This window comes from Perissodus microlepis, chromosome 11 (genome assembly GCF_051167445.1).
Source record: "Perissodus microlepis isolate ML-2025 ecotype Zambia chromosome 11, ASM5116744v1, whole genome shotgun sequence".
Lineage (NCBI taxonomy): Eukaryota > Metazoa > Chordata > Actinopteri > Cichliformes > Cichlidae > Perissodus > Perissodus microlepis.
Window position 1 is genome coordinate 37,094,745 of NC_140471.1, and position 110,798 is coordinate 37,205,542.

The window sequence follows — 110,798 nt, forward strand, 5'->3', positions numbered from 1 at the left end:
CAGAAAACACTGCAGGGGTGCAGCTGTGACTGAGGCCTCCAGCCAGCAGGTGGTGCTGTTGGATTGGTCTGACACAAAGTTCTCTGCAGTCCTGCGTGGATGAAAGCACACTGTGCAAAAGTCATGAGCCACCCTCGATTCTTTATATTCTCTATGAGTGTGTTTATTAAAACATACAAAACACATGTGATGGTTCAGAATTCAAACGTTTATCAAAGATCTGCAACATCACAGACTGACCTGCAGCCGTGACAGAGCCTCCGCCGTGTCTCACAGCGGGCTGCTGACTCTCAGTGTTGGAGCTCTTCGCACACGCTGACCATGATGTGGCTCCATCGCTCCATCAGTCCTGTTCCTCTGACCTTCGTCAGCGTTTCCTCCTGTGAGGCTGAGCAGCAGACGATCGGCTGATTGTCTCTCAGATCTGCTGCGGAGTTTTCAGGCCTCACACTTGTGCCGTTTCAGCTCTTTGGGAATCGCCTCTTTGGTGCAAACTTGAAGTTTTATGTCAGACTGTTATCTGTGGCATTTCTCACAGACTCAAATCAAATCACTTTTATTGTCACATCACATGTGCAGGTACACTGGTACAGTACATGTGAGTGAAATTCTTGTGTGCGAGCTTCACAAGCAACAGAGGTGTGCAAAAAATACAATAACGTAAAACAAGCAAAATATAAGAATGGCTAAATCTGAGACTAATAAATATATGTACAATATATAATAGTATATGCATTACTGGATGTGTATACTAAATATGTTTTTCTACGTGTGTGTGTGTGTGTGTGTGTGTGTGTATACATATTTTACAAATTAAATAGAGTAAACAATAAAATAAAATATATAAAAAAAATATACAGACTTTGCTGCTAACAGCGTGTGCAGACACAACACTGGCTCGTACCTGAGCTTTACTTAAGTTGTGATCACATGTTGCATCCAGGTGAGGTGTGCAGTCATAGCGGACCTTCATGCTTGTTTGAATCTGTTTGTTTTTTTGGGGTTTTTTTTCTGAAGATGTGAATTTCTGACAGATTTGGCACTGTTGGGCCTCCGTAGGCTGTTGGTTTTGGGTGTTTTATTAAAGAGAAAATGAACTGCAGCCGACTGTCAGGAAACCAGCTGTGAATAAATCCTGTTTCACAATAATTGCACTGAGAAGGGAAAGGCTTTTATTGTGAAACAGAGGGAAGAAGCTTGTAGCAACAGGAAGTTTGCAGAAGAAAGGTTTTTGTTTTTTTTATTTACAATGTTTCATCATGAGTCATCAGGATAAAGTTTGGGGTACAACTCTGTAAACATCTGGAACATCTGCTCAGACTTGTGGTTTCCCCTCTGAAACACTCGCCTTCCTTCTGACCTTCCCCCCGTTGGACTCGATGTATTTATTGTAGTGAGTCGATTTATTAACTTGGGTGTTTTAAGTGGAAATGTTATTTCTAATTATGGTTGTAAAATTTTCTCCTTTATCTCTGGATTTCTTGTGTTGATTCCTAAATATATGTCCTTCATGCCTCCTGACTTCCAAAATAAAAGTCATTTTAAAGCATTTAACTGAATTTAAGCTGCTCTCACTGGCACTAGGACCCTGCGGACACTCTGCACTTCCTCCTGCTTTAAATAGCTTCAGCATCTGATTGGTGGATTTTTAATGAAGCAGGCTGAAGCTGATCTGCCACCTCACCTGTGTGCAAGGAGCAGGTGAGCGTGGCCAATCAGGTGGCGGCTCTGCGGTGAAATGCAGACAAACCTGTCAAGCAGAGAGAGAGCGAGCGAGCGAGCCCCATAGAGTCAGAGTGGGAACTCCCTCTGTGCGAGGGAGAGGAGAGGAAGGAGGACACCACACTCAGACATCCAGTGGGTCCTACACGCTGGTCAGAGCACGCCGTGACATCAGAGTGACATCATGAGCTCCCCCACTGAGCACACAGACGGGCACGGTGAGGACAGGTAAATATTTACAGCTCAAACGCTGTGTAAGTGTGTGTGTGTGTATTTGTGCGTGTGTGTGCGCATTTCCTGCTCAGTAAAAAGAGGAAGTTCAATTCAAACTGCTTCTGCTGCTGACGCTCATTCTTCCTGACGGTCAGTGAAGGGGTCTCTGTGATATGTTCACTGCCTGATGATCTGGGCTGTTTTGATCAGCAGGAAGTGATGTCAGTTGACTTCCTGCTTGCTATGGGGTCTCCCGGTCCAGGTCCTGAGCCTCATCGCCGATCTCTTCCTTGCTGATGACTTCACTGATTAGTCTACAGTTTCTGATTGGCTCCTGGTCGGGTCCTGATCGGGTTCTGGTCCTCGGACAGGAAGCTGACGCCTTTTCCTGGATCTGAGCTCAGAGTCAAAGACCAGAGGAGGCCTCTGATCCTCCCGAGTCCCTGAAAACATTCTCTGAGCTCCTAACTCAGTCCGTGAAGCTCTGCAGGTGAGGCGTCTGGTCACGCCTGCGTGTCATGCGCTAGTTTGTGTCACACGTTGAGTTTTTGCGATTTCCCATCATGCTCCTGCAAACAGCTGATCTGTAGAGCAGGTGCTGAGTGAACGTCACCAAACAAACTGCCAGTAATCTGAACTGTGTTTGAGCTGATGAAGAAATGGACTGAACATCGCTCTGAGGTTCACGCCTCGCACTCTGCACCCGCAGCTTCACCTGCGCAGGTGAGGCCGTTGTAACACACGCAGAGCCGAGGACATTAGGGGAGAATATTTAACGTTCACAACACGCAGTTTAATAACCTGCGCCGAAACAAAGCATCTTATGTTCCTGGCCTAACCTTACTGCCCACGGAGGTGCGTCTGATGACACACCTGAGGACTGCGCTCACACACCATTTTGGCTTTTTTTAGAAAATCTGGCTGTAAATCAACAGCCTGAGCCAAGAGCGCCATCTGCTGGGACGAGCTCAGAATCAAAGGTGATGATGTAATAATGATTGGCTCCACCCCCTGCAGTTCACCTGCAGTATCTGCATGCACCACCAGGGGGCAGCCGCCAACACTTTACGAATCTTTAAGGCTGGAGACAAAGAATTGAGCAGATTATACAATCTGCAAACATCAGTCTTCATCGTCTTAAACTCCTCCTCCTTCTCCTCATATGTTCTCACCTGAGGAGCCCTCTGATTGGCTGAGATCCTTTGTGAAGAGTTTTAATCTTTACCAGGATTTCATCTGAACTTTCAGGGCAAATCCATCCACAGCTGTTCCTCACCAGGAGTGACTCCGAGGAAGCTTTACAGACTCCTTCATCTCTCCTCTTTGTTTTTGTGGAGGCTCATCAGAGTTCTGATATTTTTCCGAGCTGACCCTGAAGGTACCGCAGTGAAAACACTCCTCACCTGCAGAGGACCACCCACTGCACACACCTGTTCAGTTACTGTAGCTGGAGAGCAGGTGTGTCAGCTTCACAGCAAACAGAGGAACAATGAAGCCCCTCCCTTGTTCACCCGTTCAGGTGTGTGTGAGATAGTCAGAGCAGTCAGACGGGTTTGATCTGATTTTAATCACCAGGTGGCTTAACTGCCTGCAGGTCAGATCTGTGATTGGACGGAAACCCTGGAGCTATGAATAGTTTACAAACCTCCAAACGAACGTCACAGGAGGTGTGTGTGTGTGTGTGAGTGAGTCATGAATGTCCGATCAAACAAACTTATTTATTGATCTTTATTTAACTTTAAATAATAGAACCACAAAAAAAAACGTCAAAATACCTGCAGAAGAACAATCAGCCAATCAGAGACGAGAATCTGAATTGGGTCCCAGTTTCGGTTTTTCTTTGCTCTTCCAGGTCTGCTCCAGGGCCCTCAAGCCCCGCCAACATCCAGGACATGGAGCTGAGGGAGGAGTGGCAGGATGATGGCTTCCCCAGGTCAGAGGTCATGCTAACAGAGGCTAATAAAGATAAATAGATCCTTATGGAGGATGTTAATTTGTGCTAACAGAGGCTAATAGTAACATATGGTAAGAGGCGAATGTAGCTTAATAAAGGCTAATGCTAATATGTGCTAACAGAAGCTAATAGCTGTGAATAAATGCAAACTAAAGCTAATGTGTGTGGTGAATATCTTCTCACCTCTTTGTTTCACATGTTTACCTGGTGTTACCTGGCTGGCGTTGCTGGACTTGCTGCTTCAGACCACTTCCAGAGGATGACACAGAAAGTCCAGCAGGAGAATCAGGTGAAAACCAATTTTTGTAAGCTAAAGTTGAAGCTACGAGTCTGTTGTGGCCAGTGCTATCCTCTACGCTGTTGCATGCTGGGGGAGCAGATTGAGGGTTGCTGATGCTAACAGACTCAATGAACTGATCTGCAAGGCCAGCAATGTTGTGGGGATGTAGCTGGACTCTCTTAAGGTTGTGATGGAGAGGCATATGTTGTCCAGGATAAAGACAGTGTTGGATAATTCCTCCCACAGGAGCACGCTCAGTCATAGACTGAGATTACCAAAAAGCACCACTGAACGACCCAGGAATGCATTCCTGCCTGTGGCCATCTCCCTGTACAACTCATCCACCCAACACACTGTATACTGCTATTGCTACACCCTTTTTGCTCATGCTCTTCTTTCTTATTCAGATATTTATTAGTAAGCAGTGTTGGGACTAACGCGTTATTAAGTAACGCGTTACAGTAACTACGTTATTATTGTGGTAACGAGCACGGTAACTAGTTATTATGCCAAAACCAGGAACGCGTTACTCGTTACTGGGATTTAGATAGGCTCGTTACTCGTTACTTCGTGTGGTGGCATCGCGGAGCTTCCACAGATTCAATAACATTAGCAAGTGGTGGAGGCCAGCAGGTGGATGAAGGAAAGGGGAGGCAGGAGCAGAGACCCGAGGCGGCCGCCGGTCCGAGTGTCAGGTGAACTGAACTTCAGGTAAGAAGTTATGACCTGCAGTCCATCTGGGTCAGATATAAACCAAGTTTGAGTGGAGTTTATTTTCATTGTGCTGACTTTTTCGTACTGCGTGCTGGCTAGCATGACAGAGTTTATATACAGCTGGGTGGGTGCTATGATGTTACTGATGTTGAACTTTATTTTGTTCATAAGGTTAGTTAGTAGAGTTGCCAACCGTCCTGTAAAAAACAGAATCGTCTCGTATTCAGAGAAAATATCACGCGTTTCGTATTGAAGTGAAAAGGAACAGTTTGTCCCGGACTTCAGCCACAATGAAAAAGACACAAAGCTGGAGTTATTCTGTCTTTGCTGCACAGCTGCCTCTTCTCCTCTCACCCCCCCCCCTCCCTCTCCTGTTTCTACTTCAATCATGAAACTGATCAATGATCAGCTGATCGGCTTTTCTCTCTTGTTTGTTTATTGCCCACTTTGCGCCAGAAAGAGGAAACCAGCGGATGTCGCTCTAAACAACAGCAGCACGTTTAAGCTTGATCAGCTGTTGTTAGGATTTATTTAATATTACTTTCTAGTATCAGCTGATGTTTGCTGGAGCCACAGCTGTAAAGCTGCTGGTCATGATGTCGGTTTGGATATGTGGTGAGAGGGAAACATGAAGATGAAACCAGGAGATGTCCTTACTGGATCATCAGAGCTGAACAGGTGATGGAGAAACAGGTTTACCTTTTAGGTGACATGGATGAGTTGAAGTTATGAACCGTTTCTGAGAGACAAATAACACCAGGATCCTTTTCTAAGTAGCTGACAGCTGGTAACTGTGCAGGGGCGGGTCTAGCAAAGTGTTGCCAGGGGGGCAGGTAGGGCATTAACAGGGAGAGGGGGGCACAAAGAAATACTTTTCTTTCATATTCTCATTTAAAAATGTCTAGCTTTAATAAATAATTATCTGAATCTTACAACAAACGATTGATAGATTGATGCATATATACCAACAGTGTACATCACTGTCACAACAGCGTTTGTTTTCTTTCTTTCTTTTTATATTTTATTTTTTAATAAGCAACCTATATGAACACAAATAAACCAAAATAAACAAATAATCAAAAATAAACAAACGGGTGTACCATCTAGTGTGTATATATACACACACACACCCATATCCTTAGACATACATACACATACCTACATACATATGTATTCGCCTATACCCTCATACATACTGACATATACATATATACACATAACAATTCAGAGATATGGCATACATAATTACAGAGATTCAAACAAGATCGGGTCTCCTTGACAAAATGTAATGTTTCCATTTAACCCAAATATCACTAAATATGTCATATTGGAGTCTATTAATGAAGGTAATTCTTTCCATTTTAAACATCCCATAAACAATCTCATGCCAGTCATTTAGTGATGGAATTTTCACACTAAGCCATTTCTTGGTAATAGTCTTACGGGCAGCCAGACTCAGAATACCATACAACAGCTTGGACATTTTATCTACATTCACTGAGTATAGATATCCAAACAAAAGTTCATCCCAATTAAAGGGAAGTTGCATACTAAAAATGTAAAATATTTACTCCAAGATACTTCATCTGCTCCGACTCCCAGTTCAAATTGACTTTAGACTTAATTTCCTGATTTGGCTTATAATTAAAAGTTAATATCTGAGTCTTCGATATATTTAGTTTATAACCTGATATTGAGCTAAAGGTCTCCAGAAGTGACAACAGCTTGGGGAAAGTAATGTTTGGATTTGTCAAGTAAATCAAAATATCATCAGCAAACAAGGAAATCTTATGCTCTCGACCCATGATCTTGACTCCAGTAATATTATTGCTTTGTATAACACTTTGACTCAGGGCCTCTATGAAAAGAGCAAAGAGTGAGGGACTTAAAGGGCAACCCTGACGTGTCCCTCTCTGTAAATTAAAAACATTAGAAAGCGCCCCGTTAACTTTAATTCTTGCCCTTGGTGATTTATACAGGGAGTGCAGAATTATTAGGCAAGTTGTATTTTTGAGGAATAATTTTATTATTGAACAACAACCATGTTCTCAATGAACCCAAAAAACTCATTAATATCAAAGCTGAATGTTTTTGGAAGTAGTTTTTAGTTTGTTTTTAGTTTTAGCTATTTTAGGGGGATATCTGTTTGTGCAGGTGACTATTACTGTGCATAATTATTAGGCAACTTAACAAAAAACAAATATATACCCATGTCAATTATTTATTTTTACCAGTGAAACCAATATAACATCTCCACATTCACAAATATACATTTCTGACATTCAAAAACAAAACAAAAACAAATCAGCGACCAATATAGCCACCTTTCTTTGCAAGGACACTCAAAAGCCTGCCATCCATGGATTCTGTCAGTGTTTTGATCTGTTCACCATCAACATTGCGTGCAGCAGCAACCACAGCCTCCCAGACACTGTTCAGAGAGGTGTACTGTTTTCCCTCCTTGTAAATCTCACATTTGATGATGGACCACAGGTTCTCAATGGGGTTCAGATCAGGTGAACAAGGAGGCCATGTCATTAGTTTTTCTTCTTTTATACCCTTTCTTGCCAGCCACGCTGTGGAGTACTTGGACGCGTGTGATGGAGCATTGTCCTGCATGAAAATCATGTTTTTCTTGAAGGATGCAGACTTCTTCCTGTACCACTGCTTGAAGAAGGTGTCTTCCAGAAACTGGCAGTAGGACTGGGAGTTGAGCTTGACTCCATCCTCAACCCGAAAAGGCCCCACAAGCTCATCTTTGATGATACCAGCCCAAACCAGTACTCCACCTCCACCTTGCTGGCGTCTGAGTCGGACTGGAGCTCTCTGCCCTTTACCAATCCAGCCACGGGCCCATCCATCTGGCCCATCAAGACTCACTCTCATTTCATCAGTCCATAAAACCTTAGAAAAACCAGTCTTGAGATATTTCTTGGCCCAGTCTTGACGTTTCAGCTTGTGTGTCTTGTTCAGTGGTGGTCGTCTTTCAGCCTTTCTTACCTTGGCCATGTCTCTGAGTATTGCACACCTTGTGCTTTTGGGCACTCCAGTGATGTTGCAGCTCTGAAATATGGCCAAACTGGTGGCAAGTGGCATCTTGGCAGCTGCACGCTTGACTTTTCTCAGTTCATGGGCAGTTATTTTGCGCCTTGGTTTTTCCACATGCTTCTTGCGACCCTGTTGACTATTTTGAATGAAACGCTTGATTGTTCGATGATCACGCTTCAGAAGCTTTGCAATTTTGAGACTGCTGCATCCCTCTGCAAGATATCTCACTATTTTTGACTTTTCTGAGCCTGTCAAGTCCTTCTTTTGACCCATTTTGCCAAAGGAAAGGAATTTGCCTAATAATTATGCACACCTGATATAGGGTGTTGATGTCATTAGACCACACCCCTTCTCATTACAGAGATGCACATCACCTAATATGCTTAATTGGTAGTAGGCTTTCGAGCCTATACAGCTTGGAGTAAGACAACATGCATGAAGAGGATGAAGTGGACAAAATACTCATTTGCCTAATAATTCTGCACTCCCTGTATAGTGCTTGTATAATCCTGATAAACGATTGATGAAATCCAAACTTGCCCATGACTTTATATAGAAATTCCCAATTAACCCGATCGAAGGCCTTTTCAGCATCTAAGCTCATAAGGACCATCTCAATTTTATTTTTTCCAACATAATCAATAACATGTAATGTTCGGCGAACATTATCTTGCGTTTGTCTCTGCTTAATAAAACCAGTCTGATCCAAGCTAATTATCTGAACAAGAATATTTTCAATTCTTTTGGCAAGGATGTATGTGAATATCTTATAGTCCTGGTTAAGAACACTAATAGGGCGGTAATTTCCACAATCAAGCCTGTCCTTTCCTTCTTTAGCTATTAAGGAAATAGAAGCCTCATCCCAAGGTGGGGGGATTACTCCCGTCTTTAAAATATAATTGAATGATGTTCTCATCAAGGGGATCAATGACTCTTTCATTTCCTTATACCAATCTGATGGGAATCCATCCGGGCCTGGGGATTTATTAGGTTTTAATTTTGAAATAGCTTTTTTAATTTCAATTTCAGATATGTCCTCGATTAAGGTTATATTCTGTTTTTCATTCAGCCTTAGTAAGCTAAGTGAGTCCAAGAAAGATATCATACCTTTAACATCCACTCTAGGTTGTGTGTATAGTTCTTTGTAAAATTTTAGAAAAGCTAACTGAATGTCTTCAAATTTATACACAATGTTATTTGTTTGAGGATCCTTTATTTTATGTATTATATTTTCTGATTGTTGTTTTTTTAATTTATAGGCCAGTAATTTTGCAGATTTGCCTCCTACCTCATAGTATCTTTGTTGTAAAAAAGCCATATTTTTTTGTATTTCACTTGAAAAAATTTCATCAATTTCATTTTTCTTCTTTTGTATTTCTAATTTCAAATTTATATCTGCGCTTATTTTATGGGCATCTTCAAGATATTGTAGTTGCGCCTGGAGTTTTCTTAAATGCTCATTTCTCTTCTTTTTTAAGTTAGTACTGTAACCTATAAGTTTTCCTCGTATAACCGCTTTTAGGGCATCCCATAAAATACTCGGAGAGACTTCTTCATTGTCATTTTCCGCTACATAATCTATTATATCTTGGCTAATTTGCTCTTTCAACGAACATAGAGTACTTGTATTTAATCTCCAAGATGTAACTCTTCTTTCGTGTCCAAGCACTACTTCCAGATACAGTGGGGCGTGATCCGATAAATCCATCACTCCTATCCTGCAATTGATCACACTGTTAAAGTCTTTTTGACACATAAAGAAATAATCCAATCTAGAATAAAATGAATGTGGGTGAGAAAAAAAGGTATAGTCCTTCTTGATGGGGTTTAATTCTCTCCATACATCTATAAGCCCTAAATCCTTTAAAATTAATTTAATATTTTTGGTTATTTTATTCAATCGCGGGGCGTGTGGGTTTGATGAGTCCAAAGACGGATTGAGTCGAACATTCCAATCTCCTCCCAAAATTAGAGTACCTTGTGCCTCTACAACAATCATTTCAAAAACCTGTTTAAAAAATTTTAACTCTGATCCTGGGGGAGCATATACATTTATAAGAGTAGTCAGTGTACCCTCTAGATACCCCTTAACTAACACAAACCTCCCCTCCTTATCACCGATTTCTTGAATGCATTCAAAATTTAACCTACTCGAAATTAAAATTACCACACCCCTTTTTGAGCTCTGAGGACAGGAAGAAGAATACTGGTTAAATTTCCATTTCTTTAGTTTTTCATGCTCAAACTTCGGTAGGTGAGATTCCTGTAGAAAGGCAACTTCTATTCCTTCTCTTTTTATTTTTGACATAATTTTACTTCTTTTAATATGACTCCCCAAACCATTTACATTAAATGACACTACTTTAGTTACCTTACAAGGCATTATTGTACGACCTTATATGATTTTAATCTCTGCACATAGCCAAAAATCGAAAAGTACACCCCGATGAGGAAAAAAAAAAGAAAAAAAAGAAAGAAAGAAAGAGAAAATCATTATAAAAAAAAATATTGTACAACAAAAACATACAATCATGTTGACTTCCAAAAACATAAACGCTATATTAGCTGTAATTGGTGAGGGAGAAACTCTTCTGTCCACTTGTGGAAGAGTGCCCTCTTCGGCACACAGGCCGGAAGCCCAGTGGTCTGTAGGGTCCAGCTTACTATGCATACAAATGACCCGGCTTTAATGTACTTTTATATGCCCTCTTTATAGAATTATCTAATTATATAACAAAAACATCTTTATCAAAATAAAGTTCATATTCTCAGTTCATCTTAAGTCTCTATACTCTTGAGTTTACCTCTAATATGATGCTCCGTCACATACATGCTGGTTATCCACTGTCATCTTGGTGCCTAAATACCTGGAGGCGCTCCTTGAAACCCTGCTTTAGGATCGTGTTTCCGCATTTCTTCTTCGTACTTGTTTGCCAAGTCTGCTGTTTTATTTGATCCAAAAGTGTGTCCCTGTCTTTCACAACGTCTACCGATAATCCCCTCTTCACCATGTCGATAGTCGCTTCATGCGCCGTGTTGTACGTCGCAAACAGCAAACAACAGCGTTTGTTTTCATTCAAAGGCTTTATGGTTTTTCCTATAATGGCGGCCGGTCTCTAGTTAAAAAGCCCGGGACTATTTTTTGTCCCAGTCCAGCCCTGTATGCAGCTCATCTGCAGTCTGGTGTTACCTACATCTTCCTATTCAGAAGGCAGAATTTCAGAGTTCTGAGTACAATCAAAAAGCACCACGACGAGCAGGCTAGAATCATGGCGGCGGTCAACGACGGTCCAGGCGCGGGATTTCTCTCGTGGAAATGTGCACATTATCTTTTCCTTTCTGTTGGTAGGTGGCACAGTGCACTGTGGCAAGTAAGCAAGCTAGAAGACTGGCAAAGTTACGGAAGCAACGCATTAACAAGAGAAGTCTGAGTAAAACCAAAGTTACTTTCCCTAGTAACTAGTTACTTTGAAAGTAACAAGTAACTTCAAGTAACAGTTACTTTTGATGGAAGTAACTAGTAATGTAACTAAGTTACTAATTTAAAGTAACTTACCCAACACTGTTAGTAAGTGACTTATATATATGTAAATATTGTAAATATTGTTTACTTCTTGTATTGTCTGTCTTTGTTGCTGTTGGTACTGGAGCGCTGTAACCAACACCATTTCCTCTAGGGCTCAGTAAAGTATTCTGATTCTGATGAAGCTCAAAGTCACCAATCAAAGGTGATCAAAATCAATGAGAACAATCTTCCAAAAATCAATCAGTGTTCACTCTGTCCTCTGTTCTTTAGCTCCGGTCACCAGCCTCACTCTATCGGGTGGAGGCGGAGCTAAGAAGCGTCTGGTGGCACCGTCTCTGAGTCTCACGCTGAACCGCCGTGACTCGAACGATCGGAACAGCTTCTCTGCAGCCGCGCTGTCAGGGACACCAGACGACACACCGTCGCTTGACATCAACCTGGAAGCCCTGGAGACGCCATCGGACAGCGAGACAGGAACACTGCCGGACAGCATGCACGACCTGGAGTGGGACGGTGAGATGCGCACGCAGATGGGAAGTAATGTGACCGAGAGAAAAGCAGCTGACCTCTGACCTCTGTCTCACAGACGACCTTCCTCGGATGGGCAGAGGTGGAGCTGTGGGTGTGGCCAGAAATCCGATGGAGCAGTCCGAAGGTCTGATGGAGCTGGATCAGGTGGACAGCAGAGGGCAGCGCTGGAGGCGGTTCTGCATCTCAGGACACGAATACCATGTCAACATGAGCGTCCTGGAGCCGTACCTGCAGGTCCTGTCGCATGGAGGTCAGAGGTCACACACCCACCAAAGTACCTGTAATACACCTGCAGGAGCTTCCAGGTCTCACACACACCTGAAAAACACCTGTAACGCAAATAAGATGATACACTGATATTACACCTGCAGGAGCGCCACACACACTCACCTGTAACACACCTGCAGGTGCCATGGAGCTAACACTGTGTTGTATTTGAAATTGCACCGTGACAGCTCTGCCTGTGGTTGGTTGACAGGCTACTTTGGAGACGGGATGAACGCCATCATCCTCTTCACTTCCTGTTACCTGCCGGAGAACACAGTGGAAAACTACGAGTATGTCATGGAAAACCTGTTCAGGTGAGTTTGGGCCCAGAAATTGTGGTCAGATGCTAGCAGGTGTGAGCCACGCCTCCTTTATCACCTGTCTTCCCCTGCAGGTACATTGTGGGGACGCTGGACCTGATGGTCTCAGAGAATTACCTGCTAGTCTACCTGTGCGCCATGGCTCCCAGAAACAAGCTGCCCTCCATCAAATGGCTTCACCAGTGCTACACGTCCATCGACAGGAGGTACAGCATCCCCTCTCAGCACCGCCCTGAGGGGTGGAGCTTCTTTACTTCCTGTTCCTTCAGTAACTGTGACCCCGTAGACGAGTAGAGCTTCTCATAACTGCTCGCTGTGTCTGCTCCGACCTGTGGACCATGCGGCGAGATGATCTTTCAGTTCAACTACCTGCAATTTTGCTTTATTTATATAGCACGAACAGTCGCATCGGGGCGCCTAACAATCACGTGACCCCCTATGAGAAGGCACTTTGGCGACAGGAAGTAACCTCCAGCAGAACCAGGCTCAGGGGTGGCCATCAGCCGCGACCGGTGTGGGTGAGAGGAGGAAGACGGGATATTCTGAATGTGAGACGAGCTAAGGTGAAAACAAGGCGCGTTACGCTAACCATAGGCAAGAGCGCCAACGGAGAGCTCCGCCCCCATCACAGCCACAACAAAAATGACCCCTCTATTCATCCATTTGCAGTGTCAGGGTCACGACCTGATTTTCACACGCTGCGTGACGTGCAGCGCCGAGATCCTATTTGGAGCATCCACTCGAGTCAGACTTCCTGTTTGGAAACAACCAACCCACCAACTCCGCAATCCAAGATGGCAGCAGTGGGGGTTCAACACCCCCCGCCTCTCGCCATGTCACCTTCTGCTAATAAAAGCTAATAGCTGGCTGTGGCTCAACGACAGCAGGTGATGGTGCTGACGGCGGGTCAGACTCCGTCATGACGTCTTTAATCTGATTGATCACACTCGCTGTGTAAGAGACGCTCTGATTGGAGCGCTGCTCTGTGTGGTCGTGACGTAATCATCCGTTGCCTTTGCTGTTGCGTTGTGACCAGTTTCGACACGGGAGATGATGTCGGGGATTCAGCCATGTTTCCAGCTCTTTGGAGGTCATCTTCTTCCTCCTCCTCATCACAGCTGTGCACGCTTACAACCACAGCAGCACCGTGCAGCTCTTTAACTCGTCTGTCATACGTAACGGCGTTACCGCGACCAGCTGACGGTCACGGTGGCCTTTGAAGTGTGTTTAGCGAACGAGGACATGGGGGTTCACTGTCCTCATGTCTCCGCAGGCTGAAGAAGGACCTGAAGGGGCTGCTGGTCGTCCATCCCGCCTGGTACATCAAAGCTCTCATCACGCTGGTCAAACCTTTTATCAGGTCAGCGCACACACACACACACACACAATGTACATTTGGTTTTTCTGGACCCTGGTTGGCTGCAGTGCATTCCTACCACCAGAAGGTGGCAGTGAAGTACCAAGAAGCTGAAATCTAGCAGGGCCTCTGTCAGTGTTACACTAAACAACATAAAAGATAAAAGTCTTATACACACAACAGTGTCCAACACAGTCTGAGTGTTTTTGGGAAAGTGGGAGTGTGGGAGTCAGTGAAGGGCGGTGGTTCAGAGTTTTGTATTTGGGGGGGCGGGGTGGACAGAGCAGGGAGAGAGATGTCCTGCAGTGAGGGCAGAGAAGCACCCACGATCCTTTCTCTGCTCTCGCTCTCCTCAGTTTGAGGAGGAAGTAGAGTCGCTGTTGGGCTTTACGGACCACGATGCTGTGTTCTTTGACCACATCAATATGAAGTACATATACTAGTGTTAAAAAATACTGCAGTAAAAGTTCAAGTATGGATTTAAGTGAAAAAGTACAGGCTCTGACAGTTACTCAGAGTAAGAAAGAAAAGAGCAGCTCCTTGAAGGACGTTTTTACTGAACCTCCTGTTATATTAATGTAATAAAGTAATAATAGATGGAGATGAGCAGGTTTTCCCAACGACGATGCACCATCTGGTGGCAGATGTCTGCATAACATTTAAGATTAAGAGGCTGTCATGTCTGTTGCCGACGATTAGCGCATCGCTAATCTTCGTAATTCTTTCGATCTTGAAGAATTCTTCCAAGAGTCTGTGGTGCACGCTGGTGAAACCAGAACCTCACAGAACTGCACCGCCTGATGGAAACATCGGTCAGCACAAGGCGCCATCTCAGTGTCTTAAAGAGTGTTTGATGTTATGCAGATGTTGGATGTTGCAGCAGAAACACCTTCTAAAGCTCAGACCTGAGCTTTAGAACAGGACCCCAAGTCTTCCCCCTCGGTTAGAGCGGCCTCCTGTGGTGGATCTGGTCATTACACAGATAAATCTCAGAGAGAAATCTTACAGGTTAAACTATCCCAGATCCTGATGTGTTGTGTTAGCTTGATGTAGTTGGTCTGTCTCACCTGTGACCTTTGACCCTGTTCTCCACAGCGATAAGTTCAGCAGGAAGATCCGCTTCATTCAGAGTCTGCAGCAGCTGTCCGAGCTCATCCCCACAGACCGGCTGCAGATCCCCGACGCCATCCGCCAGTAAGGCCCTCTGACTCCACTCTGACTCCGCTCTGACTCTGCTCTGACTCTGCTCTGACTCCGCTCTGACTCTGCTCTGACTCCACTCTGACTCTGCTCTGACTCCACTCTGACTCTGCTCTGACTCCACTCTGACTCCACTCTGGCTCTGCTCTGACTCCACTCTGACTCCGCTCTGACTCCGCTCTGACTCTGCTCTGACTCTGCTCTGACTCCACTCTGACTCCGCTCTGACTCTGCTCTGACTCCACTCTGACTCTGCTCTGACTCCACTCTGACTCCACTCTGCTCTGACTCCACTCTGACTCCGCTCTGACTCTGCTCTGACTCCACTCTGACTCTGCTCTGACTCCACTCTGACTCCAGTCTGACTCTGACTCCACTCTGACTCCACTCTGACTCCACTCTGGCTCTGCTCTGACTCTGCTCTGACTCCACTCTGACTCCAGTCTGACTCTGACTCCACTCTGACTCCACTCTGACTCCACTCTGGCTCTGCTCTGGCTCCGCCCTGACTCTGCTCTGACTTCACTCTGACTCTGCTCTGACTCCACTCTGACTCCAGTCTGACTCTGACTCTTACTCCACTCTGACTCCACTCTGACTCTGCTCTGACTCCAGTCTGACTCTGCTCTGACTCCACTCTGACTCTGACTCTGACTCCACTCTGACTCGACTCTGACTCTGCTCTGACTCGACTCTGGCTCTGACTCCGACTCCACTCTGACTCGACTCTGCTCTGACTCCACTCTGACTCTGACTCTGCTCTGACTCCACTCTGACTCTGACTCTGACTCCGACTCTGACTCTGCTCTGACTCTGACTCCACTCTGACTCCGCTCTGACTCCGCTCTGACTCTGCTCTGACTCCACTCTGACTCTGCTCTGACTCCACTCTGACTCCGACTCTGACTCTGACTCCACTCTGACTCCGACTCTGACTCTGCTCTGACTCCACTCTGACTCTGCTCTGACTCCACTCTGACTCCGACTCTGACTCTGCTCTGACTCTGACTCTGCTCTGACTCCACTCTGACTCTGACTCCACTCTGACTCTGACTCCACTCTGGCTCTGACTCCACTCTGACTCTGACTCCACTTTGACTCCACTCTGACTCTGCTCTGACTCCACTCTGACACTGACTCTGCTCTGACTCCACTCTGACTCTGACTCTGCTCTGACTCCACTCTGACTCCACTCTGACTCCGCTCTGACTCCACTCTGACTCTGACTCTGCTCTGACTCCGCTCTGACTCTGACTCCACTTTGACTCCACTCTGACTCTGCTCTGACTCCACTCTGACTCTGACTCCACTTTGACTCCACTCTGACTCTGCTCTGACTCCACTCTGACTCTGACTCTGCTCTGACTCCGCTCTGACTCTGACTCCACTCTGACTCTGACTCCACTCTGGCTCTGACTCCACTCTGACTCTGACTCCACTTTGACTCCACTCTGACTCTGCTCTGACTCCACTCTGACACTGACTCTGCTCTGACTCCACTCTGACTCTGACTCTGCTCTGACTCCACTCTGACTCCACTCTGACTCCGCTCTGACTCCACTCTGACTCTGACTCTGCTCTGACTCCGCTCTGACTCTGACTCCACTTTGACTCCACTCTGACTCTGCTCTGACTCCACTCTGACTCTGACTCCACTTTGACTCCACTCTGACTCTGCTCTGACTCCACTCTGACTCTGACTCTGCTCTGACTCCGCTCTGACTCTGACTCCACTTTGACTCCACTCTGACTCTGCTCTGACTCCACTCTGACTCTGACTCCACTTTGACTCCACTCTGACTCTGCTCTGACTCCACTCTGACACTGACTCTGCTCTGACTCCACTCTGACTCTGCTCTGACTCCACTCTGACTCCACTCTGGCTCTGCTCTGACTCCACTCTGACTCCAGTCTGACTCTGACTCCACTCTGACTCCACTCTGACTCCACTCTGGCTCTGCTCTGGCTCCGCCCTGACTCTGCTCTGACTTCACTCTGACTCTGCTCTGACTCCACTCTGACTCCAGTCTGACTCTGACTCTTACTCCACTCTGACTCCACTCTGACTCTGCTCTGACTCCAGTCTGACTCTGCTCTGACTCCACTCTGACTCTGACTCTGACTCCACTCTGACTCGACTCTGACTCTGCTCTGACTCGACTCTGGCTCTGACTCCGACTCCACTCTGACTCGACTCTGCTCTGACTCCACTCTGACTCTGACTCTGACTCTGCTCTGACTCCACTCTGACTCTGACTCTGACTCTGACTCCGACTCTGACTCTGCTCTGACTCTGACTCCACTCTGACTCCGCTCTGACTCCGCTCTGACTCTGCTCTGACTCCACTCTGACTCTGCTCTGACTCCACTCTGACTCCGACTCTGACTCTGACTCCACTCTGACTCCGACTCTGACTCTGCTCTGACTCTGCTCTGACTCTGCTCTGACTCCACTCTGACTCTGCTCTGACTCTGACTCTGCTCTGACTCCACTCTGACTCTGACTCCACTCTGACTCTGACTCCACTCTGGCTCTGACTCCACTCTGACTCTGACTCCACTTTGACTCCACTCTGACTCTGCTCTGACTCCACTCTGACACTGACTCTGCTCTGACTCCACTCTGACTCTGACTCTGCTCTGACTCCACTCTGACTCCACTCTGACTCCGCTCTGACTCCACTCTGACTCTGACTCTGCTCTGACTCCGCTCTGACTCTGACTCCACTTTGACTCCACTCTGACTCTGCTCTGACTCCACTCTGACTCTGACTCCACTTTGACTCCACTCTGACTCTGCTCTGACTCCACTCTGACACTGACTCTGCTCTGACTCCACTCTGACACTGACTCTGCTCTGACTCCACTCTGACACTGACTCTGCTCTGACTCCACTCTGACTCTGACTCTGCTCTGACTCCACTCTGACTCCGCTCTGACTCTGCTCTGACTCCACTCTGACTCTGACTCTGCTCTGACTCCGCTCTGACTCCACTCTGACTCCGCTCTGACTCCGCTCTGACTCTGACTCTGCTCTGACTCCGCTCTGACTCCGCTCTGACTCCACTCTGACTCTGCTCTGACTCCACTCTGACTCCGCTCTGACTCTGCTCTGACTCCACTCTGACTCCGCTCTGACTCTGCTCTGACTCCACTCTGACTCTGCTCTGACTCCACTCTGACTCTGACTCCACTCTGACTCGGACTCCATTGTAACTCCAATCTGGCTCTAATATAACTTTGATGATCGATTGAACACACAGATTAAATACAAAATGCAAGAAAACGCTTATAACACCTCACAAAAAGGCTAACAGTGGCAGCTGGGTTAGCTGCTACTTCTGTATGTTTTAGACCTAACCCATACTGACCTTTGACCCCTATTCACCTTAACAGCTGGTGATAACAGCCTTTTCTTATTCCTTCTGTTTGACTAACTCCTATTTTGCTGAGTCATACTTCCTGTATCATTTCCAAATTAAAAGCCCTCCATCAGTTTGCATTGAGCCTTTTATTGAGAAACGATTGCAGAAATGTCACGTGATCTGTGGCGTGAGGAAGACGGAGAGAAGACGAAGACGCTCACAGAGACGCTAAGGCCTGCTGATGTTGGCGCGGTTCATGAATCCACTTCCTGTCTCTCTGCAGGTTTGATGAGAAGCTGAACAGATGACCCTCTCACACGTCACACCGGAGGGACCCAGGAGGCCACAGGGTCAGGAAGCCTGCTGACCTTTGACCTGTGACGTGTACATATGAGCAGACTGCTGTACGTCTGTGTGCTGGTGGCGTTCCGACTCGGAGAGGACGAACATGCTAACGGGAACTCTGCTGCTTCTTTCCTCTAAACTTGAACAAACGCTAACTTACTGTTTATTTATTGGCGTATTTAAGACGGCGGTGAGAGCGAGACACCTGACACCGTCACGTTTCTGTCTGATCCTCAGATCTATGGACGTGTGGGGGGTGGGGCTAATCGGGCTCTGTAATCCAGGTGATTGAATCTGTTTTGGTTTTCATGTCCAGGTGAAACACGTGAGTGGAGCTTCACTGCGGAAAGTTGCTGACTGTGTTTCACTTCCTGTAATAAAGCATGGATCAAGCAGCCTGACTCGTCCTGTTTGTTTCGTGAGGTCCCGTCTACCTGAAAATGCGTGACGCTGCCTCACGGTTTGCGGCCTCACCGCCGTTTCAGGGTCAGCAGCGGGCTCTTAGGCTTGACGAGGTAATGTTGACAGCTGTGGACAGGACGATTATTTAGTTTTTCTTTTTAGTTTTGAGTTCACAGAATTATTTATTTTCCTCACAGTGTAAACGCGAGTGCTTACTGGCTGAAATGTTTGTCAGGTGACCTGTATTCTTCTTTCTGAATGGCCTGCAGGGAACAGCTCAATCCAAACATCAACAGTATCAACACCAACGTGAGTTCAGCCCACTGAACTGTGTCAGAGCGCCCTGCTGTGACTGTGATTTACGTCTTTTCTCTCACACGTCCAAACCTTTCCGTGATCACTCTCGTCTGTTTTTTACAGCCTGTGCTCGTCTCCAAGTGCTCTACGTTCAGCTTTCCAAAACGCACAATTTCAAAATAAAAGCTCAAAGGTGTTGTGTTAAATCATTATTGTGAAAAGTGAAAATCACAGTGGCACACTGCTGCTTTCATAAAGGTGTCAGTATTGGAAATACTATGACATTAGGGGTGTCCAAGTTCATGGGCCGCATTTGTAGGCCGATTACGTCACAGCGACGCAATGAAGGCTGTCCAAATTCAAAAGCTGCTCCAAATGCGTTCCCCTTTTCCCAGATTTGAAGGATGGGTCGGGTGTATCCTTTGTGGCCCATATTATCGCAGAATTCATATTCATATTCCAGTTTCCAACAATGGCAGCAGCTACTTTTAATATTACATATTATACATCGTTTTCAACCCCACCGTGGTCTTTGGCTGCTCAGGTCAAACATGATATAGAAGTCAATTAGATACTTATAAATGTTATTGTTTGGCTTTTTTCAGTGTTTGATTTGTTTGTGAGTAAATCGGTTTGGCTGAGATTAAAGTTATAGTTCTCACACAGCTGAATAAACATCAAACAGAAAACTGATTAAACAGAAGTGTGAGATGGTCGAGTTTACTCCAGTGTCCTGTTATGTAAGCAGTGTGGGCTGTTTCACCTGCACCAGAACTCAACTGTTTGCATACAGTGGATTGCAAAAGTATTCGGCCCCCTTGAACTTTTCCACATTTTGTCACATTACAGCCACAAACATGAATCAGTTTTATTGTAATTCCACGTGAAAGACCAACACAAAGTGGTGCACACATGAGAAGTGGAACGAAAATCATACATGATTCCAAACATCTTCTACAAATAAATAACTGCAAAGTGGGGTGTGCATAATTATTCAGCCCCCTGAGTCAATACTTTGTAGAACCACCTTTTGCTGCAGTTACAGCTGCCAGTCTTTTAGGGTCTGTCTCTACCAGCTTTGCACATCTACAGACTGAAATCTTTGCCCATTCTTCTTTGCAAAACAGCTCCAGCTCAGTCAGATTAGCTGGACAGCGTTTGTGAACAGCAGTTTTCAGATCTTGCCACAGATTCTCGATTGGATTTAGATCTGGACTTTGACTGGGCCATTCTAACACATGGATATGTTTTGTTTTAAACCATTCCATTGTTGCCCTGGCTTTATGTTTAGGGTCGTTGTCCTGCTGGAAGATGAACCTCTGCCCCAGTCTCAAGTCTTTTGCAGACTCCAAGAGGTTTTCTTCCAAGACTGCCCTGTATTTGGCTCCATCCATCTTCCCATCAACTCTGACCAGCTTCCCTGTCCCTGCTGAAGAGAAGCCCCCCCAGAGCATGATGCTGCCACCACCATATCTGACAGTGGGGATGGTGTGTTCAGAGTGATGTGCAGTGTTAGTTTTCCACACATAGCGTTTTGCATTTTGGCCAAAAAGTTCCATGTTGGTCTCATCTGACCAGAGCAGCTTCTTCCACATGTTTGCTGTGCCCCCCACATGGCTTGTGGCAAACTGCAAACGACTTCTTATGGTTTTCTGTTAACAATGGCTTTCTTCTTGCCACTCTTCCATAAAGGCCAACTTTGTGCAGTGCACCACTAATAGTTGTCCTATGGACAGATTCCCCCACCTGAGCTGTAGATCTCTGCAGCTCGTCCAGAGTCACCATGGGCCTCTTGGCTGCATTTCTGATCAGCGCTCTCCTTGTTCGGCCTGTGAGTTTAGGTGGACGGCCTTGTCTTGGTAGGTTTACAGTTGTGCCGTACTCCTTCCATTTCTGAATGATGGCTTGAACAGTGCTCCGTGGGATGTTCAAGGCTTGGGAAATCTTTTTGTAGCCTAAGCCTGCTTTAAATTTCTCAATAACTTTATCCCTGACCTGTCTGGTGTGTTCTTTGGACTTCATGGTGTTGTTGCTCCCAATATTCTCTTAGACAACCTCTGAGGCCGTCACAGAGCAGCTGTATTTGTACTGACATTAGATTACACACAGGTGCTCTATTTAGTCATTAGCACTCATCAGGCTGTCTATGGGCAACTGACTGCACTCAGACCAAAGGGGGCTGAATAATTACGCACACCCCACTTTGCAGTTATTTATTTGTAAAAAATGTTTGGAATCATGTATGATTCTCGTTCCACTTCTCACGTGTGCACCACTTTGTGTTGGTCTTTCACGTGGAAGTCCAATAACATTGATTCATGTTTGTGGCTGTAATGTGACAAAATGTGGGAGAGTTCAAGGGGGCCAAATACTTTTGCAAGCCACTGTAAATAGGGGCGCGGCCTCTGTGACCGACAGGTTATCATAACAAACTGTCTGTGAGGGCTGAGCTTTAATGAGTAAAATTTGAGGATTTTGATTGGATGTTACTTCTGGGCCAAAGATAGTCACTTCAGTACACATGAAAACAATATGCTGAGGGTGACGCCGTTTTTGGTTGGATCCATTCTCAGGAGGCAGTTTTTGGTGCTCCGGTGTTAACGTCAGGTTCAGTATCTTATTATTTCCACACACAGAAGAGAAGTAGCCTTCCCGGCAGGATCCCAGCAGACCTCACAAACTGGAAGAGAATTCGGCAAAAAACAAAAAGAGCACCACCCCATGCACATGTGAGACCGTACATGGACAGTTATAAAAGTGTGAAAGTATCTTTTACGTGAGCCGTGCACCGGCTCCGGCTGTGTGTCAGCTCTCAGGTTTCCTGTAGGTGGTGATCAGCTGTAGCTGGATGGTGATGGGTGTGAGCTGGTGGTGGAGGTGTAGTGTATAGGTATGTGTGGGTGGAGTCAAACACACACAGCCCTCAGTGTGAAACAGTAAAACAATATAAAGATAAAAATAGAAGTCTAATATACAACACAATGCAGTCTTTCATAAACAACAGTGTCCAACACAACCATAGTGACTGTGGGCAAGAGTTCGTGTGTGGGGGGGGCAGTCAGTGAAACGGTGATGGTGGATGTTCAGTTTGTTTTTTTTATGTCTGGGGGGGTTTAGAGGGAAGAGGTGGAAGCAGGTCTGGAGTTGGTGTGTGTGAGAGCAGGGAGAGAGTTCAGCATCCTGACAGCCTGATGGATGGAGCTGTCTCTCAGTCTGGTTCTAGCCATGGCGTACACCTCCACCATAGCTGGACTGGCGATGGTGATTTTTTGTTTTTATGGGCCGATGGGTTTGTTTGTTTTTTTTTCTGTTTTTTTCCGTAACGGTATAAACACTGAAAGGTGGTGGATTGGCCAGATGCTGGGAGATGTGTAAAAATAAGTCAGTTGTTTGGTGGTGGCTATTGCGGAGCTTCCACAGATTCAGTAACATTAGCAAGTGATGGAGGCCAGCAGATGCAACACGCTGGCAGGTGGATGACGGAAAGGCAGGAGGAGCAGAGACCCGAGGCGGTGAACCGAACTTCAGGTAAGAAGTTATGACCTGCAGTCTATCTGGGTCAGATATAAACCAAGTTTAGGTGGAGTTCATTTTTGTTGTGCTGACTTTTTACAGTCAGTTACAATAACTTGTACTGCGTGCTAGCTAGCATGACGGAGTTTCTATACAGCTGGGCGGGTGCTATGATGTTACTGATGTTGAACTTGTTTTATCTTATTCTATTCATAAGGTTAGTTAGTAGAGTTTCCAACTGTCCCGTAAAAAAAACAGAATCGTCTCGTATTCAGAGAAAATATCACGCGTTTCATGTTGAGCTGAAAAGGATCAGTTTGTCCCGGACTTCAGCTACAATGAAAAAGACACAAAGCTGGAGTTATTCTGTCTTTGCTGCACAGCTGCTTCTTCTCCTCTCATTCTCTCCCCCTCTCTCTCCTGTTTCTACTTCAATCACGAAACTGATCAATGATCAGCTGATCGGCTTTTCTCTTGTTTGTTTATTGCCCACTTTGCGCCAGAAAGAGGAAACCGGTGGATGTCGCTCTAAACAACAGCAGCACGTTTAAGCTTGATCAGCTGTTGTTAGGATTTATTTAATATTACTTTCTAGTATCAGCTGATGTTTGCTGGAGCCACAGCTGTAAAGCTGCTGGTCATGATGTGGGTTTGGATATGTGGTGAGAGGGAAACATGAAGATGAAACCAGGAGATGTCCTTACTGAATCATCAGAGCTGAACAGGTGATGGAGGAACAGGTTTACCTTTTAGGTGACATGAAGGAGTTGAAGTTATGAACTGTTTCTGAGAGACAAATAACACCAGGATCCTTTTCTAAGTAGCTGACAGCTGGTAACTGTGCAGGGGCGGGTCTAGCAAAGTGTTGCCAGGGGGGCAGGTAGGGCATTAACATGTCTCGTTTTTAATAAATAATTATCTGAATCTTACAACAAACGTTTTCATCTGATGTAAAATGTATAGAAATCCATTATTGTACATAGTAATTTTTTGTAGGGTCCCATTTTAATTTCTTCAGAAGTACTGTATATGATGCCAGTATTTCCCACATTTTCTAGATTCTGCACCAGTACTGTGTGTAAAATGCCATCAAAAAGTCAATTAAGTTTTATTCTTTCTCACCTGTCTTTCTGTCTCCTTTCACTTTTTAAAGGTTGCCATGTTAGAAAAAATATTTTGCCCTGCCATGCTGTTTATTGATGTGGCAAATGAATGGTTTATGAAAATAAATCTAAATCTGTCATCAGTCATCAGTAATGATCATGTCTCACCTCTAGTCTTCTCTGTCTTAATTTCAGGTTTTCACCATGTGTTGTAGATGTTCAGGAGGTTAACTCGACCAAGCAGTCTACTTTTGGGTACTGTTTAGAATACAAGAATAGGGAGGATGGTGTAGGTTTAAGTTTATTAGACTGATACATATATACCAACAAGACAGTGTACATCACTGTGGGCCGGTCTCTAGTCAAAATGCCCGGGCCGATTTTTTTGTCCCAGTCCAGCCCTGACCTCCACCCAGGCATAGTGATGGGTGTAAGCTGTGGATGGAGGTGTAGTGTATGGCGATGGGTGTAAGCTGTGGATGGAGGTGTAGTGTATGGCGATGGGTGTAAGCTGTGGATGGAGGTGTAGTGTATGGCGATGGGTGTAAGCTGTGGATGGAGGTGTAGTGTATGGCGATGGGTGTAAGCTGTGGATGGAGGTGTCGCTGCCTGTGTATACGTGCTGTTTACTGAAGGTTTCTATTCTCACTCTGATGACTCCGCTCTTTGGGGGCTCTCTCTCATTTATGGCCCGCCAGCTTGACGCCCCGCCCACAGTCCATTTCACGCACTGTTCACGCGTCCACTTCGCGCTCCGATTGGCTGACGTTCTGGGCCGGCCAATCACAGAGTTCCCTGTAGCAGAGGCTTGGCGAGTTCACGCTGTCCGCACGTGCTGCTCGGAGGGTAGTGGGACCCCGCCCCTCCTGCGGTATAAAACGGGCCGGGGTTGTTTACAGAAAGAATCACAGACGGTACCGACAGCCTGGCCCGGTGGCACTTCCAGTTCTCTAATTTAGCAGCTGCCCTGGTTCATTAAACCCTTATTTCATTTTGTTTTCGCGCCTCGGTGGCGGTTTCTGCACTAACCGGACATTTCACCGTCGCTCTGTGACACTCTGACCCCTTGACTTCCGGTCCGTTTCGGCCGTCGTCATGGTTCTGTCCCCGGCCAGCAGGCTGCGGCTGTTCCGGGTGGTGTTTTCCGAACCCGGCCGCACCTTCTATAGCAGCGGGGACAAGCTGTCCGGCTCCGTGCAGCTGGAGGCCGAGCAGCCCTGCAGGGTGGACGGCCTCCGCGTCACCGCCGCCGGCTGCGCGCGCGTCCAGCCCCGCAAGAAGCGCGGGAGGAGCCAGGAGGTGGAGTACCTGAAGTACGACGAGGATGTGCGGCTGGAGGAGGCGCTTAGCCCAGGTGAAGCTCCAGGATCAGACAGTACAGGAATTAGTTAATCAATACAGGTATCGATTCAAAGCTCACATAAAAAACGTTATTATCCAGATCAGTTAGAGAAACACGCGGAAGAATCTGAATCTGCATGATTTTAGGATTTCCTGCAGTCTGTCAGTGATTGACTGATGTAATGCAAACTTTAATTGTACTTATAAAAACCCACGAATGAAGGAGGAAATTGTCTTCAGGGACCAGAGCAGTGTCTGCTTCACGCTGTAAACATGTTCATTTTAACATGGGAATCTGCGGGGTCTGGCTCACTACTGTCTCTGCTGGACTCCAGAGGAACTGCAGGATATGAGACCCAGGTCGTGTCCAAATTCATGGGCTGCATCCTCCTGAGGACGGATTTATAGACCGATTACGTCACAGCGACGCGCCGAAGGCTGTCCAAATTCGTAGACTCCTCCGAATGCAGCCGACAAATGCGTCCTTCTTTTCCCCGAATTTGAAGGATGGGTTGGGTGTGTCCTTCGTGGCCCACCATATCCCAGAATTCATAGCGCGGCCCAGCCAAACTCCAGTTTCCAACAATGGCGGCCGCTACTAAGTTTTAAAATTACTCTTATTAATCTTTCTGGGTCACAAAATAAACTTTTAACATATTTTCAGGCGAGAATGTGGGTGTGTAAACATATATCTTCTCGGTTTATCAAGATATCGCATATTTGCGAAAGTGCTTCAACGTTTTCGGAGACGTCTGTTACCCACCAGCTCAATAGCAAGCCGGGAGCTCGAGGGTCACTGAAGCCGCAGAGAACGGCACAACTCCCGGCACATCATGTTCAGATCACCGCGGACTTTCGCTACTCAGGTTAAACGTGATATATAAGTCACTTAGACAACCTAAAAATGTTATTGTTGGACTTTCTTCAGTGTTTTATTTGTTCGTGAGTCAATCGGTTTGGCTGAGATTAAAGTTATTAGATTAGATTAGATAAAATAAAACTTTATTAATCCCCCGGGTGGGTTCCTCCTTGGTTTTCACACAGCTGATTAAGCAGAAGTGTGAGACGGTCGAGAGTTTACTCCAGTGTCCTGTTATATTTTAGATAGCAAGGAGCAGACGGCCGAGTTTATTAAACTCCACCGAGACAGCGCTGACGCAGATCTGAAGGCGAGACCGTCCAATTTAACAGCCGTTTACTTCCGGCCTACCCGACCTTCTGAGGACCCGGCCCACGTAGACCGCGAAGGCCGGGTCCTCAGGAGGATGCAGCCCATGAATTTGGACACGACCCCAGACAGGATAAAAACAAAAAGAAACGGAGGAAGTCGCTCTTTTTACTCCCAAGAAGTAAAAGCTCCATTTTCTGCAGTCAGAGAATTGAGCTTTAATATGAAACAGGAAGTTGCTCCTTACGTATTTCCTGTGTGTCTCAGACTCTGACGGCTGCTTCCTGCTTCCTGCTGGTAAAACCTTCAGCTTCCAGTTCGGCTTCGAGCTGCCGCCACCCGGGTGAGTTTCCAGTCCCGCCGCTGCTTTCTGATGGCGTGTTGATCATGCTGCTGAACGCCACTGCTCTGCTTTCAGGTGCCTGGTGTCGTCCTTCAGAGGGAAGTTGGGCTCGGTGCGGTACTACGTGCGGGCCGAGCTGCGCCGCCCGTCCGAGCATGCCCTGCAGTGTGAGAAGGAATTTGAGGTGGAGGAGCCGCTGGACGTGAACCGAGCCGACCTGCTGGTACGAAACGCCCGGAATCAAACTTCAGACAGGAAGTAGATTCTGGTTAATGCAGGTTAATCTCCTGTCGCTGACTTCCTGTTCTACTGTTAGATGTTCATATCAGACACGGAGAAACTCTCAATTTGTTACAGGCTTTTCTACTCTCTGATCTCTGTGATGTCATAGAGAGGGCTAGAACCCTACCCATCTGTTGTCAGTGAGGGGTAGCCAGTCAGAGGATAGTAGGGGGTGGAGCTCAAAGTAAGGGGGGCTCAGTATCAGTAAAGAAGGATTATTCTGAACTGTGCAGTTCAGAATAATCCTTGCATAAGGCCATGCAGCGCAGCTCTGCTGTGAGATGTCACCTGTGCTGCTCATTAACTCCTCCCCCTCCCCTCAGGCGCCGGTGGCAGCCTCCGCTCAGAAGAAAGTCACCTGCATGTTCATCCCTGATGGCCAGGTGTCCATTAGCGCTCAGATCGACAGGAAGGGCTTCTGCGAGGGCGAGGACATCTTCATCAACGCCAAGTTTGAGAACACGTGCTCCCGCATTGTGGTGCCGAAGGCTGCCATCATCGCCAAACACTCGTATGCCATGGACGGACGCACCAAGGTGACGCCCTAACCTTTACTTTCAGACGTGAGTGCCATGGGACAGGAAGTGTGACCTGCGCGGTTTCCTGTGTGCAGGTGTTGCATCAGAAGCTGTCGGTGGTGCGAGGAAACCACATAATTTCTGGGATGTGCGACATGTGGCAGGGCAGGACCATCAGGGTGCCCAAACTGAAGCCCTCTCTGCTTGGCTGTGACATCATCCAGGTGGACTACGCTCTCATGGTGAGAGACCACTAATGTTGTCATAAGATCAGAAGTAAAATGAGTAAAATGGAATGATGCAGGCTTAACCTGTAGCCCCACCCCCTCAGATCTACCTGCACATCCCCGGCAGCGAGAAGCTGAGTCTGGAGCTGCCGCTGGTCATCGGGACGATCCCGTTCAGCGGCGTGGGCAGCCGGACGAGCAGCATGTGCAGCCAGGCCGGCTCCAGCTGGACCTCCTTCCCCTCGGCCCCACCCAGCTACAGCAACATCCACCGCGACCTCAGGGTGGACGGCCCCCGCACGCCGCTGCTCCACGACTACGATGGCACCGAGGAGGAGGAGGAGGAGGGTGGGCTCATAATGAGAGCGCCTGAACTTCACTGCCCCCCTCCCCCCGTGTACAGTGAGGTGAGCGCGCCAGTTTAACTTAGTGTGATCTCAGTGACAGCAGCAGCACTTTGGACATCATGGGGTCGTTTGGCGGTCTGCTGTCAGCTAATCCTGTCCTGATGATGTCATCCATTTGTTTTTCTTTCTCTTCTTCAGGTAGATCAGAACTCTGAGAACTTCTCTCAGGTGGTTCCCATCTTCTGAGGACAGCGTCCCCTTTAAACGGTCCAACGCCCCGTCTCTCCACCAGGACACGGGTTGAGGGCGGAGCCTCAGCTCTGCCTCGAGATCTGACCTGACAGCCATTCCCCTCTGATTCAGCTGTTTCCTGTCAGTGAAAACAGAGAAAATGTTTTTTTTAGATACTTGTTGTTGCATTATTTACTGTAGTAACAGGAAGTTACCTGTGTGTAAGATTTTGTAAATACGAGCCTATTTTTTAATTTTTTTTATCTGATACATGAGTTGAAAATGTTTGGGTGTTTTCAGTTTGTTCCCAAACAGCAAAAATAAAGCGATCATGAAGAATGTTGACTTTTAAATATTGCTACAGTTTCATGAAATGAAGATGAGTACAAAAACTGAAAAAACAGCCTCAATGGCAAAGTGCAGTGCCCCGCCAAAGTAAAATAGTGTTGGCCCCGCCATAATAAAGTACAGAGCAGGGCTGTCAGATGAATTTTGAATTTTGTTTCTTTCAGAATTAAATTACTTTCTGAAAGTGTTCTCCTTTAATGATGATGAGGAGGAGGAGCTTAGAGGAAAAATAAGTTGTGTTTAAATGTTTCGGGTTCTCCACTTCCTGTTTGATGTTGTTAAACACGGTGAGAGGGGCACTTCCTGCTCTGTGATTTAAACATGTTCAGGTTTACTTCATAACAGCACTGTCAGTGCAGCTCTCCTCACCCCAGCCAGTCCCTGAGCCTGGTTCTGTCGGAGGTTTCTTCCTGTTAAAAGGGAGTTTTTCCTTCCCACTGTCACCAAAGTGCTTGCTCACACACGAGGTCGTCTAAATGGAGTTTCTGTGTAACACTGTAGTCTTTTCCTGACAGTATAAAGCTCCTTGAGCCGGCTGTTCTTGTGGCGGTGCTATATCACTTAAATTGAATTGAACTGCCCCCTGCTGGCAGGAGAAATGAACACGTGACTGAAACATGTCAAATAAACAAGAAAAAACAGTCCACACATAACATCCAGAGATACCTGACACAGAGGACCATAAATGTGTGCGTGTGTGTGTGTACTGAAGTGGGTAAGAGGTCGCACAGATGCATTTCTGAGCAGCACAGGTGCATCTGTATTTTTAACTTCCTGTTTTTCCTGGAAAGATAAGGACACGCTGGACAAGGGCGTTTTTAGAAACCACTGACTCACTGCAGTGTGTGTGTGTGTACACGTTTAGACGTTTTTGTGAGGACAGAGAATTGGCATGCCACTATACTTGTGGGGACCAACAGCCCTTATGGGGACATCATGTCTGTCCCTGCGGGTTTGAAGGTAATTTTGAGGCTCAAAATGTGGTTTTGGTGTCAGGGTTACAGTTGGGTTAGGCATTCGTTTTTGATGGTGAGGGTAAGCAGCTAGGGAAAGCATTATGTCAATGGGAAGTCCTCACTAAGATATGAAAACCAGTGTGTGCGTGTGTGTCAGCGGTGGTGTGTGACTGGCTGAGGATCAGCGTGACAGCTTCTGACTCAGCCACTCATGTTTCCAGCTCTGCTTCCACTTTTAGAGCCTGCAGGCAGAAAGCAGGGCAAAGGTCAGTATCACAGCCTAATGTCTGAATCCACACGCTGCACCTGCAGCTCCACACTTACTTTAACGACAACAGGTCAGCAGGTCGCTAACGAGCCTCTGCTTTATTATGATTATTATTTATTAATATTTACCTGCACCTTTAGTTAGTATGACCTGAACCCTTCAGCCTGTTTCAGAGCTCACCTGTGTCGGCCTGACCGTGATGTACTCTGGATTATCTGTGTCTGCATGAGTCCAGCACTGACACTTTTGGGGCAGAAAGTCACAGGCTCATTTCCTTCTTGTTTCCTTACAATCCAGTCTTTAAGTCTGACGTCATTAGCCATGTCTGGGCCCAAACTCCGCTGCAGGTCCCAAAGTCAAATGATCACTGCAGCATTACTGAGAGTTGAAAAACTGTCTAAATTCTTTCATCTTTAATAAAATGATCAGCGTTGCTGCTTTACCAGGTGTAACAATTAAGTTTAACATCCAGGCATCTATGAAAACCAAATTTATTACATTTAACAGAGTTAGAAGTTAGCAGGAAGTTAGCTCGCTAGTTTCCACCTAAACATGATATAGCATGTTCTGACTGAGAGATTTCTGAAACAATCCAAACGTACAGCTCTGCTGTCACTTCCAACATAAATGAAGACAGAAAGCTAAACAGCAGTGACGTTTGTAGGGTTACAGAAGTTGGGCTAGCTGGTATATAATGATGTGCTACGTGATCGCTAGCGTGACAAAGCTATGTTAGCATAACATAAACACAGTGAAGCTGGAGGATGAAGCTAACTTTTTTCCACTCGATAAAAGTTAACGTGAAGGTTCCTGATGGTTAGAGACAAATGCAATCGCATGGCAGGATGCTGTAAACGGACCAAACTTCAGTCAGGAGAACTGAGATAATCCATCCACAATACGAGGTTAGTTATTAATATACTGCTGCTGGGCTGGAGTTACATCGTGAGGGTTTAAAACTGAGCTTTAAAATGATTAGCGGTAATAAAACCGAGAGAGGCCGACAGTGATCACTGACTGTTTTTAGGGGCTTGTTGAGATTAAATAGAACAAGATACAAAGCATTAAAACATATTAAAAACACAAAAGCCTTATTAAATGCAGACTACTTCGGGCCCGGAAGCAGGACTCATCACGTCATCACTTAAAAACCGAATAGCAGATTTTATTCATTTTACAAACTCAGGAAGTCAAATAACAACTTTTTAATAACGTGTTCATGGACACACTCAAAGAAGCAGCTGCTGGACAAACAGTCCAGGTTAAGCTGGTCATGATGTGAAACTGCAGCCGTGACAAAGAACGCAAACCGTTTTTATTATTTTTGTCTGATTGGTCACAATCCTCAAATCTGCCCAGAGACAGTGAAAGAAGGATGCTGATTGGCCTAAACTGCCCCGGAACTCAGAGCTCAGAAAATGAAAGTGAAGACTCTCTGAGACACAGACAGATCGAATACGGATCAGGACCAACCGGAATAGATCAGGACTGATCAGCTTCATCGACATGTTTGTCCTGCAGCTGATGTTGATGTCTCTGTTGCTCCACCGCACCATGAGCTCAGGTAGTGAAAGCTGCTGTGCTCACCTGTCTGACTGTACCTGTATCTGTCAGTGTTTGGTTATCTGTTCGATTCAACGTCCTGATTAATTAGATCATTCAGAGACTCAAACGTCACATTTTTAAATCAAAGGTAAAAGATAAAAACATGGTCAGCGATTTCACCGATGGACCTGTGATGTCAGACTGATTTTACAGGTTCAAACTTTTTAGTCTCTCTGTACATTTAAAATGTTGCTCAGCATCGTGTAAAAACTGGATTCAAACTTGATTTTAGAAAAGGAAGAAAAAACAAAAAAACCCTAACTTTGACAGCATTTAGTTCAGTTTTAAAAGGATTTCGTCATGTTAGGGCTGTGTGGCAGGCAGGAATTGACCCAAAGTGCAGATTCAACAGAGACGAAAGTCAAAGTCAAAAAGCAGCTTTATTGCTGAACAAAAAAACATACAAAACCTAAACTGGGATCAGGAAAACTAAGCATACGTGGAGGCACACAGGGAAACACACAGCATGAGGGAGAAACACAGGGCTACACTGAAGGATAAAGAGGGGAATGAGACACAGGGGGAGAGCACAGCTGGGCGTAATCTGACATGACAACACCAGGGGAAGCAAAACTCAATACATTGACATAGGACACAGACTTTCAAAGGAAAACAGGAAATATAACGGACGCGGACTTGACAAGGGGATACAGCTGACAGAGAACAAAGGGAACACACCGGCAGGGATGAGTGTACACTAAACAGAAGGAGCACAGAACCACAACCAGAGAACTAGAACACAAGAAATGCAAAGGACCTGAGGAGAGGGGAATACTAGAGACAGAAATCAAAACCAAGAGACGAGCAAAAACACATCATGAAATCAAGGATAACTAATACAAACAGAAAAAGTCCACAGACTCAGGACAATGACAGATTTCACACTTCTCCTTTCCCAGGTATTCATCATTTACCACATCATGAAATTATGTGAAATCTAGACATCAGTGTGCCTCGTTTTGTTTGGTAAGATTGTCTTCATATGGTCAGGGAAGAGACTCAAACGACAACTCAACTCTGGAAGACCCGGCTCGACGACTATGGTATGGGGGTCAATACGAAAAAGACTGAATACCTGGAAGGAGACCCCCCAAACTGATGGCACCATCATAACACAGAGTTGAAGTTCCGCTACCTGTGTTCAGTCATCAGCTACAACGGAAATATCACCTCCGATGTCCGAGCACGAATAATGCAGCCTGGTTAAAATGGCGAGAGGTCACTGGTGTACTTTGTGACACAAAAATGCCAGATCGACTCATGGGAAAATGGCTGCGCATGTTGGCCCGCATTGACCACACATGAGCAGGCCCTAAACACCATGGAGATGCACGTGCTCCGATGGAGCCTGGGAATTATGAGATGGGACCGGGTTATGAACGAGGACATACGGAAGCGACTAGGTGTAGCCCAAATAAAGGAAAAGATGCTCGAGTCCTGAGGTGGTATGGACACGTGAGTCGAAGCGATGAGAACTCGGTAGCAAAAACGGCTACGAGGATCGACCCAGGACGCCGGCCTCGAGGCAGACCAAAGAAACAGTGGCTGGACAAAATCAAAGAAGACATTTAGACCGTTAACGCGTCACCTGAGGACGCCTCGGACAGAACCAAATGAAGAAACCTTTGCCGAAGAGTGGAACCTGCACCAGCGGGAACAACGCCAGGATGAAGAAGTAATTCATATGGTTAGTAATGCCACTAAAATCCCATCTCTCTAGAGCTTCTGCTCCCGGGCCATCAGCAAACAAACCAAAGAAACCATTTAAGCATAAAAATCTACAAAGAAATAACAGTAGACCATCCTCAACTGCACCAAAGATTAAAACTATTAAATATTAATTATTAATCATTATTTCTAATAAGTCCCTGTTAAATCATTTAATAATTGATCAAAAATATTAAATTTTCAATTCAGTTCAGATCAATTTTATTTATATAACACCAAATCAGAATTAGAATACTTTATTAATCCGTGAGTAGTCTAAGGAGCTCGGGAAGAAAAGCGTCTGGACTTCTTTAAGTTGCTTGAAGACGTTTCATCCGAGAAGCTTCTTCAGTTCTAAGGTCAAATGGTCCCAGCCCTGTGGGGCAGGTCTGCACATGTCTGTCAGCACACAGAGCTGAGTGAGAGGGGCTGTTATTGTGTGTGTATATGAATCTCTCACCCCAACCAATCACAGCAGATGGCCCCGCCCCTCCCTGAGCCTGGTTCTGCTGGAGGTTTCTTCCTGTTAAAAGGGAGTTTTTCCTTCCCACTGTCACCAGAGTGCTTGTTCATAGGGGGTCGTATGATTGTTGGGATTTTCTATGTATGTACTATTGTAGGGTCTACCTTACAATATAAAGCGCCTTGAGGTGACTGCTGTTGTGATTTGGTGCTATATAAATAAAATTGACATTGAAATTGAATGATAGCAAACACTGAAACACATTTCCTGCACGCAGAAATGAATTTTCCTTGCTCGAAATAATTTTGCTGTCAAGATGCTTCTGAAACCAGTTTATAAGAAGCAAGGGCAGCAGACGTAACAACATCACACTGATAGCTATCGACTAATGACAAAGCTGAACACACTTCTTGGGCTTTTCCTACCATTTTAGACTGAAGTAGCAGAGGCCAAAACTCTGATAACCATCTTTGAACAGAGGGGCTGGCTAACGACACCAACCGTCTGCCACCTGTAATCCAGTTTCCTAGGCGCCTCAACCCGCACTCATACCTTGCATCATGTAGAGCAGGGGTGTTGAACTCCAGGCCTCGAGGACCGGTGTCCTGCAGGTTTTAGATCCCACCCTGGTTCAACACACCTGAATCACATGATTAGTTCATTACCAGGCTTCTGGAAAACAAGACACGTTGAGGAGGTAATTTAGCCATTTAAATCAGCTGTGTTGGATCAAGGACACATCTAAAACCTGCAGGACACCGGCCCTTGAGGCCTGGAGTTTGACACCTGTGATATAGAGTGAAACAATGGTTTCACCCAAAACCTGATAATGACCTACATCCTTTTGTTTTTTTTTTACAATGGTTCATGTGATGAAGCACATGATGACATACCTGGGACTTTTTACCATTTGGTTTTAGAACTGAACAAGCTTCTGGGATGAAATGTCTCAAACAAGGCTAACACACCAACACAACAACCACTGTGCTTACACAGGCCACGGAGAGCAGCCACTGGTTGCAGGACTCCGACCTCAGCCAATGGCATGGTAATCGGGTTCAGCAGGAGCCAGTAGTGGGGAAGGGTAGAGCCCAGAGGTCGGGAGCATTGGGAACATTAGCCTGAAGTGGACTTTTTACGTTATTTTAAGTAACATTGTTGTAAATTTGTTCCATCAGGCACAGGACGACACTCCCTCTGGGCGCTTGCCTCCTACATCCCAGGCTCTGCCCACTTCCCAGAGTTCACTGTTGTTCTGATGTTGGATGACATCCAGGTGGGATACTATGACTCAAAGGTCGACCGGGTGATGAGGGCGAGCACGGCATCTGACCACGAAGCGGAACTCAACCTGGGCCAGGAGCCCGTGAATGTGCTACGAGACATTTACTCCAGCATGAAGAAGAGGCTGAATCTGGTGAAGCATCGCTTTAACCTGACCATCGATGGCGTTCATGTCCAGCAGAGGGTGACGGGCTGCGAGGTACTGGAGGACGGCCAGCCGGCACTCATCATGTTCAGAGACGGCTCCAACGGGCAGGACGCCGACAGCCTGCTCTACAACATGACCCACTTCACGTATGCTGTCAGGGAAGGCTGGGAGATCCAGTGGGACGCCCTAAAGAAAACGTCCTTGCAGATGCTGTATTCAAACATATATCTACCGTTCTGTGTGCGGACGCTCCAACACTTCCTGGAGCGCGAGAAGCACCTTGTGATGCGAAGGGTGAAGCCTCGACTCCGCTTTATCACCAGGCAAGTGGTGGGCGGGGCTCAGGTCACCTGCCTGGCCACTGACTTCTACCCTCGCCACATTAACCTGAGCCTGCTGCGGGATGGCCAGCCCGTGGACGAAGGCGAGCTGCGCATCGGCTCGGTGCTGCCCAATGGGAACGGCCTCTACCAAGTGAGGAAGACACTGATGGTCGGCGAAAAGGAGCTGCAGAGGAAACACAACTACTCCTGTGAGGCGTCTCACCTGAGCCTGGACAACCGGCTGAGGGTAAACTGGAGGGCGGAGTCATCGTACTCTCACAGAGTTCATTCCATCTCGCCTCTGGTCTTCCTGCTGCTCGCTGCTGTCCTGCTGCTGCTGCTGGTGCTGAGGAGGAGGAGAAGGAGGAGGAAGGAGAGGTCAGAGGGCGTGGCCACAGAAACACAGGAGCAGGTGGGAGAGAGTGAGCAGTCAGACGACCTCGTGACCTCGTGACGAGACTCTGTGTGGCATCAGAATCACCTTTATGGGTGTACCTACAGAAGGAACTGAGCTCCAGTTTGTCGCTGCTCTCGGTGCAAACAGAACACAGTAACATGCATGAAATATCAACATGTACAAAAATATAACATATTTCCATCATGAACTCTGTACTAACAGAGCATCTGTGGAGGTGGAGCTCCAGTTGTAGTCAGAGAAATTCTACGGTTTAGATTGGATTTTACTAATTAGCAGTTTGTGTGGATGCAGACTGATAGTCAGTCTAACTAGCATTAGGCACTCGCGACCAATTAAGGTCACTTCCTGAAACAAATAATGGAGATTAAGTATCGGAATTTCAGGAGCGTGACCACGCCTCCAAACACGCTCCTCCTTCTCTATATGTTCCCCCAGTTCTGCAAGCTGTTCATTCTCGTTTACGAGCCCCACCCTCCCTTTTCAGTTCTCCAACTTCTTCACTTCTGTGTAGTACACGGGTTCTGCCAGGCCCCTTCGAGGCCTTCCCCAAACCGCAGCTCAGTTCATGTCTAAGCTTTTACCTACTAAAACGCTGTCAAACATAAAATGAGGGCGTGGGCCCAGCGTGTGAAATAAATGAATTAATAACACAGTGCTTCAAAATACTAGAAGCTTTAAAATGAACCCAGAAACAGAAATGTCCTTCTGTTATTTATAATAAAATCATGATTTTATTTATGTCATATTTATCTATTGATGGATGCTGTCACGAGTTTTTGTGTTTCAAACTTTGTAACTATGTTCTTTGATTATTGTTGTTCATGGTTTTGGCTTTCTTTAGTGATTGTTCCTCCCTTAGTATTTACCTCAGCAGTGTATACTCTGTGATTTCCCATGTCCCACGTTTCATGTCTCCCACTCATTGTGTAAGCTGTGTGTCCTGAGTCTGTGTGTTTCCTGTTTTATTTTGATAGTTCCTGTCCTGTGTGCAGTGTATCTAGTTTTGCTTCCTGTCTCGTTAGGTCTGATGTGTCCCAGCTGTGTTCCCTCCTGTTCCCCGTCCTCTCGTTGTCCTGCTGTGTTTTCCTCTGTGTCCGCTTTAAGTTTTCATCCCGTGTACGAGTCCTGCGTTTGGGTCCCTGCCTGCTGCAGCACACACCGTGACACATGCAAAGGAAAACAAATCATTTACACATAATTTCAGTCTTCAGTTACAATAAGAACAAAGAGGTCCAGTTTGTGTCTGAGGAGACGCGAAGAAAACATGGATCGGCATGTCTGGAGTCGCAAAGACAAGAAAACATCAAATTTAAAAATCAGAGCCAGGAGGAATGCTCAGAGGGCAAAGGTCATCAGTTCACAGAAAGAAAGCAGGTGATTGGCCACAGCTGCAGAGGTTTGTATCTCAACGGTGACCCTGTTGTATGCACAAAATCATTTGCAGCTATGTCCTCCAAATATGATGTTTTACGGTAAACTTCATCTGCTGAATCTGAGCCAGGCTGAAACACCTGGTCTGAAGCCTGTGGGAGGTGTACACCTGGTTTATACACCTGACGTTATTCCAGAGCACGACAGAGTCCAGGGACACATCATTCACCTGCACTGTAATCCGTGCAGTGACTCCCAAACTGTGGGCCGTAATGGTGAGAGAGACATCAGGCTGGTACAGGTGGAGCTGGGTTAGTCCTCAGCTGCACCGCAGCATGTGCCGATCACTAAACGCTGCACTTTGGTAAATGGTAAATGGCCTGCATTTGTATCGCGCTTTACTCAGTCCCTAAGGACCCCAAAGCGCTTTACACATCCAGTCATCCACCCAGTCACACACACATTCACACACTGGTGATGGCAGCTACATTGTAGCCACAGCCGCCCTGGGGCGCACTGACAGAGGCGAGGCTGCTGGACACTGGCGCCACCGGGCCCTCTGACCACCACCAGTAGGCAAACATGGGGTTAGCATCTTGCCCAAGGATATTTGGTATGCAGCCAGGAGGCAGCCTGGGATCGAACCACCTTTACCTGCTAGCAGTTGCTGTGTCCAAATTCAGGGGAAGGATGCTCATAAGGACACTAACTACCTACGTCACAAGGTAGTGTCCTTAGACGGACGGGTAGTCAGGAAGTGAGCGGCTGTGGACAGCCCCCTTTTTTTCTCCATAGAAACTTTATTGAACAAGCAATGAGTATCCAACATAACAGATGGGCTGTGCACAGCCTCCTAGCCTTCAACTCCGCCCTTACTTACGTGTTTTTCCCGTCTCTAGCGCCACAGCGCGAAAACTTTAAAATGGACCCAGAAATGTCGCTCCGGTGTTTGGACAATTTTAATTCTCGAGGAGCTAGAAAAACCTTATCGTCGTCGCCCGCACGTTTTGTACCTTAGGCTCATCAGAGACAATCATATCCAGGTAAAATAATGTCCTTTAATCTACACGCATTTAGGAATTACTCAGCTAATTACATGATAATTGAATTATTGCCGGCGTTGTGCCAAAAAAGTGTTCGCCTGCCAAAACTGATTTCCAATGTTTCCGTGTGTAATATCTGTATGTATGTTGGTAAATAGACTTCGGTGAACATGGTTTACAAAGGAGTTTTATATATACAATAATTACCTGTTGTTCAAGTGTCTTTATAACTCTGGTTATAATGTAGGTACACTTGATATATTTGTTTTGCTGTCTGCTGTCCTCTTGGCCAGATTACTCTTAAAAAATAAATTCCTAATGTCAACAAGATTGTTTGTGAACTGGATAAATAAAGGATAAAAGTCACTGCCAAAAACTGGTTGCAGCTTCTCCTGTTACAGGAATGTTGCTGGTGGCTCAAAGTGACCTGATGTCATTAATGAGGGAAACATTTGACATGTTTCACGTATTATAGACCAACAAGTTATTCATAGCAGGTTAAATACGAGCAATCAGTTTAGGGCAAAAACCGGAAATCAGTTTTTGGCAGACGATCATTTTTTGGCACAACATCGGTCATTCGTACACATGAACTGTATCATATAAAATATATAAACTAAATATCTTTGAAACGTATAGAATCTAATCTTTTGTTTGTTTTTTTACACAGCACTTTATCAAACTGTTGTCTGCTACAGAGTTACAGGTACTATACTAATAATATAGCCTCCACCATCTCCTGCTTGCATGTTTCTGAAAACATCTTAGTGGTGTGGCAGCCACGAGTGAGCCCTGCAAACCCTGTGGATGGACGATGCAGTGGACAGTGGGAGGAAGCATCCTGAAGCTCTTTGCAGACCACCCTGTGTGATTCTCCACTCGCTGACCAGAAAAGACAAACCGCAGGTCTCAGTTGCAGCACCATCCACGTCTGATCTTCAGCAACACTGCCAGAGACTTCCTGTAATCTATTACAGTTGTTAAAGAAACCGTCCAGGATCAGGTCACTCAGCTTAATCCTGTGTGAACAACTGTAAATATTGTTTTTTCATGTTTACACACTGTGTATTTGAAATATTCATGTTTAATTGTTATTGTTATTTATTTATTGCTATCAAATAAATATCCAAGTAATATTGTTCAAAGTTATGTTCATAAATCAAATTGAGTTCAGTGACAATTACTGTTTGTTTGAATCAATTTATTAATACCATAAAACCTTCAAACCAATGCAACACATAACAAATATATTCAAATAAATACATTTCTCAGTACGTAACTCATTTGGGAACTGATCTTTCTAGAAGTGAACAGTCTGTCCATCCTCTCCCTGCTCTCCTCTCCTCAGCCTCTCTTTGCTGCCTCATGTCCTCTCTGATGAGGTCTAGCAGCTCATCATCTCTTCTCCTCTTCCTCCCTGTCGTAGGTGGCTGAGCCGCTTCGTCATCGCTGTCGTTTTGGTCACCCACTGCTTGGTCCTGGAGTGTCCTCAGGGAGCAAGGACATTAGGACAGGAGGCTTAGTGGAAGGCCTCTGTCCTATCACCTCATCCATGAGGGGAAACCAGAGCCAAGTAGCAGCAGTGGGCTTCCCACTGACCCCCTCTCCTGAGCCTGGATACTTGCAATCCTAAAGGCAGAGGAAATCAAAGATGACAGCAGGCAAATAAAAACACAACAACTCTTAGTAATTGCACATTTATTAACTTGTGTTCTTAAGAATTATCTTCTTGATAACACACATACGTACTTTGAATTTGTTAAAGTTATCTCATGTCTTCTGGCCTGCAAGGGGGTGACTTTCCCCTGCAGGCCCATCTTCTCCAGAATTGTCCTGATCACACACAACAAATAAGAGAAGAGAGGAAACCATGGCAACTATGTTAATCCCTAAACCCAAAAGTTTTCACAGCAGAGGAACGCCGTCTGGACATCACAGGTTCTGTACAGCAGCGGTCCGTGAGTCGTTTGGTACCGGGCCACGAGAGTTGAAATTTATGGTTTTCAGGGTTATTATCGTTAACTCGGTTTCCCCGGGTCTTTCCCTTGTTGTAGTTGTGTCTTATTTTGAAAGAAATATTTACACGTTACCATAGCGACCAGAGAGCATGAAGCGGCAGAGAGGAGGATGTTACTCTCAATGTTGGCACATTTTCAGGAGGACGCTGCTAATAAAGTTACACAATTACACAGTACATTCACGTTTGTTATTATATTTACAAAATACCAGTTTGTGTCTTGGTCGGATCATTTTCTGTGGTTGTATTCATCCGCGACACCTTAAAGGCTCCGTGTCTGACATGAACCGGTCTGTGGTGCAACAAAGGTTGGGGACCGCTGCTGTGCAGCATGAGGGTTAATAGGACCGCACTCATATGAATATGATGTGTAAACTGATTTATTCTTGTACATCCACGCTGTAGCGGCCCAGTTCTTCACCCCAGTGAAGAGGTGATCGTTTTCTCCTCGTTTTAATAAATTAAGCCGTTTGTTCCCCACAACATGTCACCAATTGGAAAAAAATCTAAATTAGCTGTATGTAAGCGGCATTACATCAAAAACCGCGGGACCCGCGATACAAGCTGGTTTACGGTTATTTAAATAAAAGGAACATGTCTCTGCAGATGCCCAAAGCTTAACAACACGACCGCTATAACAATTTAACTTTTGTACAACCAGATTTTCATATACTTACATTTGAAAGTGTTTTCCTCTTCAACCACCATCGGTATCAGGAACAAATCTCCTGTATGACCCGCAATGAATCCTGGGATATAGTAGGACACGAAGGATACATCGGACCCATCCTTAAAATTTGGTAAAAGTAGGACGCATTTGTCGCCACATTTTGAGCACTCTTTGAATTCGGACAGCCTTCGTCGCGTTGCTGTGACGTCATTGCCTCCAAATATGGCATTGAAGCATCCTTCCCCTGAATTCGGACACAGCGAGTGACTCATGGTGAAAGCAGCCATTCATCTGACCTCAGTCTCTCCTTTCCTAATGACGATGTCCCTCCGTCTGTGCATGTCTGTGCATGTCCTCTGACTGTGAGGCCTGGGTACTAGATGTCACTAGATGCTGTTGTTGTTGTTGCTGTGTGTTACTAGTTTTTGTTTTACCACAGGCACGAGTGTAACGATGGTCCTCCTCAGACCAGCTGCTGCTTCCTGTCACGATCAGCTGGTTCCAGGAGGAACGTTCCCTAAAATGCTTACAGAGCGTGTGTGAGACGTGCTGTTTTTATTGATCCAGCAGCAGAAAATAAAACTGATTACATTTTGTACAAAAGTTTAAAAACATTCAGAAAAAGTCTCCTCATCATCATCATCATCGTCGTCGGTCTGACTCGACTTCGGTCAGACCGCAGGAACATGTGACTGCAAGTCATGTGTGCTGGTGCTTTAGTAAATAGCCTCGTCCATGTTGTCATCGCTGTCGCCACCAAAATCCTCGCCGTTATCAAAGTATGACATGATGTAATCCGTCTCCTGCGGCGCCAAGAAAACATCAATTAGAGCCTCAGAAAATCCACGAGATCAATCCCATGTTATTAACAGATTAAACCCAGATTGGTTTCTGACTGGCTGCATTTTAAACCAGTTAATCCCAGTTTAGAGCAGAAGACATCCTGCAGGTGTGAACAGGACGTCCCAGTGACATCACTGAAGATGAGATTAACTACCTTTAGAGATTATCTGGGATTATTTGGTTACACCCTCGTTAGAGGAGCGTTTGAATAAACTGATCGATCTGGTCTCACCTCCTCGAACTCCTCTTCGTCGTACTCCTCCTCTCCCTCTGCCTCCTCCTCCTCCTGCTTCTTCTTCGTCTCTCCCTCCTCGTCCTCTGACCTCTCCTGCTCCTCCTTCTTCTCCAGGCTCTGGCACAGTTAAGGTGGACTCGTTAGTTTAAGGTGGAACCAGCAGGAAGCCGAAAGTAAACTTGGATCAATAAAACCCAACTCTGTGACACTTTATTAGGAACACCTTCAAACTGAATTAACGTTACAATTTTTTTTTTTTAAACATCAAACGCTCCACGCAGCTCACGGAAACAACCAAACTCAGAAATGTGGAACGTGACTGACAGCGAGACTAAATCCAGACTCACCTCCAGTTTGAGCAGCACCTCCTCTTTATCCTTCACACCCTTCTTCTTCATCTGAGGAGGAGGAGGAGACTGAACGGCGGCCGATACACCTGAACACACACACAGCACACCGGTAAACACCGGACCATCACCTGATTACATGGAGTGTAATCAGAGTACAGAGTGTAATCAGAGTGTACTGACTGTCTCTGGCAGGTTTCCTGACGTGGACTCGGAGCTCTCTGGGGAATCTCTTCCAGTCTGGAAAACAAGGAGTGGTTAACAGCACTGTGTACTGCTACTGTGAAGTATTACTGTATAGTATCTGTGAAGGTTCTCAGTCATCCAGGTCATCGTAGTCAAAGGAGCTTGCAAAGAAAAGCGTCTGGACTTCTTTAAGTTTACTTGAAGACGTTTCACCTCTCATCCGAGAAGCTTCTTCAGTTCTAAGGTCAAATGGTGGAGAGTCCCAGATATAAACCTAGTGGGAGTATCCCCCCACAGAGGGACAAAAGGACCCCCTGATGATCCTCTAATCGCCTGAGCCAAGGTGTGAAACCGGGTGTGGGTCCCAATCAGCCAGAGTTTCGGGTGATAAGGTGGGGCCAGGTTTCACAATGAACACACCCGAAACTCTGGCTGATTGGGACCCACACCCGGTTTCACACCTTGGCTCAGGCGATTAGAGGATCATCAGGGGGTCCTTTTGTCCCTCTGTGGGGGGATACTCCCACTAGGTTTATATCTGGGACTCTCCACCATTTGACCTTAGAACTGAAGAAGCTTCTCGGATGAGAGGTGAAACGTCTTCAAGTAAACTTAAAGAAGTCCAGACGCTTTTCTTTGCAAGCTCCTTTGACTACTACTGTATAGTATGACTGTTTACTGCTACTGTGAAGTACTACTGTATAGTATGACTGTTTACTGCTACTGTGAAGTATTACTGTATAGTATGACTGTTTACTGCTACTGCATCCTGTATTTATATTTATTTTATACCTGAAAATTTTTATCCCAAATTCTTCTACTGAGCATGTGCAGAAATTCACCTGGTTTCTGATTGGATAAATCCTGAAAAAACAGTGAATGCTGCTGATTTTTGATTGGTCACTTGCTGTGGGCGGAGCCTCACCTGGAGCCCAGTCCAGCAGCTTGTCCATCTGCTCGCTTCTGTTGTACTTATCAGAGTAACGCTCCACATCTGGACAGGAAACACGAAGCACAGGTGAGACTTTCACAATAAAGCTGCAAATCATCAGCGGGAAGACGAGCCAAGTGTGACGTGTGACCTCTGACCTCTGTGAGTCACCAGCGGCTGGATGAAGCAGGGCAGACTCCTCATGGCGCCTCTGAAATCCTGCTTCAGGGCCAACAGATACTCCGCCTCCTCCCCGCCTGTCAGGGGGAGGGGCTTCCGCTCCATCACCTTGACAAAAGCAAGGCATTAACTCCATGTTCCAGCATGCATTGCTTTCACCACTTTAATGACTTAATTTTAGACTTAAATTACAGCCTGTCTGTGTGCATTGATCAGATTATTGATCAGTGATGGAAGACAGACCTCTGTCAAACTCCTGAACACATCAATAATCAATAATCTGAGAGGACAGGAAGCTGAGTGTTGAGATAACATGCGGCTCAGATTGTGGCGTTTGTAACCTTGTAACCAAAATATCCGAAAATGTTATGTTTGTGCATAGATGAGGATTTGTGTGTTTGTATCTGCAAACAGACCTTAAAAATAAATAAATTGTGTTTTTGTAAAACATATTTACACAACTACAACGTCTGAGTTACAAGTGCAAAATGTTTACGACCAAAGTCTGAGCCAATAACACGGCATTTTATTATCAGCATGAGTTATTGGCGGGAACTGAGTGACATCATTAGGTCACACCTAGTCTGATGCTTATCTTCCCCCCCCCCCTCTGAGTGGTGCAGGTGAGTCTCTTACAGGAAAGACGGGTGTGGGCTGCTGCACCGATGGAGGTGGAGCATCTCCTTTGACTGTTTCCATAGTGAAACTTAGCGTCCTCTGCCCCCGCCCACGTGCCGCCATCGCTGCTCGGATGGGTCACACAGATCCACTCAGCAGTTAGAGCAGAACCTGGATCAGAACCAACGGAACACAATTAGAACTCCACCCGTCTCCAAAACATGCGAGGCTGAAGTGGAGGCGGAGCTAACAGTGTGAGTGAGTGTGTGTGAGTGTAGGGGGGGTGATGTCTGCAAACAAACGTAACATGTGACAGGACGGTCCTCTGCTTCATCAATGAGACGCACACCTGCATCAGGATCACACCTGAGAGGAACAAACTCCGCCTGCTGGCTCAGGTGTTCCAGTCTACCTGGACATTGTGCTCATTTAGCTCCTCTGCATGTTACACACGTTTGTCGGCAGGCCAACAGCAGAACTGACCCAAATATTAAAGACGGTACCACCCGACCTGTACCTGTCCTGCACCTACCTGTTCACACGTCAACTGGTGATCATGTGATCAGGAATGTCTTTAATCCGATGCTCAGGTCAGGTTAACGTGTTTAGTCTGTCACGTTAGGGCTGCTCGATTATGGCAAAAATGATCATCACGATTATTTTCACTGACATTGAGATCTCGATTATTTGACGATATTTATTTAACAATAACAATGTGTTGAATAATGACTTTAAAGATTGTCAAAAAATAATATAAAATAGTGCAAATACTGATAACAGTGCAAATGTTTGCAATATAAAAAATAAATGAAAAATGTAAACATCTATGTTCAGTGAACTTTGCAGTGTTGCTCTGTGGTGCAGCTACGACACCGTAGCAAAGTTTACACACTGTGTCTGCTTGATCCACGTCTGACTCGAACCCATAATGTTTCCACACCACTGAAGGTTTTTACCTCTCTTTTCAACCAACGACAGTCACTCTCCTCTCCAAATAACTTCTGCTTAGCTTTCCGAGCTTCCCTCGGGTCCTCTTAATTGTTGTGACGCGTGTTCGAAACGCAGAGAGGTGCGCTCGATTTGCCACACGGAGCAGCGCGAGAGTAAAGCACGAGAGAGGGGCTAATAATCGGCTCAGTCATTTTTAATGATCGTTGAAAGCCCAGATCATAATTTAGATTAAAACTCGATTAATTGAGCAGCCCTATGTCACGTGTATCGGGGTGAGATGATACATGACTGATGATTTGCGTGACTTTTTCTTCAGTTCACATGTGACAGCTCACAAGCTCTCCAGAGAGTGATCCGTACAGCAGAACGCTGCTGCAGGATTGCTCTCCCCCCGCTTCAGGACACCTACACCAGGAGATGCCGGACTAGAGCAGATACTGAAGGACCCGTCCCATCCTGGCAACAACCTGTTCCAACTTCTGCAATCTGGTAGAAGGTTCCGCATCATCCGTCAAGGACAGAGAGACTCAAGAGGAGCTTCTATCCCCAACCTCACATCATCTATAATTGACTGAGACAGGACTCTCTTCCAGACACTCTAAATCCAGGCACAATGTACATTTCAAATTCCTTTAATTTTAAATATGTTTATATTGTCTATTCTGTAAAATAGTCAGATGTCTATTCTTATTAATGTACAGAATTCACCTGCTTGCTGCTACTACTGCACATTCACCCAATGTATATACCATATATATAATGTTCTTCCTCTACCCCCCCCCCCCCATTGTTGCACATGTCGAGGAGCGTGTCAGGCTACATTTCACTGTGTGTTATACTTGTATAACTATGCATGTGACAAAAAAAGAACCTTGAACCTCACAGGTGACACACTCATCCGCAATGAGAGATTCAAGTAAACCCGACTAACCGGATTAAAAAGCAAAACCTGTTTGAATGAAAAAGATAAACAGCACATTATGTGCATGTCATGTCTTTCTGTGTGTATGGAGACAGAGAGCGAGGCCAATCACGGTGCGGGGACAGTTCCCACCTGGACACCTGGTGAGGCGGACCTCCAGCAGCGGGTTGTAGCTGTTAGCCGCTGTTAGCATGTGTTAGCTGTTAGCAGCGGTGTTAGCGGAGCTCCCTAACCGTCAGTGCGCCTCTCTCTGCAGCCTCAGTCCGTCCCGTCGCGCCTTCTGACTCCGCTCTCTCTCATCTCGTCCTCGGGTCTCTGTCGGAGCAGCTGTCCTGTTTCTATGCGCTAAAACATCTGTTCACATCTGTTTACGTGCTGCTCCGCGCCGTCACAGCTTCTTCTTTTTCTGCGGCGTGCTGCTGCTTCGGTCCGCCATCGCCACCTACAGGTCAGAAGTGTTTCCGACGGTTTATCTCAGGCGTCTCAAACTCCCTGCACAGGGGCCTCTTCCGGCCCGTGTCACCTCCAGTTCTGGACCATAGATTCATGTAAAACATATAATGCTGTTTGGTCCTGGAAGAGGATTTATTTGTTGTGGAGTGCAACAGTTCTAATGTGTACACAAGTGTCTGCATTAATATTGTGTTAAATGATAGAAGTGCTGTCACGTGTGTGTCCAGAAACAGAGGACTAATGTGTCTGACTGTTAGTTCACTCAAAAGCTTCAGTTAATTAAGACTGAGGAAAAAAGATTTGCACTCACATTTGCAGTTTTTATTATTATGTAATATTTGAAATTAAACCTATAATGCCCTTTGTATCATGATCAACATGTGCCATAATTTCAAAATGTTATGGACAAAACTGTTTTTGTCTAAAATTAACATTGTTGTTAACAAAAAGTAACCATAAATGCCCAATGTATCAGATGCGATAAAAAAAAAAATATAATAAAAATATATCATACACAACATGATGCAGCAGAAAAAATGTGGATTTTGTTATAAGGGTTTATAAACATCTCAGTTCCAAAACATGAGAATTTTCTGGTTATTTTTTGATGGCCTGGGTCTTACAGGGTTAAAAACAAACACTTTGTACTCCTTGAACATTAAGGTGGCCCTCCAGTGCCAGCCCGCTCATTTGAGTGTGAGACCCCTGGTTTAACTTCTTCTTTTTGTATTAGCATCGTCCACTGAGCTGGGTGAAGGTCCGAGAATCAGCAGCACGGGCGTGATGGTGCCACAATAACAGTGTAACACTCACCTGTAGATTGATCAGCTCACCTGTGGGATCAAAGCTGGAAGCTCTCAGCTGTGTCCGTCTTCACTGAGACACCTGCCACGCTGCCCTGGATCTGCTCTGTTATTGGCTGCGTGTCTAACCCTGTGATTACTTCCTCCTTTCTGTTTCTTTGCCCCACTTTCTCCTGTTATTACATGAGTGTCTGACCTTTGACCCTGTGTTCCACTTTCTGTTTAAATTTCAGTTCTTTGAATTCTTACACTCGTTGACTGCCCCCTCCACCTCCACCTCCACCTGTACTCTGTCCTGTTAAAGTGCTCGTTTGGACCGAGTGAGACCACAGCAGGATGTTTGAGCTGAAGGAAGTGGGCGTTTAGACTGAACCAAAAAAACCGCTGTCAGTGCCGCCTCATCAGCTGCTGTCTTCAAACACGTACCGTCTGCACCTCAGCAGCAGGTACAGGTGAGGACCTGCCTGCAGCACACCTGCACACCCGAGTCAATTCAGACTTTTACTAAAATAAAGCCAGCAGAACCCCTTCCTTCATTTCCTTGGTCTGGTTTCCTGATTTCCATCCTCTCCCCTACTCCCCTCCTCCCACCGCCTCTCTCCTCCCTGCCCGCCCCCCGTTGTAGGCTCCTCCCCCTCAGCCCCTGAGTGCAGGCTCAATTTGAAGTCAGACTTGCAGAGTTCAGCAGCGCATGTGAGCTGCACAGGTTTCAGATTCAGAAGAAGAAGGTGCAAAGGAAGAAGAGCAGTGCTGAGACCTGCGTGCATCTGATGTTCTGGATTTAACCTAAAGCATGAAGAAGACGTGGAGCTGGACGCTGCTGCTGCTGCTGGAGGGACTCTGCTGCTCAGGTCAGACTCACACTCACACTGACTAAACCAGTTAGATTACAGAATAGCGTGTGATGAGGCAGAGCTCATTCAGAAAACCACAAATGAAAGATCTGAAAAAATGTCATAGCTCAGAATGAGAAGACATGAAGTCATGTGACAGTAAAACGAAGAGTAAAAAACAGTAAAATGAAAAACAGCAATAAAAGCTTGATTTTCTTCATTCCTTGTAATTCTCTGTGATCCTTCCTTTCCTTTTCCTGTTTCCTTTAATGCCTCCTTTTGTTTCTTCCTTTAACTTTGAAAGGTCACCTATTATTCCTTCCTTTCTTCTTTATATCTTTGATTATGCCTTCATTTCTTCCATCATTGTTTTCCTCTCTTTGTTTGTTTACAGTCTCTCAGGTGTTTTCTTGGCTCCTTTCTGGACAGTAAAACATAATAAACTGGTTTTAACTGGTCCCAGTGTGTCTGTGAGGCTCTGAACTCCAGTTTGGTTTAAAGTTCCCATCTCTATGAAACCACAGTGTGTGTGTGTGTGTGTGTGTGTGTGTGTGTGTGTGTGTGTGTGTGTGTGTGTGTGTGTGTGTGTGTGTGTGTGTGGTGAGGACAGAAGGTCACATTCATATTCATCAGACTCATTTATATGCAGTAGACTGAGCGCGCTCAGAGTGTTTTGTTGTTGAACTTGATGATGTGTCGAGAGCAAGAAACTCTCCAGACTGTCAGTCAGCTGATGACCCAGAGCGCCCAAGAGCTGATGGGAGGTCTGTGCAGGTCTGTGGGGGTCTGTGCAGGTCTGTGCAGGTCTATGGGGGTCTGTGCAGGTCTGTGCAGGTCTGTGCAAGTTTGTGGAGGTCTGTGCAGGTCTGTGGGGGTCTGTGCTGGTCTGTGCAGGTCTGTGCAGGTCTGTGGGGGTCTGCGCAGGTCTGTGGGGGGTCTGTGCAGGTCTGTGGGGGGTCTGTGCAGGTCTGTGCAGGTCTGTGGGGGTCTGTGCTGGTCTGTGCAGGTCTGTGCAAGTTTGTTGAGGTCTGTGCAGGTCTGTGGGGGTCTGTGCAGGTCTGTTGGGGTCTGTGCTGGTCTGTGCAGGTCTGTGGGGATCTGTGCTGGTCTGTGCTGGTCTGTGCAGGTCTGTGGGGGTCTGTGCTGGTCTGTGCTGGTCTGTGCAGGTCTGTAGGGGTCTGTGCAGGTCTGTGGGGGGTCTGTGCTGGTCTGTGCTGGTCTGTGCAGGTCTGTGGGGGTCTGTGCAGGTCTGTTGGGGTCTGTGCTGGTCTGTGCAGATCTGTGCAGGTCTGTGGGGGTCTGTGCAGGTCTGTTGGGGTCTGTGCTGGTCTGTGCAGGTCTGTGGGGGTCTGTGCTGGTCTGTGGGGGTCTGATTGGCACACCTGAGGTCTGTGGGGGTCTGTGCTGGTCTGTGCTGGTCTGTGCAGGTCTGTGGGGGTCTGTGCAGGTCTGTTGGGGTCTGTGCTGGTCTGTGCAGATCTGTGCAGGTCTGTGGGGGTCTGTGCAGGTCTGTTGGGGTCTGTGCTGGTCTGTGCAGGTCTGTGGGGGTCTGTGCAGGTCTGTGGGGGTCTGATTGGCACACCTGAGCACTCTGGTAAAAAATGAGCTGGTAAACGAAACTCAGACTGAAACACCTGAACCTTCTCAGGTTCACAAACTACTGGACAGGAAGTGACTCAGCAGCTTGTTAATTGGCGTGATTAGCAGTAGTGGGATGGGGTGGGGGGTGGGGTCAGGGGCAGATGCAGACATGTGACCTGGAAGGGGGTGGGCAGGGTAACAGTCTGGTTCTCAGGGCTCAGACCTCCCGTGTCTGTGGGGAATCCATTGTCAGCACCATGAAACCGTGAAGTTCACGGTCAGAGCGGCGTGTGACATCACACCGCAGAATGGAAGGGGGGGGGGCAGCTCTCATGACCTGCGGAGGCCTCGGGGGGTTCAGTTCAGTTCAGGGGATTTAGGGGGCAGGTCAGGGTTAAACGGGGGGTAGGGGCGGGGGGCAGACTGTCTGCTCCAGTGTCTTAAAAACCCCACCCCCCATGGCGGGGACCCAGATGGGAGGCGAAGGATTAAATCCTGTAGGAGGAGACATGTGACATCATCAGCTGATCAGACAGCTGTCCTCCACCTCCATCACAACTCCTCCTACTCCTCCTCCTTATCATCATCATCATCATCATCAGATGCTTCACTTGAGCAGCTCGATGGTTTGAAACATCAGCTGATGTGTTTCTGAGTCGTGATCTGTGAGCATGACTCGCCATCACACACCTGCTGAACACGAGACACAATACTGCCCACGATCCAGGTTATTTGTCTGTGTCCACTGACGTCCTCCAGAATAAAGACGCCTCTGGGTTGATCCGCGGCCAGAACTGCATCGGCTTCGTTATCGAGTCACAGTCTGAATAAAGCAGGGGTGTCCAACTGCAGTCCTCGAAGGCCGCTGTCCTGCAGGTTTTAGAAGTGTCCACTGATTTAAATGGCTAAATGACCTCCTCAACATGCCTTAAAGTTCTTCAGAGGCATGGTAATGAACTAATCATTTGATTCAGGTGTGCTGACCCAGGGTGAGATCTAGAACCTGCAGGACACCGGCCCTTGAGGCCTGGAGTTGGACACCCCTGGCATAAAGCATGCCCTGCTGTGGTCCAGATGTGTTGTCACGGGACACCAAAAGGTGTGAACGGTCCACACCTGGTTTGTACACCTACATGGTGTCAGGTCCGATCGCGTGCTGATGAGTTCCTGTTTAAACCAGTTTTGACTTTTCCTGACGTGACGTCATCAGGATTCATCGTTGCTTTTATAAAGAGGAGTGATGTGGGCCCGGTGCCGGCCCTGTGCCAGCCCGGTGCCAGTGTTGGTGCTGAAGGAAGATTTTGACATGTTTTCCTGTTCTCCTCTTCGAGGAGATGAAATTGGCCTTTAGAGTGATTTGTGCTCAGAGTCTGTGGAAACAAGCGTGAAGCTGTATAAAGAGGCTGAAGTGATGGATGTTTATGAGGAGCTGCAGGCCTGGAGGCGTCCTGGGGTCCAGCAGCTGCAGGGTTTGGTGTGTTTGGTTGTTTGTGGGATCCTTTGGGGGTGGGGTGGGGTGTTGTGTCTTGGTTAACTTTTGTTTCTCTATTGTCGTCGTTCACACTAAAGGATTTGGTCCTGCTGCCAGACTCAGTCTTTCCTCCCACAGCATCCTCTCAAAGAGGCGATGGGGAGGAGGGGGGGAGCCTGGGAAAGTCACCTCAACCAAGTTCAAGTTGAAAAGGGCCAGAGGAGGGAGGAGGAGGAACGATGCATTCACTGAACAGCATAATAAACAGACACAAGACCTGCATTGATCTTTATCTGAGGGGGCCCGCAGAGAGGCTGATCTGTGCTGTGTTTGAGGGGTGGCTGTAGAGCAGGTGGCGGTTTAGTTTGCTGCTCCAGCATGCCAAATATCCCTGGACAAGATGTTAGGTCCACTTTGCTCTCCGACACAGAAAGAATTCTGTAGAAATAATGTGTGGTATAAATTGCTCTGAGGTGGAGCAGGAAAGCGCTGTAGCAGTTCGTTCACCACGTGATGGAAACGAGACACTGCAGACCTGAGCCCGGCTGCTTTCTGCTTCTTGTTCAGTCCAGGCCTTCAGATGATGAGAGGTGTAGTAACACGTAATTTAAAGACCTCAGTCTGTGTGACTGACCTGATTGATTATAATTGGGTGCATGCAGTCTTCTAACGTTCTCAGGCTATTTTTTGGCCTTTATTTGATAGAGACAGTATAGACAGACATGCAGCAAAGGGCCAGGGGTCATACTCAAACCCGGGCTGCTTCTCTCCATCCACGCTGCTCATCCCACTGAGCTAAACCAGCGCCCATGAGCTGATTTATAACAAACACTGGCTCTGATTCTTTCAGTACATATACATCATTGCCATCTTTGTCATCATTGCCATCGTCACATTCATGTGTTCATCATAGCCTGAGGGTCAACGCGAGCCCTGAGTTCTGCCTGCCGGAGTCACCTGGATACTGCTTTGGGCAGGTGTTTCCAGTCATCATCATCGCCACCTCATCGCCACCTCCTCGCCCTTATTTCATCATAACCCTCATCTCCACATCCGCCTCCTGTCAGTGAGTGTTTGTGTTTTTAAACCTGCTTCACCATCAGAAACGTCCACTGAGACTCCGCCCCTGACCCTCCTGCTTCCCCTTAGGTGTGCTTGGAGCGTTGGAGTTGGCCTTCTTGAAGGAGCCTGGTGATGTTATTGCGGTCAGGGACCGTCCCCTGATGCTGGACTGTCAGGTGGAGGGGGAGGGGCCTATCGCTATCACCTGGAGACTCAACGGGGTTCCCATAGCGACTGGTACCAGAGCAACAGTGCTCACCAACGGCACGCTGCTCATCAGAAATTTCTCCAAGAGACGAGAGAGCAACGAGACGGATGCCGGAGAGTACGAGTGTGCAGTGCAGAACCGCTATGGCATGCTGGTCAGCCGCAAGGCCCGCGTCCAGCTCGCATGTGAGTTGCCGTCGACCCAAACACACAAAAAACATAAAACAAACCTCACAGTAACCCACCTGTACTAACGGTCTCTTCTCCACCTCCCACCAGCCCTCCCTAAGTTCCTCTCTCACCCAGAGTCCATGCATGTGGATGTAGGGGGTGTGGCCAGACTCACCTGTCAGGTGAATGGTATCCCAGAGGCCAACATCACCTGGCAGAAAGACAGATGCTCACTGAGCACCGATAACCACAGGTATGTCTTTAGTGAAGTGTGATGAGATTAAATTTTAACGTATAAGGATTCAAGCCTGTTTGTATATGCTTTGTGTACAGGTACACCTTGCTTCCTAATGGCGTGCTGCAGATCACCGGCGTTCAGCGGACTGACAGCGGTTTGTTTCGCTGCATCGCCTCAAACATCGCCAACACTCGCTACAGCCACGAAGCCCAGCTGACTGTCACCGGTAAGACAAAACTGAGGGCAAGGTTCTGTAAGGCAAAACTCACATAATTAAAGACTGAATGCCCGATCTGGGGGTAAAAAGAGTCCAGAGTGAGGGTAGAAGAGTCCAGAGTGTGGGTAGAAAGAGTCTAGAGGGAGGGTAGAAAGAGTCCAGACTGAGGGTAGAAAGAGTCCGGACTGAGGGTAGAAGAGTCCAGAGTGAGGGTAGAAAGAGTCCAGAGTGAGGGTAGAAAGAGTCCGGCCTGAGGGTAGAAAGAGTCCAGACTGAGGGTAGAAAGAGTCCAGAGTGAGGGTAGAAAGAGTCCAGAGTGAGGGTAGAAAGAGTCTAGAGGGAGGGTAGAAAGAGTCCAGACTGAGGGTAGAAAGAGTCCAGACTGAGGGTAGAAGAGTCCAGAGTGAGGGTAGAAGAGTCCAGAGTGTGGGTAGAAAGAGTCTAGAGGGAGGGTAGAAAGAGTCCAGAGTGAGAGTAGAAAGAGTCCGGACTGAGGGTAGAAGAGTCCAGAGTGAGAGTAGAAAGAGTCCAGAGTGAGGGTAGAAGGAGTCCAGAGTGAGGGTAGAAAGAGTCCAGACTGAGGGTAGAAGGAGTCTAGAGTGAGGGTAGAAGAGTCCAGAGTGAGGGTAGAAGAGTCCAGAGTGTGGGTAGAAAGAGTCTAGAGGGAGGGTAGAAAGAGTCCAGACTGAGGGTAGAAAGAGTCCAGACTGAGGGTAGAAGAGTCCAGAGTGAGGGTAGAAGAGTCCAGAGTGAGGGTAGAAAGAGTCCAGACTGGGGGTAGAAGAGTCCAGACTGGGGGTAAAAGAGTCCAGACTGAGGGTAGAAAGAGTCCAGACTGAGGGTAGAAAGAGTCCAGAGTGAGGGTAGAAGGAGTCTAGAGTGAGGGTAGAAAGAGTCCAGACTGAGGGTAGAAAGAGTCCAGACTGAGGGTAGAAGAGTCCAGACTGAGGGTAGAAAGAGTCCGGACTGAGGGTAGAAAGAGTCCGGACTGAGGGTAGAAAGAGTCCAGACTGAGGGTAGAAAGAGTCGTGAATGAGGGTAGAAACAGTCCTGAATGAGGGTAGAAACAGTCCAGACTGAGGGTAGAAACAGTCCGGACTGAGGGTAGAAAGAGTCCAGACTGAGGGTAGAAGTAGTCCGGACTGAGGGTAGAAGAGTCCAGACTGAGGGTAGAAAGAGTCCGGACTGAGGGTAGAAAGAGTCCGGACTGAGGGTAGAAAGAGTCCAGACTGAGGGTAGAAAGAGTCCGGACTGAGGGTAGAAGAGTCCGGACTGAGGGTAGAAAGAGTCCTGAATGAGGGTAGAAACAGTCCGTACTGAGGGTAGAAAGAGTCCAGACTGAGGGTAGAAACAGTCCGGAATGAGGGTAGAAACAGTCCTGAATGAGGGTAGAAAGAGTCCAGACTGAGGGTAGAAGAGTCCACAGTGAGGGTAGAAAGAGTCCGGACTGAGGGTAGAAACAGTCCTGAATGAGGGTAGAAAGAGTCCGGACTGAGGGTAGAAACAGTCCAGAATGAGGGTAGAAACAGTCCGGACTGAGGGTAGAAAGAGTCCTGAATGAGGGTAGAAAGAGTCCAGACTGAGGGTAGAAACAGTCCGGACTGAGGGTAGAAACAGTCCTGAATGAGGGTAGAAACAGTCCTGAATGAGGGTAGAAACAGTCCGGACTGAGGGTAGAAAGAGTCCAGACTGAGGGTAGAAGAGTCCAGAGTGAGGGTAGAAGAGTCCAGAGTGTGGGTAGAAAGAGTCTAGAGGGAGGGTAGAAAGAGTCCAGAGTGAGAGTAGAAAGAGTCCGGACTGAGGGTAGAAGAGTCCAGAGTGAGAGTAGAAAGAGTCCAGAGTGAGGGTAGAAGGAGTCCAGAGTGAGGGTAGAAAGAGTCCAGACTGAGGGTAGAAGGAGTCTAGAGTGAGGGTAGAAGAGTCCAGAGTGAGGGTAGAAGAGTCCAGAGTGTGGGTAGAAAGAGTCTAGAGGGAGGGTAGAAAGAGTCCAGACTGAGGGTAGAAAGAGTCCAGACTGAGGGTAGAAGAGTCCAGAGTGAGGGTAGAAGAGTCCAGAGTGAGGGTAGAAAGAGTCCAGACTGGGGGTAGAAGAGTCCAGACTGGGGGTAAAAGAGTCCAGACTGAGGGTAGAAAGAGTCCAGACTGAGGGTAGAAAGAGTCCAGAGTGAGGGTAGAAGGAGTCTAGAGTGAGGGTAGAAAGAGTCCAGACTGAGGGTAGAAAGAGTCCAGACTGAGGGTAGAAGAGTCCAGACTGAGGGTAGAAAGAGTCCGGACTGAGGGTAGAAAGAGTCCGGACTGAGGGTAGAAAGAGTCCAGACTGAGGGTAGAAAGAGTCGTGAATGAGGGTAGAAACAGTCCTGAATGAGGGTAGAAACAGTCCAGACTGAGGGTAGAAACAGTCCGGACTGAGGGTAGAAAGAGTCCAGACTGAGGGTAGAAGTAGTCCGGACTGAGGGTAGAAGAGTCCAGACTGAGGGTAGAAAGAGTCCGGACTGAGGGTAGAAAGAGTCCGGACTGAGGGTAGAAAGAGTCCAGACTGAGGGTAGAAAGAGTCCGGACTGAGGGTAGAAGAGTCCGGACTGAGGGTAGAAAGAGTCCTGAATGAGGGTAGAAACAGTCCGTACTGAGGGTAGAAAGAGTCCAGACTGAGGGTAGAAACAGTCCGGAATGAGGGTAGAAACAGTCCTGAATGAGGGTAGAAAGAGTCCAGACTGAGGGTAGAAACAGTCCGGACTGAGGGTAGAAACAGTCCTGAATGAGGGTAGAAACAGTCCAGAATGAGGGTAGAAACAGTCCGGACTGAGGGTAGAAAGAGTCCTGAATGAGGGTAGAAAGAGTCCAGACTGAGGGTAGAAACAGTCCGGACTGAGGGTAGAAACAGTCCTGAATGAGGGTAGAAACAGTCCTGAATGAGGGTAGAAACAGTCCGGACTGAGGGTAGAAAGAGTCCAGACTGAGGGTAGAAGAGTCCAGAGTGAGGGTAGAAGAGTCCAGAGTGTGGGTAGAAAGAGTCTAGAGGGAGGGTAGAAAGAGTCCAGAGTGAGAGTAGAAAGAGTCCGGACTGAGGGTAGAAGAGTCCAGAGTGAGAGTAGAAAGAGTCCAGAGTGAGGGTAGAAGGAGTCCAGAGTGAGGGTAGAAAGAGTCCAGACTGAGGGTAGAAGGAGTCTAGAGTGAGGGTAGAAGAGTCCAGAGTGAGGGTAGAAGAGTCCAGAGTGTGGGTAGAAAGAGTCTAGAGGGAGGGTAGAAAGAGTCCAGACTGAGGGTAGAAAGAGTCCAGACTGAGGGTAGAAGAGTCCAGAGTGAGGGTAGAAGAGTCCAGAGTGAGGGTAGAAAGAGTCCAGACTGGGGGTAGAAGAGTCCAGACTGGGGGTAAAAGAGTCCAGACTGAGGGTAGAAAGAGTCCAGACTGAGGGTAGAAAGAGTCCAGAGTGAGGGTAGAAGGAGTCTAGAGTGAGGGTAGAAAGAGTCCAGACTGAGGGTAGAAAGAGTCCGGACTGAGGGTAGAAAGAGTCCGGACTGAGGGTAGAAAGAGTCCAGACTGAGGGTAGAAAGAGTCGTGAATGAGGGTAGAAACAGTCCTGAATGAGGGTAGAAACAGTCCAGACTGAGGGTAGAAACAGTCCGGACTGAGGGTAGAAAGAGTCCAGACTGAGGGTAGAAGTAGTCCGGACTGAGGGTAGAAGAGTCCAGACTGAGGGTAGAAAGAGTCCGGACTGAGGGTAGAAAGAGTCCGGACTGAGGGTAGAAAGAGTCCAGACTGAGGGTAGAAAGAGTCCGGACTGAGGGTAGAAGAGTCCGGACTGAGGGTAGAAAGAGTCCTGAATGAGGGTAGAAACAGTCCGTACTGAGGGTAGAAAGAGTCCAGACTGAGGGTAGAAACAGTCCGGAATGAGGGTAGAAACAGTCCTGAATGAGGGTAGAAAGAGTCCAGACTGAGGGTAGAAGAGTCCACAGTGAGGGTAGAAAGAGTCCGGACTGAGGGTAGAAACAGTCCTGAATGAGGGTAGAAACAGTCCGGACTGAGGGTAGAAAGAGTCCTGAATGAGGGTAGAAAGAGTCCAGACTGAGGGTAGAAGAGTCCACAGTGAGGGTAGAAAGAGTCCGGACTGAGGGTAGAAACAGTCCAGAATGAGGGTAGAAACAGTCCGGACTGAGGGTAGAAAGAGTCCTGAATGAGGGTAGAAAGAGTCCAGACTGAGGGTAGAAACAGTCCGGACTGAGGGTAGAAACAGTCCTGAATGAGGGTAGAAACAGTCCTGAATGAGGGTAGAAACAGTCCGGACTGAGGGTAGAAAGAGTCCAGACTGAGGGTAGAAACAGTCCGGATTGAGGGTAGAAACAGTCCTGAATGAGGGTAGAAAGAGTCCAGACTGAGGGTAGAAGAGTCCACAGTGAGGGTAGAAACAGTCCTGAATGAGGGTAGAAAGAGTCCGGACTGAGGGTAGAAACAGTCCTGAATGAGGGTAGAAACAGTCCGGACTGAGGGTAGAAAGAGTCCTGAATGAGGGTAGAAAGAGTCCAGACGGAGGGTAGAAACAGTCCTGAATGAGGGTAGAAACAGTCCAGACTGAGGGTAGAAAGAGTCCGGACTGAGGGTAGAAAGAGTCCTGACTGAGGGTAGAAACAGTCCGGACTGAGGGTAGAAAGAGTCCTGAATGAGGGTAGAAAGAGTCCAGACTGAGGGTAGAAACAGTCCTGAATGAGGGTAGAAACAGTCCAGACTGAGGGTAGAAACAGTCCGGACTGAGGGTAGAAAGAGTCCTGACTGAGGGTAGAAAGAGTCCGGACTGAGGGTAGAAAGAGTCTGGACTGAGGGTAGAAGTAGTCCGGACTGAGGGTAGAAAGAGTCTAGAGTGAGGGTAAACAGAGTCTCGGGGTGTTTTTGAGGGTTTCTGGTCTTCTGGACACAGCTGCAGGATCCAGGATCTACAAGGAGCCCGTAATCCTGTCCGGCCCTCAGAACCTCACCATCAATGTCCACCAGACCGCCATCCTGGAGTGTGTTGCCACAGGAAACCCCCGGCCCATCGTGTCCTGGAGTCGCCTCGGTAACGCCTCCTCCTGCACTCATTGATCCAATCACTAGTATTGATTACCTGTTAAGATCAGCTGTGTTAATGATGGTGTCTGTGTGCGGTCAGACGGCCGGTCCATCGGCGTGGAGGGGATCCAGGTTCTGGGAACAGGAAACCTGATGATCTCTGATGCCACTCTGCAGCACTCAGGCGTTTACGTTTGTTCGGCTAACAGACCGGGCAGCAGGTCCAGGAGGACGGCGCTTGGACGCCTTGTTGTACAAGGTAGGTACGCTTGCACACAGCAGCAACACATCAGCTGGCCAAATGTGACTGTGACTTTCTACCCTCATTCAGGACTGTTTCTACCCTCATTCCGGACTGTTTCTACCCTCAGTCTGGACTCTTTCTACCCTCACCTTAAACATTCAAACTTTTCACCTTAGAAGTCCTGCAGGTCAGATCTTTGATCTTCAGACTGAGGGACATTTCTGGATGTACGGCGTCTGTTCTGTTTGAATAAACCTTTATTTCTATTCACACTAAGTTTCAGACAAATCCATTCGGAATGGTTGTGATTATCAGAGAAAGTCGGTCAGGCACAGCGATGAAGGAACTGCTGCTGGTTGAAAATGAGTCACTCTCTGTCCTCCTTTCAAAGCGAGTTCTGGTTCTCCTGAAGGAGCAGCTTATGGTACTGAAGTGACTCAGATGGCGGGCAGCGAGTCTGATTTGCTGGCCCCTCATCAATGATTGGTGTGCAGACTGAAACAAACCTGCTGCTCCTTCATGACTGACACTTCTCCTTGAAAGTTGGGCGCGTAGGATGTAGAGCTAATCATCCACTAATCGGAAGATCGGTGGCTCAGTCCCAAATATTCCTGGGAAAGATGCCCTCAGATGCATCCACCAGAGTGAGGACGTCAGACAGGAAGTACAGGTGCAGAAAAAAGTGCTGGTGTTATGTGTGAATGAGGCAGTGCTTCGAGCACTCAGGTGGAACAGGAAAGAACGCGATTACTGACCAATAAGATCCTCAGAACAAGCCTGAGGCAGACTTCCTGCGAACACAGCGGCGAGCAGCTGCAGAGCAACCGCTCCATCTGTTCAGCTCCACCTCATCATGTCGAGTGTGCAAACACACATGCAGTGTGCGTGTGTGTTCATCTGTCAGCTCTTGAACTTGACTGGTTGTGTGTCGAGTTCAGTTCAGCCTGCTGCTGTCGGACTCTTCACCCCCGACATGTGACTTCTGACCCTCTCTGTAAATCAGAGAGGTGACAGCAGCACCTCAGAGTTCACTTCCTGTTAACATGAGCGCGTCAGACGCATTTGTTTCTGAAACCGTGAGGTGTTGATGATCTTATATGTGAGTTTGTGGGAGAAAAACGCACTGGCTGCAGCTTTTCCTGCAGTTTCTGGGTGCATGCAGCCACGTGTCATCTACACAGCAGTCACAGTGTTTTCCCACACATGGTGGAAAGACCAGCACACAGCCCCGAGGACTCCATGTGGTTCCGATCAGAGTTTCCTCTGCAGCTCCACGCAGACGTGTGAGACGTTCAGGGACTCCTGTCCTGCTCGCTCAGCTGCAGCTCAGTCAGAGGTCATGTAGGAGGAGGGGTCAGAGGTCACACAGGCCCATTGTGAACGTGTGTGTGACTGAGAGCTTCATGAGAATCTGGATTAGCATGAGAAGAGCCCCACTTCACAATGAGGACTTTATTCCCACTGAAACTCCGTCTGTCACTCTGACACTCAGACTTGCAGACTGTCCTCACCACAAAAACACGAGTGCACAAACGGGCAGGGCCACAACAGACGGCCTCGGTCTAAACCCGACCCCGGCTCCTGCTCTGTGTGATGATCCAGCTTTCCTTGTCCTGCATGAAAGGGTTCATCCCTCATGCACCCATCTGAAGTCAGTTTGACCCAACGCACAAGTAAAACCACCCAAAGTGCTTTCCAGTCACACAGTATGTGACGAACATGTTGTTACACAACAGCATCAGAGGAGATGGCTCACACATCATCAGCGGCAGCGCCCACAGAGACCTAAACAGTAGGAAGAAGCAGCCACTGTAACAACCTTCTTTTCACCGACACGTCCACGTGACTCCCATCAGAGACAGATGCATTAACATCACAAATCATTTCTTCTATTATTATTATTATCATTATTGTTGTGTTTAATTCAGCTTATTTCTGTTGTTAGTTTCAGGGTATGTCGTTTCCTTGTCTGTAGCCGGTGTGAGTTATCATTTTATCACATCTGACTTGTTTTTACAAAGACGACTTCATCGTTTTACACGTGTGCCACTGTGAAACTAACTGCAAACAAAAAGCACGCGTGACAAACATGTCAATCAGAGACACTAAAATAAAAGCGAGGAGACGCGAGGTGCTGACGTCGCCGTTTCAGTTTCAGTCAGGATGAACTCGACAGTGTCTTCAGAAGCTGATCATCAGTAAACAAAATAATCCACAAGGCAGAGCAATCGTATAGTAATAGTAATCATCAATAATATGAACAAAAATATTCTCAGCAGTTTAATAAAAAACAATCAGAAGAGTTTTTAAAGATAAAGTCTTTTATTGTTGCTGTGCATCGTTCAGGCTAGCGTACAGCCCACACAACAACAGAAACAGAACAGAAAATAGGAAAGTACAAATACACAAAATACAGTCCTGTTGAAAATGATAAAAAAGTGTGTGTGTGTGTGTGTGTGTGTGTGTGTGTGTGTGTCAGATATGGGGGTGGACATATAAATACATTTTATTTGTGGAGGGATAATGACCGTTGACCTCCTAAGATACAGAACCCCAAGTTCAAGAGCAACACACACACACACACACACACACACACACACACTTTTATAAATGACTCCTATTCATCCCTCTCCCCTCCCCTGTGACCTCTTACCCCTGACCTCCCCCTCTTTCCATTTAGAGTGGGAGGGGGCGGGGCTCTTGTGGGGTGACAGAGATGTGTGTGTACGGTTTCCCTGTAGCCATGGAGATGAAGCGGGTGGAGACAGACAGCTGTGTCTGTGTGTGTGGTGGTGGTGGTGGGAGGGTGGGGTGGTGGGGTCAAAGGTCAAAGTGGTGTTCAAAGATAACAGAGACACAAGCTCAAGTTTTCACTCTGAGGACACGGCGTGTGATGATAACATGATGAGTTTTTAGTGATTAGCTTTATGTAGCGAGTTATTCATCCACCAGGTGGCTCCAAAGACTCACATGAGCAACATCACCTTTGAAGACATGTATAAACCTCTGTTACAGTTACATTAAATACAAATTAAATACGTGTTAACGTTTTGACCTTGGGCTTGTGGCTTTTCTCCCCGTTACGGCGATGCTACGATGTTTGATAGCGTTCCTCACTTGTGGTATTTCTGAGGTTCTTTAGGTAAAATGAGCACGTCCGTCTGATTCTGACAGTTTTCCTGGTTCGTCTCCACTCGTGATGGTGCTGCGGCACATCCCCCCACAGGCCACACAGAGAATAAGTTTTCAGAGGGTAAACCACCAGCTCAGGTTTGCCCTGTGTTGAAATTGTAACGCTCTGTCTTCTGGCCCGCAGCTCCTCCAGAGTTTGTTCAGTGGCCACAGTCTGTCTCCAGACCAGCAGGGGCCAGCGCCGTCTTCAGCTGCACGGCGTCCGGCGTCCCTGACCCCCACCTCATCTGGCTGAAGAACGGCAAACTGCTGATACCCAGCGGCAACGTCAAGCTCACCAACGGGAACACGTGAGATCCTTCTGTTTACGCTCAGAAGGTCTTTCTCTCTGTGAGGTTACTGCACGGTTTAACGCCCCACCTCTTCTCTGCCACCACCTGCAGGACGCTCGCCATCACCCGCATCACCCCCGAGGATGAAGCCATCTACCAGTGCATTGCCGAAAACAGCGCTGGCACCAATCAGGCCAGCGCTCGCCTCGCCATCAGCCAGGGCTCAGAGCTGCCCGAGGCCCCCACCGGCCTCCAGGCGGCGGCGCTGAGCTCCAGCAGCCTGCAGCTGACCTGGGACCAGCCGGCAGAACATGTGAGCCAGCAGATCATCGGATATGTCCTGCACATCAGGAAACTGGGCGGTGAGAGAGGGGTGGGGTTGGTATTTTTAAGTCTGAGATCGTCCGTGTGAGGAGACTAGAAATGAGATTAAAGGGTAATGACGTGATATGAACTTTCTCTGTGGGGGCATAATTACTGGTTCCTGATTGACTGGAGACTGATTGGTGCGTGTAACCGATAATCCCAATCAATCAGTCTGCAGCACCATCACCGACTGTGGTTGCTTTCACCTGTTTGACCTTTGATCTGTGACCTCCTCAGAGCCGGACAGTGCTGAGCTGCAGGAGGCCGTCAGTAAAACCACCTTCAAACACGAATTCAGCAACCTGGAAGCTGCCACCACCTACTCCATCTACCTGAAGGCGTACTCGGCGCTGGGAGGCAGCCAGCAGTCTGACAGCATCATGGCCAGCACGCTGGGCGGTGGTAGGTCACCTCTGACTGATAACACTGAAAACACTCACACTATATCTATAATCATTTAGCCTGGAGAAATAGTTTGCTGCTTTATAAGAAAGCCCTCCGCAAAGCCAGAACATCTTACTATTCATCACTGATTGAAGAAAATAAGAACAACCCCAGGTTTCTCTTCAGCACTGTAGCCAGGCTGACAAAGAGTCAGAGCTCTGTTGAGCCAACCATCCCTTTAACGTTAACTAGTAATGACTTCATGAACTTCTTCACAAATAAAATTTTTATCATTAGAGAAAAAATTACCAGTAATCATCCCACAGATGTAATATTATCTACAGCTACTCTTAGTACCATTGATGTTAAGTTAGACTCTTTTTCTCCAATTGATCTTTCTGAGTTAACTTCAATAATTACTTCCTCCAAACCATCAACGTGTCTTTTAGACCCCATTCCTACAAAACTGCTCAAAGAAGTCCTGCCATTGATTAATTCTTCGATCTTAAATATGATCAACCAATCTCTAATGGTCGGCTATGTACCACAGGCCTTCAAGCTGGCTGTGGTTAAACCTTTACTCAAAAAGCCATCTCTAGACCCAGCAGTCTTAGCTAATTATAGGCCAATCTCCAACCTTCCTTTCATATCAAAAATCCTTGAAAGAGTAGTTGTCAAACAGCTAACAGATCATCTGCAGAGGAATGGTTTATTTGAAGAGTTTCAGTCAGGTTTCAGAGCTCATCACAGCACAGAAACAGCTTTAGTGAAGGTTACAAATGATCTTCTTATGGCCTCTGACAGTGGACTCATCTCTGTGCTTGTCCTGCTAGACCTCAGTGCAGCGTTCGATACTGTCGACCATAATATCCTATTAGAGCGATTAGAACATGCTGTAGGTATTACAGGTACTGCACTGCAGTGGTTTGTATCATATCTATCTAATAGACTCCAATTTGTGCATGTAAATGGAGAGTCCTCTTCACACACTGAGGTTAATTATGGAGTTCCACAGGGTTCAGTGCTAGGACCAATTCTGTTTACATTATACATGCTTCCCTTAGGCAGCATCATTAGAAGACATAGCATACATTTTCACTGCTATGCAGATGACACCCAGCTCTATCTGTCCTACTTGTTGTTCCTAGAGTATTTAAAAGTAGAATGGGAGGCAGAGCCTTCAGTTTTCAGGCCCCTCTTCTGTGGAACCAGCTTCCAGTTTGGATTCGGGAGACAGACACTATCTCTACTTTTAAGATTAGGCTTCAAACTTTCCTTTTTGCTAAAGCATATAGTTAGGGCTGGACCAGGTGACCCTGAATCCTCCCTTAGTTATGCTGCAATAGACGTAGGCTGCCGGGGATTCCCATGATGCATTGAGTTTTTCCTTTCCAGTCACCTTTCTCACTCACTATGTATTAATAGACCTCTCTGCATTGAATCATATCTGTTATTAACCTCTGTCTCTCTTCCACAGCATGTATTTTATCCTGTCTTCCTTCTCTCACCCCAACCGGTCGCAGCAGATGGCCGCCCCTCCCTGAGCCTGGTTCTGCCGGAGGTTTCTTCCTGTTAAAAGGGAGTTTTTCCTCCCCACTGTCGCCAAAGTGCTTGCTCATAGGGGGTCATATGATTGTTGGGTTTTTCTCTGTATCTATGAAGCGCCTTGAGGCGACTTTTGTTGTGATTTGGCGCTATATAAATAAAATTGAATTGAATTGAATTGAATTGAACTATATCTAATATCTATAAAACCTTGCCACCTTCAGATGGCGCCTCAGCATTCCAGCCTCGGAAAAGGACCTCCACCTAAAACTAATCTCCTGGGTCTGAGTTCACGAGGTGTTTCAGATCTACTCACAATGACGTGAAAACATTAGCTGAAGCCTGTTATGAAGGTCTGCAGCTTGGTCCTGAATGGAGCTGATGAAGCTGTAGATTTGTAGGATGGTAAAAGTTTCTGGTAAAGAGCCATCGGTGTAAGGGCAGCGCTTCCTGCCACACACAAAGAGAAGGATTGCTTCATATTAATGAACAGTAATCTGATCAGACGCTTGATAGAAGGATGGTGCAGCTCCACACTTCTGCCAGCAGAGGGCACAGCCACCCAGCCTGAGGCTTTAAGCACCATCTTTATGTTTCAGAGGATGAATTCAGAAACACTGTCACTGTTTGATGTGTTGATGTCATGAACAGGGTTTGACCTCAGAGGTGCGGGCCTGGGGTGGGGTAGACCTGCTCTGATCACTCTGAAATAAAACCATGTTTAAACGTTTTGGAGATGCTGTCTCTGTGAATGACCGCAGGCTCTGTCTGCCCCACAGTTCCCAGTCCTCCCAGTTTCTTCACTAAGGTCCTGAACCAGACCGCCATGCAGGTGTACTGGGAGCTTCCCAGCAAGCCGGGGAAGCTGGAGGGCTTTAGACTGGAGTACCGCAGTGTTTCCAACCCAGAAGTGCAGGGGCAGGAAACCTTCCCAGCACACATCAATACCCACACCATCTCCCACCTGGGTGAGTATGAGGCTGGTGTTTACAGGCAGCCCGACAGGAAGTGGATACAGCGTTGTGATAATCTGTTTGTTTACTTCCTGCAGAGCCGGCGGCCATTTACGAAATCCAGCTGGTGGCGTTTAACGGGAACGGAGACAGTCCGTCCAACCGCCGCCTTGTATCTCTGGCAGAGGGAGAGAGAGCTGCAGCAGGTAGGAGCCTGACCTCTGACCTCTTGCACACCGTCACCAATGGAAGCAGTGTAACATGTGATGTTTGTCGCCCTCAGCTGGTTCAAGCTGTAACTGCGATCAGGCTGACAGCTCGACGTCCGCTCTGCTGGTCGGCCTTCACAGTGGCCTAGCCTGCATCCTCTGCTGCCTGCTGCTCGTCCTGCTGGCATACAGACGCAAGTAAGGCCTTCACCATCATCGTCTTCACCGTCCTCACAACCACCACCGCCATCATCATCTTCATCATCCTCACTGTATTCTCTGTGCTCAGTTTTTTCTGTAGGAAGGGGGAAAGCTGGGAGACTCCACCCACTCTGAATGACGTCAGTGGTCCTAAAGGCCACACACCTGAGAGCTTCGAGCTCAGCCAGGTAAACACACACACACACACGCTTGGATGATTATTAAGTGATGGTCCTGATCCAGAGTTCGGGGTCAAATACCTGCCTCAGGAAACACCTTCCTGTCAATGACCCCCTTCTCCCTTGCTCCGCCTACAGAGATGCGATTCCACCCTTCCTCCATTGATGGTCATGGTTGAACCTGCACTACCTGTTCACCTGGGCACAGGCACCGGATAAAACACCACACATTTAACCCCCCCCCCCTCCGAACGCCGGCCTGTGGCGCCTTCTCTCCTCCTGACAGCGTTACCACATTTAGGATAAGAGATTAACGCATAGATTATGATGATGATGATGATTTGTCTGAGGAAGCTCCAGGTGGCGTCTGATCCCACAGGGAGACTGAACCCGTTGAACTTGACTGCTGTGACACCAATTCCAAATGAGATTGTCTCCAGATCAAAACCAAAGCGGAATTCTTCACCTGTAAACACACAAATTGTTGGTCACATGACTCTGGCTCCTCCCCCTGTGCGTTCAGATGCTGATGCTTACTTCCTGTTGAAACCAAAAGCTTTTTTTTTAGTTTGGGCTCATTTTGTTTTAGTCGCCGACGGTGCCGAGTTTCCAGAGACGATGAGGCCTTTTGCCGGCTTGACCAGAGACGGGCCTCTGAGATGCACCTGAGAAGGTGTTCTACCTGCCGTTTGCCGGTCCTCAGAGGCCCAGAGCCAAAGGGAATTATTGTTTCTCTGGTCAGCAGGTAACCTTAGAGGACGCTAACGCTCCTCTGCTCCGCTTTAGCCTTTCAGTGTTTGTCTGTCTCGTCGAGTTCGCCTCCGGTCAGGATGTGGACGAGGCCCACGGTCGGCTTGCCTCTCCTCCCCTCCCTCCACTCCTCTCTCCAACTCCTCCACCAAACTGTTTCCCCCCAAAGAGAGCTACCTCGGGCTTCATGCCAAACCTCTAAATTGCTGTTAGCCTCCCGCTGCAGGTCAAGCTAACCTACCTCAAACCAAAAGCCTCCTCTGGGACCTTTTCCCTGTTTTAACCTTTTTGCCCACGAGACCTTGGCTTCGTTGCTCTGGATCCATCCCTCGCTGTCTGTAGACGTCTTTGCTTCTGCTGATGAGGGACGGAAGAGCAGCTCCATACCTGAGAAGATCTGACTGCTTCACCTGGGAAAGGTGAGACAGGAAAGTGTGGGACATCTCTGGCCTTTTCTGTCCCGATTTCAATGAATTTTTTTTATGTTTTCAAGGGCTTCCACTTCCCGTTACCTGCCTACAGGTGTGTACAGCCCCATGAGCCATGTCTAAACTGACCTCTGATGTATTTTAATGTATCAAATGAATTCATATAGATGAAGAGCAGCTTTCTGTAGAGTTCAGCCAAATATTATTTAAAATGAGCTGAATGCCTTCCAAAGAAAAGAAAAACTAGTTTACCTGCATTTCCTGTTTGTTTTCACTCCGGTTCCTGTCTGAGTCGAAGAACAAACAAAACCAAAATAATTCCTCGCCATCACATTTTATATCTCACACAAACACTTTGGAAAAAGGAGTGAAAGTGAAAGTATATTTTCTTATGTCGTCGTAGGATGAGCTGTCAGGAAAACCAAATAAATGAAGGATAAAACCGCGCTGACCAAAAGCTCAGAAATATCCAGATATTATGTTTGTATTTACGCCACAGAGCATGCTCACTCTGTGCGGATTAATGTCTCTACGAGTGACCTCCGACCCCCTGACCTCCTGATCCTGAGGACTTTACTGTAGCCCTCTGTGACCGGGACCAGGTCCCGTGTCTGATCCGTGCAAACATTTTCCAGACCAACAGAGAAAAATCGTCCATGTTTTAGAAACGTGTCCTTCTTCCAAACATACATTCTTCAAATTTAACTCATAAATGATATTTTCTCTCTGCAGGGAACGTTTAACTCTTTTAGGTTTTTGATGTTTTGGCATTGGTGCTACCTAAAACAAGTTAAAAGAGTAGAAAAACAGAATGAAAAGATTGGATTTGCTGATGAAAATGATCCGGTATCACCTCGAGTACATGAACGCTGTGCTTGGCCATCAGCCCCGAGGACTCTGAGCTTCACATCTCCTCACATGAACGTTTCTTTAATGTTCTCCTTTGTGAGCTGAGGGTTGTTGTCTCTGCTGCACGATTCAATCCACAGGCAGATGTCCTGCTTCTCAGTCAAAATCCATCATTCCATCAGTGGTGGTGAGCTGTCCTGGGCCACATGCACTGAAGCAGTCCCAAACCATGACACCACCATAGATGCTTTTGGACTGCGGGAACATTTTCGTAGCTGTGGTCACTCCACGCTGCAGGAAGTACAAACTGCCAAAATTCTTGGAACCTGTTTAGCTGCTAATTCAGGACTTTTACTCTCTGAGTGACAAAGTGCATGCTGATTGGTGCACCACCATCACTCGCCATTTAAAACAGTGTAAAACAGTTAGCTCTACAAATGGCAGAAACCATGGAGAACAGGAACTCTGTTCTTCTCTGGCCTCACCTCCACCCTCATTAATTGCAGCGTCACTATAACAGTTTATGTGAAAGTGCTTTGTGGTCCTCGGCTGAGACAGTTGTGGTTCTCAATGCTTTCTTTCTCCTCACGCTGCTTTCCTCCGTCCTCTAAAGAACCTTCATCACCTGCGTTACAGGCAGTGGTGATCATTTTCTGAAGTCCTCGCTCTTCTCATCTGTTCAGGACTCACTTCCTAAAACATGCGGAGATCTATACCTGAAAACACCTGTTTCAAATATCATTTTCACGCATAAATAAAGGGTCATATTTGAATGCTATTGAACTGCTTTCTGTTTAAAACCTTTTAGGATGTTTTAAGTCGCACTGATGCAGAAAAGAATCTCAAACTTTTTCCTGGAGCCAGTGCTCCTCCTTAAAGCCCAGACTTAACAGACCAGAGTGTAAACTGTGCCAAAGTGTAGGTCAGGGTGGGGAACTCCAAGGGCTGGTGTCCTCCAGGTTTTGGATCTCACAGTCAACACACCTGAACCACATGATGAGTTCATTACCAGGCCTATGGAGAACATCACAACATGTTGAGGAGGTCATTTAGGCACTTAAATCAGCTGTGTTGGATCAAGGACACGTCTAAAACCTACAGGGCCCTCGGGGCCTGGAGTTCGACATCCCTAGCGTAGGTGAAAACTGTCGTGAGCCATCTTTGTGTCAGAGTGTCTTTGATTTTGGACCTTTGACCTCCTCCCCCAGTTCAACAAAACACCCTTCTTGCTGTCTTCAGGGTCAAAGGTCAGAGGTCGCAGAGCTCCCCACTGTCTTCATCTCTGCTCCGAAATGAGACGATTGTTTCTAAAAGTAAAGTTTTCAGGTGTTTTGTTGAGTTTGTTCTTTTTCTAGAACTTTCCGCTTTCCGTTCATTCTTATCTTTCCGTCGCTGCCATTTGGCAGCAAAGAGGAAAGCTGCCAAAATAAAGACATTAAAATTTGTATTTTTATTCTAATAATATTATGATTCTTCCAGTTTGACTTTTTCTGATTCTTTATGTTTGTAGCTGATGTGAAGATATTTGTAGAATTGTAAAAGCTGTTCCAAGCTGAAGGTAGAGCCTCTGATTAAACAGCCATATTTACCCATAAGCCATACGTGATGTCAAAGCCATGCTGTGCATAAAAACCTGTTTTATTGTTTGTCCGAGCTGAGTCCACCTCCTGCTGTCAACACGCTGTAGAAACTAAACCTGAGATGTAGCGATCGTAGTGACTGAAGCCTAGAACCAATGAGAAAAATGATGCTTTAATGATTCTGTTTTCTCTATAAAGATGTTTGAATAATGTGTCACAAAAATAAAAGCACCCAAAGCTTTAAACTGCTTTTTAAACCGAGCTCTGAGCTCTCGTATTCAGAGCCTCCTGTTTGTGCTGCAGATTCTCTCCACAGACTGTTTCTCTGTCCTAATTTCTGCTGTTCAGACACATAAAAACCAAATAAAGCTGAAGTAGAAAACATGTCTTTGTTCATCATTTATTTAGCGGACGAGCTGCTCGTGCAGCGACACCTGAGGTTTGACAAGGTGAGTTTAATGTACAGTCATGTGAACTGCCGATAAAGACACGTTAAACCGATTTGTGACTGCATCAGCACTAAAACTGTGCAGCAAGAGATTGATGGCCGAGCAGCTCGTGCAGGTGTGAGGTGAAGTACTTTTGTACCTCACCTTAACACCCGGATATCACCTGGGTATCATCTGCATAGCAGTAAAAATGGATGCAGTGTTTTCTAATAGTATTAAATAAGGGAAGCGTACATTAAGATCACTGGTCCCAGCACAGAACCCTGAGGAACTCCACGGCCAGTTTTGGGTGTTAGGGATTACAAAGTAACAAGTTACTGTAATCACATTACATTTCAGTAATGCAGTAATGTAATCGCATTACAGTTGCAATTATGTCATTACTTTCATTGAACAAGTTCTTGAGATAGTGCCAGCTGGACAGAAAGAAACATTCTTGTATGGTACAGTCAGCTGATTCAGTTCATGTGCAGGAGGAGGACAATGGTGGAGCAGTACAGCGATAGCTTTCGAGGAGTGGAGATGTGGGCATTGCTTTTATTTTACTACACAAAAGGACAGGAAGACGGTAGAGTGGAAAGTGCAGCCAGGACTTTTCTACTAACACAACTTTGACTTGTAACAGTCATAATAGTGCGGTGTCTCCTTAAGACAGCGTAAGTTGGTGTTTAGTGATGTCACAAGTATTCACCACTGCCCTCTGTAGAGCGGCATGCTCACACATGGACCTCATATCGTTACCTCACTAACTCAAAGTATGTTGTATGAACTGTATGTTGGTTGTATGAACTCTGCTCGCTTCATGTATGATGAGACCGCAGCCGTTCAGCCGGGCTTGTAAGGTTGCCGTTTATTAAAGGACAAACACTGTGGAATTCCCACTGACAGTGTGGTTGCAAGCTTTTGACTGTCCTGCTGAGTGTGTCGGCTGCCTCCTGTCGACCACTGAATACAGTCCACGTTACAGACACTTTGCTAACATGTGAACGGGTGGCATGCTAACGCTAAGCTAGCCAAGAACCCAGAGTGTTGTTAAAGCAGACGTTAGCCCAGCATCCAGAGCCTGAACTTATGAGCTCATCTTTAATTTGAGTTAATAAGTGATAAACTAAAAACCAAAGTTCATATGTGTGTGGTCATTAGGAGAGGGCTTTGAGTTGGTGTGTGGGGCTGTAGCCTGTAGGTAACTGGTAACAATGGGTTTCAGGTCATTTTGTAGAGAAATCAGAAAGTAATGTAACCAGTAGTCTGACAACATACTTCTCCGGCGAGGAATTAAATAAGTTACTACATTACTTTTAAGAAAAGTAAAAGCTAATGTGTGATCCATTACTTTTCTTGAGTAACTACCCCAACACTGCCAAGGATGATAACATTGCTAAAAACCTGAAACACAAACAAACATGCATGAGTCACATCATGGGTATGGTCACATTTGAACCTCCAAAGCTGCAGTTCCTCTAACATCCAGCAGATGTACCAGTGAGTCAGTCCCCAGAGACTTCCATGCCCCCACAGGTCACCTGTTTGAACTGGATTAAGGCTTAAAGCTTGCATCATTAGGGGCGTGACCTCCTTGACTAACAAGTGGATGGTGAAACAGGGAGCTGTAGCTGCTCGCTGTCCGCTTGGCTGAACTGGATCTCTGGACCACGTTTGTGCTGTCAGACATCATCTAACCAATAACATGACTGCTGTGAGGTCACCATACTAACAGACTGAGAAGGCTGAGCTCTGAATGAGTGAGATTTGATTTGATGTTGTTGTATGCCACGCCTATACAGCCTCTGGATGCAGACACATCCTGTTGTCTTAGAGCTCCACCCTGTGGTTCACAGAGTGGGCACGTCCATTTTGGAGGTGTCCCTGACGAGGTCATCCAGACACTAGAAGCTGCTCTGTGGATTCAGATGAGATTAATGATTGATTGAGATTAATGAGAAAAAAAGATGCACTTTAATTTGTAATCAGGAGGCATCAGCATGCTGCTGCTGTTTGACTGCAGTCACCTCTCTTAAAGGCCTGACACGAGGGTCAGAGGTCAGCGCCTTCTCTCTGAGCATCATCTGTGGAGGGCGTGACAAACCATGTGATCTAAACTGATAAAGTCAACATGCAGACAAAATGACCGCGTTATTCTGATTCTGTGGCAACAACTCTGCTCAGGCGCCTGCAAATAAAAATCACCTGACACAAAGCACAAGTCACATGCTAAAGTCACGTGCTTTCATTGGCTGATCTGCTGCAGTCTGGTTGTTGGTGGAGGGCTGCGGCTCGTGCTCCCTGCTGCGAGGACCCTCTCTGGTGGACATTCGGTCTATGTATTGGGGCGAAGTGTCCGCATCACTCCTCACCCAGCGGCAGCAGGCGGCGAGGTCGGCCCTGAAGGACGGCGTGTAGAAGCCGTAGATGATGGGGTCGCAGCAGGTGTTCAGGTTCCCGAACACAAAGAGGGCGTGGTGGACGTACTCCGGTGTGATGCGCAGCATGTCGGGCTGGAACCAGTACCAAATCCCCAGCAGGTAGTATGGCGTCCAGCACACGACAAAGGACAGCACGATGACCACCGTCATCTTCAGAGTCTTCATCCGAGCCTTTGGGATGATGTCGGTGCCACTGCGACGCAGGGGCGACTCACCTGCTGAAAGAGGGAGTGTCTACATTGCTGATCATACAACAAATCAGCTGTGATGGCTGAGAACAGGTGTGGTTCAGATGCGTTACAGGTGTTGTTCACAGATGTTGTTCACAGATGTGTTACCTTTGTCTCTCAGGTGCTGCTGGTGGATGTGCAGCAGGATGCGGCTGTAGCAGCAGCTCATCACCAGCAGGGGGACGACATACAGCGTGGTAAAGTGAAACATGTTGTAAACAGTTTCCTGCCAGCGGCGGCTGAAGCTACCGTGAGACGCACACTGAGTGAAGTCCACCGAGTCCACCCTGATGGTCCTGAAGATAAATAGCTAATGGACGGACAGAGTCACACTTTGGAGGCCTCACATTAGTATTTCTAACAATAAACAACAGTTCATTAGATAAAAATCCAGATGTGACGTCCTGGTCTGAGTTTCAGTTTTGCTCTGAAGCTGCTCTTACTTTGAACTAGCAACTGATGTCTCAGCATCGGTAGCATGCCTTATAGAAACAAAGGGGAGCAGTTAGCCTGAGCTATCAGCAGGAGGTTGTGCATGGATAATCCAGAGCATTCCTGCCAGGATTAACACGCAGTCAGAATTTACTGCAGGAACTTTCACCTGGATCAGCTGCATGTGAGAGCAGCCGGCACCTGCTGACAGGTGGAGAAGCTGCTCACTGCTCAGACAGGAGGATCTCTAACAAGAAAACGTGATAATTTGACCTGCTTTAATAAAATCAAGTTTCTTGTCGCCTCATACATGTGGGTGCAGAGCGAGCAGCAGGTGCACAGGAGCAACACACAACTTAATGTTATCTTACATGACAGACTGCTGCATTCACTTTTCAGCTGTGGAACAAACTCATGTCTTTCATAACAAAGCAAGTCATCTCCAGGTGTTTTATTTTTCGCGTATACGTCAGAGACAAAACTCCAACCGTGAGTTACCGTTACCTCTGCTCACAGTTACTTCTGCTCACAGTTACCTCTGCTCACAGTTACCTCTGCTCACAGTTACTTCTGCTCACAGTTACCTCTGCTCAGTTACCTCTGCTCACAGTTACCTCTGCTCACAGTTACCTCTGCTCAGTTACCTCTGCTCACAGTTACCTCTGCTCACAGTTACTTCTGCTCACAGTTACCTCTGCTCACAGTTACCTCTGCTCACAGTTACCTCTGCTCAGTTACCTCTGCTCACAGTTACCTCTGCTCACAGTTACTTCTGCTCACAGATACCTCTGCTCACAGTTACTTCTGCTCACAGATACCTCTGCCCACAGTTACCTCTGCTCACAGTTACCTCTGCTCTCAGATACCTCTGCTCACAGTTACTTCTGCTCACAGTTACCTCTGCTCACAGTTACCTCTGCTCACAGTTACCTCTGCTCACAGTTACTTCTGCTCACAGTTACCTCTGCTCACAGTTACCTCTGCACACAGATACCTCTGCTCACAGTTACTTCTGCTCACAGATACCTCTGCTCACAGTTACCTCTGCTCACAGTTACCTCTGCTCACAGATACCTCTGCTCACAGTTACTTCTGCTCACAGATACCTCTGCTCACAGTTACCTCTGCTCACAGTTACCTCTGCTCACAGATACCTCTGCTCACAGTTACCTCTGCTCACAGTTACCTCTGCTCAGTTACCTCTGCTCACAGTTACCTCTGCTCACAGTTACTTCTGCTCACAGATACCTCTGCTCACAGTTACTTCTGCTCACAGATACCTCTGCTCACAGTTACTTCTGCTCACAGTTACCTCTGCTCAGTTACCTCTGCTCACAGTTACCTCTGCTCACAGTTACTTCTGCTCACAGATACCTCTGCTCACAGTTACTTCTGCTCACAGATACCTCTGCTCACAGTTACTTCTGCTCACACTTACCTCTGCTCACACTTACCTCTGCTCACAGTTACCTCTGCTCACAGTTACCTCTGCTCAGTTACCTCTGCTCACAGTTACCTCTGCCCAGTTACCTCTGCTCACAGTTACCTCTGCTCAGTTACCTCTGCTCACAGTTACCTCTGCTCAGTTACCTCTGCTTACAGTTACCTCTGCTCACAGTTACTTCTGCTCACAGATACCTCTGCTCACAGTTACTTCTGCTCACAGATACCTCTGCTCACAGTTACTTCTGCTCACAGATACCTCTGCTCACAGTTACCTCTGCTCACAGTTACTTCTGCTCACACTTACCTCTGCTCACAGTTACCTCTGCTCACAGTTACCTCTGCTCAGTTACCTCTGCCCACAGTTACCTCTGCCCACAGTTACCTCTGCCCACAGTTACCTGTGGTGATGCAAGCAGAATGCTGAGGGTCCAAGCCAGTAGCAACATGCGTCGGTTCCTGCTGTGCGCACTCAGAGCATCCAGTGGGTGCAGAATCGCATGCTGGCGATCTAGGCTGATGACAACAAGGATGAAGGCAGAGGCGTGCATGGCGAACAGCTTCAGGAAGCAGAGCAGCTTGCAGAGCGCATTACCACCATACCACTGCACTGTCATGTTCCACACTGCATCCAGAGGCATCACCACAAATGTCATCATCAGGTCGGCTGATGCCAGGCTCAGCATTAATGGGCGCAGGTGAGATGCCAAACGCTGCCCTCGCCACACACTGACCAATAGGGCAAGATTACTGCAGGCAGCAAACAAGAAGAGGACAAAGGTGGCTCCAACTCGGAACTGAGCAGCCCGGGTGAAGCTGGGAGCCTCCCAGTCTGGTAGAGGAGGGTACTGGGAGGTGTTGTGAAGGGTAGTGGCCGTAGAACTGGTGTGGGGTAAAGACAACCTCAGGATGGACCAGTTACCTGCCATCCTGTACAGAAGAAGAAAAATGAAAATGAAGTTTTAGAATCACAATCAGATTCTTAAAAATTACTAACTGCTTTCAGTTAGTAAGTTTTAGGAGGTAGGGTTAACTTAGCACAAACACTAGCAGCAGGTACAAACTGTTAGCTTACCTTAGCACAAGCTATAAAAGCAATCTGAAACTGTTAGCTTAGCAAAAACCTTCTTATCCCCATTTTCTTTTAGTCATTAAGTAGCGTATTCATTGGACGCTGAGCATTCATAGCAGGTACATTTGTGTACCTGTGCCCTCAGGGTTGTCTGACAGTTAAAATGTTTTCCTGGGGTCACACTAGTATGTTCTCCTTCATGTTATCGTTTGGGATGTTCTTCTTCTTCTGTATCTTATAACCAGTGGACCTTCTCTGCATTGTGATGCGAGGCTTCTGGGGGTCACTGAACCTCAGTTTGTGGAGACACAGAGACTTGGTGTACAGGTGTTTTCTTTAGGTTTAATCTGTTCCTAAGTCACAGAAGATGATTCACTTGCTGACCTTTGATTGGATATTGCAGATCACCTGTCTGTTTCTCTCTTTGTCTACCAACCTGTAGTCCAACAGCTCTTATTGTGTAATAGACTTCCTATCTGTCACAGATAAGAATCTCCCTAAAGGCTGAGGAGAAGGGGATGGGGTTACCATGGTAACTGGGGAGTCAGTTGACTCAGGTTCACCTGTTAAAGATAAAAATAGCTCCAGCAGGAAGCCCAAGGCCTTTAAGTGTTGGTCATTAAAAAGAACCAATCAGCGATCAATAATGCAGACGATAAATCCCAGACAATAGGGAACATAAATCTGTCACGTTTTCAACTGATTGGTGGAATGAACCTTCAGGCTTCTGATGGAGAAGCAGCTGAAATCTGTCTGGGCTGCTGTCAGCAGATGATGCTCACAGGTAGATGGAGGCGAATGTGCTCTCTGAGTGGATTCAGTCTAATGGTAAATATGACCATATGAAAACTGTCTCTAAGAGAAACACATCTGGTCCTTCACATATGTTTCAGCACCACGAGTGTCCTGTTTCCCCTCGTTGTTCACGGTGTGACGTCTGCTGCCCGTCACTGTCACCGTCACACACACACAGACACATCAGATGTTGCTATCCTAGTGGGGATATTCCATTGACATAATGCTTTCCCTAGCTGCTTATCCTAACCGTAAACCTAACCATAAAAATGGTAAATGGCCTGTATGGTGCTTTCCACATTCAGTCATCCACCCATTCACAAGCTACACAGCCACCCTGGGGCGCACAACCATAACCTAATTGTAACCCTGACACTAAAACCACATTTTGAGTGTGAAAAATGCCTTTAACTTGTGGGGACCTGGATTTTGGTCCCCACCGAGATAGGAAAACACACACACAAACACACACAAACACACACAGGTCAGGGTACAGCTCAGAGGTCTGCAGCTAATTTTGGCTCCAGGATCAGTGTGTGTGTGTTTGTGGGTGTTCATTATATTACCTTGGCAACCTCCACCTCTGTCACTGCAGAGGTTCAGACTCCGCCTCCTACGTCTGACTGGCTGAGCTCCTTGGCCAGCATGTTTGTGTCTGATGCTAGAGAGGCAGAGCCTTCACCAATCAGAGGGCTGGGTGGGAAATATCAGTGTGTTGAACAATGAACGAGAGTGTGTGTGTGTGTGTGTGTGTATGTGTGCGCGCATGTGTATGTGTGAGTGAATACAACCTGTTAACTAAACCAAGTCTCCATAAACATGTGATTCAGAGCACCTGACCTTCAGCACTGACCAGTCGCCTGAAGGTCCTTAGTATTGTAAAGAGTACAGTGAAATGAGATGACGCCTATGCACACACACTATGGTGACAGTCCTCGAGCTGCTCACTCAGTCCAGACGATGGAGGTGAACAATAACCAACAACCTGCACCGCCGTGTGCCACGCCAGGGGCGACAATGGTGAACTAGAGCACAAACTTCCTGTTAAAGTTCTTCTTCTACGCCATCAAACCCAGCCCCTCTTACTTCACCTCCGTTTTGAATATGCAAATTAGTCCCAGCGTCTAACTCCTGCCACACATCCACCTTTTACCTGCAGCTCAAGCTGACCTGCTCAAAGAAAAAGAAGGGTGTCTCCTCTCTGCAGTGTTAGAAATAAAACAGGAAATAACAAGATGACATCATCAAACAGCTGTTCTGGGCTCATTGCTGTCAGATGATCCTTCAACAGGTTAGCCCCGCCCCTCAGGATGATGTGATCAGGTTGAGTTTGATCAGAGAGCTAAGCAACAGACCAAGCTCAGTTCACAATCACATCAAAGCACCTTCACTGAGGCTTTTATTGTGAAAGGGCTCGTTTCTACCTGCTCAGCAGCTATGGATCGTTTCTCCGCCTCAGGTCGGACTCCTCTGTTCTCCTCCTCATGTTCTTCCTGCACTCCAGCACAGCAGAACCCAGAAGAACCCACAGAACCCAGAGAACCGCCTCTGATCCTGATCCTCAGCTGCAGCAATGAAGAGAACCACTGAGACTCAGACAGGCTGCAGCGAGGAGGAGGAGGAGGAGGGGGAGGAGCTACAGCCCTGTGTGTGTGTGTGTGTGTGTGCTTCCTGCTGAGTCAAAATCACTGTTTCAATAGTTTCATCACTAATAATTTAATTACAATTAAATAATAAATGTTTTACACAGAAAAACAGTCCAAAGAATTCTGGCTGGAGACAGACGGCTGGTTGTGTGTTTTTATTTCTTTTTAGGTTTTCTGTTGTCAGAGTCTCGGGTCAGAGTGAGCAGCACAATGTGATGGATCAGCTCTGATTCTCGGTCTGAGCCACGGCAACGCTGCCGCCGCATCAGCTGACTGAAGCTCTAAGGACTTCAGTGACGCTGACAGGTCCTCTCCGATGACCGACTGTCCAATCAGGAGAGCTTACATCAGCAAACAAAACTGAGACCTCCAACTGGACACAAGGGAGGACTGCTCTCTGATGTCACCTGGGCTGCTGGGCGGGGCCTCACTGTCCTGAGCCAGTGAAGCATTGCTAGAAAAAAAAAGGTTTATTTATTGACTTTTAAAAAATTGATTAATAAAGTCTGATTAATGGATGTGTTACCTGTCAGCGCGAGGGTTCCCTCTGTCCAACCACAACTCACCTGGAAACACACAGGTACGTTATCAGTTCCACTTCCTGTCGCATTTAAAGCAAAGCACACCTGTTTGATGAGGTGATCGCCCAATTAGGTTTCAGTTCAATTCAGCTTTATTTATATCAGTAGTCGCCCCAATCCTGTAAACACCTACAATAATACAGAGAAACCTCAACAGCCCCTGTGAGCAAGCACTTTGGTGACAGGGGGAAGGAAAAACTCCCTTATAACAGGAAGAAACCTTCAGCAGAGCCAGGCCGGTTCAGGATTTAATGAATCAATATTGCATTATTCAAATTACAATCAATTTTTTAAAGCCAGCCCTGTTCGACCGACAGCACTGTCAGGAAGCCGGCGCCATCCTCAGCAGGTCACTCACACAGAACTCCCGCCTGCATCGGTCTGCCTATCTGATCCAATCAGCAGGAGGCTTTCAGACTGCTGTTTGCTCACGGAGACGCCCGGAGGTCCCCGAACGGGAAGCGCAGCTCCAAATTTAGATCGCTGCAGATGGAATAATAACCTCACGTAGACCTCACTGCAGCTGTGCACATGCTTTCACATATAAATATATTCATGGGTACAAAGTGAATAATTCATCAGGCTCCTTATTATTCACGGTGACTGTGAAGCTTTAAATAGCTTCTCTTCATCCTCACACAGCTTCAGCTCTGAACTGACTCCGGCAGTGACAGCCTGCCTCCCTCTTCCTGTGGTGTTCAGGTGCAGACAGACATCAGACAACATGTTTGTGCACACCTTTATAAATCTGACTCAAGGCAACAGGTGCACCCCAGCTCTTCATCAACCTCAATTTCAATTCAAATCACAGCGGCCACCTCAAGATGCTTTGTATTGTAAGGTGTAGCCTACAATAACACAGAGTAACACCCAACAATCATATGAGCGGTGGGGGTGGGAAGACGACACAAAGACACGCCGTGGAAGAGAGCCAAATGATTCAGTGCAGAGTGGTCAATAAGCACATAGTGAGTGAAGAAGAAACACCCAGTGCATCATGGGAATCCCCAGCAGCCTACGTCTATTGCAGCATAACTAAGGGGGGATTCAGGGTCACCTGGTCCAGCCCTAACTATATGCTTTAGCAAAAAGGAAAGTTTGAAGCCTAATCTTGAAAGTAGAGATAGTGTCTGTCTCCTGAATCCAAACTGGAAGCTGGTTCCACAGAAGAGGGGCCTGAAAACTGAAGGCTCTGCCTCCCATTCTACTTTTAAATACTCTAGGAACAACAAGTAGGCCTGCAGTGTGAGAGCGAAGTGCTCTAATAGGGTGATAGTGTCCACATGTCCCACAGGTGTTCCTCAGGTGTGCTGTGATGTGTATGAGGTGGTGGAGACTCACTGCGCTGCCGCTTGTTTAACTGGTCTGAGCTGGAAACAGAAATACAAACATTGTGGTTTGTTCAGAGGAAACAGGAGCCCACCTGAGGTCCAGATTTGGGCTGTGTTGGTCTTACCTCTGTCCAGGTGCTATGCTCATGTATTCAGGTGTTTCAGAGGCCTCCTGCTGAGATCCTGTTCACACACACACCCAACGTGAATCACACAAACTATGAAGTCCTACACAAGCCTGTTTCTAGCTGGAACAGGTGAGACTCACCTGGGGCGTCAGTCTCTGGAGCATCTGGTTGCTGGTTTGCTGCTGTGCCCGGGCTCTTTGTGATGTCACTCTTCCTGTGAGGACAAAGCTGATCAGTGACCTATCTGACCTTTTGTGTAGCGTGTAACAATGGGACTTACCTGACGTGAGGTCCAATAGGTAGGCTGTGTCGATGTGGCCAGAGGCTGTGTGGTGCCGGTGGGTGGGGTTTCTGAGTCATTTAAACAGGAGGACATATTATACTGCTGTCAGGACAATATTCACCTGTCTGATGGTTTGATATTGTTTGATATCACCTGTGCTCATTCACAGGTGCGGGCAGGTGGTACTATGTCATGTGACATGCTTATATTTATTGAATCCTGCCTCTCTTATTGATTTCTTTGAACTAACGACAGAACTCTCTTCCTCCAAACCATCACCATGTCCATTCCTACAAAGCTGCTCAAAGAAGTCCTGCCATTAATTAATGCTTCGATCTTAAATATGATCAACTATCTCTAATAATCGGCTATGTACCACAGGCCTTCAAGCTGGCTGTGGTTAAACCTTTACTCAAAAAGCATCTCTAGACCCAGCAGTCTTAGCTAATTATAGGCCAATCTCCAACCTTCCTTTATATCAAACATCCTTGAAAGAGTAGTTGTCAAACAGCTAACAGATCATCTGCAGAGGAATGGTTTATTTGAAGAGTTTCAGTCAGGTTTCAGAGCTCATCACAGCACAGAAACAGCTTTAGTGAAGGTTACAAATGATCTTCTTATGGCCTCTGACAGTGGACTCATCTCTGTGCTTGTCCTGCTAGACCTCAGTGCAGCGTTCGATACTGTCGACCATAATATCCTATTAGAGCGATTAGAACATGCTGTAGGTGTTACAGGTACTGCACTGCAGTGGTTTGTATCATATCTATCTAATAGACTCCAGTTTGTGCATGTAAATGGAGAGTCCTCTTCACACACTGAGGTTAATTATGGAGTTCCACAGGGTTCAGTGCTAGGACCAATTCTGTTTACATTATACATGCTTCCCTTAGGCAGCATCATTAGAAGACACAGCATACATTTACACTGCTATGCAGATGTAAGGAGCTTGCAAAGAAAAGCGTCTGGACTTCTTTAAGTTGCTTGAAGACGTTTCACCTCTCATCCGAGAAGCTTCTTCAGTTCTAAGGTCAAATGGTGGAGAGTCCCAGATTTAAACCCGGTGGGAGTTTCCCCCCAAAGAGGGACAAAGGACCCCCTGATGATCCTCTACCCTAATCACATGAGCCGAGGTGTGAAAGTGGGTGTGGGTCCCAATCAGCCAGGGTTTCAGGTGAGCTCATTGTGAAACCTGGCCCCACCCTATCATGTGATTTCCTGAGGTCAGATGGCCCAGGATGTGAGTGGGCGTTAAGGCGTCTGGGAAGGATCTCAAAACTGGATTATAGATGGCAGACAGTTGGTGTCGTAAACCCCCGCCTCTGTTCAAAGATGGTCGCTCACAGTGGACGTAAATGGCTTCTTTCACTCCTCTTTCAAACCATCTGTCCTCTCTGTCCAAAATGTGAACGTTGGCATCCTCGAAAGAGTGACCTTTGACCTTTAGATGCAGATGGACTACTGAGTCTTGTCCCGTGGAGGTGGCACACCTCGGCTCATGTGATTAGAGGATCATCAGGGGGTCCTTTTGTCCCTCTGTGGGGGGAAACTCCCACTAGGTTTAAATCTGGGACTCTCCACCATTTGACCTTAGAACTGAAGAAGCTTCTCAGATGAGAGGTGAAACGTCTTCAAGCAACTTAAAGAAGTCCAGACGCTTTTCTTTGTAAGCTCCTTAGACTACGATGACCTGGATGACTGAGAACAGGGCTCGCAAAATTTCAAAATCCCTGGTGGCCCTTCAGGCAGGGACTCTTCAGTTTTTGGTAGCCCAAAATAAATTTAAGTAGCCCGAATAAAAAAGAGAGCAATTTTTTGATTGATGTTTTGTTTCCGTTACAATATTATACTTTAATGTATAATATTGTAACGGAAACAAAACATCAATCAAAAAATTGTTTAAACACAAATTACAACATTGTATAAAAATTACAATCATTAACTCAAATACTTGGTTCTAATTGAACAGAAATTTCTATGAACTTGTAAGAACTGTGTAGGACATGAATCAGTCTGTGTCAGATCCTGGATTTGAAATTTCCACTGAAGTCACGGGAAAGAGGCAAGTGGAACCAAGATCGAGGACATTTGCTTTTTGAAGTTTGCAAAGACTGCTAAATTGTGCCAGTGGTAGTTCACTCTTTGCAACATAGTAGCTATTCTAAACTGATTTTCAGGTTTATTTTTAGTATGTTATTTGCAATTGGTGTTTGTTCTGGGAAAGATATTGCAGACTGAGCAATAATGCATTTCTTGCATTTCTCATGGGTTCTAATGGGGGCCTTTCTTAAAATGACTGGTCCCAGTAACAAAGGCGCTTGTCGACTCAGAAATCGAGGGAAAAGCAACAACACACCCGGCAGAACATTATGTTATTTACACGGGTGCACATAAGTGGTCCGCATGTGTGCATTCGCTGTCAAAATAAAAGACGCGCACCAGATAAGAAGTTGCAACGCGCGTTTGCGTCCATATAAAAGGCAGTGTTTTTGTCCGCTAGAGTGGGATTTTCACGGCACATTCTGCACCACATCTCTGTGCGTTCATCATTTGTTTGAAGCCAGCTCACCTCCTGCAAACACTTTTCCGAGAATACGCGCTTCTTTTGTGGTTCGGACTCCTTCTGACATTTCTTTGGAGGTGGAGGAAAACCAAAGTAATTGCTTAAAGGAGCTTCTTCGACATCTTTAAGAGTTCTAAACAAATGTCTGTCCTCCTCCAGAAAATCTTATGTACGCAAACACGCGTTGCAACTTCTTATCTTGTGCGCTTTTTTTATTTTGACAGCGAATGCGCACCTGCGGACCACTTATGTGCAGCCCTGGTTATTTAGCTTGTCATATCGCAGCCACAGAAATTCTTTTGTCCATGAAACCATAAAGCTGCACTTTCTTTTTGCCTTATAGTCTGATTTGTCATAACTTTTCCGTTTTGTGGTAAGCTTTTCTTTGGCTGTCACTTCTTCACCCTGACCTGTCTTATTTGGCTCAGCAGAACTAAAATATATATCCTGCTGCTTTTACACACGCACTCACATAACGCTCAGCGATTCTCTGCGCGATCAACCTCTCACATGTTTGAGCTGCGGGAGATTTCACTTGTCATGTTTGCATAGTAAGCTAACGATTGATAAGACGATGTCAGAGGAATTGGTGCGCAAATTATCATCACTCACCAATCAGTGCTGTCGCTCTCTATAAAACAGTTCCCGCGATTGCAAAGTGAAAGCAAAAAACAAGCGCAAATTCAAACACGATTTCAATATGTCACATATTGACAGTGGCTCACCGATGCCAATGACATAATTACCCAACTACATTTCCGAAAGAATGCAAAAGCATTGAAATATATTTTCCTATGATAGCCCGACGGGCAGGGCAGAGACAGATTTTGGTAGCCCGACTGGAAAAATCGCTAGCCCCGGGACGTCGGGCTAGCGATTTTGCGAGCCCTGGAGAACCTTCACAGACACACTGCTATGCAGATGACACCCAGCTCTATCAGTCCATGAAGCCAGATAACACACACCAATGAGTTAAACTGCAGGAATGTCTTAAAGACATAAAGACCTGGATGGCCGCTAACTTTCTGCTTCTTAATTCAGATCAAACTGAGGTTATTGGGCTTTATAACCACTGATGGGTTTAGTGAATGGGTGTTGTGGTAAGACCTGAGGACCGACGGTCAGACTCTGCTGCAGCGTGGCAGTCAGTCGCTCCACCAGTTGGTCCTGGACGCCGCCGCTGTCCTGAAAGTGAAGAAGACGAGGTTTGATGCTCCCATGTATCATCTGACAAAGATCTTAATGGACTTCTATCAAACTGACTCTGATCCGAGGTCCAAGCTTTTAGTAGGTCAGATTGTTGTAAGGCTTTCTTTGCAGCACAACGACTGCACCTCATACAGAACGCAGAGTCCTCACGGGTACGCAGAAATCTGAAGTCACTGCATCAGCTTGCAGGTCAGCACAGAATGACCTTTAAGTCCATCCTCTGGCTCCCGATACTGTCATACAGCTGTGACCTGCTCAGCTCAGCGGCAGAGATTTGAACTGCTCCGAGTGTGTGTGTCTGTGTTTTTTTGTGTAGTTTTGTTTTGTGTGAAGTGTGTAGAGTTGATGTGTGTGATGAAATGCTGTATGAATAAAGTTTGCATCGACAGTTTGAACAGAGACACGACAATGCTGCTCTGTGGCGACTCTTTCATGCTCTGATCGCTCTCACTGATCAAACAACAAACAGGTGAGTACACACTGGTGCTGACCTCACATTACCACCGTACCTACCTGGCAGTGAGAGAGCGCACTCAGAGCCTGTTTGTAGAGCTGAACCGCTTTGTGTTGCTTCTTCTGCACCAGGTAACACTCAGCCAGCACCTCGCACACCTGAGCCTGTGCCAGGTAGTCCCCTACACACACACACACACACACACACGTGAGCACAGGGGTCTCACCTGTCCGATGTACATAGACAGTACTGATGTTACCTGTGTCTCTGAATCCCTGTAGGGCGAGGATTAAGCTCTCTGCTGCTTCCTCTTCCTCACCGATCCGACTGAAGGCAAACGCAAGGTTCCTGAAACACCGAGCCTGGTCGCCACGGCAACCCTGAGAGCCTGTACACAAACACAGAACATTGTTATAGCTAAACTGATTTTCCTGTCAGACTCCTGATTAAAGGTCACAGATGTGGCAAGTGTTTGTGAGGGTCAAAGGTGAACTGCTTAAACAGGTGAGCCGCAGGTGTGCGCCTCACCGTACAGTCCAGCGGCCAGCCTGTGGTAGTCCACGGCGGACCTGAACTGGCCCATGGAGTTCAGCGCCGCTCCCAGGTTGTGCAAGACTTTGGGCAGCAGGGGGGGCCACTTAGCCGCAGGGCTCAGAGCCTTCTGGAAACACTGCACTGCCTCCTGGAAAGACCTGAGCCGGCAGTAAGACACGCCCACCGACAGGTACAGCTCACCTGAGTGACAGAGAAGCAGTTACAATAACTAGTGCGTGCTCTCCTCCTGCCTGGGTGTTTGGTACGCAGGGCCCACGACTGAGAACAGGAAGGCTGCACAGATGGTTATTATCACCGCCTTGGAGGCCATCGCCAGATCCTCCTGTCTCAGGTAAACCAGGGCCATGTGATGCCTCACATCCCGCCCACAAACCCGTTTGACCCGCGGCTCTCTAGTGGGTGCCACAGGTCCATCAGGTCTCACACCTCCAGACTCACCTCTTCCCCTGGACCAGGGGTCTGCAACCTTTAACACCCAAAGAGCCATCTGGACGCGGTTCCCACGCAAAAGAAAACACTGGGAGCCGCAAATACTTTTTGACATCTAAAATGAAGATAACACTGTATATATTGTTTTTTACCTTTATGCTTTGTGTGAACAACTACAGTGTGTTGCTTAAATCCATGAAGTGCTACAGAGAAAATGACATTTTATTTATGCAATTAACACATTTTGAACTCTTAAAGAAATAAAAGCAAAGACACCCAGCTGAACTAAAATGATCCAGCAAACAAAAACTGTTGTGAGCCGCCCCCCTTATATCTCCTTTGGGCTTTTGGAGCCTTGACCTGACTTTTAAAAAGTAATTGGAAAAAAGCTCTATGCTGCTGAAAGATGAAAAATAGATATTTGCAAAATTCTGCCTAAATATGTATTTTACCTGGTTAATGTGTGTGGCGGGGCGTGGTCTGCAGCGCCGCTGCAGGGGAGGCGACGCACCTGAGCGGCACCCGCAATCACGCCTCGCCGCCTTAAAGTCTGTGCTCTCTATGCTGTTGTGTTGTTGTGTGTCGGGCTGTGAGCTGCAAAGCTACAGCCGGCTGTGTGTGTACAACAACCGTGTGTGAAAAGTGGTCAATAAAGAGAAGCTGTAAAGCGTGTTCATGCAAACATCGTCGGGTCTGCCGTGATATGTTTACAATGGGACTTCTGCTCCTGAACCTCTGCGCACAGCGTCTGCAGATCGAGGCCGTGCGAAGTCACTTTCATCTTTACAGGACTGTAAGCTGTCGTCTGTGAGGCGTGAGCGGTGTTTGTTTTTAACATAGTTCACGGTGGAGAACAGCTGCTGACATAATGTGGATCTGAAGGTCCATGATTACCCTATCTGGGGTTGAAAGTCTCGATAAATGCACGCCGTTTCGGCAGGTACACCGGCTTCCGCTAGTGTGACGCTTATTTTGAGCGATGAAAAATAATAAAATATAATTTTATTTTTATATTTCAATATCACAATAATCTTCCAATTTAGAACTACAAGTTAAAAAAGAACTAACATAAATAAAATACACTTCAGCTAAATACTTCTCATTTATTTTCCCAAACCACGCGGAGCCGCACTATAAGGACTAAAGAGCCGCAGGTTGCCGACCCCTGCCCTGGACCATTTGGACGGTTAACAAACACCCTCCCCCCACACCCCACCTTGGCCACCCACCAACCTGAACCCTCGTCACTCAGGTCAGTCACACACAGACTCTACTTAGACCAAGTCTCTGCACCACCTCCAAGCATTTTGCAGGTTTTTTCTCTAATGGCTTTCTCTTGTGTCTCCTGTGTGTTATTTATTCCTGCATAGTTGCCGTGGAGCACCACAGTTCGATTGCACAATGACACTAAAGGCCTATTCTATTCTGTTCCATTCTGAATCAAGCAACCTTCTTTCAGGTGATTACCCAGAGTCCTCGGGTCCGTAATGCTCCCCATCAAAGTCAGACACTCTGACAGCACACCGATGATGTCCTCCTGGTTGCACTGATCTGATTGGGTCATGTGACTTCCTGCCTCTGACAGGGCGGTGGCTGCATAGTCCAACATGTTGGCCACTCTGTAACTCTCTGCAGCTCGCAAGTAACCCTGAGCCGCCAGCGCCCAGTCCTGTGACACACAGACAGACACACCTGAGTCACCTGGCTCACCTGTTCTGTGTCAAATTCAGGTTTTGGTCCTGACCCGTGTCCTGCTGTAACAGCGGCTCATCTCCATGCAGGCGTCCCCCTCGCTGCAGCCGTCTCCTTGTGACCTATACAGCTGGGCAGCTTGCAGGAAGTAGGTGGCGGCCTCCTGGCTCTGCCCCAGTGCATCATGGGCCAGGGCAAGGTTGAACTGGAGGTCAGGGAGGCGGTCGGCCTTGGGACCAGGCTGAGCATGCCGCAGGAAGTCCAGGCCTTTCCGAGGTCGTCCTACCTCCACATAGGCAGCCCCGAGGTTAAAGGAACAGGCCCGCAGGACCCGCGAGTCCTGGAGCTGAGAGCATGATATGAAATGTAGTGCCAGGAGTGCCACTAACACTGCTGACACCGCATCTGTTCTTGTAACCGCCTCACCTGGTCTGCAGCCTTCAGGGCATCTCTGAAGTACCTCAGCGCCTCCTGTGGGCGTCCCTCCTGCAGCGCTTTGTGCCCAGAAGATGTCAATTCCTCAATGTCTGCTGTCTGCTTCCGCCCCACACTCCCACTCCTCCTCTTCACCTTCACAGCTTCTTTACCTGAAGGGGCTGCACGGGACGTCATGCTGGACCTGAAGGAGGAAGAGTCACCTGGATAAAGACATGCAGATGTGCTAACCTGCTGCCTTCATCAATGAACCGGCCGACCACCGGAGAACCTGCAGGTTCAGGTGTGTGGACCAATCAGTCAGATCCATCCTCAGGATCAGGCGCAGGTCAGCGAGACAAATCAGTAACAGTGATTATCTACGTTATTATTGATCCGTGAGGAAAGGTCTGATCAATCAGTAAGACCTTACTGAGGTTATTAAAGGGCTGAATCAGCTACAGCAGAGTACATCACTGAACTGCTGCCGATAACAAACACTCACAGCCTGCAGGGGATGATGAAGCTCCTCCTCCTCACTGCTCACCTGTCCCCTGAAACCGAACATTTGAAGCAGCTAGCCCCTCTGCTAAACCGCTCCGACCTGCAGGTTGACTCGTTGCTATGGTAACGCGGAAGTGGTCGGTAAAACCGGCAGCAACAGAAGAAGACTTCGCACGTAAACTCTTTGCATTATGACGTCACGCCAGGTGAGTTATAAGATGTAAATGTTTGCGGGAAGACCGTTTTCGATTCAGCTATTACGACAGTGAACTCCATAGACCACAATCCACCGCAATGAGGTTCTAGCCAATAGGAGGCAAGGCTGACGGCTCGACCAATTAGAGAGCGGCGGGAGCTTTGAAACTCCAGGCAGGAAACAGTCGGAGGACGGTTGGAGCTCCGCTGCGGTTTCTGTGTTTTTACCGAGACTTTGGGACACATTCGGGCACCGAGAGGACCCGCACCGGGACACCGAGACACCCGTAACGACCCGACACAGACCCGGGACACCGAGAGGGGGGACAACATGGCGGATTTAGCCGCGAACGGCCACTGTGAGTGTCGGTCAGAGAGTCCGGAATGACCGCAGCGTCAATCAGATTCATATGCAATTAACTCGGTGTCACACTCCGTGATTTTCTGCGTCTGTGGGGTTAATTTAAAGGAGCTGACCTCAGTGCTGCTGCTTGCAGCTGTACCGATCAGCTACAGCATTAAAACCACCACAGGTGAGTCACCTGTCACAGGTCAGGTGATCGATGGACACTTGTCCAGGTGGACTCCTTATGATCCGGGTCTCAGCCTAAGCTCTAAGGGCGTTTTCCCACATGCGGTGTTCTGGTTCACCTGTACAGGTGGACACCGCTGGTGTGAAACAACCTGTGGAGGAGGCATTCTCGGTCTGGTTAGATTACGGCGTGAACGTGATGATGTCATAGGTTTGAAAAAAACCTATGAGAGGACGGTCCCTTGTGGCTCCTCTGTGATTGGGATCAGAGTAAAGAGGCCTTTGTAAGACTCGGAGTTTACATCAAATATTACTACTGCTTTCTGAGCTCACTGGTTTAGCGAAAACTTCCCACCTGACCATCTCAGACTTACCTGAAGAAGATTCCAGGTCAAAGATCCTCAGCAGCCTGCTGTCATCAGTTGCAATAAAAATTCTTGTGGTGATGAAGGTGGTTCCCGGGAACATCAGCCTGCATCTGGATGAAGACGCGTTTGTAACGTGTTAGGAAGCTTCAGCTGCTTCAGACCGATTCAAAGATTGTGGATCAAACGTGCGTCACGTCCTCCATCATCATCAGCCCGAGCTCACCCGAAGGAGCTCCGAGACCTCGAAACACGGCAGACCTTCATCACCTACGGGACTGTAAACTGATGATGGCAGGAAGCTGAATATGCCATACTTCCTGTGAGAAGACTATTTTTGAGCTGGAATTTTTTTCAGGTGTGAGGGAAGCATCAGGAGTGCAGCTGGTTTTAATGATGTGACTCATTAGTGTTTTTGTCTGTAACTTGGTGCTGATCACATTCATTGATAAAGAGCAATAAATGCATGATCGATCATCCAGGTAAGGAAAGGTTGCTTCTGTTCATCTGAAGCGTTTCCAGAGGGAGAAACGTTTCACCATCATCATCATCAGGTGATATCTTTAGTATCAGCTAACTGCAGGTTCTGAACCGGACATTTGAAACCAGGCCACGGACCGACGGTCCAGGAACTGACCTCATGGCCTGTCGTTGGTCAGCTGATGAGGGTGAAACGTTTCTCCCACTTCAGACGAACACAGTCGACCTTTTGGGAACGTAATCAACAGTTTGATCTGATGTAGTGTTAGAAACGGGCTCAGCGTCATTTAAACAAACTGAGAGCACAATATTGATCTGCGGTTAAAGGAGCGACACGGGTGTGATGTCATGTTTCCTGGCGTGTTGCAGATGAGCGTCTGACCGCCGAGCAGATGGACGAACAGAGGATCCAGAATGTGGCCTATCAGTACCTGTGCAGGCTGGAGGAGGCCAAGAGGTCAGTGACCCGGACCGGGAGCACCTTAAGTGTTTGCTCACTTTTGTTAACAGAACCAGTTTCTTCTTCAGGTGGATGGAGGCATGTCTGGGGGAGGAGCTTCCTGCTCCCACAGAGCTGGAGGAGGCGCTGAGGAACGGCGTTATTCTCGCCAAACTGGGTCATCGCTTCGCTCCGAGCACTGTTCCTCAGAAGAAGATCTACGACCCGGAGCAGCTGCGATACCAGGTCACGACACACACCAGCTAGAACCAGTCTGATCCGGTCTACCGCTCTTTGGGGGGCGGGGTTATTGATCAACCTGATGATCAGCTCTGTATTGATCCCTGCAGGCTGTCGGTCTTCAGTTCCGCCACACTGATAACATCAACCACTGGAGAAACGCCATGACGGCACTTGGGCTGCCAGCGGTCAGTGAACACATCGACGGATCATAGTATCGATTAGCTGATTGGTTCGAAGCTGGGCTGATCACCTGTTGTTGTTTCCAGATCTTCCATCCTGAAACGACCGACGTGTATGACAAGAAGAACATGCCGAGAGCGGTGTACTGCATCCACGCGCTCAGGTACGCCTCGTTGCTCGTCTGATCACCTGTCCTCTGTGCCGCCTCTCACCTGTGCTCACCTGTGCTCACGTCTCTCTGCAGCCTGTACCTGTACAGACTCGGTTTGGCTCCACAGATTCACGACCTGTATGGAAAAGTCAAGTTCACAGGTAAACGCCACACAGGTAACTAATGATTTGGGATTAGTTTGGATTTAGTGTACTTTCACAGAAGTTGGTGCTGGGAAGGTTTGGAAGGGGCTTTGACACCCAGGGGGTGGGTGCTACAGTACTGGGAGTTGGACCAATCACAGTCAATTTTGCTGACCTGTAACTTTGTTCAGAGGAAGAGATCAACAACATGAAGCTGGAGCTCGACAAATACGGGATCCAGATGCCCGCCTTCAACAAGATCGGAGGAATCCTGGCCAATGAGCTGTCAGTGGACGAGGCTGCAGGTAGGACCAGACTCTGATTGGCTGATAGCGGACGGAGCTACAGGATAGGAACAGACTCTGATTGGCTGCTGGGGGTACTGACCCTGCATTCTGCCAACAGTCCACGCGGCGGTGGTAGCCATTAATGAGGCCGTGGACCAAGGGGATGTGGGTGTGACGGCGGTGGCTCTGAGGAACCCCGCTGCTCTCCTCACTGACCTGCAGGAGGCGTTGATGAGCATCTACCAGGAGATGCTGCAACAAGCGAGGAGGAGGAAGGCTGAACGGGCCGCCGGCAGGGTAAGACTTTGATTGGTTAAAGAGATTTGTGTCCGTCCAGTCAGGTGAGCAGACTGTTGACGTGTGTGTGTGTGTGTGTTCGTGCGTGTGTGTCAGCAGGCTGTGGCAGAGGACAAAGACATGTACGAGGAGTATCTGACTCAGAGGGAGATCCAGGACCACATCAGTGCCGTCAATGGTGAGAAATAAGCTCCTCCCCCTGTTCTGATGCCATTAATGCTGGTATTGATGACCTAACGATTATGTCACTGTGGGCGTCAGTGCGGGCAGCGGTGGAGCAGGTCGACGAGGCTCTGGATGTCGCCAACGAGCTTGCTTTGCTGTCGGCACTCCAGCTGCCCTGTTTGGCCCTCAGGGGCCTCCGTACTGACAATGGGCCCTGGTACCTGGATCAGCTGACTGCAGACCGCCAGCAGAAGGCCCAGGTAAACTAACAAGTGGGGCCCCTGACCTCTTTCTGAACTCTCTGTGACCTCTGACCTCTCTGTGACCTCTGACCCCAGAATCAGGGCTCTGTGGATCCTCTGGAGCATGAAGAGCTGCAGGAAGGCATCACCGCTGCCAACCAGGAAGCTCAGAGCACGCGAAACAGTACGCCATTTTCTTCCCACGCCCGAACCAGGCTCACCTTTTGACCTCTGACCTCGCCTCAGTATGTGTGTGTGTTTGTGTGTTTCAGTGGTGGCGGCCCTCCAGAGCGTTAATGCGGCACTGCGTGGAAATGACCCCAGACGCACCGTCAGCTGCCTGATGACCTCTGACCTCCAGCTGCCTGAAGTGTTTCCGTTTGCGGCGACATTTTATCACCGAGAGCTGCAGCTGCTGCAGAGGCAGACGGCACAGGTAACCACGGCACAGGTGGAACACCGGGTTTACCTGGAGATGAGTGACAGCGTCACTCAGGGGTGGATCTAGAAGGGTGGCATCGGGTGGCAAGTGCCACCCTAGTTTTGCATATGACAGTGCTGTTTATTAAAATAAGATAGCATTAACAGTTTGAGCGTAGTTACAGTCAACGGTGAATATAAATGCTAAAACTGAATATATTGCATAGAGTTCCCCCCTCCACCAGTAACAAATGGTTCAGCCCATAGCAGGACCGGCTTTTTTCTTGTTTTCAGTAGCAAGCGATGCTTATGATGGTGCCAGAGCACATTTTGAACAACACCATGGGAATTTCAGATTTCACACAGGTGGTTGGATGTTACACTGTGGAAATGGAAGGAAGGTGAGAGTTATTAACCCTCTGGGGTTCACGGACACGCTGCACCTCCAAATCACATGACTGATGTAAGATGACACCGCAACAAGCTGCAGCCACGCTGAGTCTTTCAGCCCGTGTTGAAGTTTGGACTTCAAAGTTTTTACATTTTAATTACAGGCCAGTAAATCCAGAGTTATGATAAAAAATATATATGAGCCATGTTTTTTTCTAAATACTGTCGTCACGTTTTTTGTGTTTAAAAACAAAAAATGTTTTCTAAGGACAACACGAAAACGGTAAAGAAAGGGGGGGAAAAAAGCCTCTTTCCTATTGGTGGAAAAATGTACCATGTCGACCAATTAATGTCACAAAGGCACATTGCAATGTAAACACTGTCACCAACTAGAGCAGGGCGATATGACCAAAAATATTTATCACGATGTACATTTGAAAATCTGCGATAACGATATAACTGACGATATAATTGACACGAGACAAAATATTTCACAACTCCTCAACTTTATTAGTGCAAAAAACCATCAATGTATTTTCACTTAAACAAGCAGCTGTTTTTATCTGCATTAAAGTTATATAAAAATGTAACAGTGCAAATGCAAATTCGTTGCTGACAGTTTAACCAAAAGGCATTTCCAGTGGAAACTGGCCGACGTATCCTCAGCATAACCATGTATAACATCCACAAAACTTAAACAGAGGTTATATACACACAATACGGTAATATTATGTTGAAGCACAGTACGTATCACTCCGCGAGGCTCCGCCTACGACAGCCGTAATGCTCCGACAATCCATCAAGCGGTGCGGCTTCGTAGCTCAGCGAAGTCGTACTGAAACATTTGACAGATTTTCGAGCGCCGTGTACATAAAATCGTTTCGAGGTCAGTAAACACAACCAGAGTTCATAAATAAGGCTCACGGGATTATAAGGGGCTCTGTCGACTTTCAGGAAAATCAAAGGATTGATTTTAAGTGTGCCGTATTTTCCAAACAACACGGTAATAACGACGGCCCGCTAGCATGCGCTACCAAAAATAGTGCTTTGTTGTGTATCTGACGGACGAAAGCTAAACCAGTTCCACCACTGAAGTTGCAGCATTTTTACAAACCAGTTCTGGTTCATCGTTTCATTCAACGATCCGCTTTCGCTCTTCTCATTCTGCGTCGCCGTCATGTGCGTATGTAAACAAAGGCACTGCACATGCGCGTTTTACCCATATTCTATCGCCATATTTCATTTTCTTAGCGTTGCCCAACATTATACCGGTGTTACCGTGAACGGTATGATATGGCCCAGCACTAGGTGGTCCCCTGTGTTTTTTTTGCTGGGAGTTTGCAACCCTATTAGTTAGGTTGTTTAATATTTCTGCTAAGTGCTCTTTAAAACACCAGAATAGGGAGGATGGAGGATTTAAGTTAATTAGATTGATCAGTTTTGCTGAACTACGAAATATTTTGGGTGCAGTGTATTTCTTGCATACAGGTATAACAGAATAGCTTTAGTGTTTTGTTTTTTTAAAACTTGAGTATGAACTTGTACAAAATGCAGCAACGGTATGATATGACCCAGCACTGTCACCAAGTAGAAAACCAGCGGAGTGATACACCTCCTGTTGTCAGGCCTGCAGGTTTATCCCTGTGCTGTTCTCCTGTCTTGTGGTGGACAAACAATTTCTTTTTACTGTCACACATAATTTGTGGGGCATCTTATTGCGACACCTGATTTTAGTTTTAGTAATATTTTTAAATGGTTGTACAAAATAAAAATAAAAAAACGGCAGGTGTATTGGCTGCATTTTTAGATAAATAGTTGTATATGTTTACAAAATGTGTGCATAAGTTTACAAAATGTACAATTTATATTTACATTTCAAGTTATAAAAATAATTTACTCAACATGTCTGTTTTTTGTTTACAGTAAAAAAGATACTACTAGGATTTGAAGTTTGTGTGATTTCAGATCAGTTGTGTTAACACAGTATGTCAATGAAAAAACAACTAAATTCAGACACGTGAGGTCAAGCTGAAAAGAATGATACCAAACAAGGAGGGGAAAAATAAAATGACACAATTTGAAGGTGAAATACAAACGTAAAATCAAAAGAAGTCAAAAATGACCGGTTATATTTTGGGCCTCAGAGGGTTAATCCAACAAATCATGAAAAATTAGGTTTAAATCTTTGTGCATGACAGTGCAGATTTCTGACATTTTGTGTAATTTAAGCTGTAACGATTTTACCTTTTTTCTAACAATAAACAGTGAAACTTAAGTTAGACTTGTGTTGGTAAATGAACCGCCCCATGTTGTGTAGCTTTCTGGATTGTATACTTACTGGGCTACATATTTATTTATTATACAGGCTATACAGTACATAACATCACATGTTTTATGTCACTAAAGTGTTTAATTATGTGGGCTACAGAAAATAATTAAGTTATGGACTATATTTCTATGAAAAACGTGTATACTTACTGCATTTTAACCATATGTAACCACCTGCATGTGTGTTTGGAAAAAAAAAGCCTTGATTTTGCCACCCTAAGAAAATTCCTCTAGATCCGCCCCTGGCGTCACTGTCATTCAGCTGGCACTTCCTGTTGTCTCCTCCAGGGAGAACTGCAGGAGGAGGAGCTCTTTGTTGCCGTGGAGATGCTGTCAGCCGTTGTTCTCATCAATCAGGGTCTGGAGGCGGGACACCTACAGCAGTTCAGCTCCTCATTGGTCAGTTCGTCTGCAGGGCTCTCTGATGTAGAGCCCGCACTGCTCGACAGGTACCGCCTCTTACCCATTTACCTGCTGATGATGTCACTGTTGATAATGACGTCCCTGATGATGGTGTCACTGTCGTACAGGTACTTTGAGACACTGGCTGGTGTGAAACAACAGGTGGGCCGAGACCTGCTTACCTGGAACCAGCTGCAGGAAGGAATCGCTGCTGTGAACGGCTCGGCGCAGGACGAACAACAGCGTACGGCAACGCGATGACATCGTTACCAACACACAATGATGTCATTATAAACAACAAACATTAACTTCTTTGAATTCTGTTGAGCTGACCCTGCGACCTCTGACCCCTGTGACCCTCAGAGCTCCTGGCCGTTGGCCTAATAAACAAGGCCGTGATGAGCGGAGACCCTCAGCGGCTTATCTCCGCCCTGTTGCTGCCCTCCTGCGGCGTGGACGAGGTTTCACCTGCCAATGCCTGCAAGTACCTGACCCTGCTGAGCCAAGCCAGGCAGATCAAAGCTCAGGTAACTGCTCAGGTGTAACTGCACAGGTAACCGAGCCATCACCTCAACAGTCCCTCAGAAACTGTGACTTTAGTCTTTATCATGACCCTCTGGAGGTAGAATCCAGGTGAGGTTTAAACTTTCAGTCACATGTCCCCCTCCTGTCCAACCAGGTGAGCAGAGACCCGGGAGCCGAGCTGTGGTTGGCTGATATCCAGGAGGCCGTGAGGATGGCCAATCAGCAGAGTCAGAGAGCTCTAAAGTGTGAGTCACAGATTCATTTACCTGCACAAGTAACCACACCTGTTCAGTTTTTAAGCATGTGGGTTAGAAACGATCAAAGGCTGGACCGCCATCGTTTGTGTTTGATGATATTCGTGATCATTGCGACGCACCTGCGGCGCTTTGTGTCAGACGGAGGAAGGTTGTGAGAGCGAAACGTCTTCATCTTACCTGTTAGCTGTCAGCAGTGACATCACTGAAGGTGTGCTAGGAGACAGGTGTGAACATCGCTCCGAGTTGCACAAGAAGAAACGACTAAAGGACAGAACTTCCCGTCAGCGTGTTCATTATTGATCCGTGTGTTGATTATTGATTGTGTGTCCGTCAGTGTGTCTGTCCGTTGCCGCGGTGAATCAGGCCGTAAAGGAGAACAGGGCGAAGCAGACGCTGCGGGTGCTGTCTCTGCCGGAGGCGGAGCTTCACGGAGTTCTACCTGACTGTGCTGCAGAATATCAGAGAGAGCTGAGCGCCTTGATGGCACGCCGCACACGCACAGGTGACGCACCTACGCGCGTGCACACACGCACACACGCACACACACACACAGAGAATCACGTGTGTGTGTGTGTTCAGGAGATAACCGCAGTCAGTGGGTTCGAGTCCGCCTGCAGGACGGCTCCGTTCATTTCTTCCACCTGAGCAGACTGGAGGGCTGCTGGGAGCGCCCCCCCGGCTTCGTGCACAACAGCGTCTTCTTGGATCGCCACGACATACAGGTGAGACACACCTGAGGCTTACCTGCTCACTTCCTTGTCAAACCAGAACAGTGTTTCTGTGCTTGGAAAGTTTGATCTGCGATTGGCTACAAGCTCGCTGTGCCACTGCCCCCCCTGCAGGAAGTGGTCAGCAGCGTTTCGGCCCAGTACAGTCGCGGCGTGCTGTGGCGGAACAGCGAGGCCCTCGTCGTTCGCCTGCAGGCGCTCTGTCGAGGCTTCCTGATCAGATGGCGGATGGCGGCACGACGTCACTTCCTGATGAATCAGACAGCCGCTGTCATTGTCATCCAGGTGAGCGTGAGCCCCCTTGGAGAGCTGAGGCTCGTCTGGGAGCTACAGGTGTGTCACAGGTGTGCTCTGCTCTGTGTTCAGTCTCACTGGAGGAGGTTCGTCGAGCAGAGGGTCTACAGACGGCGCCTGCAGTTCCTCTACATGAACTGGAGAGCTGTCGTCAAGGTAACAGCTGCTGTTCCTAATCATGTGACTGAGATTAGATTAGCAGGTGCAGCTCACCTGATGAGCGTTATTCACGTCGTCTGCTTGTGTGAACAGATCCAGGCGTTTGCGAGGATGTGGTTGGCGAGGAGACGATATTGCGCTCGGCTGAGTTTCTTCAGACGTAACGTGAGTTGTTGTTTTTTGTTAACGTTGTCTGTTTTATTGAGAAAGCAGTTGAACATAACAGTAGTTTGACTTTTTACAGTCTTTGCTTTTTTAAACTTGTAATTGAGAAGAGAAAAAACCAAAAAGAAGAGAAAAAGAGAACGAAAGAAAAACCCTGGGTGGGTAAGTCAGCATCTTAATGTTGAAATGGGAATTCAACTCAGGGCTTCAACGTAAAGAAAATCAATTTTAAGTTTTGATTAAAATAATTTCTGACCTGTAGATATCTAAAGAAGTCATCTGAGCCTAAATCATGTTTACTCCTTAAGAATTCAAAGCTTTGGCATGCCCCCTTGTGGGCAAATGAATAATATTTAGTTATACCTTTTGAAATCCTCTTGAATCTATTATCGCACTGATTCGGGGTAAAATCTGAATCATATGCACACCATCTTAAAACCTTGGAGGCATTTTCCAAACTGCAGATTCTGATTACTTCTTTCAGAGCAGATGTCATTATTTGTAGTTAGGGCTGCCACAAACGATTATTTTGATAGTCGACTAATCAGATCATCATCCATTGGACGTAAAACTACAGCTTATTGCACCAGCAGCATCTGCTCTTATATAACTATCATTAGCTTACAGCTTTAAGTGTTTCAGGTCTGTGCTAACTAAAAATAAAGACAAGATGATAGTTTATTAAATTTTAATCAAATTTGCAGATTGTTTCGGTGAAGTTTAATAAACTCCTTGCTATCTAAAATATAACAGGACACCGGAGTAAATTCTCATCTCACACTTCTGATAATCAGCTGTCTGCTTGACGTTTATTCAGCTGTGTAAAAACTATAACTTTAATCTCAGCCAAACCGATTTACTCAGGAACAAATAAAATACTGAAAAAAGCCAAACAATAACATTTTTAAGTTATCTAAGTGACTCATATATGTTTAACCTGAGTAGCGAAAGACGGCGGTGGGTTTGAAAACGATTTGCCGGGAGTCCGGTGTTCTCACGGCTCTAGTGAGCCTTGCCCCCGGCTCGCTATCGAGCTAGTGGGTAACAGACGTCTCCGAAAACGTCGGAGCGCTTTTGAAAATATGTGGTGTCTTGATAAACTGAGCAGATATTTGAGGTTTACACAGCTACATTCTCGCCTGAAAATATGTTAAACGTTTATTTTGTGACCCAGAAAGAATAATAAGAGTAATATTAAAACTAACTAGCTGCCGCCATTGTTGGAAACTGAGCTGGGCCGCACTATGAATTCTGGGACACAGCTTCTTCTTCTTCTTCGGGGTTTAACGGCAGCTGGCATCCTTGTACATGCAGTGCTGCCATCTTCTGTTTCAGTCCGTTATTACACTCTTAAATCCTACTACTTATTCCTGCGTCTTTTGGGATCTTACAAAGCTTCAAACGACGCGTCGACTATTAAATCAGTCGTCGACGATTTTGATAGTCGACGTAATCGTGACTAGTCGACTAATCGTGGCAGCCCTAGTTGTAGTATGGGTTCGTCTGCCATGTGTATTTTATTCTGTAACTTTATATCCGATATTAAAGCTGTAACTGGTTTTCCTTCAACTATTGTTCCTCCAACATCTTTCCATCCGGCGGTGTAATCTGGACAGCAGAGACATATCAGTGGTCTTAGCTGAGCGGTGCAGTAATATTCTCGTAGACAGGGAAGCCCACGACCTCCGTTTTCTTTCTTCAGTTGGGGCGTTTATATTTAACCGTTCCAGATGTGTTTTGAGAACATCGTATCCACCACACAGTTTGTGGTATGGGAATCTGTAAAGACTGAAACAAATACAGCAGTCGGGGAAGAATATTTAATCTGATTCGATCCTGGAGTGCAGGTCCAGAAACAGAATGGTATTCCATCTTTGTCTGATTGTATAGATTCGTTTAGCGGGGCGTAGTTGGCATTGAACATTTTGGTGAAGTCACGATGTATTACCACCCATAGGTACCTAATGCTATCTGCATCTCACTTCCATTTATAGCGATTCTTAATTTCGACTGGTGGTTCATAGTTTAAAGTTAATACTTGCGTTTTACTTACATTAACCTTATACTCTGATAGCATTTCCATGGTTTGGGGGAGTGCCTGTGAGGGATAGGATATTGTTAATAGTACCGTATTTCCCGGACTACAAAGCGCACCTGAATATTAGCCGCACAAGCTAAAATCAGGGGAAAATCCTGTTTTGTACATACATTAGCACCTGACTAAAAGCTGCAGGTGTTTCAATGTTGACTTATCATATGTAAGAGAATATGCACAAAGGGAATTGTCAGGAAAGAGATGGCTGTTTGGAGACACGCCCCTTTATTAATATTTTGAAAAACAAGTTATGGGTACATATTTGCATAACTTTTTAGGTATATGTACAAGTAGCGGTAATTACAAGTACGAAACATGTACTGTGCTTCATAAATGAGTAACAAATGTAGTACATAACAATAACCTACAGCACACCAGAAAAATAGATCCGGACTACCTTTTAGGCTCAGGTGCAGTGACACGGCTTTAACAAGAAGAAAAGTCAGTCATTCACCACCATCTTTCTCTTCTTCCTGCTAAAACCACCAAAGTCCTCTTCTCCAGTGTCGGATACGAACAGGCTCAGGATGGCTTCGTCATCCACTCTCAGCTTCTTTCCTTCGTTGTCACTTTCAAAACCAAAGAAATCCTCGTTGTCAGAGTCGAACACCCTCTGAAGGGCCGTGGCGGTGTCCTCCTCTCCATCGTGCAGCAGTCCAGCCCTTCGAAATCCGTTGGTGATCGTGGATGTTTTCACACTTTTCCACGCTGTCAGAATCCACCGGTGGAGTTGGGCATAACTTGCTTTTCGCCGCTCATCATCCACGACTCCCGCTGAACGTGTAGCGCTACTTTGAAGTTTGTTTTTCGCGCTACTTCGTACGGCACTACGTTGCCTGGCGGACGGACGTGTGACCAACATACCACTCTTGAACCCCGATCCTTCCGCCAGGCAACGTAGTGCCGTACAACAGCGGAACAAACAAAACAAATCCTCTTACGATATCACAAAAATCATGGACAATCCATAGAAAAGCCGCACCTGACTAAAAGCCGCAGGGTTCAAAGCTTGTGCAAAAAGTAGCGGCTTATAGCCCGACAATTACAGTAAGTCGTCAGCAAATGGTGCTGATTTCTGTTCCCCTCCTGCTGTTCTTTCTCCAGTTATATCCTGCCTCTGCCTGATCCACTGACTTAATGGTTCTACAAACAAAGCAAAAAGCAGTGGTGAAATACTGCAGCCCTGTCGTGTCCCGCCTTCCAATATAAATGGTTCAGCGAGGTCTCCATTGATTTTGATTTTAGCTGTTGGTGTATTGTATAGCCCTGAAATAATATCAATTACGGATTTATCAAAACCAAAATTCTCAAGCACCTTCTATAAAAAGGACCACCTCACTGAATCGAACGCCTTCTCAGCATCTAAACTTAACACTAAGGTCTCTAACTTTTGTTTATCGACCTGCCTCATTATGTGCCAAACCTTTCTGATGTTGTCCTGGGCCTGTTTCTGTTTGATGAAACCCGTTTGATCATTATGTATTAACCCAGGTAATATTGTTTCTAGTCTCTTAGAGATGATGGATGTGAACAACTTGTAATCAATATTCAGGATAGTTACTTCATTCTAGTTTATAGTAACGTGAGTTTTGCTGATGTCACTCTCACGTGACTCATGGACTCAGATACTCTCAGCATCTCATCAAGATCCACCTGTGAGGTCCTGATGCAGTACTTAGGACAGTGTGTACAACTGTGTCAGCCAGTCAGACAAAATCTCCTGTTTCCACAGTAACGGTTTGTGTCCACAGGTGGGCGCCGTCGTAAAGATCCAGGCCTTCTTCAGAGCTAACCGAGCTCGCGAGCAGTACAGGATGCTTGGTGAGTTCACAGATGCCTCTGATTGGTCAGGCTGCCGTGTCATCGATGACTCATTAATAAGACCTCTTCCCCCTCACCTGTTTTAGTGCACTCGGCCACTCCCCCTCTATCTGTGGTCAGGAAGTTCGTTCACCTCCTCGACCTCGGGGATGGCGACATCAGAGAGGAGGCGGAGCTGCTGCGTCTGAGGGAGGAGGTGGTGAGAAGCATTCGCTTCAACCGACAGCTGGAGGCCGACCTGGACCTGATGGACCTGAAGATCGGGCTGCTGGTCCGCAACCGTGCTACGCTGCAGGTACGGCCCCGCCACCTCAGCTCATCGCCACACACACACACACACCGATTGGCTCCTTGTTGTCCTCGTTAACAAAGCGCCGTCTGTGAACAGGAAGTGGTGTCTCACTGTAAGAAACTAACGAAGAAGAACAAGGAGCAGCTGTCAGACATGATGGATGTGGAGAGGAGTAAAGGCCTGAAGGCTCTGAGCCGAGACAGGAGGGAGAGACTGGAGGCCTACCAGCACCTCTTCTACCTGCTGCAGGTAAAACGCACACCTGCCCGCTGCTCGCTTACCTCAAGCTGACCTGAGCAGGTCCGTGGCATCACATTACTGTACCTGCCTGATTCGTGCAGTCATCTCTGCTTCACCAACAAGGCAGGGGCTCCACCTGGTGGTGATATTGTGCAACTGCAAGTGGACCAGACGATACACAATAACTGGCCAGCTGCAGATATAATGTGTGTGTGTGTGTGTGTGTGTGTGTGTGTGTGTGTGTGTGTGTGGCAGACACAGCCCCTGTACCTGGCTCAGCTGATCTTCCTGATGCCTCAGAGTCGCTCCACCTCCTTCATGGAGATGGTGGTGTTCAGTCTGTTTAACTATGGCTCCGACCGCCGCGAGGCCTTTCTGCTGCTGCAGCTCTTCACAGAAGCGCTCCGCTATGAGATCAGGTAACGATGATGTCACTGCACCTGTGTCTGAGCAGTAACGTGTTGTCACTGCTTACCTGTGTGTGTGATGTCAGGCTGAAGGTGGAGCAGCCCCAGGACGTGATCACAGGAAACCCCACCGTCATCAGGATGTTGGTGAACTTCTACCGCCACGCTCGTGGTCAAAACGCCCTGCGCGAGGTGCTGGGTCCAGCTCTACAGGACGTCCTGCAGGACCGCACGCTCAGCATCAGGACCGACCCCGTGGACGTCTACAAGACCTGGATCAACCAGACCGAGACGCAGACCGGACACAAGAGGTCAGAGCGCGTCTCTCCTGCGTTGTGCGTCTCTCCTGCGTTGTGCGTCTCTCCTGTGTTGTGTGTCTCACTTGTATTGTGCATCTCCCCTGTCTCACCCAGCTCGCTGCCCTATGAGGTTTCTCCCGAAGACGCTCTGGCTCAGCCTGAAGTCCAGAGACGCATCGACATCTCCATCATCAACCTGAAGAACCTGACGGACCGAGTCCTCAAAGCCATCACCGCCAGCCTCCACAAGCTGCCGTACGTCTCTGCCTGCTGCTGCACCTCGCGTCACCAGTCTCGTCTTTGCTAAACGGTTCTCTGTGTTGTCGCAGGTATGGTCTGCGTTACACCGCCAAGGTCCTCAGAGACGCCCTAAAGGCAAAGTTTCCTGAAGCCGGTGAGGACGAGCTCTACAAGGTGAGAACACAGATCAACACACCTGAATCACATGATTAGTTCATTACCAGGCCTCTGGAGAATTCAAGACATGTAGAGGAGGTCATTTAAAGCAGCTGTGTTGGATCAAGGATGCGTCTAAAACCTGCAGGACTCCAGGCCTGGAGTTGGACACCTGTGCTGCAGGTGATGAAGGTGGGCTGTGTTTCACGTGCATTTCTGCTCCTGCTGTGCTCAGGTGAGCTCAGACTGATGATGGAGGATGTGTGATCAGCAGATTTGGAGGTCTACAGAAATCACAGCTTGCAGGTCGGAGCTGAGATTTGATTGGTCGCTTGACGTGAAGCTTGGTCTCTGTACGGCGGCGGGTCTTGAAGTCAGAACCACGTGGCTCTGATGCCGTGACCTGAATTGAACCGCTAACGGCGAGTCTGCCCTACTCCCCGCAGATCGTCGGTAACCTGGTCTACTACCGCTACATGAACCCGGCCATCGTGGCCCCGGACGGCTTCGACGTGGTGGACCGTTCGGCCGGCTCAGCTCTGCAGCCCGAACAGCGCCACATCTTGGGCTCCATTGCCCGCGTGCTGCAGCATGCCGCTGCCAACAAACACTTCCATGGAGGTGGCTACCACATCAGAGCCCTGAACCAGTACATCAGCCAGACCCACAGCAGGTTCAGGTGGGTTTCAGGTGACCTCGCTCCGTTCTGAGGTGTCGGGGAGGTGGAGGTTCTCCTGACGGTGTTGTGTGTCTCAGGAGGTTCCTGCAGTCCGTCTGCGACGTTCCTGAACCGGAGGACCGATTCAGCATGGATGAGTACTCGGAGCTGCTGATCGTGAACAGACCCGTGATCTACATCTCTGTGAGCGAGCTGCTCAACACACACAAGGTCAGGAAGCTCCGCCTCCAGCTGTATCGTCATCTTTTCGCTGCATGCGCACCTGTACCTGGTCTACATAAGCCCGTGAACCTCTCACATGTCTCTCTGCAGCTGCTGCTGGAGCATCAGGAGGTTTTGTGCCCGGACCCCTCAGACCCCCTCGGCCTGATTCTGAAGGATCTCGGTCCGGTTCCCGGCCTGCAGGAACTCATCGGTACAGCCAACCGATGCTCTGCTGTTGCCATCCGGTCTGAGCCGGTCCGAGTCTGACTGTTTTCTGTCCTTCAGGTGAGTCCGCAGCTGATCCAGGATCAGACTCTCAGAGTAGCAAGATGGAGGTCTCTCTGACCCTGACCAACAAGTTTGACATCTTCGACGACGCCAACGACAAACCGGACGCCAGAGGACTTCTGCTCAGGTAACCCCGCCTCTAAGCCATTAGCCTCACCTGCTCAGTGTCTGTCAGTTTTTTACCTGAACATTAAAGAAGAACCCGGTGTTCACAGAAAATATATATATATTTTTTTTCCAGCACCAAGCAGCTGATCATCGATGTCATCAGGACGCAGTCAGGTGACTCTCTGCGTGACATCCTGAGGACGACACCGTCACGCGACCAGGTAAAACTCGCACTAATAGGTTGGTTGGTGACTGGCACCCGCTGCAGTCTTGATGATGTCTAGAGATGGCACGATACCACTTTTTCATGACCGATATCATAAATTTTGATATCTGTCGATACCGATATGAATCCGATAGTGTATTTTATAATCAAAACGTTTTTTGTTTTTTAAATATCTTGCTGCATTTTGTACAAGTTCATACTCAAGTTTTAAAAAAACAAAACACTAAAGCTATTCTGTTATACCTGTATGCAAGAAATACACTGCACCCAAAATATTTCGTAGTTCAGCAAAACTGATCAATCTAATTAACTTAAATCCTCCATCCTCCCTATTCTGGTGTTTTAAAGAGCACTTAGCAGAAATATTAAACAACCTAACTAATAGGGTTGCAAACTCCCAGCAAAAAAAACACAGGGGACCACCTAGTGCTGGGCCATATCATACCGTTCACGGTAACACCGGTATAATGTTGGGCAACGCTAAGAAAATGAAATATGGCGATAGAATATGGGTAAAACGCGCATGCGCAGTGCCTTTGTTTACATACGCACATGACGGTGACGCAGAATGAGAAGAGCGAAAGCGGATCGTTGAATGAAACGATGAACCAGAACTGGTTTGTAAAAATGCTGCAGCTTCAGTGGTGGAACTGGTTTAGCTTTCGTCCGTCAGATACACAACAAAGCACTATTTTTGGTAGCGCATGCTAGCGGGCCGTCGTTATCACCGTGTTGTTTGGAAAATACGGCACACTTAAAATCAATCCTTTGATTTTTCTGAAAGTCGACAGAGCCCCTTATAATCCCGTGCGCCTTATTTATGAACTCTGGTTGTGTTTACTGACCTCGAAACGATTTTATGTGCACGGCGCTCGAAAATCTGTCAAATGTTTCAGTACGACTTTGCTAAGCTACAAAGCCGCACCGCTTGATGGATTGTTGGAGCATTATATAACTTTAATGCACATAAAAAACAGCTGCTTGTTTAAGTGAAAATACATTGATGGTTTTTTGCACTAATAAAGTTGTGGAGTTGTAAAGTATTTTGTCTCGTGTCAATTATATCGTCAGTTATATCGTTATCGCAGATTTTCAGATGTATATCGTGATAAATATTTTTGGTCATATCGCCCTGCTCTAGAACCACCCCCCACCCTCCACCTCATGATGCTTAAACGACGCAATCAACCTAAATTTAATGCATGTGTAAAAAAAATTAAAATAAAACTGTACAGATGGTTCCCCCCAAAGGGATAAAGTACTATAGCTTACTAGGGTATGTTAGACTTCACAGTTACTATATACAGTAATGGACTTCTATACATTTTACATCAGATTAAAACTTGGGTGTAAGATTCGGATAATTATTTAATAAAAGCCAGACATGACAGTAAGAAAGAAAAGTATGTCTTTGTGCCCCCTTTTCCCTGTTCATGCCCTATCGGCCCCCCTGGCTAAACTTTGCTAGATCCGCCCCTGCACAGTTACCAGCCGTCAGCTGAGTAGAAAAAGATCCTGGTGTAGAAAGTAAATAAATTCTAACAACAGCTTATCAAGCTTAAACGTGCTGCTGTTGTTCAGCTGCTGGTTTCCTCTTTCAACCAGACTGCTGAGAAGTTTTGCACGCCACAGCGCTCTATCACGTGACGCACACTGCTCCGACGTGCTTATGAGCGGAGTTACGCCATGTCGCAAGTTTTGTGAGGTGCTTTTGTGATATTTAATGGATCGGATTTCATTTTTTAATTCTCTCCGATATCCGATCCAGTATTTTAGGTCCGTATCGGACCGATACGGATACGTAATATCGGATCGGCTATCTCTAATGATGTCATCTGATCTCTTCAAACAGGAAGTGTGTCACGATTGGCTGATGCAGCGCCGCGCCCAGCAGGATGCTCGGACTCCTGAGAAGATGAAGCGGAACCAGTTGCTGGTCGCCAACGGCAACCTGAGCCTGGAGGAGAAGAAGAGGAAGATCCTGAGGAGTCTTCGTCGTCTGGAGGGACTCGGCACCCTGAAACCGCCAGACAGCGAGAACCAGATCCTGCAGATGATCGCCAAGGTAACGAGACCTGCCTCCATCTCCTTCTATTCCAGCGTCCTCCTTCACTACATCCTGCCTGCAAGCTCCCTCCCTCCTCTGCACGTGTGCAAACTGTTTTACCCAGAATGCACCAGTGGCCTGTTGCCTGCATGTTTTCGGAAACGTCCCTATGTCACTGCACGTTTCCCCACCAGGACATCCGTCAGCAACGTCTCCACCGCCAGCGCAGAGGGGCGGAGCTCCTGAAGCTCCATCAGACTCTCAGCAGCCTGCAGGCTAAGAGCAGCTTCCACAGTGAGCAGGTGGACTATTACAGGCATTACATCACTTCCTGTCTGGACAACCTCACCGCCAGGTATGCACAAGCAGGTGTTTTTGGGTAACGACCTAGTTTTTCTCATCTCAGGCCATTAGCATCAGATATAACTTTCTGTTCTCGGACATGGCCGCGCCAAACGTTTAGAAGTACCGCAGCAATGAACGGCGATGGGGCGGGGCTGTGGTGACATCACACGGCAGTGGTGTGAACCAGGCGTTTTCACCTCGAGAGCTGTGAGGTCGGTTTTGGGGCGGGACGAACAAACGTTTGTCACACAATCAACAACACAAGGGATAAACTAAAGTACAACAAACAAAGTAATTCGGGAACAGGTGAGCCGAGGTTGACGACGAGCCCCGGGTACAGGAAGCTCTATCAGAGGCACCAGAATACGGGAGCTTTAAACTGTGCGTTCGAAATCTGAGTGAGGAGAAGCTCGCTGAGGTACGAGCTGAATGTTTGCATGAAAAGTTCAAACCTCACCAAGAGCGTTGGCGTCACGAGCTGAGCCGGCATCCACGCCGACCTGCCTTCAGCTGATCTTAAATATCCACCAACAGCTCCTGAAACAGGAAAGAGGTGCTTAGACCGCGTGTCCTGAAGGTGCACGTCACAAGGCGATAGGCCTGTCAGTAAGGTCCATCACTGATTGGCTTTTTCTTGCAGCAAATCGACCAATCAGAAGGCGGCAGACGGCAAAGGGAGGAACAAGCTTCCTGCTCTGAGCTACAGCGCCACCCGGCTGCACGAGAAGGGCGTTCTGCTGGAGATCGAAGACCTGCCAGTCACGCAGTGAGCGCAGAACACACAGAGGGCACACGTACGACACGCAGTGAGGACGCGTGCTCACGATCTCTCTGTTTCCAGGTTTAAGAACGTCATGTTTGAGATTGCTGCCGGGCCTGAGAGAGGAAGTTTCAAAGTAAAAGCTCGATTCCTCGGCGTGGAGATGGAGGAGTTCCTGCTCAAATACCAGGTAGGACCGAGGCCGGACCACGTCGAACCGGGCCACATAAACCAGGTGATACGAGTTTAACGTGTGTGTGTGTGTGTGTGTGTGTGTGTGTGTGTGTGTGTGTGTGTGTGTGTTAGGACCTGCTGCAGCTGCAGTATGAGGGTGTGGCTGTGATGAAGATGTTCAGTAAGGCCAAAGTCAATGTGAACCTCCTCATCTTCCTCCTCAACAAGAAGTTCTTCAAGAAGTGAGAGGAGCGGCACTCATACTCGGCTTCTGCGGCGAGGCCTCGTCCCACACTCCTGTCTATAATCAGGAAACTGAACGGCGTTTTATACCAAATGATCAGGATGAATCTCACTAAATTTGACTGACTTTATATCTCGCTCAGTGGGATGTCCTCATACACTCCTGTCTGTGCTGTAATCACTGAGTCAGTGCTCTGTCTGCAGCGCTGTCTTTGTTTTTATGTCCGTAAAATTTAACTAAAGAGATTCTTTTTTTATTTCACATGATATTTTTATGCATGTTTATATGATACTAATCAAACAGAGTGAGTCGTCTGTCTCCCTCTCTGTAACACTTTAATGGGACATCCTCTCCCTACACCTGTTTTAATATCTCACTACAGTATTTGGATGTGGTGCAGAGTGAGGCATCTTACCTTAGTGTCTCTCTTTGTATGGGAGCGTGTGTTTCAGTTTAATTTGGAGGAGTGACACGTCAGTGTTTTTGTCCTATCTTGGTTTGTTTCTCAGGATTCAAACCACACTAAGCTGTCTTATTTTGAAAGGTTTGACCCTTTCAGGACTCCGTAGTGGCTCATTGGTCACTGATGTCTGGTTGTAATGTTTAGCTGCACTGAGCTTTGACCAATCAATACCAGCTGATCAATACCTGTAAATATTTCCTGTCATTTCCTTCTTCTTTTGTCTTTGCTACAATAAATAAACATGAACATTTCAGTCATTATTTCTATTTTTAATTTAAAAGTTAAAAGACTAAGAGTGCGAATGCGTGTAAAAACTGATGATGGCCACGAACAAGCTGAATGTTGCTTTTTTTTTTTTTTCCTGAGATGTCATGCACTTTGGATTCTAGCCAATCATTTTACCTTTCCGAGGATAGTAGGCGGGCCCAGGTACGTACGTTCTTTTAGAGCAGAGCTACAGATTAAAAATGCCCAAGGCAAAGAGGTCAAAGTCTGGCTGTACTTCACAGCAAAAGATGCAAACTCAGCAGCCTGCAACAAGTGCTTTAAGGTGATACTGTGCAAAGGAGGTAACTCCTCGAATCTGATGAAACACCTGGCGACGTATAGCGGGGTTTTTTTTTTTTTTTTTTTTTTTAAGCCGAGAAATGCGCCGTATTTGATAGCTTGCTGCGAGACCTCACACCGAGCACATCTACTGCGGGTGTGGTGCCTGTTATCGGATCCGGAGTTTGCAACATCCCCCAAAAACCCGAAGAGGAGAGTCCTGGCCCCTAGCCCTGCCAGTGTAGCAGAAATGATGAGGATGATGATGCAGCAGCAGCCGTTCTTCTCTGCGTGAGTAGCGTAATGTTGTTCGTGTGTAATTTACGTTGAGTAGGCTAACCACGTTATTACATTAATGCATGTAAGGTGAACTAGCAAACACCGTTGTAGTTACATGAGGCTGTCTTCTTGTTTGATGGCAGATGCTCCCTTCACCCTGGCCAAGAAGGCTAAAATGACCAAAGAAAAAGAGGGAAACGGCTAAACATGAGAGGTTTTTGGACAAAGTTTGTGTTCTCCATTCTTTAAGCACCGGCACAGTTTCAAAAGTACCGGTTTGGCACCGGTATCGGATAAAACCTAAACGATACCCATTCCTAGTCGCCGGATACACAATGGATGCCTGGCAACACTCTCAATGGAGGACGTTAAAGACATGTAACCATTTGGAACCATGATGACAGGGTGAAAATGACTCCAAGGTTCCTCACAGCGTTACTGGAGGCCAAGGTAATGCCATCCATAGTAAGAATCTGCTTAGATACCATATTTCTAAGATTTTCAGGGCCGAGTACAATAACCTCAGTTTGATCTGAATTAAGAAGCAGAAAGTTAGCGGCCATCCAGGTCTTTATGTCTTTAAGACATTCCTGCAGTTTAACTCATTGGTGTGTGTTATCTGGCTTCATGGACAGATAGAGCTGGGTGTCATCTGCATAGTGTAAATGTATGCTATGTCTTCTAATGATGCTGCCTAAGGCAGGGGTCGGCAACCTGCGGCTCTTTAGTCCTTATAGTGCGGCTCCGCGTGGTTTGGGAAAATAAATGAGAAGTATTTAGCTGAAGTGTATTTTATTTATGTTAGTTCTTTTTTAACTTGTAGTTCTAAATTGGAAGATTATTGTGATATTGAAATATAAAAATAAAATTATATTTTATTATTTTTCATCGCTCAAAATAAGCGTCACACTAGCGGAAGCCGGTGTACCCGCCGAAACGGCGTGCATTTATCGAGACTTTCAACCCCAGATAGGGTAATCATGGACCTTCAGATCCACATTATGTCAGCAGCTGTTCTCCACCGTGAACTATGTTAAAAACAAACACCGCTCACGCCTCACAGACGACAGCTTACAGTCCTGTAAAGATGAAAGTGACTTCGCACGGCCTCGATCTGCAGACGCTGTGCGCAGAGGTTCAGGAGCAGAAGTCCCATTGTAAACATATCACGGCAGACCCGACGATGTT

At 47.1% G+C, this 110,798-nt stretch overlaps 9 protein-coding genes across 18 annotated transcripts in view; 6 read left to right on the forward strand and 3 right to left on the reverse strand.

Annotated features, from left to right (window-relative positions):
• The window catches only part of prune1 (prune exopolyphosphatase 1), a 7,445-nt gene extending 5,891 nt beyond the window's left edge, over window positions 1–1,554 (forward strand). For both annotated transcript variants that reach the window (XM_084944660.1, XM_084944659.1), the window contains one exon: window positions 1–1,554. This exon is cut by the window's left edge and continues 439 nt beyond it. The gene's annotated coding sequence lies outside the window, so the exon portion shown is untranslated.
• An 80-nt stretch (window positions 1,555–1,634) lies between these two features.
• bnipl (BCL2 interacting protein like) lies at window positions 1,635–21,711 on the forward strand. Its single transcript, XM_084944661.1, has 10 exons — window positions 1,635–1,950; window positions 3,788–3,868; window positions 4,135–4,178; window positions 11,728–11,970; window positions 12,044–12,238; window positions 12,467–12,569; window positions 12,650–12,781; window positions 13,849–13,935; window positions 15,028–15,126; window positions 18,781–21,711. The coding sequence occupies exons 1-10, from the start codon at window positions 1,907–1,909 to the stop codon at window positions 18,803–18,805; spliced, it is 1,053 nt and encodes a 350-aa protein (XP_084800787.1). The 5' UTR covers window positions 1,635–1,906; the 3' UTR covers window positions 18,806–21,711.
• A 3,272-nt stretch (window positions 21,712–24,983) lies between these two features.
• On the forward strand, window positions 24,984–28,967 carry LOC146378501 (thioredoxin-interacting protein-like). Its single transcript, XM_084944887.1, has 7 exons — window positions 24,984–25,511; window positions 26,934–27,009; window positions 27,085–27,232; window positions 27,615–27,827; window positions 27,905–28,051; window positions 28,141–28,443; window positions 28,582–28,967. The coding sequence occupies exons 1-7, from the start codon at window positions 25,253–25,255 to the stop codon at window positions 28,627–28,629; spliced, it is 1,194 nt and encodes a 397-aa protein (XP_084801013.1). The 5' UTR covers window positions 24,984–25,252; the 3' UTR covers window positions 28,630–28,967.
• A 2,660-nt stretch (window positions 28,968–31,627) lies between these two features.
• Window positions 31,628–36,889, forward strand: LOC146378502 (major histocompatibility complex class I-related protein 1-like). The gene is made up of 2 exons (XM_084944048.1): window positions 31,628–31,750; window positions 35,140–36,889. The coding sequence occupies exons 1-2, from the start codon at window positions 31,693–31,695 to the stop codon at window positions 36,168–36,170; spliced, it is 1,089 nt and encodes a 362-aa protein (XP_084800174.1). The 5' UTR covers window positions 31,628–31,692; the 3' UTR covers window positions 36,171–36,889.
• Window positions 36,890–41,771: 4,882 nt separating this feature from the next.
• On the reverse strand, window positions 41,772–46,883 carry polr3glb (RNA polymerase III subunit GL b). Of its 2 annotated transcripts, none has more exons than XM_084944753.1 (8): window positions 46,589–46,883; window positions 44,594–44,746; window positions 43,936–44,065; window positions 43,772–43,840; window positions 42,844–42,900; window positions 42,661–42,749; window positions 42,311–42,430; window positions 41,772–42,038 (listed from the first exon to the last, which is right to left on the reverse strand). In XM_084944753.1, the coding sequence occupies exons 2-8, from the start codon at window positions 44,696–44,698 to the stop codon at window positions 41,952–41,954; spliced, it is 657 nt and encodes a 218-aa protein (XP_084800879.1). In that variant the 5' UTR covers window positions 44,699–44,746; window positions 46,589–46,883; the 3' UTR covers window positions 41,772–41,951. The 2 variants fall into 2 exon arrangements, with proteins under 2 accessions (XP_084800879.1, XP_084800878.1); XM_084944752.1 differs by having other exon boundaries at window positions 46,581–46,882.
• A 1,471-nt stretch (window positions 46,884–48,354) lies between these two features.
• Window positions 48,355–70,061, forward strand: LOC146378504 (immunoglobulin superfamily DCC subclass member 3). The gene is made up of 14 exons (XM_084944688.1): window positions 48,355–48,555; window positions 52,739–53,044; window positions 53,138–53,282; window positions 53,363–53,493; window positions 58,395–58,532; window positions 58,626–58,784; window positions 62,086–62,251; window positions 62,345–62,595; window positions 62,837–63,001; window positions 65,308–65,496; window positions 65,580–65,687; window positions 65,765–65,888; window positions 65,980–66,079; window positions 66,209–70,061. Exons 1-14 carry the CDS (start codon window positions 48,498–48,500, stop codon window positions 66,287–66,289), a joined length of 2,121 nt encoding a protein of 706 aa, XP_084800814.1. The 5' UTR covers window positions 48,355–48,497; the 3' UTR covers window positions 66,290–70,061.
• Window positions 70,062–70,063: 2 nt separating this feature from the next.
• LOC146378505 (gonadotropin-releasing hormone II receptor-like) lies at window positions 70,064–78,135 on the reverse strand. Of its 4 annotated transcripts, XR_014801699.1 has the most exons (5): window positions 77,946–78,135; window positions 75,056–75,584; window positions 72,888–73,089; window positions 72,136–72,767; window positions 70,064–72,024 (listed from the first exon to the last, which is right to left on the reverse strand). XR_014801699.1 is itself a non-coding variant. In XM_084944692.1 (4 exons), exons 2-4 carry the CDS (start codon window positions 75,581–75,583, stop codon window positions 72,331–72,333), a joined length of 1,164 nt encoding a protein of 387 aa, XP_084800818.1. In that variant the 5' UTR covers window position 75,584; window positions 77,946–78,135; the 3' UTR covers window positions 70,064–72,330. The 4 variants fall into 4 exon arrangements, 3 of the variants coding, with proteins under 3 accessions (XP_084800818.1, XP_084800816.1, XP_084800817.1); XM_084944692.1 differs by having other exon boundaries at window positions 70,064–72,764; XM_084944690.1 differs by having other exon boundaries at window positions 70,064–72,767.
• A 172-nt stretch (window positions 78,136–78,307) lies between these two features.
• ttc24 (tetratricopeptide repeat domain 24) lies at window positions 78,308–88,004 on the reverse strand. The gene is made up of 13 exons (XM_084944689.1): window positions 87,819–88,004; window positions 87,445–87,738; window positions 87,168–87,369; window positions 85,245–85,451; window positions 84,976–85,104; window positions 84,776–84,897; window positions 84,161–84,238; window positions 80,488–80,558; window positions 80,348–80,421; window positions 80,205–80,262; window positions 80,090–80,118; window positions 78,694–78,733; window positions 78,308–78,621 (listed from the first exon to the last, which is right to left on the reverse strand). Exons 1-13 carry the CDS (start codon window positions 88,002–88,004, stop codon window positions 78,510–78,512), a joined length of 1,602 nt encoding a protein of 533 aa, XP_084800815.1. The 3' UTR covers window positions 78,308–78,509.
• A 399-nt stretch (window positions 88,005–88,403) lies between these two features.
• iqgap3 (IQ motif containing GTPase activating protein 3) lies at window positions 88,404–109,042 on the forward strand. 5 transcript variants are annotated; one of them, XM_084944681.1, is made up of 38 exons: window positions 88,404–88,516; window positions 90,252–90,339; window positions 90,411–90,567; window positions 90,672–90,749; window positions 90,831–90,907; window positions 90,989–91,071; window positions 91,230–91,343; window positions 91,444–91,622; window positions 91,719–91,800; window positions 91,884–92,047; window positions 92,126–92,213; window positions 92,302–92,465; window positions 95,456–95,616; window positions 95,698–95,813; window positions 95,933–96,096; window positions 96,249–96,339; window positions 96,686–96,853; window positions 96,931–97,073; window positions 97,194–97,364; window positions 97,446–97,529; window positions 97,626–97,697; window positions 101,544–101,613; window positions 101,700–101,908; window positions 102,002–102,154; window positions 102,401–102,564; window positions 102,639–102,863; window positions 102,966–103,106; window positions 103,181–103,265; window positions 103,694–103,926; window positions 104,004–104,136; window positions 104,239–104,341; window positions 104,416–104,545; window positions 104,660–104,747; window positions 106,605–106,817; window positions 106,994–107,154; window positions 107,785–107,910; window positions 107,986–108,094; window positions 108,211–109,042. In XM_084944681.1, the coding sequence occupies exons 2-38, from the start codon at window positions 90,275–90,277 to the stop codon at window positions 108,322–108,324; spliced, it is 4,878 nt and encodes a 1,625-aa protein (XP_084800807.1). In that variant the 5' UTR covers window positions 88,404–88,516; window positions 90,252–90,274; the 3' UTR covers window positions 108,325–109,042. The 5 variants fall into 5 exon arrangements, with proteins under 5 accessions (XP_084800807.1, XP_084800801.1, XP_084800804.1 ...); XM_084944675.1 differs by lacking the exon at window positions 88,404–88,516 and adding an exon at window positions 88,695–88,864; XM_084944678.1 differs by lacking the exon at window positions 88,404–88,516 and adding an exon at window positions 88,695–88,864 and having other exon boundaries at window positions 91,722–91,800.
• The last annotated feature ends 1,756 nt before the right edge of the window (window positions 109,043–110,798 follow it).

Coding starts and splice junctions, on each gene's coding strand:
- bnipl (XM_084944661.1), top strand. CDS start 1,907: ATGAGCTCCCCCACTGAGCACACAGACGGGCACGGTGAGGACAG. Junction 13,936..15,027: donor CTGGTCAAACCTTTTATCAG/GTCAGCGCACAC, acceptor TGTTCTCCACAG/CGATAAGTTCAGCAGGAAGA. Junction 15,127..18,780: donor ATCCCCGACGCCATCCGCCA/GTAAGGCCCTCT, acceptor GTCTCTCTGCAG/GTTTGATGAGAAGCTGAACA.
- LOC146378501 (XM_084944887.1), top strand. CDS start 25,253: ATGGTTCTGTCCCCGGCCAGCAGGCTGCGGCTGTTCCGGGTGGTGTTT. Junction 27,010..27,084: donor TTCGAGCTGCCGCCACCCGG/GTGAGTTTCCAG, acceptor CTCTGCTTTCAG/GTGCCTGGTGTCGTCCTTCA. Junction 28,444..28,581: donor CTCCCCCCGTGTACAGTGAG/GTGAGCGCGCCA, acceptor TCTCTTCTTCAG/GTAGATCAGAACTCTGAGAA.
- LOC146378502 (XM_084944048.1), top strand. CDS start 31,693: ATGTTTGTCCTGCAGCTGATGTTGATGTCTCTGTTGCTCCACCGCACC. Junction 31,751..35,139: donor CCACCGCACCATGAGCTCAG/GTAGTGAAAGCT, acceptor TTGTTCCATCAG/GCACAGGACGACACTCCCTC.
- polr3glb (XM_084944753.1), bottom strand. CDS start 44,698: ATGGCGGCACGTGGGCGGGGGCAGAGGACGCTAAGTTTCACTATGGAA. Junction 42,750..42,843: donor CAGGAAACCTGCCAGAGACA/GTCAGTACACTC, acceptor GTGTGTGTTCAG/GTGTATCGGCCGCCGTTCAG. Junction 42,039..42,310: donor ACGAAGAGGAGTTCGAGGAG/GTGAGACCAGAT, acceptor TTGGCGCCGCAG/GAGACGGATTACATCATGTC.
- LOC146378504 (XM_084944688.1), top strand. CDS start 48,498: ATGAAGAAGACGTGGAGCTGGACGCTGCTGCTGCTGCTGGAGGGACTC. Junction 58,785..62,085: donor TGGACGCCTTGTTGTACAAG/GTAGGTACGCTT, acceptor TCTGGCCCGCAG/CTCCTCCAGAGTTTGTTCAG. Junction 65,497..65,579: donor CCACACCATCTCCCACCTGG/GTGAGTATGAGG, acceptor TACTTCCTGCAG/AGCCGGCGGCCATTTACGAA.
- LOC146378505 (XM_084944690.1), bottom strand. CDS start 75,583: ATGGCAGGTAACTGGTCCATCCTGAGGTTGTCTTTACCCCACACCAGT. Junction 73,090..75,055: donor TTCTGCTTGCATCACCACAG/GTAACTGTGGGC, acceptor TCCGTCCATTAG/CTATTTATCTTCAGGACCAT. Junction 72,768..72,887: donor GCAGCACCTGAGAGACAAAG/GTAACACATCTG, acceptor TCCCTCTTTCAG/CAGGTGAGTCGCCCCTGCGT.
- ttc24 (XM_084944689.1), bottom strand. CDS start 88,004: ATGACGTCCCGTGCAGCCCCTTCAGGTAAAGAAGCTGTGAAGGTGAAG. Junction 87,370..87,444: donor GCTGTTACAGCAGGACACGG/GTCAGGACCAAA, acceptor TGTGTGTCACAG/GACTGGGCGCTGGCGGCTCA. Junction 80,263..80,347: donor TCCAGAGACTGACGCCCCAG/GTGAGTCTCACC, acceptor GTGTGTGAACAG/GATCTCAGCAGGAGGCCTCT.
- iqgap3 (XM_084944675.1), top strand. CDS start 88,837: ATGGCGGATTTAGCCGCGAACGGCCACT. Junction 104,137..104,238: donor AGCTGCTCAACACACACAAG/GTCAGGAAGCTC, acceptor GTCTCTCTGCAG/CTGCTGCTGGAGCATCAGGA. Junction 106,818..106,993: donor TCCTGCAGATGATCGCCAAG/GTAACGAGACCT, acceptor TTTCCCCACCAG/GACATCCGTCAGCAACGTCT.